Source organism: Leucopleurus acutus (assembly GCF_964270905.1).
Source record: "Leucopleurus acutus genome assembly, chromosome: 2".
NCBI lineage: Eukaryota > Metazoa > Chordata > Mammalia > Artiodactyla > Delphinidae > Leucopleurus > Leucopleurus acutus.
Window position 1 is genome coordinate 3,362,157 of NC_139143.1, and position 144,179 is coordinate 3,506,335.

General features: G+C 37.8%; 1 protein-coding gene across 1 annotated transcript; it reads right to left on the bottom strand.

The window, feature by feature from the left end:
* Positions 1-13,068: 13,068 nt before the first annotated feature.
* On the bottom strand, positions 13,069-14,245 carry LOC309958690 (signal peptidase complex subunit 2-like). The gene has a single exon (XM_082834797.1). The coding sequence runs from the start codon at positions 14,239-14,241 to the stop codon at positions 13,768-13,770; it is 474 nt and encodes a 157-aa protein (XP_082690923.1). The 5' UTR covers positions 14,242-14,245; the 3' UTR covers positions 13,069-13,767.
* Positions 14,246-144,179: the final 129,934 nt, after the last annotated feature.

A 144,179-nucleotide genomic window follows, 5' to 3' on the forward strand; every position in this document is an offset into this window, starting at 1 on the left:
GAGTCACTGTACTTGTATCCCTGTGTGTGAGATCCTCTCTATGTTATATGTGGCTGTAGATATGACAAATTTAAACTGGGAGTATTTTTCAAGTATTCCTTAATTGCTTATTTTTTATTTTGTGGATTCATTTGAAGACTTGCTCTTAACAAAACTATATGCGTGGTGCTGTGGGGAATAAGATAATCCCTGTCCTCACTGGGATTATAACTAATTAATATAGACATAAAAATCAAATTACAATAATGTAAGACAATGTAATGATAATGAGTAGAACTTCTATTCATTGAGCAACCATACTAGACTATTTCCATATTTCCGTGTACTATCTCTAATCCTGTCAACAACACCGAATAGTAGAAATTGTTCTCAAAAATGAAGAAATAAAAGCCTTAGGCCATTAGACAGCTAGGCTATAGTTATGTGGTGAAAATGGCAAAGCTAGCACTAAACTGTCATTCTATGAAGTAGAGACTTATAGATATATGCATACATATGTAAAGTGTATGTGTGTGTGTGCATATATATACACACAAAGTAGTTCTTCATGAAATAACCTTGGATGCTATTCCTGTCTATCTATGTATCTATCTATCTATCTCCCTGCTTGGCACTAGAGACACAGAAAAGTGCACAGCATAAATTATTTTTTTATTTTCTAGCTCTTCAATGTAGTTTCTGCTTTTGAATGTTTTCTTTTTATTCATAAAACTGTAGAAAATTAGAAATACATAAAAATGAAAGAGAAGAAAATACAAATTACCTGAGAGCTTGTCAGATACAGTCACCATTCATATTTTAGAATAATGTATTTGTCTTTATATGCTTGTATCCATATAATTATGTTTTATATGCATATATTTTGTGGTTTAAAATCTTGGTCATGTTATCTATAGAACCAGCATTTTATATATAGAAGTTCTTTTTCACTTAATGGTTTTTCATAAATTTTTTCAGTTATGAAATACATTTTGAAGGCATCATTATAAAATTTCTATAATATCCCATGTTAAGGTGTTTCCACAATTTATGTACTCTTTTACTTTTGCTGGGTTTTTTTAAATTTTATATTGGAGTATAGTTGATTAACAATGTTGTGTTAGTTTCAAGTGTACAGAAAATTGACTTAGTTATACATATATATTTTTTCAGATTCTTTTCCCTTATGGGTTATTACAAAATATTGAGTATAATTCCCTGTGCTATACAGTAGGTATATGTTGTGTTAGTTTCAGGTGTACAGGAAAGTGATTCAGTTATACATATACATGTATCTATTCTTTTCAAATTCTTTTCCCATTTAGGTTATTACAGAATATTGAGCATCATTCCCTGTGCTATGTAGCAGTGTGTACATGTCAATCCCAAACTCCATCTATCCTTCTACCCACCCTTCCCCCCTGGTGACCATAAGTTTCTTTTCTACATCTGTGACTCTATTTCTGTTTTCTAAATAAGTTCATTTGTATCACTTTTTAGATTCCACATATAAGTGATATCATATGATATTTGTCTCTGTCTGACTTACTTCACTTAATAGGATAATCTCTAGGTCCATCCATGTTGCTGCAAATGTCATTATTTCATTCATTTTTATGGCTGAGTAATATTCCATTATATATATGTACCACATCTTCTTTATCCATTCATCTGTCGATGGACATTTAGGTTGCTTCCATGTCTTGGCTATTGTAAATAGTGCTGCAATGAACACTGGGATTCATGTATCTTTTTAAAGTATAGTTTTCTCTGGTTATATGCCCAGGACTGGGATTGCTGGATGATATGGTAGTTCTATTTTTAGTTTCTTAAGGAACTTCCATACTGTTCTCCATAACGGTTGTACCAATTTACATTACCACCAACAGTGTAGGAGGGTTCCCTTTTCTCCACACCCTCTCCAGATTTTTTGATTATGGCCATTCTTACTGGTGTGAGGTGATATCTCATTGTAGTTTTGATTTGCATTTTTCTAATAATTAGCAATGTTGAGCATCTTTTCATGTGCTTGTTGGCCATCTGTATGTCTTCTTTGGAGAAATGTCTCTATAGGTCTTCTGCCCATTTTTGGATTGGGTTGTTTTTTTGATATTGAGCCACATGAGCTGTTTGTATATTTTAGAAATTAATCCCTTGTTGGTCACATCATTTGCAAATATTTTATCCCATTCTGTAGGTTGTCTTTTCATTTTGAGTTTAATTAGGTCCCACTTGTTTGTTTTTGTTTTATTTCCATTACTGTAGGAGACGGATCCAAAAAGATATTGCTGCAATTTATGTTAAATTGTGTTCTTCCAATGTTTTCCTCTAAGAGTTGTATAGTATCAGGTCTTAGATTTCAGTCTTTAATTCTTTTGAGTTCATTTTTTTGTATGGTGTTAAAGAATGTTCTAATACATGTAACTTGTCCAGTTTTCCAGCACCATTTATTGAAGAGACTGTCTTTTCTCCATTGTATAATCTTGCCTTCTTTGTCATAGGTTAATTGACCATATGTTCATAGGTTTATTTCTGGGCTTCCTATCCTATTCCATTAATCATATGTCAGTTTTTGTGCCAGTACCATACTGTTTGATTACTGTAGCCTTGTAGTATACTCTGAAATCAGGGAACATGATTCCTCCAGCTCCGTTCTTCTTTCTCAAGATTATTTTGGCTATTCAGGGTCTTTTGTGTCGCCATACAAATTAAACAATTTTTTATTCTAGTTCTGTGAAAAATGCCATTGGTAATTTGATAGGGATTGCACTGAATCTGTAGATTGCCTTGGGTAGTATAGTAATTTTGACAATATTGATTCTTCCAATCTAAGAATATGGTATATCTTTCCATGTGTTTGTGTCATTTTTGATTTCTTTCATCAGCATCTTATAGTTTTTGAAGTAAAGGTCTTTAGCCTCCTTAGGGTATTTTATTCTTTTTGATGAGATAGTAAATGGGTTGTTTCTTTAATTTCTCTTTCTGATTTTTTGTTGTTAGTGAATAGGAATGCAATATATTTCTGTGTATAATTTTGTGTCATGCAGCTTTACCAAATACACTGATGAGCCCTAGTGGTTTTCTGGTAGCATCTTTCGGATTGTCTGTGTATAGTATCGTGTCATCTGCAGTGACAGTTTTATTTCTTCTTTGAGTGCCATGGCTAGGACTTCCAAACCTATGTTGAATAAAAGCCATGAGAGTGGACATCCTTGTCTTTTTCCTGATCTTAGAGGAAATGCTTTCATCTTTTCACAATTGAATATGATGTTTGCTCTAGGTTTGTTATATATGGCCTTTATTATGTTGAAGTAGGTTCCCTCTGTGCCCACTTTCTGGAGAGTTTTTTTTATCACAAACGGTGTTGAATTTTGTCAAAAGCTTTTTCTGCATCTATTGAGATGATTATGTTTTTTATTCTTCAATTTATTGATGTGGTGTATCACACTGATCGATTTGTGGATATTGAAAAAACCTTGTACCCCTTGGATAAATCCAAGTTGACCATGGTGTATGATCCTTTTAATGTACTGTGTAATTTGGTTTGCTAGTATTTTGTTGAGGATTTTTGTGTGTATGTTCATCAGCGTTATTTGCCTGTAATTGTCTTTTTTTGTGGTAGCTTTGTCTGGTTTTGGTATCAGTGTAATGGTGGCCTCATAGAATGAGTTGGGAGTGTTCCTTCCTCTGCTTTTTTTTTTTTGCAGTACATGGGCCTCTCACTGTTGTGGCCTCTCCTGTTGCAGAGCACAGGCTCCGACGTGCAGGCTCAGTGGCCATGGCTCACGGTCGTAGCTGCTCCATGGCATGTGGGATCCTCCCGGACCGGGGCATGAACCCGCGTCCCCTGCATCAGCAGGCGGACTCTCAACCACTGCACCACCAGGGACGCCCCCTCTGCAATTTTTTGGAACAATCTCAGAAGCATAGGTGTTAACTCTTCTCTAAATGTTTGATAGAATTCACCTGTGAAGCCATCTGGTCCTGGACTTTGGCTTGTTGAAAGTTTTTAAATCACAGTTTCAATGTCAGCACTTGTGATTGGTCTGTTTATATTTTCTATTTCTTCCTGGTTCAGTCCTGGGAGATTGTACCTATCTAAGAGTTTGTCCATTTCTTCTAGGTTGTCCATTTTATTGGCATATAGTTTCTTCTGAACCTTTGTATTTCTATGGTATCTGCTGTAACTTCTCCTTTTTCATTTCTAATTTTATTGATTTGAGCCCTATCCCTTTTTTTCTTGATGAGTCAGGCTAATGGTTTATCAATTTTGTTTATCTCTTCAAAGAACCAGCTTTTAGTTTCATTGATCTTTCCTATTGTTTTCTTCATCTCTATTTCATTTATCCCTGCTCTGATTTTTTGATTTCTTTCCTTCTGCTAACTTTGGGTTTTGTTTGTTCTTCATTTTCTAGTTGCTTTAGGTGTAAGGTTAGGTTGTTTGAGATTTTTCTTGTTTCCTGAGGTAAGATTTTATTGCTATAAACTTCCCTCTTAGAACTGCTTTCGTTGCATCGCATAGGTTTTGGGTCATCGTGTTTTCATGTCATTTGTTTTTAGGTAATTTTTGATTTCCTCTTTGATTTCTTCAATGATTCATTTGTTGTTTAGTAGCATATTGTTTAGCCTCCACGCGTTTGTGCTTTTTACGTTTTTTATTTTTTCCCTTGTAGTTGATTTCTAATCTCATAGTGTTGTGGTTGGAAAAGATGCTTGGTATGATTTCAATTTTCTTAAATTTACCAAGGCTCACTTTGTGGCCCAGCATGTGATCTATCCTGGAGAATGTTCTATGTGCACTTGAGAAGAATGCATATTCTGCTGGTTTTGGATAGAATGCTCCATAAATATCAATTAAGTCCTGGTCTACTGTGTTATTTAAGTCCTATGTTTCCTTACTGTATTGATTTTCTGTCTGGATGATCTGTACATTGATGAAAGGTAGGTGTTTAAGTCCCCCACTATTATTGTGTTACTGCTGATTTCTCCTTCTATGGCTGTCAATGTTTACCTTATATATTGAGGTGCTCCTATGTGGGGTACATATATATTTACAATTGTTATGTCTTGTTTTTGGATTGATCCCTTGATCATTACATAATGTCCTTCTTTGTCTCTTGTAACAGGCTTTATTTTAAAGTCTATTTTGTCTTATATGAGTATTCCTACTCCAGCTTTCTTTTGATTTCCACTTGAATGGAATACCTTTTCCATCCGCCCACTTTCAGTCCATACCTGTCCCTAGATGTAAAGTGGGTCTCTTGTAGACAGCATATATACGGGTTTTGTTTTTTTATCCATTCAGCCAATTTATGTCTTTTGATTGGAGCTTTTAATCCATTTATATTTAAGGTAATTGTTGATATGTATGTTTTTACTGCCATTTTGTTCATTGTTTTGGATTTGTTTTTGTAGGTCTTTTTTTCCCCTTTCCTTTTCTGTTCTCTTGTGATTTGACAACTAACTTTAGTGTTGTGTTTGCATTCCTTTTTCCTTTTTGTGTGTGTATCTATTGTAGATTTTAGGTGTGCAGTTACCATGAGGTTTTCATATAGCAGTTTATATGTAAAGAAGATTGTTTAAATTGCTGGTCTTTTAATTTCAAATGCATTTCCAATATCCTGCATTTGTACTCTCCTCTTTTCATGATTGCTGGTTTTGATATCATATTTGTTTGTGGATGATTTCCTACCTTTACTGTATCTTTGCCTTTTCTGGTGAGCATTTCCATTAGTAGTTTTCTTATTTTTAGTTGTAGCCTTTTCTTTCCACCTAGAGAAGTTCCTTTAGCATATGTTGCAAAGCTGGTCTGGTGGTGCTTTTGCTTGTCTGCAAAGCTTTTAATTTCTCTGTTGGGTCTCTTAGCTTTTGGTTGTCTGTAAAGCTTTTGATTTCTCTATCAGGTCTGAGTGAGAGCCTTGCTGGGTAGGGTATTCTTTGTTGTAGAGCCTTCCTTTCATCACTTTAAATACATCATTCCACTCCCTTCTGGCCTGCAGAGTTTCTGCTGAGAAATCAGCTGATATACTTATAGTAATTCCTTTGTATGTTATTTGTTGCTTTTCTCTTGTTGCTTTTAATATTTTTTCTTTGACTTTAAATTTTTGTTAATTTTTTTTTTTTCTGGTACACGGGCCTCTCACTGTTGTGGCCTCTCTGGTTGTGGAGCACAGGCTCCAGACGTGCAGGCTCAGTGGCCATGCCTCATGGGCCCAGCTGCTCTGCAGCATGTGGGATCTTCCTGGACTGGGGCACGAACCCATGTCCCCTGCATCGGCAGGCAGACTCTCAACTACTGTGCCACCAGGGAAGCCCAAATTTTTGTTAATTTGATTACTATGTTTCTCAACATGTTCTTCCTTGGGTTTATCCTGCTTGGGACTCTCTGTGATTCCTGGACTTGAGTGACTGTTTTCTTTCCCATGTTAGTGAAGTTTTTAGCTATGATCTCTTCAAACATTTTCTCAGGCCCTTTATCTCTCTCTTCTCCTTCTGCGACACCTATAATGTGAATGTTTGTGCATTTAATGTTGTCCCAGAGGTCTCTTAGACTGTTCTCATTTCTTTTCCTTCTTTATTTTGTTCCATGGCAGTGATTCCACCATTCTTTCTTCCAGCTCACTTATCTATTCTTCTGGCTCACTTATTCTGCTATTGATTCGTTCTAGTGTATTTTAAATTTTAGTTATTTTATTGTTCATCTCTGTGTGTTCTTTAGTTCTTCTAGGTCTTTGTTGAACATTTCTTGTATCTTCTCAATCTGTGTCTCCATTCTTTTTCTGAGATCTTGGATCATCCTTACTATAATTACTCTGAATTCCTTTTTGGGTAGATTGCCTGTCTCCACTTCAATTAGTCGTTGTTCTGGTTTATCTTGTTCCTTCATCTGGAATATTTTCCTCTGCGATGTCATTTTGTCTAAATTTCTGTGATTGTGGTTTCTGTTCTGCAGGCTGCAGGGTTGTAGTTCTTCTTGCGTCTGCTGTCTGCCCCTTAGTGGATGAGGCTGATCTAAGAGGCTTGTGCAGGCTGCCTGGTGGGAGGGACTAGTTCCTGCCCACTGGTGGGTGGAGCTGAGTCTTTTCCCTCTGGTGGCAGGACCATGTCAAGGGGTGTGTTTAGTGGGCAGCTGTGTGCTCAGGAAGATTTTGAGCATCCCTTCTGCTGATGTGTGGGGTTTTGTTCCTGCCCTGTGGTTGTTTGGCCTGAGGCATCCCAGCACTGGCGCCTACAGGCTGTTGGGCGGGGCCAGGTCTTGGTGAGAAAATGGCAGCCTCCAAGAGGGCTCACCCCAATGAGTTCTCCCCAGAACTACTGCTGCCAGTGCTTTTGTCCCCACTCTGAGCCATAGCCACTCCCCACCTCTGCAGGAGACCCTCCAATACTAGCAGGTAGGTTTGGCCCTGGCTCTTATGAAGTCACTGCTTTTTCCTTGGGTCCTGGTGCACACCAGACCTTGTGTACACCCTTCAAGAGTGGAGTTTCTGTTTCCCCCAGTCCTGTGGACTTTCTGTGATCAAACCCTGCTGGCCTTCAAAGCCAGATTCTCTGGGGGATCCTCTCCCATTGCCAGACCTCCAGGCTGGGGAGCCTGACGTGGGGCTCAGAACTTTCACTCCTGTGGGAGAACTTCTGTGGTATAATTATTTTCCAGCTTGTGGGTCACCCACCTAGCAGGTATGGGATTTGATTTTATTGTGACTGTGTCCCTCCTGACATCTCACTGTGGCTTCTTCTTTGTCTTTGGCTGTAGGGGATCTTTTTTGGTAGGTTCCAGCATTTCTTTTGTCAGTGGTTGTTCAGTTGTGATTTTGTGTTTTCATAAGAAGAGGTGAGCTCACATCCTTCTATTGCATCTTGTCTCAACTGTGTGCAGACCACTTTAAAACACTGCTTTACTGTGGGCTGTGAGAAGATTTCCGGTTCTCAGTAGGGGAGATACCCCCTATCAAAGCCATTCCTTTGTGCCCTGGATCTTTCTTGTCCTAATCATTGAAGTCCTTCTTCTCCAAACCCATCCAAAAATTCAGCTCAAACTTCCAGTCCTGTAGAAGAAATGCCTTTCTAATCAGCTCACCTCCAGGATCCAGGTCACAAAGATGATTTTAACATTTTTCACCTGGGAATGCCCTTAAATACTCAGTGTGTTCCAGAGATCAGTAGCATCAATATCCTGTGTTTTAGATTTTATTCTCTTTTAAGTAATTCTGCATGAAATACCCTTTTACAACAAATTTGGTTCACAACTGATTGTCTCTTTAAGAGTGTGTTTTGGGAAGAGACATGATTCTCTTAAAGTGTATGAATGCCTTTAAAAGCCTTAATGCAGATCACTAAATTGTACTGTGTTTAGGTGTATTTAATCCTATCAGGATGATTCAGGGAAGCTCTCCTTAGGTCAGGGAATTTTGAACAGGATACTAAGCTTAGTACCCATCATCATAACTCATAGTAGGTACCAGGGGCTCCGTTGGGCTTTGGCTATCATCAGAGATGAAAAGGCAGTTTTTCTCCCAGTCAGATGTGCTCAGGAGAGGTGCTGTGATTCTCCTCTCCTCCACTCATGCTCAGGGTCTGCCCTGGTCCTCCATCCCAACTCCCAGTTAAAGCATCTCTTTCCTGATGAGGACTTGCTACATTTTGGTTATACATTCTGCTTCTTGGGTTATCAGACGTGTGTTGGAGCTTAATTCTTTGCTGCCTATTCATGGATAGGCTAACATTTAAAGCTTCTGCCTTTGTAAAGTGAGGATAATAATATCACTGACATCACATGAGTTTTGTTAGGATTAAATGACATAATGCATGTAAAGCAGTATTGTGTCTTACGCATAACAGACTTGTAATAAGTGTCAACTGTTATTACCCGGTTTTTGTGTGATAAGGACTGAAGTGTTAGTCTAATACTTATTCAGACCTGGAGCAGTTCTGGACCTTAATTCTCAATTATGGCTGAAGAGCCAAAGCAATCGTGGTGAGGAAATTAACATTAGTCTGTTCATGTCACAACAGATGGGAGGGATGGAGAGAAACTGTGCTAATATTAAGTGCCTTTTATTTATTTGTTTTGGGGGTCAGCCGTTGTTTCAACTGCTTTACATATATCAATTTTACCCTACAAGTCAGGTACTGATATTATTCCTATTTTGCAGATGAGAAAATGGGGCAAAGAGAAATGAAATCATTTGCTTAAAAATTTGCCAAGAGGAGTTAAATGTGACATTTCTCTGCTTGACATTTATAAACAGGTTCTTCATCAGTTCTTTCAGTAACTCTTCAAAGTAGTTATTGAAGTAAATATTATCATCCTCACTTTACAAATGAGAAAACTAGGACTCAAATAGTATCAGAAAAGTGTCCCTGGTTCCATGGCTAGAAAGATAGCTACCACCAAACTTGTGTGGTTTCTTGTATTCCACACTGCCTCTTACTTTCAGGAGTAAAGAGTGAATTGTCTTAAGATTTGCATAACTTACGTAATTAATAACATAATTATCATTAGTGTGTGTGTGTATATATATATATATATATATATATATATATATATAGTTTGTTTTCTACCACTCACCCAGTAGATTACAATCTAAATGAGGACAAGGATATTATAAAGTAAACAAGGAGATTTTTCTCAATGAACTTTAAGGAACACATCACACAATTTGAAGATTTAAGATTATTACAAGTTTGAATTTTCTTTAGCATAGAAACATGCAGAGATACAAACGTTTAGACTTTTGACAGTTGTATAAGAGATGCTCTTAGCTTTCCACCCTCTTCAAAGCCACATTTAAATGAAGACAGCAATATCTGGTTTGAAAGTCTTCATTAGGACATTCCCCAAAGAATCTTAATTGCAGCAACTGCTCTACCTGCCAGCTGGAAGAGTTTTCCCATTGGAGTCGTGTGTTTATTCTACAATATGGAACATAATCCAGAAAGGAAGTTTAAGGCCTAGCATCGCTGTATGACTGGGCATGTAGAAGGCTGATAGGACTACAGGAGGAGTGAACAGCAGGTGCCCCATCTGTGGACCCCTCCATAATGAGTGTGAACAAGTGAAGTGTCATTGCTCAGTTTCACTCTCCCCATCAGTAGGAAAGCTAACAAGCTATGATTTGGAGTGCAGGAGATGTGGTAGCGAGAAAAGGCTCTGGGCCTTTTCTTGAAGATGTAAATATTCAATATGAGGTTTATTAGACTCAGGTGTACTTTGGGGCTTTAAATGCTAGAGCACATTTTCTGTCTTTGAAGTACACCCAGTTTACCAAACCCAACTATGTGTGGTTTGTCTGTGAAAAGTCAAACAGTCACTAAGTATAGAAACACCAGGCCAGCAGTTCCTAGAAACAGAATTCCTCTGCGCTGCAGAACGTTTTGAACTTCTTCCATCAAAGGCAAAATTTGTCAGGAAATAAGCATTTAATACAGATCCATAGTCCTTTACCTGCAATTCCAAACTCAAAACAACTCTGAAAGCAGAGTTTAAAAAACTGATACGAAAAATAACTCAATTTTGTTCCTTTTTATTGCCAAGTAATATTCCATTGTATATAGTGCCACATCTCCTTTATCCATTCATCTCTCAATGGACATTTAGGTTGCTTCCATGTCCTGGCTATTGTAAATAGTGCTGCAGTGAACAATGTGGTACATGTATCTTTTTGAATTATGGTTTTCTCAGAGTATATGCACAGTAGTGAGATTGCTGGGTCATATGGTAGTTCTATTTTTAGTTTTTTAAGGAACCTCCATACTGTTCTCCATTGTGGCTGTATCAGTTTACATTCCCACCAACAGTGCAAGAGGGTTCCCTTTTCTCCACACCCTCTTCAGCATTTATTGTTTCTAGATTTTTTGATGATGGCCATTTTGAATGAGGTGGATGGATCTAGAGTCTGTCATACAGAGTGAAGTAAGTCAGAAAGAGAAAAACAAACACCATATGCTAACACGTACATATGGAATCTAAAAAAACGGTACTGATGAACCTAGTGGCAGGGCAGGAATGAAGACGCAAATGTAGAGAACTTTCTTGAGGGCATGGAGGGGAAGGGGAAGCTGAGATGAAATGAGAGAGTAGCATTGACATATATACACTACCAAATGTAAAATTGATGGCTAGTGGGAAGCTGCTGCATAGCACAGGGAGATCAGCTTGTTGCTTTGTGACCACGTAGAGGGGTGGGATAGGGAAGGTGGGAGGAAGGCTCAAGAGGGAGGAGATATGGGGATATATGTATACATATAGCTGATTCGCTTTGTTGTACAGCAGAAACTAACACAACATTGTAAAGCAATTACACTCCAATAAAAGATATTTTTTTAAAAATGATGGAATTTACATAAAATAACAGATCCTAAGTGTTCAGTTAGGATACACATGTGTAACTTCCCACACTTCCAAAACATGATATAAACCATCACCCTATAAAGTTTCCTTATCCTGTGAGCTGTTCCCTTTCCCCTACAATCCTCCCAGCAACCATATCCTGATTTCTATCACCACAGGTTGGTTTTGCCTGTTCTTGGACTTAACATAAATAGTCATAGAACATGTTCTCTTTTGTGTCCAAATGCTTTCACTTAAGAAAAGTTTTGAGGTTCGACGTTATTGTACCAGAAATATGTTCCTTTTCTCCTGAGTTGCATTCCATCCTATAAATACAGGAGACTTTGTATATCCTTGTTGGTGAACATTTGAGTTGTTTCTAATTATTGGCTATTATGCATAATGCTGATATGACCATCCTTGTACAAGTCTTTTTTTATAAAACTTTTAAGACTTTTATATATTTTATAAAAAATATAAATATTATTTTTTCTGGGATCAATGAGTAGGAATGGAATTGCTGGGTCATAAGGTAGTTTTTTAACAGTAAGAAAGTGCAGAACTATTCTCTATAATAGTTTACCCATTTTTTCCTCTCACCAGCAAAATGGGAGAATACTGGTTCACTCCTTATCTCCAGCCCTTGGCATGCTTGGTCTTGATCTTTTGGACTTCGGGGATTCTGGTGGATATGAAATGGTATCACATTGCTATTTCCAAGATTTTGGATCATCTTTACTATCATTAGTCTGAATTCTTTTTCAGGTAGACTGCCTTTTTCCTCTTCATTTGTTTAGTCTGGTGTTCCTGACTTCTTAATGAGACAAGCAGTTAGGATACGGGATCGGGAAAAGTTGAGAACCACCGACTCCATTATGTTGACATAGGCAAATGATGTTGGTTAAGTTGATTACCAAAAATTGTTTCAGCAGAGAAGTTATAAAAATAATTTAGATTTTTTTCTTTTTCAGTTTTAACTTAAATTATTTTCTCAGTCAAAAAGACCTCTATTTTGTTTGCATGTCTCTTTGTTGTCTGAAAAACAGTATGTATTCAATATATATTGTTGAGTTTCGACCATTTCTTTAGGCTGCTTTTTTTTTTTTTTTTTTTTTGTGGTACGTGGGCCTCTCACTGCCGTGGCCTCTCCCGTTGCAGAGCACAGGCTCCGAACGTGCAGGCTCAGCGGCCATAGCTCACGGGCCCAGCCGCTACGCGGCATGTGGGATCCTCCCGGACCGGGGCACGAACCCACGTCCCCTGCATCAGCAGGCGGACTCCCAACCACTGCGCCGCCAGGGAAGCCCTGGCCTGCTTTTGAAAACTTTAATTAAGTATATCAGTTCTACACCATGAATCCATTTCATAAATTGCAAAATAGTACCACTGTGATTGTTAGAAAATGTTTTACTCTTTTTTGTATTTCACAATCATTATTTATTAATGTCAGAGAATCTCTGAAAAATTTGTAGGAAGAATTGAATAGTGGTTGAAAAATATTATATTGATAGTGTAAATCCTTAAAGATATTCACACCTAATAAACCTACACTATTGGAATATCAGATGTTTACAGAAAATTTTGTTTCTTCCCTTAAGAAAATTTAATTTAAAATTATACAAGCTAGGCATATATATATTTTTAATTGTAGTTGATTTAAAATGTTGTGTTAGTGTCATGTCTACAGCAAAGTGATTCAGATATATCTATGTCTATTTATTTCTATCTATATCTATTCTTTTCAGATTCTTTTTTTTTTTTTCACATCTTCTTTCCTTTTATTGAAAAAAATTTTAGAAAATGGCAGTTGATAAAGGGCACAAACAAAGCAACAGGGATATACTAGTGGAAAACAGACAAAATAAAACTAAAAATGCCATTGGCTTCTTTAATTGGTTAAGAGCACAAAATGTAACAGGCAGAAAGTCTCTTTTAAACAAATTAAAAAGCTGTGGGTTTTTTTCCCCAATTCTCCCCAAGTCAGATATATACACACCCACAAAAATGGTGTGTGAAGGAAAACTGTCATACACAAGAAGTTGTATCCTGAATTAAGGGAAACAGCTGTTGAAATGGGAATTAACACAGTAAAGTCAGCAACAGGTTAACAATTTAAAAAACTGAGTCTTCAAATGCTGCATGGCACAAAGCTATACTATATAAAGTACTGCTAGGTATGAAGGAGGAAGTCTGTATGGTTTTTAGCAAAAATGCTTTTCCAGAAAAGCAAATCAAAACAATGCAATCAGCAGACCAAAGAGGCTACAGCTAGATATCAGAGCTACAACTTCTCATATCTGAGCTAGAAAATTCTATTTATACAGAATGGACTAAAATTTCAAGACAAAACTGACATTTTTTACATTTCTTACTTTATCCATATTAAGTTCTCTGTTTCTTTCTCCCTCACCCCTCAATTCAGCATGATCCAGCCAAAAGATGGCTGCTTTTAGAAGTGGCTATTTTATTTTTCTTTCTGTGGCAAGACTGTCATGAAGCCTGGATATCTCAGGCTCATACGCATCCATGACCAGGGTCCCGCTGTGGTCAAAAAATTTAGCAATGGATTTGGTGAACTCGGCTTCCCGTTGCTGCTTTGTTCTTCCACTGATGAAGGTCAGCTTCAGAGTGTATTTGTCATCGAACCTTTTGAGACTGGATGACAGCTGCCAAATATCATCAGGATCCATCCCTGTGGGATCTTTCCTGTGGGCCACGAGAAAGATGCTCTTCTCCTTTTTGGCAGAATCATCCAAAGAATTTTTCACAGCTGATCCATCCCATTTGTCAATTTTTACAGGCTTATCATCAATCTTCCACTTGTCCAGCAAGCCGCTGCGGCTACTGCCTGTCCCACAGCTGGAACCACTTCCAGCCCCACTACTGCCTCCGCCACCACCAGTTCTCCCTCCCTGTGCAGCCGCCGCCGCCATCTTGCTTCCTTTTCAGATTCTTTTCCATGGTACGTTATTACAAGAGACTGAGTATAGTCCCCTGTGCTATACAATAGGTCCTTGCTGTTTATCTATTTTATATATAGTACTGTGTATCTGTTAATCCCAAACTCCTAATTTATCTCCCCCCTCGCCCTCGCTTTCCCCTTTGGTAATCATAAGTTTGTTTTCTATGTCTGTGTGTCTACTTCTGGTTTGTAAGTAGTTCATTTGTATCACTTTTTAAGATCCCACACATAAGTGATATCATATGATGTTTGTCTTTCTCTGACTTACTTTACTTGTCATGATAATCTCTAGGTCCATCCATGTTGCCTCAAATGGCATTATTTCATTATTTTTATGGCTGAGCAGTATTCCATTGTATATTTGTACCACATCTTCTTTATCCATTCACCTGTTCATAGACATTTAGGTTGCTTCCATGTCTTGGCTATTGTAAATAGCGTTGCTATGAACACTGGGTTGCATGTATCTTTTTCAATTAGAGCTTTCATCTTTTCTGGATATATGCCCAGGAATGGGATGGCAGGATCATATGGTAACTATTTCTGGTTTTATAAGGAAACTCCATACAGTTCTCCATAGTGGCTGTACTAATATACATTCCCACCAACAGTGTAGAACGGTTCCCTTTCCTCCACACCCTCTCCAGCATTTCTTATTTGTAGACGTTTTGAAGATGGCCATTCTGACAGGTATGAGGTGATACTTCATTGTAGTTTTGTTTGCATTTCTCTAATATTAGTGATGTTGAGCATCTTTTCATGTGTTTGTTGGCCATCTGTATGTCTTCTCTGGAGAAATGTCTGTTTAGGGCTTCTGCCCAGTTTTGGATTGGGTTGTCTGTTTGTTTTTTTTGATATTGAGCTGCATGAGCTGTTTTGTACATTTTGGAAATTAATCCCTTGTCGGTAGCACCATTTGCAAATATTTTCTCTCATCCCATAGGCTGTCTTTTCATTTTGTTCATGGATTCCTTTGTTGTGCAAGGAGTTTTAAATTTATTTAGGTCCAATTTAGTTTTTTTGTTTTGTTTTTATTTCCATTACTCTAGGCGATTGATCCAAAAAGATATTGCTGTGATTTATGTCCAAGAGTATTCTGCCTGTTTTCCTCTAGGAGTTTTATAATGTCAGGTCTTTCATTTAGGTCTTTAATCCACTTTGAGTTTATTTTTGTACATGGTGTTAGAGAATGTTCTACTTCCATTCTTTTACATGTAACCATCCTGTTCTCACAGCACCACTTATTGAAGAGATGGTCTTTTCTCCATTGTATAGTCTTGCTTCCTTTGTCATAGATTAATAGACCATAGGTGTGTGGGTTTATTTCTGGGCTTTCTTTTCTGTTCCATTGATCTCCGTGTCTGTTTTTCTGCCAGTGCCCTACTGCTTTGATTACTGTAGGTTTGTAGTATACTCTGAAGTCAGGGAGTGTGATTCCTCCAACTCTATTCTTCTTTCTCTAGTTCGTTTTGGCTATTTGGGGTCTTTTGTGTTTCCATACAAATTTTAAAATTATTTGTTGTAATTCTGTGAAACATGCCACTGGTAATTTGATAGGGATTGCATTGAATATGTAGATTACCTTGGGTAGTATGGTAATTTAAACAATATTGATTCTTCCAATCCAATCCATTTTCCCATCTGTGTCATCTTCAGTTTCTTTCATCAGCATCTTATAGTTTTGGGAGTAATGGTCTTTTGCCTTCTTACATAGGTTTATTCCTAGGTAGTTTATTCTTTTTGATGCCATGGTAAATGAGATTGTTTCCTTAATTTCTCTTTCTGATCTTTTGTAGTTAGTGTATAGGAATACGAGAGATTCCTGTGTATTAACTTTGTATACTGCAACTTTACCAAGTTGATTGATGAGCTTTAGTAGTTTTCTGGTAGCATCTTTAGGATTTTCTATGCATAGTATCATGTCAACAGCAAACAGTGACAGTTTTTCTTTTCCAATTTGGATTCCTTTTATTTCTTCCTCTTTCCCTACGATTACACTGCTAATAAGTGGCAGTGCTTGGATATGAATAAACTCTATTTAAATTCTATCATCTTTCCACTGTACCAAGAACTCCTTTGCTCTCTGATGGGTTTGCAATACTGAGGGCAATACACAGTGTACCACCAATGCAATAAAGGCTGGGTCCACAAAATGGAGTGTAGTACAGCCAGGCTTTTTGTAACAGGGTTTCCAGTTTTAAAGTCTGTGAATCTCCCAGTTTTAGGCTGTCTGCCTCGATTATCTCCATTGTCTCACTGGGAAAATGATGATGTCCATGCGGATTTTTCTCTTGTGCCTACATGACCTCATCTTAGGCAGAGATCTCCCAACAATCTCAGGTGAATCAAGTCAGGAAAGCATAGAATTATGTAAAGCCTGAAATATACTCCTGAAATATACTTCTTTGACAGGGTTAAAATCAAAATCGGAAGTACCTGCATTTTATCTGAAGTAGTTAGAATTGCCTTCAAGAAATGAGATGGGACCATTGCAATCTTTACTTTGTGCTATTTGAAAATTCCCCCCCACAATCCTATGTTCTATCATACAACACAGTATATTCAAAATAGTGTGGGAGAACAGCTGTACTGATCAGACACAGATTCTAAAAGTGGATAAAATAGCAGTATTGTGTCATCAAATCTTCCAGCCCCAGGAGCAAGTGACAAGCCGTGCTTTTTTTTTCATTTGCAGGTGCAATCATTTACAACTAAATGGCAGGAATGTCTCTCACACAAGCAGTTAATACGGACTAGAATTTTCCCAGTAACCAGATGGCATGCATTTCATACCAAGCTTGTTGAAATAAGAACTAAAATCATCTGCCAATAAGTTGCATGGAAGTTTTCCACAGTCTCCTTAGGTGACCTCATTTAAGATTTTGAATTTTTTGAGGTCAGAAAGCTTATAAATATTCAGTCCTTGGTGACAATTTCAGGGCCATGGTGGAGTAATTATAGAATCATTCTAGTTAGCCATCTTTGAAAATATTCTGACATTAACTTATGTTGGGTTATACTTTTTTTTTCTAATTACCTTCTCCTTGTCTATTGACTACTTCAATACAGTCCTTATTTAAAGAGCCACCTTTAGGAAAGTAGGTGAGTCTAAAAAACCATGGATATTATTCTCTTTGACTAGGGACATCATTACCATGAGTCCAAAATTTTGCAGAACAGATGAAAGTATTGAAATTATACTTAATTTTTTTTCAGTGTAGTAGACATTGTTTTGACTTAAACAGCATCTGTTACTCCATCATCTACTATTGACACTGATTTTCCTTAGGATGATATCCTTGCCCTCTCCCCACCCCTGGTTGGAGGGGGGAGCATGTGATCTGGATCTGCCTAATGAGGATGAATCACAGGATGTATCCAGGACAGTCATGTGTCCCAAGCCAGCCAATCAGAGCCAGTGAAACACAACTGTGGATTTTTTGTCGACTTTATTAGGAAGAAATGTCTTTTTCTTTAAAGTTTATGGAATGTAAACATGAGATGCTGGTGAACATCTTGGTACCATGTAAGGGAGCTTGTTTGAGAATAAAGCCAAAAGAGTAGAAAGAAGGTTTCAGAGATGAAGTGAGAGAGAGGGAGATGGAGAGAAGAAAAAGGACCCCTAGATGCTGTGGGAGCCTCATTCTACCCCCAAGATTTTTTAGTTGTAAGACACAAAACATTCTGTTTGCTTAAGTCAGTATAAACTGGGTCTTCTGCTACTTGGAACTAAGTCTTGAGTAATATATATATATATAGCAAATCACATTTATATTCTGACTCTGGAAAAAGAATATGTTCCCAGGCATTGATTAAACTATTTTATGGAATTTTCTGCTCACATTTAAAATAGAATTATTTTCCTTAGAAGTATGAGTCAAATTCTCATGCTATCTAAGAAAACCAACATACAGAGTGTTTGCTTGTCCAGTCTCACCTTAAGATATGGCCCAATGAAGATGGGTGGGACCACGGAGGAAAATTCTCGTACCCATGAAATGGTCTCCTTTTGAACATTTATGCACATGGATAGAATATCATAAGATGCAGGGTTCTGGCTGTGGTTGTCGTTTCCAAACATGAAGGAAACCATGTAACTTTAAAATGTCTTTCTTTTTTCCTAAGCAAAAAATGCAGGTAAGACACTATTTCAGGTGCCAGCTAGGCTTACAGTTTCTTCTGTCCTTTGGGGCTCGGCTTTCAGCTGCGTGTGCTCAGTGTGGCCCTGGCTGGGCTGACAAGGCATCGCCAGGCTCTCCAGTCCATTTCTCACAGTAACTGTTTCAGGTGTCTCTTCTCTCCTCACTCCAACGTTTCTCTTTATAGACGTCTCACTCTCACGGTCTCCAGGGTCTCAGAGGCTTGTCCATTCTCAGGCTGATCCTTTTCCTGTGTTCCTTTCCAGCTTTAAGGACTTTGCTCCATCACGGACACGTGCTTTTTTATATTTACAATCTTTCCTATTTCAATCAACTGGCTCTTTTCCTTTTCCCTTCAAGTATCCAAAGCAAAAAAGAAAATAAAACTTGCCTTTAGAAAAGAAAATCTTGGGTACTATCATCCCTTTTAGGTCCCATGTTATAAAGAGTTGCTAGGACCATCTGCCTATGTCTGGTTTGTGACCCCGGCTGAAAGTCTTATGATTAGGTGGGGCCATGTGATGACAGTCACGTGGATCAGGAGTTGTGAGTGGTTCTGAGCCAGAATACACAGTTGTCCAAGCAAGACTGCCCAGAACCCACTTTCCATCTGCTGATACCTGTCAATACTTGAGACAGTGGATGTCCCATCAACTTGGGACCCAAAGTGAGGAGCCGTGGAGCAGGATGCCAGCCAAAGGACAGGTGGTGGGTGAAAACTTTGGTTAATCCATTAAGGGTTTTTTTAAAAAAATATTTAATTTTGTTTTTGGCTGCGTTGGGTCTTCGTTGCGGTGTGCAGGCTTCAGTAGTTATGGCACGTGGGCTTAGTTGCCCCGCCGCATGTGGGATCTTTAGTTCCCTGACCAGGGATAGAACCTGCGTCCCCTGCATTGGAAGGCAGATTTTTAACCACTGGACCACCAGGGAAGTCCCTAATCCATTAAGGTTTGAAGGCTATTTGTTACAGTGGCTTATTCTGATGGCTACACTTACCGTTCTGTTTTTTATTGTTTTTAGTTTATTTAATTCCTAATCTCTTAAATGGAAGGTTTTTTAGATGTTACCACTATTTTCTGACTACCCTGCCACTTCTAAGGGTAAATATGGTTTTATTCACGTTGAAAATTGGAAAATTGCAATCATGGTCTGTTGTTCCTGCCTTTATTTGATGCTGTTTCACCTGCCATTGCTTCTCTCACCACTGATCATGGCTTCCATCCTGAAGTCCCCAAAGCTTCCATTGCTCCCAACTTCTCTGCCTCTCCTACTTCCTCTAAGACTCTCCCCTGTTTTGCTTCTGCTGCTGCTGCCCAAGTCTCAGTCCTAAAGAGAGTATGATGAAAAAAGGCCAGATCATAGAATGAGATGACCTAGGTTTAAATTCCAGCTTGAACACTTATTCGCCATGTGACCTTGAGAAAGTCACTTAACCCCTTGACGTCTCAATTTCTATTTCAGCATTTCAGAGATAATACAGAGGCACTGTCATAAGGATTAGCACTATAATGAATGTACAAGGCCTAGCTCAGAGTTAGAACTAAATAATGATGATTTTTATGCAATTCAATGTCCCTCATCCCTCCAATTTTCAGAGTGTAATGTTTTTCTTTACACGGGGGAGGGGGCTGCATTATACAATTTTGGAGAGCAGCCCTCACACTGCATTCTAAATATTGGCTCTTTCTGAAGCACAAGGCCTATGTGAAGGCTGCCTTTAGAGCTGTGCTACGGTAGCACACCATTTTCAAAGTCTAAAACGGCAGGAAATCCGATCCTCTTGCTTTCCCCTTCTCATATAATTTCTGGGAATTCTCGCTACATCAGTGTTTACAATGTTACCCAAATTCACGATAGCTGTAGCTCTTATAGCCTAAACAATTACAGCCATAGGGTCCTGCAGACCCTCCAGCACCATCTGATAACTGGTTACTCCAGGCTGATGTTGCCTGGTGTACACCTGTATTATCCCACCCAAGGAAAGCCAAGACACACTGGGAGGTTTAACCTATTCCTCCAGAAGGCTTGGGGATGACTGAAGTACACATAGAGTAGCAATGGAAGTGGCTCTAAGAAAAGGCTCGTCCTAGGGCCCATTGTTCCAAGCCTAGCATTCGGGACTTTCACGTAGCTCAGCACCTACAATGGGAAAGAACCGAACTTCTTGGGACCCGGAGAAAAAAGTAAGTCCCTGCCTACTCCATGTCAAGGTCTCTTTCCTGCAGAAGAATGGTTAACAGAGAATGATGAACATGGATTGAGCTCAGATGAGTCTGAATCCCAGGCCTTCTGCTTATAACTGTGTGACGGTGAGGAAGTCATGGCAACTCCCTGGACCTCAGTGTCTCCACGACTAAAATGAGGAAATGATGTCATCCACATCATGGGGCTGATACGGAGGGTGAATGAGATAATGCACTTCAAGTACTTGGTATCGTGCCTGCTTGTTGTAAGCCCTCTCTACATATGAGGTATGACTAACAACCATAAGCGAGCGTTTGTGGAGTGCTCGTGCTGTGCCAGGCACAGTGTTAGAACTTCACACATGTTTGACCCTGTGAGGCAAATACCATTATTGATAGTACTGCAGGTACAGAGAAGAAGTTAAGCGGCTTTTGCAGGATTAGAGTTGAGATTAGAAAACAAAGCTCCCTGTTTAGATTTCCACCCTCTTCCTGAGAATGCAATCACAAAACCCACGAATCCATCCCAAAGTTTAATATAGTTATTCAAAATCACAATGTATTTGGGGCACAAGCAAATCACCCAGGTGAAGAGTCCAGGGCTGCTTGTCCAGCCTCTTGCTACCAGAATAAGTAGAAGACACATCTTCCACTTTTCTATCCTTTCCTATTGATCTATAAGCCCAATTTCCTGGGGTCTGCTGCTCAGAACACACACGCACACCTCTCCCCAAACTGTAATTTCCAGAGACACAGAAATATAAGCTCATATTTAAGAAAAGTATTTCTGCTAAGCAACCCAATATATATTACTAAGCAGAGGACTTGAATTACTAATTCTGAAGGAAGCTTTCCAAACCACTATGTACTTAACTTACAGCTGTCTGAAACCACATTCCGAAGGGACGTCTCCCAGAAAGGAAAAAAAAATCAACTTGTACCCTAAAATGTAGAAACCTCCTGCAACCCGTAAAAAGGCAATGTTGTTGTAAATATTTTCACATCTAGTTTCCACTGACCTGTTTCTCCCACTTACTTGAAAATACAATCCACACTTTCAACATCAAGTATCATCACCATATTGCTGACAACTAAAGGGAAAAGGCTTGTCTGAGCCGTTCAACCAGATATTCTGCTTCTCCCAGAATATCTCCATTCGGATGCCTAGCTACCACCTAAGAACCACGGGTGTAGGGGAGAACAGTGTCACACACTGGCTCAAAGTGTGGCTCTAGAATCATCTAGCTTGTTTTGAATCCCAGTCCTACCATAGCTCTGTCACCTTGGGCAATTTAGATAACCTCCAAGACTGAGTTTCCTCAAGGGCAAAATAGGACCAGTAAGAGAACCCATATCACCGAGCCATGGGAAGGAAATAATGTACGTAAGGCACAGCAGAGTGAGGGGAATATTGCACATGTCTGATAAAGGTTTTTCTATTTTTTTACCTTATTATTATGCACAAATTAAATTTCTCTCTCCTCATTATTCACATGTAAATTTCTGTTCAGCACAGTGGCACTTTTCTCCCCAGGATCAAAACCCTGAAGCTTTCTTTTTTCTTTATGTCATCTATTTTATATATAGTAGTGTATATGTCAATCCCAGTCTCTCAATTCATCCCACCACCCCACTCCTTGGTATCCATACATTTGTTCTCTACATCTGTGTCTCCATTTCTGCTTTGCAAATAAGATTATCTGTACCATTTTTCTAGATTCCACATATATGTGTTAATATACAATATTTGATTTTCTCTTTCTGACTTATTTCACTCTGTATGACAGTCTCTAGATCCATCCATGTCTCTGCAAATGACACAATTTCATTCCTTTTTATGGCTGAGGAATATTCCATTGTACATATGTACCACATCTTCTTTATTCATTCTTCTCTTGATGGACATTTAGGTTGCTTCCATGTCCTGGCTATTGTAAATAGTGCTGCAGTGAACATTGGGGTGCATGTGTCTTTTTGAATTATGGTTTTCTCTGGGAAAACCTTGAAGCTTTCTTTAACTTATTTTCTGTTGTTCATATGTCACTTAAATTCTTTATTGAATGATATGGCATATTAATGAATAAATTGAAGAATTATGAGGAAATGAATGTAATCACCAAGTGCTATTTCTATAAAAATTTCTCTCACTCTTTATTCCTGCTCAGGACCCCAGCTTAAACTTCTACTGTCTAGTGCATAATCACCCCCGTGAAGCCCCCAAACTGAACACTCAACCTCTAGGCTCCTACCCCTATAATTCATTGTCTAATCAAGTTTTCTAAGACACATTTTCAATCTATCACCCTACAATGGCTTTCGCTTTCCTTATGTCAGTTTAGTTCAAACTGCTCATTTTGGCATTGAAAGATCACCACCAGCAGCCCCCCACCAAATGATCTCTCACTGCTACCAGCCCTGACCCCTCTGTTCCCGAACCTGGGGTCCTCACCCTACCACATCCCACGGGCACTGGACGAAACTCTCAAACTTTGTGAAATAGAAATCTATTATAATTATGTGGCTCCCTGCACGTCATCCTACAATAGCCCCTTTGCCTTTAGAATAAGACAATCTCTTCATCGGTATGATTATAGAGTCAACCATGTTTCAAGTGCTGGGCTGGGCAAAGACGAACAAGATATGGTCCTGGATCCTCAGGGCTTCATAGTCTTAAACAAATGTCCTGTGAACTTGGCCCCTGCCTACCTCTGGCTCATTTGCCACTCTGCCTGAATCCTGTTCTCAGCCTTATTTAATTAATGACCACAGTTCTCTAAATGTGCCCTACTCTCTCACCTTCATGGGGAGACTGCCTGATACCTCCATCCTTGTCTGGCTCAGGGGTTCCCATTCTGTGTTCCCTTGGCACCCCATAATGGCTTCTTTCACAGCATTACCAGGCTGTGTGGGAGGTCTCCCCATCCACATGGTCAACAGGAACTGGGCTAGTTAACGCTTGCAGTAGCCAGTTATGTACCATATAACAACGGTGTGTTGCTCTATCCTGATTATGGACATTTAAGCAATGATGGTTTGATTCTCTCCTTAAGAAAAAGGTCCACGTGTTTGAAAATTATTATGAGCCATCCCTTTGTTGGGGGAATTCATCTTCCCTTGTGGACCTCACTTTGTCCTCACTTTGCCTTTTCCCACAGAGCTTGTGTCCCTACCCCATAGTAGTCTTAATTGTTCTCCTCTGGTCTCCTTCTTCCTAATCGTTTATGTTTCTCTCCTATTTAGGATTTTCCACCCTGGATCAAGTTTTCTGGGCATATAATTAGTTGACAATTAAACTGGCTCAGGGGGTCAAACAAATGTGGTTTCAAATTCTAACTCTGCTGTGGTGAAGTGTGGAAAGTTACCAACCCTTCTCAACCTCAGAGTTTTCATATATAAACTGGGACAGTAAAAGGCTATCTTACAGAATTTTTGTGATATTAAAAATACACTCCATGGAAAACACCACAGTAGCCAGGACTTGTGAGGAAATCCAAGTCTGCTTACCCATCCATCCAATAATGCTTTTTTACTCAGCTCCTAGTTTTTAACCACAGTCACCATTATAAAGATCATAGAGTTGTTTTTTTTTTTTTAATGCCTTACGCTTGGAGACAGATGGCACCAACAGAACTGGCCATCACAAAGACTCATATCAGAGACTTTTCAATCACTGAGCACATGAATAAATTATCAGCACATTCAGCGTCCTCCTGCACTCTCAGCAGAGACCTCGTCTCCTGCTTCCCAGAGAAAATAATGCCATCAGACAGGCACTTGCTCAGCCTCACTCCCCAAACCCCAAGCCTGTGCTGAGAGATGGTGCCTCCAACCTCCCTGTGGCCTCCTCAGAAACGTCTGCATCTGTTAACCTGCAAGCTTTCTCTGCTGACTTTAACCACTCGCCCTGCTAAATTCTCCCATCAGTAGGAACTGTCACTTGGCTCTGCAGTATGAGTCCTCATCCTGTGCAGACCAATGGAGCTTGGTCTATGGTATGAAGAAATAGATCAGAATCCCCGTTCACTGGAGATTGATCTCCTCCACAAAGATGGCCCAACTACTGCTGATTTTCCGTGTCTGTGAGGCTCTACTACATTTGTGTGACCACATCAACCTAAATTAAACCCTCCCAAAGCTCCCTGTTTCATTCAGAGTAAACACAAACACCCTTACGGTGGCCTAGGAACCCATCCAAAGATGCGCCCGCCCTCAGAGCACCCATGCTCGCTCTTTCTTCTACCTGGAATGATCTTCCCCCAAATACCTGCTCAGCTACCTCCTCATCATTCTTGCTTCACTGTAATGTCATCATCTCAGAAAGGTCCACCACCACCACCACCACCATCAGCACTCTCCCTATCCGTCTTTCCTGCTTTTTTTCCATCATACTGTTTATTGACTACTATCTAACCTATCTCTTTTATTGATTTATTTTATTGATTGTCTGGCACACAAATGTACAAACATAAGCTTTATAGACAGTTATTTTTGCCCACTTTATTCCTTGCTTTATCTCCAGCATTTAGAATACCTGACACAGAGTTGGTGCTCAGTATACATTTGTTGAAGGAAGGAATAACCCTGCAATTGTCTGTGTATTACCATAGTGACGCATTTTACAAATATTTATTGAGAACTTTCTGTGTGCAGAGCACAGTTCTAGGAGCTGAGAAAGAGTAAGGAACACAAAGGGCAAAGGACAAAGTCTCTGACTTTATGGAAATCTACATTATTTTTGGTTATTATACATTATTTTTTCTCTCTGTACAAATAGTAAGATTTCTGAAAGAAAGAAACCATGACTTTTGTACAGCCACAAAGCACCTTGATGAGAATAAGACATTCAGAATTGTTGCACTAACTGATCGATTTATATGTCTGGAAGAAAATCATAAACTTCATGACTATATAAGATCTTTTGGTTCTAAACTCCTTGACTGTAGAAATGTGAAAATATCAGTGAATAGATTTTGGGGGCTGGAGGAGAACATGGAGATTAGTTAGGAGGCTACTGCAGTTGCCCAGGTTGGGAAGACAATTGTTTGAACTAAGAAGAGACCGTTGAGAGCAGATCCCATGACAAGATTAAACATGCAAGTATTTTATGAGGAAAATGCTGTGTAAGAGAAAATAGGGAGGGAGTCTGTCCAAGCACAATGCAAATCTGACCCCAGTTAAAGGAGAGAGGGAAGGGTGGTTGGTGAAATTGCCCTAAATAGCCATACAGTTTAATAAAAGTTCAGCAAGGCCGTCAAGAAGATCTCAAGCTAAAGCCAGCTCTCAGAGTTTTATTCTCAGGAATGGGCCCGACAGTGTATATGCAGCACTTAACGTTTGCTGGGAGCAGCGTGTGGAAAGCATGGATGCAGAATAAACCTGTATAGACATCTAAGATTTGGGAGCAAAGTTATGCCTTTCTTTGGAGATAATTAGTCTACTTTTTAAAGACACAGTTTCTGACTTGCTACTGGATCCTACTGAAGACTGAACCCTTGATCACAGGTCAACGAGCTACCCTGCAATATGAGCTGCCCATCACCAAAGCCATAAAGTTGGGTGTGCATCACTGAACTTCTTCAAGAAGTGGTTCATATGAAACCACGTATGAGAAGATACTGAAAGCACAAGCAAGTTACTGAGAAAGTAGCCCAGATTTTCTTCTCTTTTTCAGCCTACACCTATGACCTCCAGGGGAATTTGCTATAACCAGTTGACTGAGAATAAAAAAGTCAGATTTAGTTTATAGATAGCTCTGCATGATATGTTGGCACTACCCAAACTGAACAGCTGGAGCACTACAGCTCCAACCAGGAGTAACTCTTAAGGACAATTGTGAAGAGAAATCCTTCCAGTGGGCAGAATTTCAAGCAATACAGATATTCATTTTCCTGTAGGAAGAGGTGGCCAGAGGTACAGATCTATGCTGATTTATGTCCAGTGGCTAAAAGTTTGGCTGGATGGTCAAGAATCTGGAAAGAGCATAATTTGAAAATAGGTGGCAGTGGTGTCTGGCATATCCTTACAATTGAGTACTTCCCAGAAATACAAAAAGAACTACTGACCCATGCAACATCATGGATGAATCCCAGAATCATTATGCCAAGGAAATCATGTGGAATCAAAAAGAAACATACTATGTGATTCCAGTTGTGGGACATTATGGAAAAGGCAAATTCTATGACAGAAAACTGGTCAGTTGTCACCAGATGCTGGTGGAAGGAAGAGGTGACTACAAAAAACACATGGAGAAATTCTGGGAGGAACTACTGTAGGTCTTGATTATGGTGGAAATTACACAATTATATGTGCTTGTCAAAATTATGGAGCTGTACAATAAAATGTGTGAATTTTACTGTGGAATGAATTTTAGTGAATGGAAGAAAAGACAAGTGGATGACAAGGTCTATTTTACAAAGATTATTATAAAAGGTGATATTCTATAAGAGAAGTATCAATTCATCAAGAAGATATAGCAGTCTTTATGTATACAAGGCTAATAACAGAGCTTCAACACACATGAAACAAAAACTAAAGAAATTTTTAAAATACACAATTATGGTAGAAAATTTCAGTATTCCTCTGTCAGTAATAGTTATGAGAAGTTGGCAAAAAAATCTGTTAAGTGTATACAGAAGAATTGACCAACCACTATCAACCAAACTTATCTAATTGAGATTTACACAATTCTACCTCCAAAATAACAGGATATATATTCTTTTCAAGTACACCTGGAATAGCCACAAAATAGACCAAATTCTGGACCATCAAAGGTTTTAAAATAAGTTAAAAAATTGAAATCATTCAGAGTTTATCCTAAGACCACAATGGAAATAAACTAGAAATTAATGATAGAATGTTACTGGGAAAATCACTAAATAATTGAAAATTAAGCAACACACATCTAAATAAGCCATAAATCAAATATTTAGAAATCACCATGAAAATTAGAAAATATTTTGGACTGAGTGAAATAAAGAAACTACACATAAAAATTTGTGAAATGCAGCCAGTGCAGTTCTTAGGGGAAAATCTATAAGCTTGAATGCTTAAAATCAATGATATAAGTTTCTATCTTGAGAAACTAGAAAAGTAGGATCAAATAAACTTAACATAAGAATATGGAAAGAAAAAATTAAAAAAATAGGAAACAGAAAAAATAACTGAAAAAAATCAGTGAAAACAAAAACTAGTTCTTTAATGAGATCAATAATGTTAATAAACCTCTAGTCAGACTGGTCATAAAAAAAGAGAAGACACAATGAACCAATATCAGTAATGAAAACGGGATATTACCACAGATCCTCCAAACTGTAAGAAGAACCGTAAATAATTTTATACCAATAAATTTGACAACTCAAATAATTGATGCATTTCTATAACAAAACACAAACTACCAAAGCTCAGTCAAGAAGGAATAGATCATCTGAATAGCTACATATCTAATAAGGAAATTGAATTCATAGTTAAAAATCTTCCAAGAAAGGAAATTTTAGGCTTTATTGGTGAATTTACCATGTTTTTATTTATTTTTTATTTTTTAAAATTTATTTATTTTTAAAATTTATTTTATTTTACTTACTTATCTTTCGGCTGTGCCACATGGCATGTGGGATCCTAGTTCCCCAACCAGGGATTGAACCTGTGCCCCCTGCATTGGAAGGGTGGAGTCTGAACCACTGGACCTCCAGGGAAGTCCTGAATTTACTGTGTTTTTAAAGATGAAATGATGCCATTTTTACAGAAATGCTTCCAGAAAATCAAAGAAGGCTAGGATTACCCTAATACAAAAACTAGATAGACATTACAAGAAAGGAAATTACAAATATTTCTCATGAATACAAATGCAAATATCTTTAACAAAATTTTAACAGTCACATCCAACACTATCTAAAATACCTAAATTATAATATTTAAAGACTGTGATGATTACTGTGATGCATCAACTTGACTGGGCCAGAGTATGCTCATATATCTGGTAAAATGTCACTTCTGGGTGTATTTATAAGAGTGTTTCCAGAAGAAATTAGCACTTGAACTGAGTAAAGCTATCGCCCTTCCCAGTATGTGGGAGAATCACCCATGCACTGAGGGCACAAACAGAACAAAGAATGTGGAGGCAATTTGGAAGGCTGAATTCTCTCTCTGCCTGACTAGTTGAGCTGAAACATCGTCTTCTCCTGCCCTTGGCTGAAACTAACTTATACCGTCCGCACTCTGATTCTCAGAACTACTACCATCAGCTTTCCTGGGACTCCAGCTTGCAGAAGGCAGATCTACTACATAATTGTGTGAGCTAATTTCTTATTTTTTATATATATATATATATATATATATATATATATATATATATATATATATATGTCTTTTCTTGTTCTATATGTCTTTTATTGATTCTGTTTTTCTGGAGAACCCTGACTAATAAAATGATCAGGTAGAGTTCAGTCGAAGAATGTGGGTTTAACATTTAAAACAGAATTTTAAAAATTAAATATGATCTCAAAGATGATGAAGCATTGGGCAAAATTTACACCCATTCATGATTTTAAATCACAAACACACACACACAAACACACAGAAGTATAGGAACAGAGTTAATCTTTCTAAAGTGGTCATCTGTGCTAACACCACATTTAATGTTGAAAGGCTGACTGCTTTCTCCCTAATATTGGGAACAAAGCAATATGTTCTCATCACTTCTATTCAACACTGTACTGGAAAAACTAGCTACTGCAATAAGGCGAAACAAAAAATAAAACTGACTTTATTCACAGACTTAGAAAATCTTGATAATTCTAAAACAAGCTACTAGATCTAATAAGTCCATTTAGCAAGGTCTCAGAGCCCAAGGCCAATATACAAAAATTAATTGTATTTTTAGGTAGTAGCAATGGATGAATGGAAATGAAATTTAAAAACCAGTAACACAACATCAAAAATATCAAATACTTAACAGTAAATATAACAAAGATTTATAAGAACTCTGCCCTGGAAATTATTAAACATTATTAAGAAAATTAAAGACCTCAATAAGTGGTAGTTTATTACTATGTTTGTGAATTAGAAGACTTAAAACTGTTAAGATGTTAGTTCTCTTCACATTGCTCTATTCAATACAATCCATATGAAAGTCACAAGTGATTTTCTGTTGTTGTTTATTTTTGTTTCTTTTTTTGTGAAAATCCACAAGCTGTTTCTAAAATGTATATGGAAAGGCAAAGGACCTCAAACAGCAAAATCAGCATCAAAGAAGATAACAGTAGGATAATTTACATTAGCACCTATCAAGACTTACTTACATCTACAACTGATTAAAATAACAGGGACTGCCACAAGTATAGACTGATACACTAGTGGGACAAAATGGAGAGAAACACAAACACATATACAGTTATCTGATTTATAAAAAAGGCTCCATTGCAATTCACTGAGGGAGAGGCTGCTGTTTATAATAAATAGTGTTGTGCCAATTGTACATCCATGTGGAAAATAATGAACCTGATCACTACCTGAGCCCCCACCGCCCCCACCAAAACACAAATAGACCCATATCTGACCTCTTTTAAAATACAACATAGGATAATATTTTCATAACCTTGGAATGGGCAAATTTTTTTTTTTTAAAACAGGACAAGGAAGGAATCAAGATGGCAGAGTAGGAGGATGCAGAGCTCACCTCCCCACAAGAATACATTAAACGTACATCTACATGTGGAACAATTCTCACTGAAAACGACCTGGAGACTGGCAGAAAGACTCCTGTACAACCAGGCTGTAAGACAGTTACATGCTTGGTCAGGTAGGAAGGGAAGAGAAGCGATCAGGAGGGGACCTATGCCCCTGGGAGGGGACTCAGAGGAAAAGGAGACTACACAGGTGGTGACCCTCCCTGGGCAGTGAGCAGTCAAGCCACATATTGGTCCCCACAGAGCTGGAGTCCAACCAGGGAATGGCGAGCCCCCTTGGCTGGTTGGAGGGCTAGTGGGACTAACAGGAGGTCTTTCTGTGTGGGAAGCATGGATTCCACTTGTGTGGAGTGCACGGATGCATGTTTGCCCCCGAAGCAGGGAAAAGAGGGTGGAAAGGGTGGATTGAAACCACCTGGCTGTCTGACTGGTTTCCCACAACCGCTCCACTCACATCCAAGCCTGAGCTGAATGGTTCTCCAGCAGCGTTTGCCTCGTGTTGCAGCTCCACACTGGAGTGGCGGCTGCCATGCCTGAGGGAAAAGCTCGACCACGAGACGCTGTGGCGGCACAAACCCTACGCAGCGTCTGAGCAGGGAGGGGCAGCCATTACCGGTGACTGCACAGGTGGTGCGTCAGAGGCAGACCAGATCTCTAACGGCAGACAGATCGCCGCACCCGGTGCCCCGACCCTTGCTGAATACCCGCACCAGACCCTCCTGCCCTGGCACTGTTCCTCTCCAGAGCTGAGGATGCCGGTGCTGGGAGGGGCAAGAGCACACAATTAGAGGGAACTGAGTTCGTTAGGACCTGACCCTCAGGGTTTCTCCTGCTTCAGCAACTTGGGACCCGACCCTGCCTCCTAGAGGGCACTGATGGCCACTGAGTAGAGGAGAAGCCCTAGTTCACACCTGGATCCAGCCCTAGCCCCTCCTTCTCCAGCCCCACTCCTTACCAAGGTGATAGCTGCCAGCACACCCTGAGGAAAGGTGTGACTTGTGTTCATGTCAAATCCAGCTCTCCCACCAAAGGCATTGGGCACACACAGTCTGTATAGGGATGCTCCCACATAAGGACACCCTTAAGGAGCACGATAGGTAATAGTTTCTCCTAATTTCGTAGAGATAGAGAAAGATGAGCAAAATGAAAAGACAGAGGAATTTGTCTCAATTGAAAGAGAGAAAACCCCTAAAAAAGCTAATGAAAGAAATAGACAGTTTACTGGATAGAGACTTCAAAGTATGAGTAATAATAACGCTGACCGAATCGGGAGAAGAATAGATGAACACAGAATTTTAACACAGAACTAGAAAATATGAAAAAGAGCCAGCAGAACTTAAGAATACAATAACTGAAAAGAAAAACACACTAGAAGGAATTAACAGCAGACTAGATCACACAGAACACATAAGTGATCCGAAACGTAGAAGAATAGAAAACACCCAATCAAAAAGAAAAATTAAAAAATAATGAAAACTGTTTAAGGGATCTTTGGAATAACATCAAGTGTGCCAACATTCACATTACATGGGTCCCAGAAGGAGAAGAGAGAGAGAAGGTGGTTGAAAATGTATTTAATAAAATTCAGGCTGAAAACTAAGCATGAAGAAGGAAACAGATATCCAGGTACAGAAAGGACAGAGGGTCCTAAACAAGATGTACCCAAACAGACCCACACCAAGACATATCACAATTATAATGGCAAAAGTTAAAGAGAGAATTCTAAAGGTAGCAAGAATCATATATAACAAAGAGTCATATACAAGGAAACCCCCATAAGGCTATCAGCTGATTTTTCTGTAGAAACTTTGTATGCCAGAAGGGAGTAGCATGATATACTTAAAGTGCTGAATGGGAAAAACCTACAATCTAGGATACTCTATCCAGCAAGATTATCATTTTGACTTGAAGGAGAGAGGAAAAAAACCACTCAATCCAAAACTAAAAGAGTTCATCAATAATAAACTGACCCTCAAAGAAATGTTAAAGCGTGTCATCTAAATGGAAAGGAAAATGGTATAACAAGAAGTATCTATATAAAAGGAAAAATTCCAGTAGTTAAGGCAAATGTATAGTAAAGGTTGAGGATCAACCACTTAAACTAGTATGGAGTTTAAATACAAAATTGTAAAATCAAGAATAACTACAATAATCAGTAAAGGCATAAAAATGAAGATGTAAAATATGACATCAAAAATACAAAATGTGAACAGCAAAGTCCTACTGTATAGCACAGGGAACCATATAAAAAATATAAAGTGTGGGGCTTGCCTGGTGGCGCAGTGGTTGAGAGTCCGCCTGCCGATGCAGGGGACGCGGGTTCGTGCCCCGGTCCGGGAGGATCCCACATGCCGCGGAGCGGCTGGGACCGTGAGCCATGGCCGCTGAGCCTGCGCGTCCGGAGCCTGTGCTCCGCAACCGGAGAGGCCACAGCAGTGAGAGGCCCGCGTACCGCAAAAAAAAAAAAAGAATATATATATATATATAAAGTGTGAACAACAAAGTCTTACTGTATACCACAGGGAACTATATTCAATATCCTATAATAAACCATAATGAAAAAGAACATGAAAAAGTATATATATACTTTTTTTTTTGCGGCACGTGGGCCTCCCACTGTGTGGCCTCTCCTGCTGCAGAGCACAGGCTCCGGACGCGCAGACCCAGCAGTCATGGCCCACGGGCCCAGCCACTCTGCGGCACGTGGGACACCCCCGGACCAGGGCATGAACCCGCGCCCCCCGCACCGGCAGGCAGACTCCCAACCACTGCGCCACCAGGGAAGCCCCTATATATACTTATATATATATATATATAGTATAAACTTACTCACTTTGCTGTTCACCAGAAACATAGCATTGTAAATCAACTATACTTCAATAAAAAGAAAAAAAAAACTGTGGGGGAAAGGAATAAAAAATGTAGATCTTTTAGAATGTGTTTGAACTTAAAGGACTACCTGTTTAAAACAAATAGATATAGGTCAACATATAGGAACCCCATTGTAACCACAAATCAAAAATCTACAACAGATACAAAAAAAAAATAAGAGAGAAAGAAATTCAAGCATACTACTAAAGAAAATCATCAAACTACAAGGGAAGAAAGTAAAAGTAAGAGGAGAGAACAGAGAAGAGCTACAAAAACAAACAATAAACAAGAAAACAATTAACAAAATGGCAATAAATACACACCTATCAATAATTATTTTAAATGTCAGTAAACTCAGTGCGCCAATCAAAAGACATAAGGTGGCTGATTGGATTAAAATAAACAAGACTCATCTATACGCTGCTTACAAGAGACTCACTTCAGAACTAAAGACACACACAGACGGAAAGTGAGGGGACAGAAAAATATATTTCATGCAAATAGAAATGACAAGAAAAAAGTGGTAGCGATACTCATATCAGACAAAGAGACTTTAAAACAAAGTCTATAAGAAAAGACAAAGAAGGGCATTATATAATGATAAAGGGATCAACACAAGGAGAGAACACTGCACTTGTTAACATGTATACACCCAATACAGGAGCACCTAATTATATAAAGCAAATATAAACAGATATAAAGGGAGAAACTGACAACAATACTGTAATCGTAGGGGACTTTAACACCCCTCTTACATAAATGGACAGATCATCCAGACAGAAAATCAATAAAGCAACAGTGGTCTTAAATGACACAATAGACCAGTTGGACTTAATAGATATCTACAGGGCATTCCATCCAAAAAGAGAAGAATACACACTCTTTTCAAGTATACATGGAACTTTCTCCAGGGTATATCACATGCTAGGCCACAAAACAAACCTCAACAAATTTAAGATGATAGAAATTATATCAAGTATTTTTTCCAGCCACAATAGTATGAAACTAGAAATCAATTATATGAAGAAAAATGGGAAAAACACAAACATGTGGGGACTAAACAACATTCTCTAAAAAACCAATGGGTCAATAAAGAAATCAAAGAGGGAATCAGAAAATACCTCAAAACAAATGAAAATGGAACTTTCCAAAATCCATGAGATACAGCAAAAACAGTTCTAAGAGGGAAGTTTATAGTGATGCAGGCATACCTCAAGAAGCAAAAAAAAATATCAAATAAGCAACCTAACCTTTCATCAAAAGGAATTAGAAAAAGAAGAACAAAGAACAAACCAAAATCAAACAAAGACACTACAGAAAAAGAAAATTAGAGGCCAATATCTCTGATGAATATAGATGCAAATATCCTCAACAAAATATTAGCAAATCGATTTGAACAATATATAAAAAGGATCATACACCATGAAGTGAGATTTATTTCAGCGATGCCAGGGTGGTTTAATATTCACATATCAATGTGATACACCTCATTAACAAAAGGAAGGATAAAAAGTCACATGATCATCTCAATAGACACAGAAAAAGCGTCTCACATAGTTCAACATCCATTCATGATAAAAGCTCTCAACAAAGTGGATATAGAGGGAACATACTTCAACATAACAAAGGCCATATATGACAAACCCACAGCTAACATCATACTCAATGGTGAGAAGCTGAAAGCTTTTCCTCTAAAATCAGGAAAAACACAAGGATGCCCACTCTCACCACTTCTATTTAACATAGTATTGGAAGTTCTAACCACAGCAATCAGACAATAAAAAGAAATAAAAGGCATCCAAATTGAAGGGAAGAAGTAAAACTGCCACTGGTTGCAGATGACACAATACTATACATAGAAAACCCTAAGGCCTCCACCAAAAAAACTGTTAGAACTAATAAATGAATTCATTAAAGTTGCAGAATACAAGATTCATATATGTTGCTTTTTTATACACTTATAGTTAGCTATCAGAGAGAGAAATTAAGGAAACAATCCCATTAACATTCACATCAAAAAGAATAAAATATCTCGCAATAAACTTAACCCAGGAGGTGAAAGAACTATACTCTGAAAACTACAAAACATTGATAAAGAAATTTGAAAATGATACAAAGAAATTGAAAGATATCTTGTGTTCTTGGCTAGGAAGAATTATTATTGTTAAAATGGCCACACTACCCAAAGCAATCTACAGATTAAATGCAACGTCTATCAAAATATCCATGATATTCTTCACAGAACTAGGACAAATAATCCAAATTTATATGGAACCATAAAAGACCTCAAACAGCCAAACCAAGAGAAAAAAGAACAAAGTGGGAAGTATCATGCTCTCTGATATCAGACTATACAATAAAGCTACAGTAATTAAAACAGCATAGTGTTGGTATAAAAACAGACACATAGATCAATGGAACAGAAAACACAGCCTAGAAATAAACCCACACACTTATGGTCAATTAATCTATGACAAAGGAGGCAAGAAAATACAATGGAGAGAAGACAGTCTCTTCAATAAGTGGTGCTGGGAAAACTGGACAGCTACATGGAAAAAAATGAGACTAGAACATTTCTCACACCATATACAAAAATAAGTTCAAAATGTATTAAAGACCTAAATGTAAGACCTGAAACAATAACACTCTTAGAAGAAAACATAGGTGGAACACTCTTTGATATAAATTGTAGCATGGTTTCTTGAATCTTTCTCCTAAGGCAAAAGAAACAAAAGCAAAAATAAACAAATGGGAGCTAATTAAACTTAAAAGCCTTTGCACAGCAAAGGAAACCAACAACAAACTGAAAAGGCCACCTACTTAATGAGAGAAAATATTTGCAAATGATATAACTGATAAGGCATCAATATCCAAAATCTATAGACAGCTCACACAACTCAATATCAAAAAAACAAACAAACCAATTAAAAAACGGGCAGAAGTCCTGAAAAGACATTTCTCCAAAGAAGATATACAGATGCCCAAAAGGCACATGAAAACATGCTCAATATTGCTAAACTTTAGAGAAATGCAAATCAAAACCACAATGAGGTATCACCTCACACCTGTCAAAGTGGCTGTCATCAAAAGTCTACAAATAACAAATGTTGGTGATGACGTGCAGAAGAGGAAACCCTCATATACTGTTGGTGGGATTGTAAATTGGTGCAGCCACTGTTGAAAACAGTATGAAGTTTCCTTAAAAAACTAAAAATAGAAATACAATGTGATCCAGCAATTCTATGGCTAGGTATATATTCAAAGAAAAAAAACCCACAAATTCAAAAAGGTACATGCACCCCAATGTTCACAGCAGCATCATTTACAATTGCCAAGATATAGAAACAATGTAAGTGCCCACTGACAGATGAATGGATAAAGAAGATGTGGTACATACATACAATGGAATATTACTCAACCATAAAAAAGAATAAAATTCTGCCATTTGCAACAGTTTGGATGGACCTAGAGAGTATTACACTTAGTGAAATAAGTCAGACAGAGAAAGGCAAATATTCTATGCTATCACTTATATGTGGAATCTAAGAAATAAAACAAATATATGTGACAAAACAGAAAAAAACTCACAAATATAGAGACCAAACTAGTGGTTATCAGTGGGGAGAGGACTGCGTGGGTGGAGAGGCAAGATAGGGGTATGGGATTAAGAGACACAAACTATTATGTATAAAATAAATAAACAACAAGGATATACTGTATGGCACAGGAAAATATAGCTATTATTTTGTAATAAATTTAAATGGATTATAATGTATAAAAATATTAAATCACTATGTTGTACACCTGAAACTAATATTGTAAATCAACCATACTTCAATTTAAAAAAAGAAATAAGGGCTTCCCTGGTGGCCCAGTTGTTGAGTCTGCCTGCTGATGCAGGGGACGCGGGTTCGTGCCCCGGTCCAGGAAGATCCCACATGCCGCGGAGTGGCTGGGCCCGTGAGCCATGGCCGCTGAGCCTGCGTGTCCGGAGCCTGTGCTCCGCAACGGGATAGGCCACAACAGTGAGAGGCCCGCGTATGGCAAAAAAAAAAAAAAAAAAAAGAAATAAAACAGTATAAAAAATAAAAATCACTAACGATAAAAGAAAATCAGTACACTGGACTTCATTAAAGTTAAAAATTTCTATTCATCAAAAACACTATTGGGGCTTCCCTGGTGGCGCAGTGGTTGAGAGTCCGCCTGCCGATGCAGGGGACGCGGGTTCGTGCCCCGGTCCAGGAAGATCCCACATGCTGCGGAGCAGCTGGGCCCGTGAACCATGGCCGCTGGGCCTGCGCGTCCGGAGCCTGCGCGTCCGGAGCCTGTGCTCCGCAACGGGAGAGGCCACGGCAGTGAAAGGCCCGCATACCGCAAAACAAAACAAAACAAAACAAAACAAAACACTATTAAAAAAGTAAAAGGCAAGCACATCACAGACCAGTAAAAGAAATTTCAAATATTTATATAAAATACATAAAGCCATTTAGGATTACTAAAAAGTAATTTTCAAATTAATAATAAAAAGATCATTCAAAAGAAATATAAGCAAAGATTAAAAAGACACTTCAGGAAGGAAGTTATAAAAATGGACTTTAAACATACGAAAGAATTCTCAGTATCATTCCGCATTAGGAAAATATGCAAATTAAAATCACGAGATACCACTATACATCCACTATGGCTAAAATTAAAAATCAGTATCAAGTTTGGTATAAATTTGAATTAAATGAAGCTCCCTTACATTGATTATAGGTGTGTAACTTGATACAAATGTTTCAGGAAACTCTTTGGTAGTACCAACTAAAATAAATATACCTATGTCCAAGAACGGAATTGAGCAATTCCTTTTTTGAACACATTCCCAACCAGAGTAAGTGCTTATATCCAACCAAACACATGGCCAAGAATATTTATAGTATCTTTACTCATAATATCCCCAAATCATAACCTAAATTTTCATCAGCGATAGAGGAAATAAACTGGAATATTCATATAACAGAGTACTACACAACAGAGTAAAAGAATGAACTACTGATAATGCAACAAAAGCAGCAATGACTCCCAGTGCCATAATGATAAGTGAAAGAAATCAAGCAAATCTCGTCCTAAGTTTATATGACAGGTGTCAGAACAGTAGTGCCCTTATGTGGGAGAAATAAAAAGGAAGGACACAGTTGAATAAAATCATCTGTGAAGCCAGAGTAGATAAAGGGACGATTCCCTAAAAGAATATTGACATGAAGCATTCAGTGAAGTCAGAGCACTTGCTTATGCAAAACAAATGCTGACGAGTTTTTCATAAAGGAGTGATCCATTCTAGCAAATGGTGCTTATGGTATATAATGTCAGCAACTGAGAATGAAACACTCAGATGGAGAATGTGGATATCGTTGGTGACCTTGAGCTCCGCAGAGCAGTTTCAGGGGTGCTGCAGGAACTAAAGTGTGATTGGTGGGTTCAAGAGGCTGCGGATGAAGAGAGCTGGGCACGGGGAACAGAGATAATATTTGTTATGAGTTTTGTAATGCAGGACAGAGAAATGGGGCAGAGGCTGGGTGGAGAATGGGAGGTCGAGGGACTTCCTCATGATAGAAACTATTATAAGGTTATATGCTGATTCAGATAAAGGGAAATTTTAAAGATATATGCAGGGAGCAGATGGGACACTGTCACAAGGAAAGCCCTGGTAGAGAATTTTTTTGGTGAAACCTTGTTTCAGTCACAAATACATATGATTCCTGTTGCCATTGACTTAATTTAGAAATTCCAGTCACCCAAATACTATAGCTTGTTTTAAGTTTCATAACTTTCTAAGCAGTGTGTTTAACTGATGGATTTTTCCATGCACGAGTCCAAAGGTGCATTGCTGTCTTACAAACACGAGTGTTGTGTTCTGCTTCTGCTCCATGAAGTGATGGGGCAGCAGAAATGCCCTTTTACCACAAAAATGTCTGAGAACACAAGGACCCCTGGAAAACTGTTGAATTACCAAGTGGGAAAATATATTGTTCTTTTAGAAATGGAAATTTCTCATAGGAAAATGCAGTGAGTTTTCTCTTGTTCTATTCAAAATAAATAAACATAACCATAGAATAAATGTTTTTTTAATCCAAAATATAACACCATAGATTTACTAACTTTAAGAAACTCCTGAGTATTTTTAGATCTATGGGGAGACATGAACACTGAACATTACTATTAAAATGCAAAATAGTTATGATTTTTGCTTACTTTCCTCTGTAAAAGTAAAATAAATATTGGATCATCTATGGTTGTCTTATCTCTTTCTCTACTGGGTTTTCTTGTTAGTGCACTGTTAATTTTATCACATTCCACTTATACAGTATGCTATAATAATTTTTACACTCTAATACATAATTCTGTGAAAAGGCAGTGAACAATGTTCTCAATTTAACATTGCTCAAAATGACCTTAATGGTGATATTTCCTGAATATTTGAACATAAAACCTCTATCTTGTTTAATATCTTTTGCTCACATTTTCTGATTTTATTCACATGTGTATGGAGAGATGAAAAGCCAACACCTATGTTCACTAACAATGGAAGTCAGTAGAGCATTAGCCCTAAAGCTCATTCTCAAAAACAAGTTGATTTGCTTCAGGTGGCTTGGCTGCCTTTGTATGCACTGTCAACTGAGGCTGACTAGCTGGTAGCCTGTGCACATATTCACTGTTTTGTTCTTGAAGCTAATTGTTGGGAACTTAGGAGTCTTCATGCCAGAAAGCCTTCGTGGTGACACGCAAACTATTGCATTAAGAAAATAAGGGTCAGCTCAACTGAAATATATTCCTTACAGACATTTTCTCAATGGTGAGCTTTGGTGGGGAGGTTTTACTTTGGGATGAACAAAACAGGAAAGAACCCCTTCGGCGTGATTTCAGGTTTCTCATGTGTTTTTAATGTAATGGTTTGTGCCTTATTTGCAGATGACACAGTGAAGCAGGGTCCTCGGTTTCTAGCTGTATCCTGACAACAGCATTGTCATATAATAATTCCGGTCTATATTTACCTTGTTTCTTCTACTTTCCTTCTTCCTATTATGTATTTTGCTGAAAATCAGAACATATTCCTTATTGTAGCATGGTATATATATTCAGCAGACTTACTTTAAAAATAGATATAATTCATGAAATGAAATTTTATTCAACACCCATATTTGTATTAAGCACACATATTCAGGTGATGGAATTTGCATTAGGGGACCTGTCAGAATTCTTATCTTTCTCATGTTCCTATTTTTTTTAACCTCAAAATAGAGAACTTGACTCCAAAGATATGGTGTTACTCCGAATGAAATTTTAAATGATATATAATTAGGTTTGTATTTGTCTTATAAATTAGTTATATTCTTGGCAACAGGAACCAGAGACTTGGCTGGTGGAAGGAAATAACAAATTCTTCCTTCCCTTGTTTTGTCCGAATTCCTTCCTTCCTCTGTCAAAAATCACAATGCCCTCTTCGAAAAGAACACATCATGAGTCAGAGAGATCCTGACTCTCCTGTTTTCATTATGTGTAAACCAGAGTCACACATGACACAGTTCAACGCCGGGGTCCTGCCTGCTTGTCTGTTACCCTAAATGGCAGTGCCTGTGACACGTGTAGGCAGACCTCCTCTCTTAGCAGCTCACAGATTTGAGCAAATTGGGAGGGGTGGGGGAGGGAGAAACTTATCAATCTTACTCCTTCATCCCCAGAATAAAGCAAGCGCCAGCTTGACTGTTTGGGAACATGTCAGAAACTCAAGAAGACATTATTTGCAAGAAACCTACATGCAAGGAGAGGCACTTCCCGAGATGGACAATAGGATTTGTGAGAGCAGGTTTCCAAGGGCCTCCCATGTGGTCCGAGGCTCAGGATACAGCTGTGTGACTGAGCAACAAAGGAATTTTCAAAGGGTTCCTGGACAGTGATGAATAAAATTATTCATCTAAAGGCAGGTGCAGTAAAAAGGAGAAACACTGTTAACTCCCAAGATGGAGAATACATGTAAGGGTCCAAGAGAATGAGAGCAAGAAAATTGCAGAAAGCCAGCTCAGATGTGCATGGCAATGCTGCTAAATTAGTAATACAGCCTCAGGCTTTTTGCCAAGAAAACTGCCAACACCGTGGCTTAAATTGTCATGGGACGTGTTTGTCATGTAGTATGTTTAAAAAGTCAGATTTCACTCTCCTTATCTAGTGGAGAACAAGAAATATGTATATTTAAAATGCCCCGTTGCAATCTAGCCCATAGGTTATAGGAAACACACTATTTTTCAGATCATAGATTTTTCAGTTTACTACTAAGCTTTTCCTTGCTTATCAAGATGGAGGATTTAATTAACTAAAAAAAAAAATTCTACTGATCAATCCCTCTTTGAAAGAGATCATGGAATGTTCCCAAATTAAAAAGAGAGGAGCCCCGCTAAGTCAGTTGTCACTTTTGGATTCTTTCTTGCAAATTTTCAGACAGCAAGACAAACTCTGCCACAGGTCGGTCTAACCAGGCATTCTGGTGGGAAAGGCCCTCATGAACACCGTATGTATTAATGGTTCCTGCCAGTTTAAGCTCTGCAAAACTGTGCCTGTTCCCTAGAGATAAGGATTGGATTCCTCTGCCTCTTTACAAAATATTCATTCATTAATTTATCCAACTAATAGTTATTGAGTGTTTATTATGTGCCAGACCCTTTAAGAGAGCCTTGTTTACTGCTACTCAGTGTAAACTTTAGAAGAATGTGAACTATATATGAACCTAAAACTTTGCAGTTTTTTTGAATATGCTGAATTAATACCACCATTAAGATAAAAATTCTAAGGGTGATTATTGTTTTCTTTCTTTTTTTTTTAATCTGTTTCTTCTATCTTAAATTACATGCTTCTGGGACCAAGTATTGAATCCAGGTTGTTCTCATTTTTTTCTCCTGGACATTGCCTCTGTCGAAGGCCCTCAATATTTTCTGCAGATACTAACTCAGATACAAACAGATAAGTATACAAATATGATAATTATTTATTGCAAAAGGCAAAATGTTGATTGAATGACTATAATTAAGTAGAACATGCCTATTGTTTATAATCAGTTATTCTATCCATCCACCCATCCATCCTTCTATCCACCCATACATTCATTCATCCATTGATCACTTTTTACTGATGTCCTACCATGTGTCAAGAATAATGCCAGATGCTAAGCATAAAAGAATAAATAAAACAGACATGGGCTCTGCAACTTCAGGGATGTTGTATTCTTCCGAAAGAGAAAGTAAACAAACAAATAATTACATGTTGTGATAAATGCAAAGAAAGAAGCCAAATAGATATACTATAGAGAATAATGAGAAGAGGTTACCTTAGATTATATTCCTCTCTGAGGATGTGACATTTAATATGTTCTGATAGAATTAGAGAATTTTAGTTATTTGCAGGTGCAAAGGCTCTAGGCAGAGAAGGAGTCTGATGATACCTCATGTACTGGGTTGACAATGTCCCCACCAAAATTCATACGTGCCCAGAACCTCAGAATGTGACCTTATTTGGACATAAGGTCTTTACAGATATAATCAAGTTAAAATGAGGTCATACTGGATTAGGGTGTGCCCTCATCCAATGACTAGTATCTTTGTAAGAAGAGAAAAATTTGGACATAGACACAGGAAAGAAGGCCATCTGATATCAGAGGCAGAGGCAGAGATTAGAGTTATGTTGCCACAAGCAAAAGAACACCGGGAATCACCAGTAGTCAGAAGAGGCAAGGAAGGATGGTCTCCTAGACACTTCAGAGGGAACATGGCCCTGCCAGTACCTTGACTTTGGACTTCTAGCCTCCTAAACTATGAGAAAAATAAAATTCTATTGCTTAAAGCTATTCAGTTTGTGGTAATTTGTTATATCAGTCATAGGGAACTAATACACCTAGGAAATGTCAGAACACTTCTTCTAGAACCACTGGGAAAGGGAACCTTTTCTTGCTGAAGCTGCTAATCTGGGTGATGCAAACCAGACTATTATGCCATGACTAGGGGACACCTTGCCAAACAATAAAGTCATCATGGACAAAGTAGATGCAGTAGACGGAGAAAACCTCACTGCACATCTGGATTCAGCTTAAAGCCTTTTTTGTGCAAGTCAGTTTGAATTGAGTTTCTGTCATTTACGTCTTTAAAAAACTTAAATAATACAGAAATTAGTACTTGGAAGTAGAATGTTGCAGATGATGCCTTCTAAAATACAGGCGTGTCTACATCAAGATGAAGTTCTGGGCAGTGAGAATATTCCTGTCTCAAACTGGGAAATGGGCAGTTCCTTTATATCAGGGGAGAAACGGATTCAGCTGATGCCTGCTGTCTCTGGAGATACAAACCCTGTGTTTCACTGAGCCTGGCGCTTGAGTAATTTCATAAAGTGTCAGGTTTGTGATTATAATTCCTTGACGTTTTCAGTAAAATCCGACAAGAAAGACAAAACGTAAGCTGAAGAACACCAAAATGGAAGAAAATACATTTTGTTACAAGTAAGTCTATATGCCTTTGGCCAGAAGTTTTAAAAGTCATTGAAAACCTAGATAGATGTGTACGTTGTTGGATCAAAAAAGCCAAACTGTCCTAACCTGAAGGACATGGGAGCAAAGATGAGTGTGGAACAAAGCGGGAGGGGGTTCAGGAGGAGATACTTCCTGATGGCCCAGACGCTCTACTCACCAATGCCTGCTGTCTGTCCATGGTGACAGTCACCCCATCATAAAGGGCCATTGCTGAGACTCAGCGCGTAAGCAGTATAGACTGTCTTTCTTCCCAGAAGGCTTTCCATTGACCCGAGATGTTGGCTAACATAGGAGCCATTCATCTAAGGGCTTGAGGTTTGCACAGAGAGCGCTGAGCCTAGTTTTTAAGAGTTGGATCATCCCAAGCCATTGTTTAAGGACAGCCATGGGATAAGATCTGACTTTGGTTAACATGAGTAAACAAATCAAAATTGACTAAAACCTCCAGGTAAACACAGAGCCTAGAAAACAAAGACCTAACATGCTAAGATGTTCCCCAGACTTCCAAATCTGCGCCCAAAGAGGCACAGTCTTCAGACGAGCACCTTCTCAGTACCCATCTCTCACGTGGACACAGAGAACAATGAACAAGAAGAAGACATATGAGAAGCAAGGTTGGTCAACTTTTGTTTGCTCGCTGTGGCAGAATATGCAGTGATCTGTGGAGCTGTGAACTGCAAATGTGAGTTTATATTTGCATATGCCTGCTTTCCCTCTACCAGGCGGTGGGTGTTTTGGAAGTGGCTGTACTGAGCTTTATCTCAGTGCAGGTCCCCAGACTCTGAGGAACTACACTGACTGTGATGAAGGTGGATAAATGTTCCCTTGAGTTCCTGGACTTGGAGTTCAATGCCCCTGGATATGACTTCGGCTTTCTCCTGCTTGGGAGGGAGTGAATACATAATCTCTTGTAGACGGCACAACTGCATAAAATTAGGTGGAAAAGTTTTTGAAATTCTGTACATTGAAAGAAGAATTCATGTGGATGGTAAGTGGTCAGGAGTTAGATCACATTAGATATGTATCGTTTTTTCCTTCCTAACATCCATTCCCATTTTTTCTAGTTGATTATTTATTATAAAGTCATTGCTTTCCCATTTATTGTCCATGTCATCTGGGGTGAGATCGGCCTCATCCCAGGAACCAAATAGCATCAGCATATAAACCAGACTGAGGCATGGAGAACATCGTGACCAGTTCAAAGATGGCCCGTGATTCAAGGGGACTCATTAAAATCTGATAAGCATGAGTGCCGGGGTTGTTTACAACATTCTATGGGCTTAGCCATCCTGTGTCCAGCCTTATTGTCCCGGAAAACTCCTCATCTTTCAAAATCAAATTTAGATGTCTCCTCGTCTGTAAAACCTTCTCTGCTTCCTTCTCACAGTATAATCATCCTGGAGAATTTATAAACAATTTGTCAAGAAAGAAAATAAACTATCACTCGCAAGAGAGGATCAACCATGGTGTGATAGAATGTGCATTTCAAAACACATTGTTCGACTGATTACCAAACGGTAATTGACAGCAGGAACCACATTCCTGATGAAAGTATCACGCTTCATATGATGAATGCACGTGTCAAGAGAAAGAAGCCACATTTGCATGAACCAGTGAGTCAGAGAGGCTGAGTGGAGAAGCATCTGTGCAGATGAGCCGTCAAGAGATCGGGGGAAAACAAAGTGATCACACACGTGAAGGCCACGTTAGCGTCAGCACAAAGGAGAAATGACACTGCCCCGAGCCAAGAAGGCATGAGGGATTTTTAACAGAAGTAAAACGGAAATGAACAAGAAGTTTAACAGAAGCAGCGAAAATAACAGCAGCTGAAAAATATACAGAAGTGATTCAATGTATATGAAATTGATATTCCTGAGAAAGAAAACAAAAGTACTGAGACAGAAAACATATTTAAAGAGAACTAAAAGCACACGTTGAAAAATGGACGTAGATACAAGTCTAATACATTGATTAGATGCCAAAGAGGAAGGAAAAGAAAGAGAAAGAGAGAGGGTGACAGAGCTCAAAGCTGTAATGACTTCTAAGGATGAATCGGAATATGTTTCACCAGTATGATTCTTGTTGGAGTCCGTTCTAATAATTGTTACTGAATACTGCAGATAGTAAAGGGGGTCACTGAATCAGTTTAGGTGGAGCAGTTTGAAAATGCCAACCATGTGGTAGGGCTGCCTGAGGAAAACCACTCCCACCTTCCCCGGGAGAAATGCTGTCCCCAGGAGTTGTTCCCGCAGAAAGCTCCAGGGCCTCTGTCATGTGCAGAAAGAGAAACAAGCCCTGCGTCCCTGTGAAGACTGATTAGCAGGGACTCCTGGTAGACTCAAAGGCAGTGAAATACAAGGGAGAGCAAAGATTTTTGCATGAGAGCCCCGAAAATATGAAGTTATCGAAACAAAACCAATAATAAACATAAGCAAAACAAACTTAATTTCTCCCCTTCTAGACCCTTCTTCAAATCTTAAAAAGAAAAAAAAAAAGAGTCTAGCAAAACTCAGATTCATCCAAACTAATTTTACTCCAAAGAGGTGGAAATATAAGTTCAATTAAGCAAGTGGTCCTTATGATTTTTGTGCCATGGGTCGCTGGGAAAAAAAATTACTAAATTTGAACAATAAAAGCAAAGTTCCAACTTTTAAAACTAAATTCCCAGGAAAGTCGGCACCGCATTCTTACCGGAGTATTTACTGAATGAATGTGGCTGGTTAATATGTTCACGACTAAGGAGGAATTCAATATAGAAAAACGTCTCCGGAGACTTTAATTGAAACGAGGTAGCGTTAGGTCCCAGTCCCCAGGATGACGGAGGAGGGATATCCATCAGCCTAAGGTTTCCAGAAAGTGTTCCCAAATGAGAAAACGCCTAATGAACCAAGTTCTTTAGGACAGGGTAACGTGATGTCGGGTGGGAGAAAGACTATTTCAAATGAAAAAAAAAAAATAGCAAGGAATGGTGACATAAATAGCCCAGCATTTTTGAAAAACCACAAGTTATTTGGTCTGATGATACCCAAAGGATGAGTAAGACTTAGCTGGGGAAAACGTGGAGGGAAGAGTATTTTAGGCAGAGAAAACAGTGTGTGGGAAGACCCTGGGGAAAGGAGGAACCAGAGGCACATTTGCAGACCTGAAGGGAAGCATTGTGGCTGGAGTATCCCGAGGAGCTGGAGAGGGAACGCAGGTCAGATTGGGTGGCTGGGAGGGGCTGTATCATGCAGTGACTTGTGGGCAAGTTAAAGACTGTATTTTGTCCTTAGTTCACAGAGAAGCTATTAAGGGTTTTACAGAGGGATGATATTTTTAAATGATCACATTGGGCACCATGTGGAGGACAGATTATGAAGAGAGAAGCACGACCACAGAGGAAACAAAAGCAAGGCTTTATTTGCCCAGGCAAGATACGACAGTGATTTGGGCTAGGTTTGCGGTCTTGGTGTTGAAGACAGACAGATATATGATAGGAATGACAAAATGTAAGAGGATTTGGGCGGCAAGGATCAATTTATTTTACAGCTATAGGGAAATAACGGAATTTTAAGGTTTTAAGCTGGGATGTGACTTGATCTGACTGTTCTATGAGAACCATGTAGAAGACCAAAAGAGCAAAGGCAGTCTGGAGTTTTTAAAAATAAGTCAGTGAGAAGGAGAAAGAGGGGATAGGATGACAGAAAATATATTAAGAAGATAGAATATTCAGCTCTCGGTGAGTGACGAGTAGGAACAACGGAGGGTGGAATGTCAGATGAGCAGATCTCTGGCTGAGGTACTAGACGGAGGGTTGTGACTTTAACTGATGTAGAAGCTGCAGGAGGAGACAGGAGATTTGGGTAATAAATAATATATGAATTTCCAGATGTGCTCAGTTTGTAGTGGTACCTGGGGGACATCCCAGAGCATGTAGAGATGGTTCTGGGGCTTGGGAGGAAGGTCTGGATGAGTCAGAGAGTCAGTCAGCAAGGTGTAGGTGGTATTTGAAGCCACAGGTTTGGATGATTGTTCTAGAAGCATATTTCAAAACAGTTAGGATTCTAAACCTCTTTTGTTGTTGTTGTTTTGCCCAATATGCTGGAAGCTTAAGGCATATGCCCCTCATCAGCAGCTCTTCCCTCCTGCCATGGTTTTGAGTGTGGCCGCAAGATCACCCCAGGGAATGTGAGGGGGGCAGCAGCACCACCAAAACTAAATAGACACATTTTTCATAGTCTCCATCTCACCCCCAAGTTATTGAGCCACTAATGTAGATACATAAATGCAGGCATCCCTGAACAACACCAAAACTGCCTAAAATAGTAGCCTCACACAGTGGGCTCTCAGAAAATCGTGTGCTGAAAACAGACCAGAACCACAGAAAATGCCAAGAGAGGTTAAGATAGAAAATGGTTGAAGGGGAGGAAGGAAAACTAGGCAAGATGATACCAAAGAAACCAAAAGAAGAGATAAAAACAAGATAAAAACTGTCAAAAATATGTGGGTGAGTTTCACACTTTTTTTTTTAGTGGGGTATAAGTTCTTTTTCTATTATAGTATAGTTGGTTTATACCTTTGTGTTAGTTTCAGGTGTACAGCAAAATGATACTGAGTTCTACAAGTGTGTATATATATATAATACATATATATTCTTTTTCAGATTCTTTTCCCTTATAGGTTATTACAAAATATTGAGTATAGTTCCCTGTGCTATATGGTGGGTCCTTGTTGGTTATCTATTTTATATATGCTAGTGTGTATATGTTAATCCCAAATTCCCAGTTTATCCCTACTCCCTTCCCTCCTTGGTAACCATAAGTTTGTTTTCTCTGTCAGTGAGTCTATTTGTTTTTTTTGTTTTTTTGCGGTACGCGGGCCTCTCACTGCTGTGGCCTCTCCCGTTGCGGAGCACAGGCTCCAGATGTGCAGGCTCAGTGGCCATGGCTCACGGGCCTAGCTGCTCCGTGGCATGTGGGTCCTCCCGGACCGGGGCACAACCCGTGTCCCCTGAATCACCAGGCAGACTCTCAACCACTGCGCCACCAGGGAAGCCCTATTTCTGTTTTGTAAATAAGTTTATTTCTGTCATTTTTAGATTCCACATATAAGTGATATCATATGGTATTTGTCTTTCTCTGTCTGGCTTACTTCACTTAGTATGATAATCTCTAGGTCCATCCATGTTGCCGCAAATGACATTATTTCATTCTTTTTAATGGCTGAGTAATATTCCATTGTCTATATGTACCACATCTTGTTTATCCATTCCTCTGTTGATAGACATTTAGGTTGCTTCCACGTCTTGGCTACTGTAAATAGTGCTTCAGTGAACATAGGGGTGCATGTATATTTTTGAATTATGGCTTTCTGTGGATATATGCCCAGGAGTGGGGTTGCTGGATCACTCTATTTTTAGCTTTTTAAGGAACTGTATACTGTTCTCCATAGTGGTTGTACCAATTTACATTCCCCCCAAGACTGTAGGAGGGTTCCCTTCTCTCCACACCCTCTCCGGCATTTATTGTTTGCACACTTCTTAATGATGGCCATTCTGACCGGTGTGAGGTTGTACCTCATTGTAGTTTTGATTTGCATTTCTCTAATAATTAGCGACACTGAGCATGTTTTCATGTGCCTGTTGGCCATCTGTATGCCTCCTTTGAAGAAATGTGTATTTAGATCTTCTGCCCATACTCTATTTTAACTAATTATTATTTTTATTGAAGTATAGTTGATTTATAATGTTGCATTAGTTTCAGGTGTACAGCAAAGTGATTCAGTTATATATATTCTTTTTCAGAATGCTTTTGCATTATAGGTTATTACAAGACATTGAATACAGTTCCCTGTGCTATACAGTAGGTCCTTGTTGTTTATCTGTTATATATACAGTAGTTTGTATCTGTTAATCCCAACCTCCTAATTTATCCCTCCCCCCGCAACTTTCCCCTTTGGTAACCATAAGTTTGTTTTCTATAATATGTCTGCAAGTCTATTTCCGTTTTATCACACTCTGTTTTAGTTGTCTCTCTCCCCTAATTTAAATAGATCTCAGGCTTTTGTCCACCAAAACTAATAATAAGCACTCGGGCAATCATCTCTGAGCTGTATCATAAATGAGGCAAATTCAGGATGAACCATGTTTCCCAGTAAGATAGCCTTCCTTGAACACCACCCCTTTACCCATCACTCAAAACAAATGTCAGAAAGCCAGGGAATGAGAATGATTTCACTCCAGGGATAACTTATTGGTAATAGTAAACCACTACCAAAAATTTTTTAAAATGAAGTATTAGTAACAAATTGTGTAAGACAAACCCCACAAAACCACGATATTACAATACACAAGTGTGGGGAGATGCTGAGACTGGGGATCGCTTAACTGGGCTGGGAGCTCGTTTGAACTTTTGTCTTCTGAGCACCTGGCATATGGCAGGCACTCAATAAATGTCCAACAAAGTAGAGCAAATTGAATTTCCAAACTGAGGAACCGGAGTTTTCTTTACCTTCTGCTTTCAGGAATGCTTCTGATCTGGTATGTCTTCCCTCTGGCTGGCCACCACCTACTCGCTCTCAACACCTTTGCTTAGGCATCACCACCAAAAGCCTTCCTCCAGCCTCCAACCCCTCTCTTTCCCCCTGGATTGCCCCCTCCCCCACCATCATCTCGGGGCTGAGTTAGATGCCCCTTGCGCAAACTGCTAAGCAGTAGAGGTTCTCAAGGGAGAGCCATTTCACATCCCTCCTTTGTGACATCTAGCAATGTCTGGAGACATTTTTGGCTGTCAAAATTTGGTAGGGAGGCAGTGCCACTGGCATCTGTTGTGCAGAGGCCAGGGATGCTGCTAAACATCTACAATACACAGGACACTCCCCAGCAACTAAAAATTATCCAACTTAAAATGCCAGTAATACTACGGCAGAGAAGCCCTATGCTAAACCATCCTTTGTGTGTATCTGTCCTTATACTTACCATGTTGTATTATACTTCTTTGTTTGTATCTATACTTTATACCCTCTAGAGAAAGAAACTTTTATCCACTTTATTCAAATTATCTGGCACCACAGATCACAATGTTGCACTTACAAACCAAGGGTCATGAATTAATTTGTTGCTGGAACCTTTTGTTTATTTCTAGTGTCTGGCCTCAAACCTAAAACGTGAATGACTGAATATATGCTAGTTAATTCTTGACTACTTCGAATTCATCTCTCATCTTCCAGCCCATTCACATGATTTGGAGAAATTTACCAGCTTGTTATCTTAGTATTTCAAATTAGAATCTGTTGTTGTGTGCGATGGGGAGTTTTTATGCCTTACAATTATGCATAAAATTTTAAAACTAAAGTTTTTCCAAGCATTAATCCTTGGGATACCATACCACTCACATTTCTCCATGATATAAAGTATCTCTTTCTTTTCTCCACTGGCTTCCATCTTTGCTAAGGCTCCCTAGGCATGGCAAAATAGGCTGCAGGACTTATGGTAATTCTATTGCCCAACGGTTCTCACTGGAGACAGAAATTTGAAAGCCTCAAATCCATTTCCAACTAGGACCCCTTGTTCTCCCTTATCTGCATTTTATTTACCTACTCCACGAACCGACAGAGGTTAGTTTGGTGTAATTTCCTTTTACAGAGAGCCGCTGATGCCTATTCCTCTGTTAGTTTTGTGTTTAAATGTTCAGTGGATTTGTTTTCTGTTCCTTTTTCAGCTGGTAACTTGGGAGGCCCCCTCAAGGGATAACATTAGCTCCTCTGAACAATCTGGACAAGAGATATCAACCCACCAGGCAGGGGATGCTGGCAGTGGGGCTCCTGGGAAATTGAGCATGTGTCTGATTTCCCACGGAGCTCATCTAACGCTGCACCCCAAGGTATACATATTCCCCTCAACTCGGTGTCTCTACTGTTAAGGTTATATTTACTACTACTCTGTCTTTAAGAAAAGGGAGAACACGGCACAGTAGCACAAACAAGGACTTTGGAGTCCAAAAGACCTGCCTTTGAGACTCAGCATCGTTATTTGTTTGGTTCTGTGACCAGGAACATTCTTAACCCCATTTTCCTTATCTGTAAGCAGGAGGTAATATCTACTTCAGATGCTTAAGGAATTAACACGTGCAAATATTTAGCAAGGGATCTGACTTATACCAGGTATTCAATAAATTAGAGCCCCTCCTTTTCCCAATAACTTAGTTATAGATTATCACATAACAGTGAATTAGAGAGTTCAAGTGTAAGAGCTACTCCGAAACCCTTTTTCTAATGACAGAGCAATGAGTGCATTGAATCACAGCAACAAATTTGATCTTCTGCATGAAAGACACAAAATGTAGTGAGAGCCACAGTGTGGCTTTTCTTCGGGGACTTCCTCTGTGGTCATGGAGCTCCGTGGACTCCTCTGATAAAATATCCCCAGGCAGCTCTCTGTTGGATGGGCAACACACTAGGCTTCTATTATTCTCGATTTTCATGTGGCTGCCTCTTTTCTCTCAATCTCAAGGACCACAGATTCCAGCTCGTTAATACATTGCATACTGTGCAGTAGATGCTATTTTAAATTAAGGCACTATATGAGAACATGCAAGAAGCGTATAAAACCCATTTGACTTTTTTGACATTTCCATACTTTTCTGCATAAATACTTAGAGGACACCTTCCAAATCTCCCCAGTGGTCCGTCACAGCTAATCTCAAGGGAAATACAAAACACAGCAGCCGAGTCCCGAGAAATACGATAAAAGCAAGTGACTCAAAACCTCAGGTGGCCCCATCCTGCATGTTTTCTTTTCCACAGGATTTTGTGCCTGGGTGATCACTTTTCCTTCAGTAAGGAGTAAATTGTATCTTAGCTGCTGCCCTTGCATATTCGGGACGCCACAGATCTTTGATTGCCGAGACATTGCGTGTTGCATACAGAGCTGGCTTTAATGACGTGTTCACGGGAAATTAATCTGCCTCGTCAGGGAATTGACACTCATCTCAGCTGCTCTGGAGACGGGAGTTGCTGATTTGTTTGCCAAGTGGATGGCTTCTCTGAGATCAGCATTCAAATGCTGCATTGTTAGTAATAATAATATGCTAAAGCTCTTCTAACACTCAAATATGTTTCTCCTAAAGCCTGACAAATGCTTTCAATCTTCGATGGTCTGTATTTTAAGTAGGATCTTAGCTCTGGGAACTTAAAAACTTTGTTTTCATGGTGGCAACTTAGACCTGTCTTCTCAGTTGATCTCATACCATTTTTACATAAATTAAATGCCTAAAACTCATTTAAGAGGAAAACATTCGGAGGCCCTTTGCATTCCTGTATCCACTCTTGTGAGTTTCTCTGTCAAAAAACATTGACTGTTTCTCAAATATCACTAAGAACATGTAGATTTAAAAAGATAATGAATGAGCCAAGTTGAGGAAATCCCTACTATCCTTTGTGCTCAATTCCCAAAGTAAGAGACGATTGTATGTTTGGATTTGTAACAGACACGACTTGTAAACGTTTAGACATTTGCTTATGGCAGTATGTGTGTGTGAAAACAAATGTAGCAAGTCCAATTCTTAGCCCACAACTCAAAGACATACGAAGTAGAACTTCCTTTCCTTCTCTGTCACTGAATTCACTTTCTATTTTTAACCTCAGTTTTCATTTTGGTTCTAGTTCTTTAAGAGGAGATCAAAGGTTGAGGGTGGGGGAGGTCTGATCTGTTCACTGGTTTTAAAATTGCGTATCCACTGTATTATGTATCCACTGTCACATCCTCATGCCCTCTGGTCCTTCATCCAGGACTCATATTGTCCCTTTTAAGGCTGTAAGGCTGACTTGCATTGTCCCTCATTCCTAACCTCAAGGCCTGGTGGGCTTTTGCCCTTGCCATTTTGGTGCCTCTCCTTAGTGCATAAGCATCATTTTCTTGCTCCCAGATAACACTAGCCATGGGAATTCTGTGGAATTAACACCCCATTAACTTGTAGGTCACCCTTGAGTGTGTGTATGACTGCCCTTGCTCTGTCTTTTGTAGCAGGCTGTAGGGGCATAGTTTTTGCTCCGGTTGGCTCTGCAAAACTACCTAGGATTCTGCATTTCTGCAATGGGTGTTGGACTCGCACCAAATGGAGAGAGCAGTTTCTCACAAATCCAGCAGTTTACTCTCTCCTGGCTTCCTTCTAACGAGCTTCCCACACCAATCTGGGAGAAGCAAAATTTGTCTCTAGACAGGGAACCCTACTCTGAGTTTTTCAGAGGTGTTTTGAATCTGTTGTTTGGGCCACACCTCCCCTGGAGGCTTTTGCTTTAGGCAATAAAAAGGTAGAGATGGCTCTTTTTCCCTCCACTTGTATTATATTAAATCTCTTCCCTAAGGCATTGAGAGCTTAATGGCCTGAGTACTCAAATTGGAGAAAGGTTAAGTAGTAAAAGGAAACACAGGTATAAAACCTTGGTTCATATTTCCAGTGTTGTCACACTTCACTAAATATTACTGTTTTAACTATGTGTCATGCTAAGTATTAAAATTTTAAGAGAGCTTTATATTTTATAGAACACCTTATTTTTAGCATATATATGATCCAGCAATCCCACTCCTGGGTATATATCCAAAAACAAAAACACTAATTCAAAAACATACATGCACCCCAATGTTCATAGCAGCACTGTTTACAATAGCCAAAATATGGACGCAACCCAAGTGTCCATTAACAGATGAATGGATAAGGGAGATGTGGTATACACACACACACACACACACACACACGTGCACACACAATGGAATATTAGTCATAGCTAGTGGGAAGCAGCTGTATTGCATGGGGAGATCAGCTGGTGCTTTGTGACCACCTAGAGGGGTGGGATGGGGGGTAGGAGGGAGATGCAAGAGGGAGCGGATATGGGGAAATATGTTTATGTAAAGCTGATTCACTTTGTTATACGGCAGGAGAAATTTTGACCTTTGCAACAACGTTGATGGACCCAGAGAGTATTATGCTTAGTGAAATAAGTCAGAGGAAGACAAATATTGTTTCATCACTTATATATGGAAACTAAAAAATAAAACAAACAAATGTATATAACAAAATGATACATAAAGAAAACAAACTAGTTGATACCAGGGAGGAGAGGGAAGAGGGGATGGGCAAATAGGGGTAAGAGATTAAGAGATACAAGCTACTGTGTACAAAATAAACAACAAGACTATATTGTACAGCACAGGGGAATACAGTCATCATTTTGTAATAACTTTAAATGGAGTATAATCTATAAAAATATTGAATCACTATGCTGTATAGCTGAAACTAATATAATGTTGTAAATCAACTACACTTCAATTAAAAATAAAAAAAACACAAAGCATAGAGTGAGGTACCCTAAGGAAGCACAGACATCTAAAAAAAGTCAGTATTTAGATACCTATAGGTAAAGGGAATCCTAAATATATATGTCTCTTAGGTCTTTATTCCAAATGACCTTGAAATTTTCTGACTCTGAAAATCAATTTTCCCAAATTAGGTCTCTTGAAAACGAGTCTCTGCAAATAACAAGCAGAAAGATGAAGAAGGAATAAAAGGATAGAAATTGGCCAAAGACCAAATTATATTTGGCTGCTTAGATTTCAGCACTGATGTTACTTTATTTTTCCAACTATGGTAAATATCATGAGACCCTATCAACCCTTACAAGCACGTAGAATGCCTTTTTATATCCTGTTTTCTCTGATTTTATATTCTATAACCATCTTCATCAACTGCCCTTTGCCAAATGTTTGTTCCTCTTAGAATCCTTCCTTCCTCAGGCTAAGTTAGTTATCTCTTTCCTTAGGCTTTCCAAGTACCTTGTCTCATGTTAGAATGAATCACAAGTTGCATTTATTTCAATAGATGTCAATTTTCTCTTTTTCTCTACTATAGACTGTTTATAAATTTTTACTGTTTTTTTTACTTTTGTATCACTGATGCCCAGCATAGCATTTGGATGTTCATTAAATGTTAAGTGTGGCGGAAAAGGCAGGTAAAGAGTAAACTGTGTCCTGGTAGAGCTGGGCCTTAAAGTTCATTCATTCATTCAATTAGTGAATCAGTCATCCAAAAATACTCCTTGACCACCTACTATACGCTAAGCACTGCCTAGGCATTAGATTTAGTACAGTGAACAGAAGAGAAAAATTCCCCATTCAGCTTACTTTCTAATAGAGGATGAAGACAATAAAGAAACAAATAAAGAGAGAAAATATTAGGTTGTGATCAGTGATCTGAAGGAAATAAAGCAAAGTAGAGAAAGAGAGGGACCCCAGATTGGGAGGATATTGTCTTTTACAGAGAGCAGTTCCAAAAGGTCTGACCACCTCAAATAAGGTTATATTTGGGCAAAGATCTAAAAGGATGTGTGAAACAGATGATGCAGATATTAGGGCTGGAGGAGAGGAGAGACCATTCCATGCAGAGGAAACAATAAATGCAAAGGTTCTGAGGCAAAATGGTACCCACTGTGTTTAAGCAACAGTACTGAGGCAGTGTAGGTAAAGAAGGGGGATGGCAGCTAACTAGGTCTGAAAAGTCTTTTATGCAGGTATTTTTAGTCTATGACAAAGGTTTTGGATTTTATTCTAAGTGTCATGGGATTTCATTAGAAGGTTTTGGAACGTAAGATTGATATGATATTATATCATGATTGACATGACTTTAGTGTTTAAAGTATCACTCTGAACACTGTGTAGAAAAGCCTGTATGGGAGCAGCGGTGACCGTGGGACCACTGGCTAGGAGGCTACTGCGACAGTGCAGGAGAGAGCTGCTGAGGGCTTAGACCCAGGCTGTGAGAAGTGGGCTGATTCTGGATTCATCTAGAAGACAGAGAACAAAGGATTTCCTAATGGAATGGAATGGATGGTGAGATGCACATCTGAATTAAAGACTCCTTTGGGATTTGGGGCTTGACAAACTTGGTAAGTGGCCCTGCTCCATCCTGTGTAGAGAACAGTGAGGGAAGAGCTGGTTTGGGGGTGTAAGGAAGGGAGCAGATGAATCAAGAGCTCTGCTCTAGACATTGTTGGGGAGGAAAAACTTTCCTTGACCCTCTAAGCGTCTGGGTTGGGTCAGAAAATTAAACTGACAAAGACAGATTCACAGGAGAAAAGCATGTACATTGTATTAAATTTTTATGTATATGGGAGTTTTCACAAGACAATGAAGACCTGAAGAAGTGACCACAGCAGGAAGTTTTTATACCTTCCAAACAAACAATCCATTTGTGAAGAATTGACAAGACTAAGGCATTTGGTTGAGGGGTAGTAAGAGGTGAAGTGGTAGCTAGGAAGATGAAGGTTAGTTTAACAAGGTTTGCTAATCTTGTGAAAGCAAGATTTTTCAGCCCGCGATTCCCTGTCTCTGGTGATAAGAATGTGTTCCCTCTTCCAGATACAGGGACGGTATCTTTCACGTAGGAGTTTCATGACCTGTTTCAGAGAAGAGGAGAGGGGGGAACAGGTCAGAGTGCCCTTCCTGCTTCTGCCTTTTAGAAAATTCCTGCGGTTTAAGGTATTTAATAGGTCAAGATGCCCTATTTGGGGTAGCATGTCCTGAGCCCTGTCAGCATGTTTACTGTGAGGTGTCTATTTGACATACAGGTGGAAGTGTGGAGTAGGTGGTAAAAATGAGAGTCGGCAGTGTAGGGGAGAATGTGACACTGGGGATGTAAATCTGGAAGTCAAGAAAATGGGTGAGATTAGAGAGAGAGAGAGGGAGGGAGTGGGGAGAGAGGGAGGGAGGGGGAGGGAGAGAGGGAGGGAAAGGGAGAGAAAGAGAGAAAGGGAGAGAGAGAGAGAAAGGGAGAGAGAGAGAGAAAGGGAGAGAGAGAGAGAAAGGGATCCGAGGATTGAGGCCTGGGCACTTCAAAGTTTAGTCAAAATAAGTCGAAGGGAAGAGGATGGAAAAAAAGAAAAAGTGTTGCTCCTCTATCTCTGAAGTCCAGGTAGCCAAAGTATGTCAGAGTTTGTAGATGGTGGTCAGCTGTGTCACACGAGGCTGAAAGGCAGGATAGGATAAGGACTGAGAATTATGGATTGACTTTGGCAATAACGTGGCCATTGAAGACACTAACAATCAGTTTCAACAGAGTAGTGGGGACTAAAGTCATTGGAGTGTGTTCAGGAGAATTGAAGGAGCAGAGGAAACAGTAAGTATGCACAGTTCTTTATAGGAGATTTACTATAAAAGGAGTAGATAAATAAGGTGCCGCTAGACATAGATTTGGGTCAAGCGAAAGATTATTATATTTTTAAGTTTTAATCTTGAAATGACAGTTGATGCCTAAGATGCTGCAAAAGTATTACAGAGATCCCGTGTTCCCTTCACCCAGCCTCACGGTAATATTAAAGGGTTTAAAATAAGATGTATCACATTTTTGTGTTCTTGTGAGAATTATCCAGTGTATCGGGGAAAATGGATGATATAGGATAAATGGAGGTAATTGTATCTGTAAAGCCCTTTAGTAGGTGAAGGGATAAGATCTAGCACACAAGTGGAAAAGTTGGACTCAACTATGGTAAATATCATGAGACCCTATCAACCTTACAAGCACGTAGAATGCCTTTTTATATCCCGTTTTCTCTGATTTTATATCCTATAATCATCTTCATCAACTGCCCTTTGCCAAATGTTTGTTCCTCTTAGGATCCTTCCTTCCTCAGGCTAAGTTAGTTATCTCTTTCCTTAGGCTTTGCAAGTGCCTTGTCTCACTGTTAGAATGAATCACAAGTTGCATTTATTTCAATAGATGTCAATTTTCTCTTTTTCTCTACTATAGACTGTTTATAAATTTTTACTGTTTTTTTTACTTTTGTATCACTGATGCCCAGCATAGCATTGGATGTTCATTAAATGTTAAGTGTGGGGGAAAAGGCAGGTAAAGAGTAAACTGCGTACATATTTATTACATATTTATTGGTGGGAACGTGTATGAATTTATCAGATTGCTTCTGTTTTCTCCTGAAATAAGAAGTGGAACATGTGAAGATATGATGAGGTGTTGCTGGGTTGGAGATAATGGGAAAGAGTCACCTAGAAGAGGGCCAATCTCTGGACTAAGAAAATGCAGTAGGATCACGATTAACCCTAAGGCCTCTATAGGGTTTGTGGTCATCATATGAAAGTGAGACTAATCAGTCTCATAGTTTGTTTTTCTTCAGTTATATTCAATTGTTCGGCTGAAGGTGAAGAACAAACAGAGAGTTGAATTTTAGCCAGGGTTGGCGTTTCAACCAGAAAGTAGGACAAAGGGAGACAGGGGTAAGATAATCAGAGATGTGCTTTAAGGAGTGATTTCTATGATGGATCACGGAATCTAAACTGAGTAAGGAAGGAAGAGAGGATATAAGGTAAAGAATGGTCAATGGCCTGGAAATCCCAGCAGAGTCAAACGTGTTTGGAGTTTAGATACTGGAGTGAATGTGCTTGAAGCGCAGGCAGTAGAAGTCAGAGAGGGGAATGCCTGGAGATTGTGGAACCAGTGCAGATGTTGGATCATAAGCACGGAAGGAAAAGTCTGAGGTGAAGAGTCACCAAGGTTATGATAGTGGTAGTTTTGGAGAAAGCAGCCATAAATCAGATCGTAAAAGATTTGAGGAAAGTGGGGGAGGGACCCAGACATCTGTGCATGACAAGCCAGAACCACCAGCCCATACGACGCTTTTGTTTTTCTTTTTCTTTGTTTAGAAAAAAACAAACACCCCAGCACCCCCTCTGGACAGACACTGCCATGCAGAAGGTCAACTTGGAAGTGAATGGTTCCTTTGAACCCCTTAGAAACAGGAACCTCACTCAACAGGATGCATCCCTGAGCCAGGGCTTCTGGCTTAGCAAGAAGAGGTCCGGTGTTCCCGTCAGATTGGAAGTTACTGTGCAGGCACTCCTGTGCCCCTGCACAATCTGGCTGGAGTAGATGACGAAAACTCAAAGTCTCTGGGCATTTTGCGGAAAAAGGAAGAAGCAACCTTCCAGAAGCAGCGACTAAGATTAAGAACACTAACTCCCTTCCCCCAACTCAACTGTATGTAAGTGTGAAAGGAAAGGAATCATTTTCTGTGGAATCAGTATCCTCAGGGAGTATCCACGCTCTAGTAGAAGAAGGTAAAGATACTTTCACAGACCCATCGTGATGAGCATATAGGGATTTTACCCGGGAAAAGTAATGTGTCTCATAGGCACAATGGAGGGGTCTGAGGATGAGACTGAATCTTGGGCTTCTTGTGAAGATTAAAATAATTTTGGATGAAGAGAATAATAGGATTAATCCTGACTGCATCTTGAGATGAGATGAATAATCAATTCTAATTATTACCTCCTTTCATCAAGAATTCTGGGACTTCCTTGGTGGTGCAGTGGTTAAGAATCCGCCCGCCAATGCAGGGGACACGGGTTTGAGCCCTGGTCTGGGAAGATCCCACATGCCACGGAGCAACTAAGCCTGTGCGCCACAAATACTGAGCCTGTGCTCTAGAACCTGTGAGCCACAACTACTGAGCCCACGTGCTGCAACTACTGAAGCCCGCGTGCCGAGAGCCTGTGCTCTGCAACAAGAGAAGCTACCGCAAAGAGAAGCCCGCGCACCGCAACGAAGAGTAGCCCCCGCTCATTGCAACTAGAGAAAGCCTGCACGCAGCAACAAAGACCCAATGCAGCCAAAAATAAATAAATAAATTTAAAAGAAAAAGAATTCTGTGGCATTCTTGATGAAGTGGAAATGCTGGTGGAGTGAAATTGTGATTGACCCAAATGGGCTACCTTTGCCCACTTTTGCCTGATTTGGCCGAGTTTAGTGTGGAAGCTACAAGAGGGACTTACACAGAGAATTAAGGGTGCACCAGAATATGAATCACTACTACCCTTAAAAAAAATCTCATTTATTCTGAATAAATTGATATAGAATTTGTCTTATTTTGATCTGAGCTGAACGAGAGCTTACTATTTTATGCTATTTGAAGATAAGGTTTCCTCAGCAAATTATTAATACAAACGATATTGCAGATGTTTAACTTACTTAGAAGTACCCTTTCCATGACATTTGCACATAAATGTGTTCAACTGATACTGTTAATTACAAATGAGTCATTTAATGTGTTATAAATATATATATGAGTGCATTTTCACACAGTAAAACCCTATTTATGATAAATACTCCCCCAAAGTGTGCCTCTATAAATATAAAAATGCATGCTTATTCTAGCTGGAAGTGTTTTCAATTTTGTCTCAACAACAGAAATCTTAATTTTCTGCCCAGTTTTACAATCGTAGATAGCTAGTAGCATCTAGTCCTGCTTCCTTTCTTACTTAATTCTAGTGAACCCCTAAATCTTTAATTTAGTAATGGCCTATTAACCTATAAGTTACCTCCAGACCTCTTCAAAGAAGTACACAGCTTGGAGTAGTATCAAAAAACCCTACAATGGAAATTAGCCCTGATTCTGCTATTAACTAACTATCAAACCTCCATGAAATCACTTTACTTCATAAAACATCAGTTACTTACAGAGATTGAACCAGACGAGCTTTTGAAGTTCCTGTCAACTCTGAAGTCCATGACCATTATTAAGTCTTAAATTAACAATGACCCAACTCTTCAAATGTGGTGTGTAGAGAAAGACTCCCTAAATTTAATAATTGAAATTCATAAGCATCTATTTATTTATTTAATGTCATGTCAATAATGCATACTAAAAAGTGGATGATACAGAAAGACCATACCATATTCTATATCAAACAGAACTTTTAAAATAACATTTTTCTAGAGATTGTCATACTAAGTGAAGTAAGTTAGAGAAAGACAAGTATCATAGGGTATCACTTATATGTGGAATCTAAAATAATGAGACAAATGAACTTATTTACAAAACAGAAATAGACTCACAGACATAGAAAACAAACTTAAGGCTACCAAAATGGAAAGGGGGGGAGGAATAAACTAGGAATTTGGGATTAACAGATACAAACTACCATGTATAAAACAGATAACAAGGACCTACTGTATACCACAGGGAACTATATTCCACATCTTGTAATAACCTATAATGGAAAAGAATCTGAAAAATTATATATAACTGAATCACTTTGCTGTATACCTAAAAAACTGTAAATCAACTACATTTCCATAAAAAAAACCATCTTTCTAATTGAAAAATAAGGGCATATTGGCTATTGAAAAGTTGCAAAATAAAACTAAAGACAACAAAAATTTCACTACCAATCCCCACAATCATTATTTTTTATATACATGCTTCTTGTCTCCTTTCTGTGAGTACATATTAATAAACTATTATGCAAATGAACATACAGATTTATAAATTATTTTATTTCCCTCATAATAGTGTCATTAAAAGTATGTATTTCTAAAAGATAATTTTAACTTTCACCTCTAGTCATGATGGAGCAACTGTTACCAGATTTGCCTGATAGGAAATGATTGGAAAACTGGACTAAATATTCTGAAAAATTAATAAACAGAAACCTCAATTAAATAGAGCTGGGAGACCAGAAGGGGTAGCTCTCACACTCTGTGACAAGAGCAGAGCCTAACAGGAAGAAGAAAGACTCCTTACTTGCAAAAACTCAGCCAATGAAAATCCATGGACTACTTGTTTACTATAGCCCTCCCGACTTCCTTTTCTCTCTACAAAATCAATCTCCTTAACCTTGTCACGTGGGGGCTTGCAGGTGGCTCACCATGTTTGCAGATCCCAAATTGCAATTCTCTGCTGATCTCAAATAAAGCCATCTTTGCTGGAAAAATATCTGACAGTCTAATTGTTTCAGGTCAACAATATGAAACAATTGTTTACAGGCATTGAACAACAAGCAGCCCAAGTGTGTGATTACTAAGATGGGAGGAAAAACAAGCCCTAATATTACCCTGGCTTTCTGGCTGGAGGCACTTTCCAGTGCAATGCAAGGAAGCATGATCTAAGCAGAGCACGTTGCATATAGCAGAGTAATGAGTGTGTGGGGAGGCCAACATGGCTGGCATTTAAAAGGCAGAGCACCAGAAAGGAAAGCAGTACATAAAAAGGAAATTCCAAAATCACATGGAGGAAACTCTTGAGTCTGTGGCCAAATACTAAATAGAGGTTTTAAAAAGGTAAACCTAATAGGGCTAAACTATCTTTACAGACTACTATAGAACCTTCCTAATAGAGCTTAAAAATAAGCCTCAAAAAATTTGGGTGACCCACAATAAGTTACATGCCTACCAAACAAACAAAACCTATCTAGATCTTTAAAAGAGAATAACATACAGATCTTCAACAATATAACATTCATAGTGTCAACCATCTTATCCAAAACTGCTAGACATGTGAGAAAAATCAGTCACTAGAAACAGACCCAAGTATAATGAAAGGAATGTTTATATATTTCAAGGATTTAAAAGAAATTTAACATAATTAGGAAAATGAAAGATTTAAAATAACCAAATGAAACTTTTAGAGCTGAAAAAAAAATAATCTGAAGTAAAAAATATTCTGGATGGGATTACTAGGAAATTAGACATTTCAAAAGAAAAGATCAGTTAACTTAAAGACTTCATAATAGAAATTATCCAAACTGAAGTGGGGTGGGGAAAAAACTGGAAAATATAACTAATACAGTGTTGGTAGGCTCTGGAACAATATCAAGTGTTCTAACATATGTTGCTTCCCATATCAGGAATAAAAGATAGGACATCACTACAGATACTATGGACATGTAAAGATAAGAGATTTTATGACCAAATTTATGCCAATAAATTTGACAACTTAGATAAAATAAATGGACTTCTTGAAAGATACAAATTACCCAAACTGGAAGATTAAAAATTCTGACTAGCTTCATACCTAAGAAAAAAAAATGAATTCATAATATAAACCCTCTCAAAAATAACTTCTGGTCCAGGTTGGAATCACTGGTGAATTTATCAAACATTTAAGTAATAAATTATACAAATCTTTCTGCAACCCTTTCAGAGAGTAGAGGAGAAGGAAACATTTCTCAACCCTATATATCCCAGTATTAAAACCAGAGAAATATATTAAAAGAAAATTAGAGGTCAACATCCTTCCTGAACACAGTTGCATAAATCCTTAATAAAATATTAGTAATACAATTTATGGTATCAAGACCAGATGGAATTTATCCCATTAATGCAATATTAACATTAAAAAAATAGGGCTTCCATGGTGGCGCAGTGGTTGAGGGTCCACCTGCCAATGCAGGGGACGTGGGTTCGTGCCCCGGTCCGGGAAGATCCCACATGCCATGGAGCAGCTGGGCTCGTGAGCCATAGCCACTGAGCCTGCAGTCCGGAGCCTGTGCTCTGCAACGGGAGAGGCCACAACAGTGAGAGGCCCGCGTACCACCAAAAAAAAAAAAAAAATCATACATCAATAATTAATGTATTTTATCACCTTATCAGAATAAAGGCAAAATATAAATGAATAAATAAAAACAAACAAAAATTAATGTAATTCTTTACATTTAACAGAATGAACAGGAAACATAACCATCTCAATGGATATAGGGGCATTTGACAAAATTTAACATCCATTTAAGATAATATCTCTTGGTAAACTAGATAAAGAAAGGAATTACATCAACCTCATAAGGAGTGTCTATAAAAATCAAGAGACAACCCATATTTAAAGATGAAACTCTAATATTAAGAAAAATAAGAATGCTGTCCCTCACAACTGCTATTTAACATTGCACTGGATGCCCTTGAACAGTAAGACAAGAAAAAGAAAAAGCTTTCAGACTGGAAAGAAAGTAATACAACTCTCATGATTTATATATAGCATGATCATGTATGTAGAAAATCTGCATAAGGGCTATTGTAACTAATTGTAACTAATAACTGAATTTTGCAAGGTCACAGCATATATGGTCAATAAACAAAAGCCAGTTTTTCTGTATCCTATCAACAAATAAAAAATTAAATGCATACAATAATTCCATGTACAATAGAGTCAAAAACATACAATTCTCAATGATAAATTAAGAAAGAAGTATAAGAACTCTACACTGAAAACTATAAAACACTGCTAAGAGGAGTTAAAGAAATCCTAAAGAAGTGGCAAGCTGTATCATGGTTAGACATTGGGAGATTATATTACTAAGGTACAGTTTCTCCAAATTAATCTTTAGATTCAATATAATTTCAGGGTTTTTTTGTTTTTTGTTTTTGTAGAATCAACTGGAAGGACCTCAAATAGCTTAAACAATTTTTAAAGAGAAAAGGAACATATTTGGAGGATTTACACTTCTAATTTTATGATTTATAATAAAGTTACAGTAATCAAAACAGTATGGTATTGGTGTAAGATAAAGTATAGCTCAATGGATCAGAGTAGAGAGTACCAAAATAAATCGATACTTATATTGATTTTAACAAAGTTACCAAGGTAATTTAATGGAGAAAAGAATAGGTCTTTTCAACAAATTAAGCTGGAACAACTACTAATTCACATGAGAAACAATATTTGGCCCTTACCTCATGCCTTCACAAAACTAACTAGAATAGACCACAGACCTCAATGTGAAAGCTGAAACCATAAAACTTTTAAAAAGAAACATAGGATAAAATCTTTATAATTTTGGAGTAGGCACAGATTTCTTGGGACACAAAATGATTACTATAAAATTAAAAAAATGATAAATTGGTCATCATCACAATGAAAAACTTCTCCTTTTAGAAAGACACTGTTAAGACAAGGATAATACAAATCATAGACCAGAAGAAAACATTTATAGTAGATATAGCTCAAAAAAGGACTTAAATTGAGACTATAGAGAGAACTCTTACAACTCAATAATAAGAAAACAAACAACCAAATTAATAAAATTTATCAAATGAGATACTACTACATATATAATGTTATTTAAAGAACTATCCTTTGTATGTAGAGTGACCAGACACAATTTTCCTGAGATCTTACAAGTTACTATTTGTTGCTGTTTTTTAAATATCCTGGTTTTAATAAATAATATGGCAATCCTAATTATAACATTTTTAAAACATTTTTAGAACATGATGGTCTATTGTTTCTCTTTAAAATAGTTCAGTATATACAGTATGTACAGATGTATAAGTTTTCTTTAATCTGTACCCTAGCTGAGGATCTGTATAAGTTGTTAGCATATAAAGTACCCTAATTCAGAATCGACACAACAAGGTGCATAGTTTGCTCTTGGCAATCAGGAATCCACAACACAGAGGAGTCTAGGGCAACTGTTTTAAATATGAATGACTGAATGAGAAGCCTTGTTAATTAAAGGATATTAGAAATAATTGGTCAACTGAGAAGTATTCAAGACATGTCATTGCCTGGGAAGATTGTGTAGGTATCTACATCTTTGCATGAAAAAAATATAAGAATAGCAAATTCAGCAACCTAGTACCTTTAGAGAAAACTGGTTTTGGCTCCTTCCACCGAAGAGAGGATGAACAAGAAAAGGTCCACTGGTCCTGCCAGAAGCATCATGTTGCTTCCGCCTTTGAGTAACCTTTGTTGCCAAGTGCTTATTGGAATTCTTGAAAAGCCAGAAAGCAGAGGGCTTTGCCCACCTCCTGGAACTGGCCTTATGATTGTTTGGGGGGCTGTTTACTAATAAATGTTTGCATTCATAGCAAGTTTATCCTTAGACTTTGGATTTATAACATCATAACAGGTGGTAAGGGTGTGGGCAAGGGGGCACATACTCCCTACTTGCTTCCAATTATCACAGGCTACCGACATTTATCAAAGGACCTGCAACTGTGAAAGGTCAAATTGGCTTAGGGTTTTCAACATGAGATTTTTTCAAATTCTATCAAATTCTTGAAAAGGAATAGATATGTGTATATGTATAACTGAATCACCTTGCTATACACCTGAAACTAATACAACATTGTTAATCAACTATACTCCAATACAAACTAAAAATTTTTTTTAAAAAACTCAAGATTAAATTAAAAAAAAGAAATTGACAAAGGTAGATAGATGATTGTTTTTGGTTTTGTTTTTTCTGGTTCTATTTTGATTATCTTATTCTACAGTTCAAAATAAAAAGTGGTAAAAATTTTGTCTGATTCATTTGTATTTTCTTTAATTTTAGTTTATTCATAAATGGATAGATTTCATCCTTGTAGATTAGTAGAATAGAAACCAGTGGTCTAAAATGTCCATAAAACTAGAAAGGAGGGGAACATAGTAAAATATCAGCAAGATCTGGTGAATGAAAGACTGTTGGTGAAGGTAAAGTTTCTGTGTCATGAATTAAATACTAGTCTTAAATTTTATAGACTGTGTGATTATGTCATTGGATAAGATGATAAATTGAGGAAGAGAAGCTGGGTTGGAAAGGGACAAGTATTCATTAATTAAATTGTAATATGTATACTCAACGTAATGGCGAGTTGTTCAACTGAAAAGTACAGAAGTACTAGAGCTTAAGTGAGTGTCAAGAATGTAATTTATTTATTAAACAATTATTACTCAGACCTTGCCACGTGTTAAAATAAGAAACTGGGTGTACATTGATGAAAAAAACAGAGGTAGTCCCCCCCTGCATAGAGGTTATAATTTGAGGTTAATAGTCTAGGATAAGCACTTGCTAATGATTACTTCAAGAATGTGTCAAATATTACAGAAAAGTCAAAGTAAAAATTAAGATTGAAAATGTACCAAATTTGGCAATAATGAAGTCATAAGTGAGTGCTGAGAAAGCAGTTTTATCAGAATGATGGGAACAGGAGCAAGATCACAGAAGGTTAAGGAAGGAGTAGAAAAGAGCACCCTAGTAGACGGCATCCTTAAAAAAAGGATTCTTACGAGGGAAGTGTTGATTACTTGTTCTCTTAGGTTCATAAAGAATCAAAAGGAAAAATAAAAGTTGATTTTTAACTAAACCCAAGAAGGCTTCAAATGGTCATGAAAAAAATTAGCATAACAGTAGCATTTTCAAATGCCCGTAGTAAAATTTGTGAAATGTAGAAATTGTTGCCTTTAAGGTTTTCACAGAGAGAATAGAAAATTGTCCTAAAACATTCTAAAAAATGTCCTCTAAGACCCTGGATCATATAACTCTCAAAGTGTCTTCGAAGCGATCTGATCTGAATATGGACAAGGAGAAGCTAAGGAAGGCCTGGCTTTGAGCCTAGAAACGGAGGATGATGGTCCATTCAGAGAAACGGGGGACACAGAGGAGCAGCAGGTGAGCTGGAGATGAAAGGCAGAGTGGAGGTGCAGGTGGATGGACTGTTCATACTGATTCTTAATGAGTAGAGCTTTCTTCCTTTGGTTATTTTCTAAGGTCACACAAATCTTTGCTAAATTTTTTCTCTAATATTTCTGAAGACAGAAAACCTATTCCTGATCTGTCATTTTCTAAACCCATCTATTCCTTTTTTGAAGCCTGTATGACACTGGCCCTTTTAAACACTTCTGGCAACTTCCACATTTATTCAGATACAAACAGCGGTCTTGCAATTCCATATCCAGGTTTTTTCCGTATCCTGGTGTATAATCTGCGTGGGCCTAGAGTCTTGAATTCATTTAAAACAACTGTCTCTTTTCATCTTCTTGCCTATTTTGAGCTTTAATTCCTCTCTTAATGATGTTCATTTCTTTAAAAAGATTGCAAGTTCAGACTAATTCAGTTTGGCCTTTGCCCCCTGTCATTTAGTTCAAGTTAGTAACATTGTTGTGTTTCATTTTAGACGCTATTTTCATTTGGCCACAGATTATCAGATAGGATTTTGAATGGCCTTGTTATGGGAGGGTTTACAGTAAAAGACTTTCTTTGAAAAGTGCAACTTCATGTCATTTAATCATTATTTTAACTAACAGACAGCAGTGGAGTGTTTTCATAGCCACCAGTTACCCAATAAATAAGCCAACCTATGGCCCTTGCTGGGTGGGAGGGATCCACACTGATAGCATCGTCCCTGTTTTCTATAATTAAAAGAAGAAAGGCGTTTTATTATAAGAAAACACAAGACAGCTTTGAAACACCTAACTTCTAATGTTTCTAGAAATTCAATCCATTGAGATGCTTTTCTCCAAATTGAAGAAAAATAAAACTGCTCCCAGACTGAGGTTTTGGTGTGTCAAGTTTCAACCTACAGTAGATTTTTTATGGCAAATTTAGGAATCACTAGAACTGCTGACACAGCCTTTTTTATGGGCTGCTCCCTCCTGGCACTGGTAGGATTTTATCCAAGAGCTGGAGATGATGGGCCCAAGTTTCTTAGACTCGGAGGAAGCAGGATGAAAATCTGAGACAAAAAAGTGCCTTTTGTCAGTTAACACTTTCTCAATTTATTTGTTAGTAAATTTGTTAGTGAACACAGCATCCAAAAAATCAATTCTCAATATTTAAGGGATTCTTGGGAACATATGTATAACTGATTCACTTTGTTATAAAGCAGAAACTAACACAACATTGTAAAGCAATTATACTCCAATAAAGATAAAAAAAAATAAAAAAAAATATTTAAGGGATTCTTAAGTTAGTTTTGGGGTTCAAAACAGGATTTTGTAGGTAATTATATTTTGAAAGCATGAATTGAAAAAATAACTAAATAAATCCATCTTTGCCTCCTCTTTTTTTTTATTGGAATATAGTTGCTTTACAATATTTTGTTAGTTTTTGCTGTACAGCAAAGTGAATCAGCTATACGTATACATATGTTCCCTCTTTTTTTTGAATTTCCTTCTCATTTAGGTCACCACAGAGCACTGAGTAGAGTTCCCTGTGCTATACATTAGGCTCTCATCAGTTATCTATTTTATACATAGTATCAATAATGTGTCAGTCCCCATCGCCCAATTCATCTCCCACTCCTGGCTTGCTTTTTTAAGAAATGGAATGAAAGTTCAGAAATTGAATGAATATCTTAATTGTAACATTGCAAAGTTTCCCTTGCCTCATTTTCCATTCCTGGGAAGGTAGGTCAATTAGTTCAGGACAGAGAAAATAGAAATTGATATTACTAGGAGAGAAATATAAGCTTTGATCTGGACAATATTTTTTATTTTACTAGTAATAAAAGGACATAAAATTTGGAAATTTCACCTTCTATGAACCAAAAGTAGAGTATTGAACTACAGAGTGCACAAAACTTTTAAATTAAAAAATGTCAAAGGTCTATATATGATAGTTTAATTATAACTTACACAAAATAGGATTTAATTATGAGGAAATACTTCATTATTTATAAAATACATATCTTTATTCATGAAGAAACACTCCATTATAGACTTTTATTTAAAGTTATAATCAATGTCATTATGAAGATTACGTATTAAGTTAGTGTTCTATGGCTGACATAACAAATTACTACAAAGTTAGTGGCTTAAAAGAACACATTTATTGCCCACCAGTGTGCCTGAAGCCAGGCCTCACTGCCAGACAGGATGGGGGCCAGCCCCACCCACCAATGCACCTGCAGTAACCACAGCACCACTTCAAAAGGGTGGGAGGTTGCATGCAACCCACTCAGGGGACACCCCTGGTGCCCCTGACTCTAGTGACCATGGGGATTGCTCTTCTGGGCCCCACAGAAAACCTACATCAGCCACTCCTTCAAGAACAGGAGATGCAGCTGATCTACTGAATACACAGAAATAAACATACAGAGTTAGGCAAAATGAGGTGACAGAGAAATATGTTCCAAGTGAAAGCACAAGACACAACCTCAGAAAAAAGAAGTAAACAAAATGGAGATAACTAATCTACCTAATAAAGGGGTCAAAATAATGGTCACTGAGCTTGGGGGAAAAATGGATAAACATGGTAAGAACTTCAACCAAGAGTTAAAAATATAAAAAAGAACCACCTAGAGTTGAAGAATAAAATAACTGAAATGAAAAATGCACTACATGGGATCAACAGCTGATTAGAAAATGCAGAAGAATGGATCAGCAATCTGGAAGAAAGGGAAGTGGAAATAACCAAACTGAACAGCAAAGAGAAAAGAAAAAAATGGGGTAGTTTAAAGGATCTCTGGAATAACATCAAGTATACTAACATTCTCATCACAGGGTTCTTAGAAGGAGAAGAGAGAGGGAAAAGTGCACAAAACTTATTTCAAGAAATAATGGCCTAAAATGTCCCTAACCTGGTAAAGGAAACAGATAGCCAAGCCTAGGAAGCACAGAGTCCCAAATGAGCGGATCCTCAAGGTGATCCACTACAAGACACATTAAAATTAAAATTTCAGGGCTTCCCTGGTGGCGCAGTGGTTGAGAATCTGCCTGCCAATGCAGGGGACATGGGTTCGAGCCCTGGTCTGGGAAGATCCCACATGCCGCGGAGCAACTGGGCCCCTGAGCCACAACTACTGAGCCTGCGCGTCTGGAGCCTGTGCTCCGCAACAAGAGAGGCCGCGACAGTGAGAGGCCCGCGCACCGCGATGAAGAGTGGCCCCTGCTCACCGCAACTAGAGAAAGCCCTCGCACAGAAACGAAGACCCAACACAGCCAAAAATAAATAAATAATTTATAAAAAAAAAATTAAAATTTCAAAGTTAAACATAGATATTCTTAAAAGCAGCAAGAGAAAAACAACTAGTTAGGTACAAGGAAACCCCCATAAGATGATCAGCTGATTTTTAAGCAGAAACTTTAGAGACTAGAAGGGAATGGCACAACATATTCAAAGTGCTGAAAGGAAAAACACTTACAAACAAAAGTAGTCTACCCAGAAAGGTTTTCATACAGAGTTAAAGGAAATATAAGGTACTTTCCTGAGGAACATAGCTAAGGATTTGATCACCACTAAATCAGCTATACAAGAAATGTTAAAGGGTCTTCTTTAAGCAGGAAAGAAGAGGCCATAATCAGAAACAAGAAAATATATGAAAGGGAAAATCTCACTGGTAAAAGCAAACAGACAATAAAGGTAGTGGATCAACCACTTACAAAGCTAATATAAGGTTAAGAGACAAAAGTAGTAAAATCAAGTATAACTACAATAATTAGTTAAGGGATACACAAAACAAAAACATGTAAACTATAACATCAAAAAATGTAAAACATGGAGGGAGATGTAAAAATGTAGTGTTTTTAGAATGTGTTCAAACTTAAGGTTAAAATAGGCTAATGTATACATAGGTTATTATACATGAACCTCATGGCAACCATAAACCAAAAACCTATAATAGATACATAAAAAATAAAGAGAAGAAATTCAAGTATAATATTAAAGAAAGTCATTAAATCACAAAAGGAAAGAGCAAGAGAAGAAGAAAGGAACAGAGAAAACTACAAAAACAACCAGAAAACAGTTAACAAAATGGCAATAAGTACATATATATTAAAAGTTACATTAAGTGTAAATGGAATAAATGCTCTAATCAAAAGACACAGGGTGGCTAACTGGATTAAAAGAAAAAAAACATGACCCACATATATGCTGCCTAAAAGAGACTCACTATAGACCTACAGACACATACAGACTGAAAATAAAAGTATGTGAAAAGATATTCAATGAAAATGGAAGCAAAAAGAAAGCTGGACTATTAATACTTAGACAAAATAGACTTTAAAACAAAGACTGTAAGAAGAGACATAGAAGGATGTTACATATTGATAAAGGGATCAATCCAACAATAAGATATCACAATTATAAATATTTATTCACTGGACATCAGAGCACCTACACACATAAAACAAATATTAACAGACATAAAAAGAGAAATGGAAAGCAACACAACAATAGTAGGGGACTTAAATACCCCACTTACAATGGATAGATTATCGAGACAGGTAATCAATAAGGGAACACTGGCCTTAGATGATGTATTAGATCAAATGAACTTAACTGATATATACAGAACATTCCATCCCAAAACACCAGAATACACATTCTTTTCAAGTGCACATGGAACATTATCCAGTATAGATCAAATGTTAGGTCACAAAACAATTCTCAATAAATTTTAAAAGATTAAAATTATATCAAGCATCTTTTCTGACCATAACAGTATGAAACTGGAAAACAGCTATAAGTAGAAAACTGGAGACAAACACAAACATGTGGAGGCTAAATGATATACTACTAAATAATCAATGAACTGACAAATAAATCAAAGAGGAAATTTTTAAATGCCTGAAGATGGGCTTCCCTGGTGGCACAGTGATTGAGAGTCTGCCTGCTGATGCAGGGAACATGGGTTCGTGCCCCGGTCTGGGAAGATCCCACATGCCACGGTGTGGCTAGGCCCATGAGCCATGCCCACTGAGCCTGCGTGTCCGGAGCCTGTGCTCCACAACGGGAGAGGCCACAACAGTGAGAGGCCCATGTACCGCAAAGAAAAAAAACCAATGCCTGAAGAAAAATGGAAACAAAACATTCCAATGTATGGGGGACACAGCAAAAGCAGTTCAAACAGGGAATTTTATGGTGATACAAGCCTACTTCAATAAACAAGAAAAATCTCAAATAAACCATCTAAATTTAAAGGAACTAGAAAAAGAATAAAAAACAAAGCCCAAAGTTAGTAGAAGGAAGGAAATAATAAATATCAGAATGGAAATAAATGAAATAGAGACTAAAAAAAAGCAATAGAAAAGATCAATGAAACTAAGAGATGTTTCTTTGAAAAGATAAGCAAAATTGGGAGAACTTTAACCAGACACATCAAGGGGGGAAAAAAAAAAGAGAAAGAGACTAAATAAATGAGATCAGAAATGAAAGAGAAGTTACAACCACTACCACAGAAGTACAAAGATCATGAGACTACTACAAACAATTATATGCCAACAATTTAGAAAATGTAGAAGAAATGGGATGAAGTCCTAGAAACATACAATCTTCTAAGACTGAGTCAGGGAGAAATAGAAAATCTGAATAGATCTTTAACTAGTAATGAAATTGAATTGGTAATCAAAAAACTCTCAACAAACGAAAGTCCAGGTCAAGATGGCTTCAGAGGTGAATTCTACAAAACAACTAAAGAAGAGTTAATACCTATCTTCAAACTATTCCAGAAAATTGAAGAAAAAAGGAAAGCTTCCAAACTCATTTTATGAGGCTAGCATTACCCTGATACCAAAACCAGACAAATACACTACAAAAATAAAATTACAGGCCAATATCCTTGATGAACAAAGATGCAAAAGTCCTAAACAAATATTAGCAAACTGAATTCAGTAATATTAAAAGAATCATACACCATGATCAAGTGGGATTTATTTCAGGAGTGCAAGGAGAGTTGAACATCTGCATATCAATCAACGTGATACACCAGATTAACAAAATGAATGACAAAAATCATATGATCTTCTCAATAGATGCAGAAAAAGCATTTCACAAAATTCAATACCATTTATGATAAAAATTCTCATCAAAGTTAGTATAGAGGAAATGTATCTCAGCATAATAAAGGCCATTTTTGACAAACCCACAGCTAACATCATACTCGATGATGAAAAACTGAAAGGTTTTCCTCTAAAATCAGGAATAAGACAAGGATGCCTACTCTTACCACTTCTATTTAACATATTATTGGAAGTCCTAGACACAGTGGTCATAAAAGAAAAAGAAAATAAAAAACATCCAAATTGGAAGGGAAGAAGTAAAACTGACACTGTTTGCAGATGACATGATACTATATATAGGAAACCCTAAAGACTCCACCAAAAAACTATTAGAACTAATAAATGAATTCAGTAAAGTTTGAGTACAAAATTAATTCACAGAAATGGGTTACATTTCTATACACTAATAACTATCGAAAAAGGAAATTAGGAAAACAATTCTATTTACAATTACATTCAAAAGAATAAAATACCTCAGAATAAATTTAAGGAGGTGAAAGACCTATACTCAGAAAACTATAAGATTTTGATGAAAGGAATCAAAGATGACACAAATGAATGGAAATATGTACTGTGCTAATGTATTGGAAGAATTAATATTGTTAAAATGTTTATACTGCACCAAGCAAATACAGAGTCAATGCAATCCCTGTCAGAATACCAAAAGCATTTTTCACAGAACTGAAACCAATAATCCTAATATTTGTATGGAAACACAAAACACCCCAAATAGCCAAAAGAATCTTGAGAAAGAAGTACACAACTGGAGGTATCATGCACCCTGACCTCAAGCTATATTACAAAGCTATAGTAGTCAAAACAATATGGTACTGCCACAAAAACAGACTCATAGATCAATGGAACAGAATAGAGATCACAGAGATGAACTCTCACTTATATGGACAATTAATCTATGACACGGGAAGCAAGAATATGCAATGGGGAAAAGACAGACTCTTCAATAAATGGTGTTGTGAAAACTGGCAGCTACATACATAAGAATGAATCTGGACCATTATCTCACACTATATAAAAAAATAAACTCAAAGTAGATTAAAGACTTGAATGTAAGACCTGAAACCATAAAACTCCTAGAAGAAAGCACAGGCAGTATGCCCATTGACATCAGTCTTAGTGATATTTTTTTGAATTTGACTCATCAGTCAAGGGCCATGAAAGAAAAAAAACTCACAAAAACCAAATGGGATTACATCAAACTAAAAAGCTTTTGCATAGAGAAGGAAAACAGCAACAAAACAAAGGCCACTTACTGAATGGGAGAAAATATTTGCAAACAATATATCTAATAAGAGGTTAATATCCAAAATATACAAAGAACTCATAGAACCTAATACTCAAAAAATCAATCTATAAAAAATGGGCAGAGGACCGGAACCAATGTTTCTCCAAGGACGTAGAGATGGCCAACAGGCACATGAAAAGATGTTCAACATCACTAATCAAGGAAATGCAAATCAAAACTACAAAGAGATATCACCTCACACCAGTCAGAGTGGCTATTATCAAAAAGATAAATAACACGTGTTAATGAGGGTGTGGAGAAGAAGGAACACTCTTGCACTGTTGGTAGGAATATAAATTGGTGCAGCCACTATGGAAAACACTATGGAGGTTCCCGCCAAAATAAAAGTAGAACTACCATGCAATCCAGCAACTCCACTCCTGGGTGTTTCCCCAAAGAAAACAAAAACATTAATTTGAAAAGGTATGCACCCCAATGTTCACTGCAGCATTATTTACTATAGCCAAGATATGGAAGCAACCTAAGTGCCCACTGATAGATGAATGGATAAAGAAGATGTAATACACACACACACAAACAAAATGGGATATTACTCAGCCATAAAAACGAATGAAATCTTGCCTTCTGCAACAACATGGATGGACCTAGAAGGTATTATGCTAAGTGAAATAAGGCAGACAGAGAAAGACAAATACCATATGATTTCACTTATATGTGCAATTTTATAAACAAATAAAATGAAACAGATTAATAGGTTAATAGATTAACCTATTTAATAGGTTAAACAGATTAATAGGTACAGAGAACAAACAAACAAAGGAAGGGGCAGGTTTGGGCAAAATAGGTGAAGGGGATTAAGAGGCACAAACTTCCAGTTATAAAATAAATAAGTCATGGGAATGTAAAATACAGAATAGGGAATATAGTCAATAATACGGTAATAACTTTAAATGGTGACAGATGATACTAGACTTATCAGAGCGATCATCTCGTAATGTATTGATATAAATGTGGAACTATTACAGTGTACTCCGAAACTAATACAACTTTTTTTGCCAATTATACTTCAATTAAAAAACACATTTATTATCTTACAATTCTGGAGGTCAGAAGACAGAAACAGGTCTCGTTAGGCTCATATTAAGGTGACTGCAGAGTTGCATTTCATTCATTTACTTGTTCTTTCCAGCTTCCAGAGGCTGCCCACATTCCTTTGCTCATGACCCCCTTTCTTCATCTTTAAAGCCAGCAACAGTAGGTTGAGTCCTTCTCACATCTCACCACTCTGACCTCTTCACCTGCCTCTCTTCCACATTTAAGGACCCCTGTGATTACATTGGGCCCAGGTGGATAGTCCAGTAAAATCCACCTGTATTAAATTCAGCTGATTAGCCACCTTAATCCAGCTGCTACCTCAATTCCCCTGTGCCATGTAACATACCAAAATCAAACCTCTGGGGATTAGTACATAGACATCTTTAGAGGGTCATTATTCTGTTTAGCACATGGAGTTAAACCAGAGAAAAAACACATCCATAAGAAATTTAGTGACCAAAACTGCCTTTCATCCTACAAAGTTTTGCTTTGATCAGAGATTCCTCATAAGAAATAATTTTCAAAACCTTCCCCAAGAGGATCTTTTGGTAGAATTTCACAAGTAGAACTAAATCTTGCTAAGTAAATATCGTTGTGAAGATATTTGTATTATTGATATCAGTGATTTATTCATAAATCTAAAGGAGAAGACATGTATCTATATTGATAGACTTTGTCTGCAGTGTACGTGTCCTGCTTTCACAGACGGTTAAGTAGATCTGGATTCCACACGTTTCCTTCTAAGACGTTAAAGGTCTTTAATTCAACGACTGGATGCATGAATAAAACTAAAATATTAAAATGCAAAATGGCAACTCAGTATAATAGAGAAAGAGTTGATAATGAATTATCACTGTGCTGCTATGTACGTTAGAAGCTTGGCTTTTCCACTTTGAGAGACGATACAAAGCCAAATGAATCCTAAACTTTTCACTTTACAATTGGACTCCGGTTTTGTAATACTCGGCATTGGTTAAGGATCCCAAGGGCTTAGAATGGCAAACGGTGCCCGAAGTGCTCACAATGCTGCCTGAGCTCTGCTACATACCTTCTGAACCACCTGTTCTTTCCCAGAGATGCTTTCCTCATGCTTCCAAGGTCTGTACCCCTTGAACATCCTCCCTTTTCTCTGCCTGTGGGACACAGTTTCCTTTAAATATGGTTATTTCCTGGCTCCACTGTCTGCCTTAAGAACAACAAATTGAATCAGGGTCATATATAGATTTTAAAGCAGAGAAGGGAATGACCCATTTGAACACCTTTCTTAAGCCTCACTTTTATATTACATGTCATTATTTAATATTCTAACTCTCTATCTGGTTGGTGTTGGGAGCTCGGGTGTTGCTATAGCAGGACACAGGGTGAATTACTAATCATTTTGTACTATATAACACAACCCTCCATTTTACTAAGTCAGGTATTCATTTACTGACTTCTGTTTGACCTAAAGTAAGTCCTTTAAGTCCTCTGTCACTCAACTTCTTTGGCTGCAAATAGGAATGTTATTTATGCATTGCTCCATGCATACATTGTAAAGAATGTTGCCCATGATTTGGGTCATATTGTCCTTATTTTCTATCTGATAAATGTATCTTTTGAAGCATTATTTTGATAATAAGAAAGAGGGGTGTACCGAACTAAGCATGGCTTAAGTGTTGCAAAGATCAGAAAAATTACATAAAAAGCAAATAAATGTCTCATGGTTAGAGGAGATGGAGCCTCATCCTTGAAAAATAGTAGGGCATCCTCTTTAAGACTAAATTAGAAATAGGAAAGAGAATGCATGAAGGAGATGGATGGGGAATGCCAATAGGGCACCCAATGTCCCACGGTCTCCTGTTTTAGACTTTATTCCTGTCTCTATCACTATTATATTTACTCCAGAGAACCATGTAGACAGAGTAAAAAATAGCTGTCATCAGTTTAGGTTTGAAGACTGGAAAAGTGAGTGAACCAGTTCTCAGCTGATTTCTCATATGTGAAATTCCCACTGATATTAGCTATCATGTGCACTCAAAAGCCAGTTGCCTTCTACAGGAATTGTAGAAGTCAGGTAAGGACTTTACAGTGGTTCTTTGCTCAGTGAGGTGTGCTAATGCTGGGACTGGAGCTGCATTTAGGGATGACACTGTGTGTTACCAGAAAGTATAAAACACAGAACAGCATTTCTCAAAGTGTATGCCTTGCAAATTAATCTTAATAATCACTGCATGTTAAAAGAGTTCTATGGTCAAAATGTTTAGAAAAGATTACAAAGCATATCCCTCTCATGGCAGTTTACCTCTAACCTGCTTGTATAGCAATCTTTTTATCTTAGATTAAAAAGATATTACATAATTATTGACTATATTCCCACATTGTACATTTCATACCCATGACTAATTGATTTGATAACTGGAAGTTTGTACCTCTTAATTTCCCTCACCTATTTCTCTAAGCCCCCCACCCCCTTCCCCTCTGGCAACCACTTGTTTGTTCTCTGTATCTATGACTCTGTTTCTGTTTGCTCATTTAAGATTCCACATATAAGTGAAATCATACGGTATTTGTTTTTCTCTGACTTATGTTCACTAAGCATAATATCCTCTAGGTCCATCCATGTTGTTACAAGTGGCACAATTTCATTCTCTTTTTATGACTGAATACTATTCTACTGTAATATATACCACATCTTTTTTATCCATTCATCTAATGATGGGCATTTAGGTTACTTCCATATCTTGGCTATTTTAAATAATGCTACAATAAACATAGGGATGCATCTATCTCTTTGAATTAGTGTTTGTTTTCTTTGACTGAATATGCAGGAGGAAAATACCTAGATTATATGGCAGTTCTAGTTTTAATTTTTCGAGGAACCTCCATACTGTTTTCCATAGTGGCTGCACAAATTTACTTTTCCACCAACTGTGCACCAGGGTTCCCTTTTCTCTGCATCCTCGCCAATACTTGTTAATTGTTGTCTTTTTGATGATAACCATTCTGATAGGTGTGAGGTGATATCTCGTGATTTTGATTTGCATTTCCCTGATGATAGTGATGTTGACCATCTTTTCATGTGCCCTTTGGCCATTCCTTTCTTCTTTGAAAAAAATATCTATTCAGGTTCCCTATCCAATTTTTAATTTTTTTTAATGTTGAGTTGTATGAGTCCTTTATATATTCTGGATATTAACCCCTTATCAGATATATCATTTGCAAATATCTTCTCCCATTCAGTAGTTGGCCTCTTTGTTTTGTTCATAGTTTCCTTCACTGTTTAAAATTTTTTAGTTTGATGTAATCCCCCTTGTTTATTTTTGCTTTGCTTCCCTTGCCTGAGGAGACATATCCAAAACATATTGCTAAGACTGATGTCAAATAGCACACTGCCTCTTTTCTTTTAGAAGTTTTATGGTTTCAGGTCTACATTTAAGTCTTTATCCCATTTGAGTTTATTTTTGTATACGGTGTGATGAAGTAGCCCAGTTTTCCCAATACCATTTATTGAAGAGGCTGTCTTTTCCCCATTGTATATTCTTGCCTCCTTTGTCATAGGTTAATTGCCCCATGTAAGTTTGGGTTCCTTTTTGGACTCTCTGTTCTGTTCCATTGATCTATGTGTCTGTTTTTCTGCCACTACCATACGGTTTTGATTACTTTAGCTGTAGTATAGTTTGAAATCAGGGAGCATGATACCTCCAGCTTTGTTCTTAATTCTCAAGAGTGTTTTGGCTGTCGGAGATCTTTTATAGTTCCACACAAATTTTAGAATCATTTGTTCTTGTTCTGTGAAAAATGCTTGTTATTTAAAAGAGATTGCATCTGTAGTTTGCCTTGGGTACTATGATCATTTTAACATTATTAATTCTTCCAATCCATAAGTGTGATATATCTTTCAATTTGTGCAGCCTTCAATTTCTGACTACAGGTCTAGGAATAAATCTAACTAAGAAGGTAAAAGACCTGTACTCAGAAATCGAAGGCTACACAAATTGAAAGATATACCATGCTTATGACATATATCTAATAAGCTAGAGGCAGGGTTCCAAAATAGTACTTGCCAGCCCCAGTGTCCTAGTGGTAGACAAAGCTCCCCAAAAGGGCTGCCACCAGGACCCTGGCCCCCCAGCTGAGTCCCAGTTGCCTCCTGCCTCTCTGGGAGGCTCTCTAAGATCAACAAATGTGTCTGACCCAAGCTCCCTTCAAATTACTGCATCTACCTTGGATCTCAGAGTGCATGAGATTTTTGTGCACCTTTAAGATTGGAGTCTCTTTATTTCCCACAGCCCTCTGGGTCTCCCAAAAGCAAGCCCTGCTGGCCCCAAGTGCTCTGGGGGCTTGTCTTCCTAGTGCAGGACCCCCTGGCTGGAGAGCCCAATGTGGGGCTCATACCCCTCGCTCCTTGGAGGAACCTCTGCAATTGTGATTAGCCTCTCATTTGTGGGTCACCGACCCAGGGGTGTGGGTCTTGACTGTACTACATCTCCTCACCTCCTACCCATCTCCTTGTGGTTTCTTCTTAATATCTTTAGCTGTAGAAGGTCTTTTCTGCTAGTCTTCGTGTGACTCTCATTGATAGTTGCTCTGTAAATAGTTGTAGTTTTGGTGTGTCCGTGGGAGGAGGTGAGCTCAGGGGCTTCCTGCTCCACCAGCTTGGCCTCTCTCCCTCTCTTTGATCTATTTTATCCACTAGGGTACCCTTAGTGTCAAAAAGAGTAGGCACTCAATAAATATTTTTGAGTTGAGACAAGAATAGCCCAAAGGTAATTCCAAAATGGAAAGAATTAGAAAGAATGATAACTCATGTGTTACCCAGGGCAAACTGCCAAAATCAGTTACTTTTCAATGGGAAGAGGCAATGAATACTTGCTTGGTAATTTAAGAAAACAGATGGAAGAACTTGAGTATGGCAGAATAACTCAAAAGTTATTGGAGACCTCTCAAGCCTTTGGTTTTAATTCCTCCTCCACCATTTAATAACTCCATGGATTTGGTCCAGTCACTGACTAAACATTCCTGGGACCCATTTCCCTCTTAGTAGTAGCCTATCATCCTACTACTAACAGTAGCAGAGAGAGGCCCCAGGGGGACAAGCAATACCTCATATATTTGTTACATCACCGTGAACAGTGAGGAGAAGGAGTTTCCAATATTAACCAAGTGGAATACAGATTTGGGCCTACTGGTTTATTTCCTGACATCAGTGCTTATTAATTCTAACACATGGTAAAGAAAAAGTTATAGAATAGAGGTGTATGCTTATATTTGTTTAATGCCAAGGGAAATACACAAATATAATTTTATATAGTTCAATGTTTAAATTTAGGAGGGTATCCCTGAACCAGAGGGAATATTTATTAACCTACAAGATGTCTCTTGGGCCTAAAACTACATTTTCTGGTATCTTTCCTAGTTCAAGTGCATATTAAACTCCTGGTGTTGAGTTCAGCACTGAGCAGACTTCCAAAGCTCTGTGTTTTCTGTTACTAATTTTAATGAACACTAAGTGCTTGTGTGCATTCAGTGTTTAAATGCCACACTGTTTGGGAAGGGCATAAAAGTCTGACTTCTGAAGATACTGGTACCAAGGCATGCTTCCATAGCCTCTGCATTTTAGCAGAAATATTTGCTTGGTGTCATTCCTTTGTTTTTGCACACATAGAATCATCAGAGGGTTACACCATTTAGCTCTCAGATGTAAGACTAAATTCAGAGAACCACTGAGACAAAGGCAGAAGAAAGGTCAAAAACCAGGAATAGTCCTAACCTCAATATTTCAAAAAGAGATACTCCACAAGTATGGAGTATGAAATTTGCTTTTTAGTAAAACATTCTTTAAACAAAAACTCAGCTGTTCTTGGAATTCTGGGCAAATGGCTAGATCTTAAAATGTATTTTGTACCGGAAAACAGGAATAATGGTTTGGAAAGTGACATTAAAAATTTTTTACAAATCAAAGTTCAAAGCCTCTAGGGATCCAGAAGTTCCAAATTCTATCTCGGTGCGTTCTGGCTCTAATCTCCTCTCTCTCTCACACACACACACACACGCACATGCGTGCACACACACACACACACACACCCCTACCCACCCATAGGGACAGAGTTTAGAGTCCAAACACAAAGCTCTAGTTGCGATCTTGACCTTTTTTAAGGTAAACAAACAAGGGATGAGTTGTACCTTCAGAACCTCAGTCTTCTCATCTGTAACATATAATTACTGTTCTTTATACCTCACAGAAAACTAGTAAAATTTAAAGAAAATGAATATAAGGCATTTTGCAATTGGTAAAGCACTCTACAAATATATAAATGATTATCATATTCCTGTGCTGTAACAGTGTCAGCATTGTTATCAAGAGAAAGAGCATATTGGAGTTGAATTAGGATATATTTCATAAACAAGGATCATAGAATCTTAGTCTAGAATGTAATCCAAACATGATGTTTTCTGATCTTCAACACATTTGAGGAATTGCCCTCTACAGCATCCCTGACAAAGGGTCACTTAACTTCTGCTTCAATTATATCAGTGATGGGCAATTTGGTGATTTTTAGGTAGTTTATTCTGCTAACGGAAATAGAAATTTGCTCCTTAGGTTGAATTGAAATCTTCTCCTTAATTTCTAGTAAAACCAGACAAAATGCTGGAAAACCTTATCCCCTCATCTATCTGGCAGTGCTTTGAAAACTTGTGATGCCTCACTTTTTGCATGTTATGTGTCAAGTTATTCACATAACTTGACAATGTTATGTGTCAGCAATGTTATGTGTCAAGTACTGGGCTAAGTGCCAAGAATTGAAGATTAAACAGAGCTAATGCCTGTCCTCAAGTAGCGTACCAGCCAGGGGTTAGCCGCCTGAAGTAAAAACTTGAGACGGAAAGTAGAGTAGAAATTTCAAGCAAGTAGGATTTAATACAGGGAATTGACTACTAAGGGTTGAAAGGCTAAAAGGGTTAGGATGCTGGGGTCACCAGTTATTAGTATCTCCAGGAAGCAGTTACTACCCCTGCAGCTCAGCTAACTCAGACATTAGTAACTGCAGGAAGCAGTGGTCACCATTAGGAGAGGTGGAGCTAACAGAATTGTGCCACCTCGTGGTGGGCGCTCAGACCTCTGCGGGCAGCACAGCATAGCTAGTGCTCAGCTTTCCCTGGGGGTGAGGATGCTGTGTAGCTGGTGCACGGACCACCAAAAGCTGAGTGCCCAGCTGGCTCTGGAACTCGGAAGGGGCCTGGCACGACTGGTAATGAGGGTGCAATGAAGTTGGAGACTAAAGCCATAGCTGTCCTTGACTGCCTGCAGAAATCTGACAGAGCTCAGAACAGAACATAAACCCTTCTTCCTATTTTCTCTCCCTCCCGCCTGCCCTCAGTGACCACCATTTGCAAAAATCAACTGGAAAGAGGTTTACAAAGTAGTCTGGAAAATGTAACTTATAGAATCCCAACCCCAGTGTCAAAAAGTAAAGTATGTAAGGGTAAGCTTGATCCTAAGGCACAATAGGTAGCTGACTAGCAAAATCTACCTTTCTGGGTCCTCAGCATCCCTATGTATTCTCTCACCTTTATTTAGATCTCTGTAGAGCAACAACAACTGCATACATCTTCCTAACAAGATGCAATGATCCTAAAGACAAAGACTCTCTCATCTCCCCCCAAAGAGAAGATACAAAGTTCCAAGAGTTACCACTCCCATCTCTGGATGATGTTATTCCTCTTCTAATTCACTCATGCACCCATCTGAATATTCTGTAACACAAAAACTAAGTTTGCCACTAAAAGCAACCACTACATAAAAGGATAGGGGAAAAGTTAATAAAAGAAAATTCTAGTTATTATATATGCAATATTATGAGGAAATCATGCGTAGCTGTTACAGTCATCAATCGCAAATCTGGTCTCAAGGACACAGATGATATTCATACCTTCCCTGCCCTTCTCTCTATTCCCTGTCCCTCTGCCCTCAGCCAGTCATAGTTTTATACCTGTTAGAGTGACATACCACTTTATTTGCAAGAATATGAATATGAATTATCAGAAGCACTGTATTTATTTTGTTGCTCTAGTTTTCTTTTAAATTTTACTACAGAAATGGAAAGACTAAGAAGTTCCCCACCCAGGATCTCCTGGAATCTGGATATAGTGTTCCCTACTCCCATTTTGCTCCAAGCACCCACTTTCTCCTTAATGATCAGGGTCAACAACCCCAGCCAGCAGAGACATTCCCTTCTTTGCCTGTGATTTCAGTGGCATGAGGAGACCAATATGGTCAGGTGGAATATCAATCCCCCACTCAATGGAATTGAACTGTTGAGTCTGCTGGTAGAAGCTTTTCTCTCCTGAAGACTAAGATATATAAATCACTAGAGCCTGAAGTTGCAGGTTTAGGAAGTCCAAGTTATTCAAATGGTCCATTTTGTGTAATAACAAGAGGTGCTTCTCCAACTTTCACTGTTTGCTTTCAGACCCTGTATGCTTTATTGGTTGCTTGTTAAAGGCATATCGTATGCAATAATGCCCCAATCCTGCAAATATTTCTTCTAATCAGCCTATTAACTGAATCTTCTATTAGTCGAACTATGGCTGGGTGATCAGGTATGTAATTGATATCAAGATATTTCTTGAGAATTAATCTATTGCTGTACTTCTTTTTCTGTTAAATGAGTTTCTTGGTTAGAAGCAATGTTGTGTGGAAGACCATGACACTGAATCAGAACTTCATCAAGTCCATGGGCAATTATGCTGGCAAAGAGTACTGCTAACAGGAAAGAAAATCTATATTCCAAATAAATGTTTATTACAGTAAGGAATTTCTTCCACTTGCATAATGGAAGTTGCTCAACCTGCCACCGGCTGGCTGCTTGGTTTCCTTAGAGAATGGTCCATACCAAGGATTGAGCACTGGTCTATGCTGTAGGCTAGTTAGGCATTTGGCAAGTGACAGTATTTGTATGAAGCCTTTGTGAAGGGATGCTCCTGTTGTTAAATACATACATGAACTTTATCCCACCTACAAAGAATAATTTGTACTTGAGCCCACTAAGCAACACGGGATTCTGGGGGCAAAGGTTACTGACATCCATAGAGAGGGTCACAAGTCCACAGGGAAACTGTAACTAACTAGCCAATGTGGAATTCCACTGAAGGTCACAAACTCTTATTACAATTTCATCCCTGCTTCCCTTTATGGTCAATGTGCCATCATGTTCCTGGCACTTAAGTGCTGCCACATTGCTCTTGGGCTCTCCAGGACCCCATGATCCCCATGAAATAAAAGAGCCCATCCCCAAAGCAGACCCTCCCTCTACAGAGGACAGACCCTACACAGCCTTTCAAGAATGTCAGTGCCCTTGCCTGGTGCCTTCCTCAATGGCTTTGTGAAGTATCCTCTGGACCCTCTCAGGGAATTCATGTGGAGTGGGGAAGGGGTAAGGGAGAGAGTGAGTAGATGTGAGGTTGTACATGGTAAATATACCCCAACATTCTTAAACCTTGGATTCCTTCTGGTACACTGTGTATTTAGCATTTATGAACATAAGCTTCAACTTCTCATCATCCTTACTCCAGGATGCAATAGTCTAGACAAAGGGTCAGCAAACTTCAGCCTATGAGCCAAATATAACCCATTACCTATTTAAAGTTTTATTGGAACACAGCCATGCTCTTTCATTTACATATTATCTGTGGCAGTTTTCATATCCCTACTGAAGAACTGAGTGGTTGTGACAGAGACCTTACTGCAGGCTGGCAAGACTATTGATTATCTAGCCCTTTACAGAGACATTCTGCTGCCCCCTGGCCTAGGCTGCTTCTGGTCTTGTCTCCACATGTCTGAACTCTGTTTTCTTGTCTTCTCTTTGCTTATTCACATTTTCTAGTTTTTCTTTAGCAAACATGCTGATTAGTCAATCAGGAAAACACAGTCATGAAGCTTCTGACACATGTCAGGGTATCACAAACCATAGACTAAACAGGCTGAACAAAATAGATGTGGGCCTCATGCAGCTTAGTCTATATCATGCTTCATTTCATGTAACAAAACAACCAAAATTCGAAATGATACACACACACCAATGTTCATTTCAGCACTATTTACAATAGTTAGGACATGAAAGCAACCTAAATGTCCATTGACAGAGGAATGGATAAAGAAGATGAGGTATAATACATGTATACAATGGAATATTACTCAGCCATAAAAAAAGAATAAAATAATGCCATTTGCAGCAACAAGGATGGACCCAGAGACTGTCACACTAGTGAAGTAGATCAGACAGAGAAAGACAAATATCATATGATATTGCTTATATGTGGAATCTAAAAAAAGGTATACAAATGAACTTATTTACAAATCAGAAATAGAGCCACAGATGTAGGAAACAAACTTATGGTTACCGGGGGGGAAAGTGGGTTGTGGGGAGCGATACATTAGGAGACTGGGATTGACATATACACACTACTATATATAGAATAGATAACTAATAAGAACCCACTGTATAGCACAGGGAACTCTACTCAATACTCTGTAACGACCTATTTGGGAATAGAATCTAAAACAGAGTGGATATATGTATATGTATAACTGATTCACTTTGCTGTACAGCAGAAACTAATACAACATTGTAAGTCAACTATACTCCAATAAAAAATTTTTAAAAATAAAAGAATATATACGATATACATACATGTATACATATGTACATGTGTGTGTATATATTATAATATATATATCAATGTGATCTAAAGGAAACCAGCAGTGTGTTCTGACCTACTGCTTGGAAGACCCAGGGACTAACTCCTGTCATATCAAGGGGTGATCAGACCCTGACAGCCTGATTCATGAGCACAGAAACATATACAAGATGGGCTCAGACATCAGGATGCTAACTTACTGATTTACAGTGAGAAACTCCTGTCACATAGACCAGAAATATGTGCTGGCCATCTGCTCAGCAATGCTCTCCTGCAGTCAAGCTGCAAGGAAAGCCAAAACCTAATCAGAACCACTTTATTGATTTCTCAGGAAAAATTACTGTGAAGCAGGGCAAAAATACCTATATGATGAGTGCTTTTTCCTTGTAGGTAAACGTGTGTGGGGATGAGAATTCTGTGTTGAGTGCAGAAACAGAATAAGGGAAGTACAAAGAACTGGATATTTTTTTCAGTATAAGTTCTTTTCTATTTTCTTTTTAATTTTTTTAATACATCTTTATTGGGGTATAATTGCTTCACAATGCTGTGTTAGTTTCTGTTGTACCACAAAATGAATCAGCCATATGTTTACATATATCCCCATATCCCCTCCCTCCTGCGTCTCCCTCCCACCTTCCCCATCCCACCCCTCTAAGTCGTCACAAAACACTGAGAGCTGATCTGTCTGTGCTATGCTGCTGCTTCCCACTAGCTATCTATTTTACATTTGGTAGTGTATATATGTCAATACTACTCTCACTTCACCCCAGCTTCCCCCCCCAACCCCCGTGTCCTCAAGAATATTTAATGGCATCAAACCATTCAAAGACTCTGGATGCACCCATTATACCATAAAGGTGATTTTGTACGTGGGAGCAGAAACAATTGAAGGCTAATGCTGACAACTTTACATCATCTCTACCTTAATGAGAGCCTGAGCCATTGGGACAAGAAAATTCAAGACTTCCTCACTTCTGTAATATTTCTTTTCCTATACCTCTACAATCAAGCTTTCTTCTGACTGAAATTCCATCTCTTTAAGTGTGTTAATTGCGAGGTCCATATAACCCCCTACTTCTTTCAGATGATTTTGCTGATCTCAGTTCTAGTGTATTATGTGTTTATCCTATATTTGTATACTCAGAGAAAATCCATTCCATGACTGATTATTTATGATACTTTCCACATAAGTTTGCTGTAGGAATTGGATACAATAATTTTTGTGAACCACCCATGACTATGTCAAGTATATAGTAGGTGCTCAGTAATGAAAAACAGGATTATAAAATACTGGAAGTGGCAGATACAAATGTAATTAACTACACCATAATGTGAGGTATGTTATATTATACAAGTGGTAGAAGCAAAGTGTTATGGAGATACATAGACCAAATACTCCCAGGACATTTAACCATGCAACATACACAACTGTAAATCACTTTCTCACTGTCTGCCACTTTTCTCTGGCTATTCCAGAGTGTAAATGCCAGACCTCATGTGGGGCCCAAAATTTCCAACACTGTACCTTAGAATGCAGTCCAGCTCAGGTCAAGTCCAGGGTAAACATCACTTGTCTATTAACTCAGACTAAGCCAAGCCTCAGTGCTGCTCACAGAAGCTCGTGGTCACCCAACCCCTGTGGGTTTGTTATGTAAATTATTTTCACACCAAGCCTCTTCAATCCTGGCCTTGCAGGAATGATCAAAAAACAAAGACAAAAACAAATGTAAAATAGTACATTTAGCTGACCTTATTTTCATTCCTCTGAACCATGGATTCCCTGCTTTCCTTCTCATGTCCTGGTATCACAATCTATACTTGAAGCTAGAAAATTCAGTCATGGCCGTATCTACAAAATCAACAAATACTTTCCATCCTCCTGAAATTGCCCCGTACCTGACTTCTTTAATATTTACTGCTTTATTTGTTTAGTTGTATTTATTTATACTTTGTTTAGCAAATGCATAATTCTTACTGAGTGCAAGCCACTCTTCCATGTGCTTTAAAAATATTAACTCACACCCTCTTTCGAGAACACCGGAATCACAACTGCTGAACAATCATCAACAGGAAGAAAATGGAACTCACCAAAAAAGATACTCCATATGCAAAGACAAAGGAGAAGCTGCAGTGAGACGGTGGGGGGAGGGCACTATTACAATAAAATCAAATCCCATAACTGCTGGGTGGGTGACTCACAAACTGGAAAACACTTATACCACAGAAGTCTAACCACTGGAGTGAAGGTTCTGAGCCACACATCAGACTTCCCAACCTGGGGGCCTGGCAATAGGAGGAGGAATTCCTAGAGAATCAGACTTTGAAGGCTAAAGGGATTTGATTGCAGGACTTCAGCAGGACTGGGGGAAACAGAGAATCCACACTTGGAGGGCACACACAAGGTAGTGTGTGCATTGGGACCCAGGGGAAGGAGCAGTGACCCATAGGAGACTGAAGCAGACCTACCTGCTACTGTTGGAGGACTCCTACAGAGGCAGGGGGCAGCTGTGGCTCACCAAAAGACAAGGACACTGGCAGCAGAAGTTCTGGGAAGTACCCTTGGTGTGAGCCCCTCCCAGAGTCTGCCATTAACCCCACAAAAGACCCCAGGTAGGCTGCAGTGCTGGGTTGCCTCAGGCCAAACAACCAACAGAGAGGGAACCCAGCCTGACCCATCAGCAGTCAAGTGGATTAAAGTTTTACTGAGCTCTACCCACCAGAGCAACAGTCAGCTCTACCCACCACCCGTCCCTCCCATCAGGAAACTTGCACAAGCCTCTTAGATAGCCTATTCCACCAGAGGGCAGACAGCAGAAGCAAGAAGAACTACAATCCTGCAGCCTGTGGAACAAAAAACACATTCACAGAAAGATAGACAAGATGAAAAGGCAGGGGGCTATGTACCAGATGAAGGAACAAGTTAAAACCCCAGAAAAACAACTAAATGAAGTGGAGATAGGCAACCTTCCACAAAAAGAATTCAGAATAATGATAGTGAAGATGATCCAGGACCTCAGGAAAAGAATGGAGGCAAAGATCAAGAAGATGAAAGAAATGTTTAACAAAGACCTAGAAGAATAAAAGAACAAACAGAGACGAACAATACAATAACTGAAATGAACACTACACTAGAAGGAATCAATAGCAGAATAACTGAGGCAGAAGAACGGGTAAGTGACCTGGAAGACAGAATGGTGGAATTCACTGCTGTGGAAGAGAATAAAGAAAAAAGAATGAAAAGAAATGAAGACAGCCTAAGAGACATCTGGGATAAATTAAATGCAACAACATTCACATTATAGGGGTCCCAGAAGGAGAAGAGAGAGAGAAAGACCCAAGAAAATATTTGAAGAGATTATATTCGAAAATTTCCCTAACATGGGAAAGGAAATAGCCACCCAAGTCCAGGAAGCACAGAGAGTGTGAGGCAGGATAAACCCAAGGAGAAACAGGCTGAGACACATAGTAATCAAAGAGGCAAGAATTAAAGACAAAGAAAAATTATTAAAAGCAACAAGGGAAAAATGACAAATAACATACAAGGGAACTCCCATAAGGTTAATAGCTGATTTCTCAGCAGAAACACTACAAGCCAGAAGGGAGTGGTGCTATATATTTAAAGTAATGAAAGGGAAGAACCTGCAACCAAGATTACTCTACCTGGCAAGGATCTCATTCAGATTCAATGGAGAAATCAAAAGGTTTACCGACAAGCAAAATCTAAGACAACTCAGCACGATCAAGCCAGCTCTACAACAAATGCTAAAGGAACTTCTCTCGGTGGGAAACACAAGAGAAGAAAAGGACCTACAATAACAAACCCAAAACAATTAAGAAAATGGTAATAGGAACATACCTATTGATAATTACCTTAAATGTGAATGGATTAAATGCTGCAACCAAAAGACACAGCCTTGCTGAATGGATACAAAAACAACACCCAAGAGACCCACTTCAGACCTAGGGACACATACATATTGAAAGTGAAGGGATGGAAAGAGATATTCCATGCAAATGGAAATCAAAAGAAAGCTGGAGTAGCAATATTCATATCAGATAAAATAGACTTTAAAATAAAGAATGTTACAAGAAACAAGGAAGCACACTACATAATGATCAAGGGATCAAACCAAGAAGAAGATATAACAATTATAAATATATATACACCCAACATAGGAGCACCCCAATACATAAGTCAACTGCTAACAGCTCTAAAAGAGGAAATCAACAGCAACAAAATAATAGTGGGGGACTTAAACACCTCACTTACACCAATGGAAAGATCATCCAAATAGAAAATTAATAAGGAAACACAAGCTTTCAATGACAAAATAGATCAGATAGATTTGATATTTATAGGACATTCCATCCCAAAACAGCAGATTACACTTTCTCCTCAAATGCACATGGAAAATTTTCCAGGATAGGTCACATCTTGTGTCACAAATCAAGCCTCAGGAAATTTAAGAAAATTGAAATCATATCAAGCATCTTTTCTGACCAGAATGCTATGAGATTAGAAATCAATTACAGGGAAAAAAACGTAAAAAACACAAACACATGGAGGCTAAACAATACGTTACTAAATAACTAAGAGATCACTGAAGAAATCAAACAGGAAATCAAAAAATACCTAGAGAAAAATGACAATGAAAACACAACGATTCAAAACCTATGGAATGCAGCAAAACCAGTTCTAAGAGGGAAGTTTATAGCTATAAAAGCCAACCTCAAGGAACAAGAAAAATCTCAAATAAACCATCTAACATTACACCTAAAGGAAATACAGAAGAAGAACAAACAAAACCCAAAGTTAGCAGAAGGAAAGAAATCATAAAGATCAGAGCAGAAATAAATGAAATACAAACAAAGAAAACAATAGCAAAGATCAATAAAACTAAAAGCTGGTTCTTTGAGCAGATAAACAAAATTGATAATCCATTAGCCAGACTCATCAAGAAAAAGAGGGAGGGCTTCCCTGGTGGCGCAGTGGTTGAGAGTCTGCCTGCCGATGCAGGCGACACGGGTTTGTGCCCCGGTCCGGGAGGACCCACATGCCATGGAGCGGCTAGGCCCGTGAGCCACGGTCACTGAGCCTGCACGTCCAGAGCCTGTGTTCCGCAATGGGAGAGGCCACAACAGTGAGAGGTCCACGAACCACAAAAAAAAAAAAAAGAAAAAGAAAAAGAAAAAGAGGGAGAGGACTCAAATCAATAAAATTAGAAATAAAAAAGGAGTAGTTACAACAGACACCACAGAAATAAAAAGCATCCTAAGAGACTACTACAAGCAACTTTATGCCAATAAAATGGGTAACCTGGAAGAAATGGACAATTTCTTAGAAAGATATAACCTTCCAAGACTGAACCAGGAAGAAATAGAAAAAATTAACAGACTAGTCACAAGTAATGAAATTGAAACTGTGATTCAAAATTTTCCAACAAACAAAAGTCCAGGACCAGATGGCTTCACAGGTGAATTCTATCAATCATTTAGAGAAGAGCTAACACCCATCCTTCTCAAACTCTTCCAAAATATTGCAGAGGAAGGAAAACCCCCAAACTCATTCTATGTGGCCACCATCACCCTGATACCAAAACCAGATAAAGATACTACAAAAAATGAAAATTACAGACCTATATCACTGATGAATATAGATGCAAAAATCCTCCAAAAAATACTAGCAAACAGAATCCAACAACACATTAAAAGGATCATACACCATGATCAAATGAGATTTATCCCAGAGATGCAAGGATTCTTCAATATATGCAAATCAATCAATGTGATACACCATATTAAAAAATTAAAGAATAAAAACCATATGATCATCTCAACAGATGCAGAAAACGATTTTGACAAAATTCAACACCCATTTATGATAAAGACTCTCCAGAAAGTGGGCATAGGGGGAACCTACTTCAACATAATAAAGGCTATATATTACAAACCCACAGCAAACATCATTCTCAATGGCAAAAAACTGAAAACATTTCCTCTAAGAACAGGAAAAAGACAAGGATGTCCACTCTCACCACTATTATTCAACATAGTTTTGGAAGTCCTAGCCATGGCAATCAGAGAAGAAAAAGAAATGAAAGGAATACAAATTGGAAAAGAAGTAAAACTGTCACTGTTTGCAGATGACATGATACTATATGTAGAGAATCCTAAAGATGCCACCAGAAAACTACTAGAGCTAATCAATGAATTTGGTAAAGTAGCAGGATACAAAATTAATGCACAGAAGTCTCTTCCATTCCTATACACTAATGATGAAAAATCTGAAAGAGAAATTAAGGAAACACTCCCATTTACCATTACAACAAAAAGAATAAAATACCAAGGAATAAACCTACCTAGGGAGACAAAAGACCTGTATGCAGAAAACTATAAGACACTGATGAAAGAAATCAAATATGATACAAAGAGATGTAGAGATATACCATGTTCTTGGACTGGAAGAATCAATATTGCGAAAATGACTATACTACCCAAAGCAATACACAGATTCAATGCAATCCCTATCAAATTACCAATGACATTTTTTACAGAACTAGAACAAAATATCTTAAAATTTGTATGGAGACACAAAAGACCCCCAATAGCCAAATCAGCCTTGAGGGAAAAAAACAGAGCTGGAGGAATTAGGCTCCCATACATCAGACTATACTACAAAGATACAGTAATCTAGAGAGTATGGTACTGGCCCGAAAACAGAAATATAGATCAGTGGAACAGGATAGGAAGCCCAGAGATAAACCCACGCACCTATGGTCAACTAAACTATGACAAAGGAGGCAAGGATATACAATGGAGAAAAGATAGTCTCTTCAATAAGTGGTGCGGGGAAAACTGGACAGCTACATATAGAAGAATGAAATTAGAACACTGCCTAACACCATACACAAAAATAAACTCAAAATGGATAAGAGACCTAAATGTAAGACTGGACACTATAAAACTCTTAGAGGAAAACACAGGCACGACAATCTATGACATAAATCACAGCAAGATCTTTTTTGATCCACCTCCTAGAGTAATGGAAATAAAAACAAACATAAACAAATGGGACCTAATGAAACTTAAAAGCTTTTTCACAGCAAAGGAAACCAAAAACAAGACGAAAAGACAACCCTCAGGATGGGAGAAAATATATGCAAATGAATCATCGGACAAAGGATTAATCTCCAAAATATATAAACAGCTCATGCAGCTCAATATTAAGAAAACAACCCAATCCAAAAATGGGCAGAAAATCTAAATAGACATTTCTCCAAAGAAGACATACAGATAGCCAAAAGCACATGAAAAGCTGCTCAACATCACTAATTATTAGAGAAATGCAAATCAAAACTACAATGAGGTATCACCTCACATCAGTTAGAATAGGCATCATCAGCAAATCTACAGACAACAAATGCTGGAGAGGATGTGGAGAAAAGGGAACCCTCTTGCACTGTTGGTGGGACTGTAAATCGATACAGCCACTATGGAGAACAGTATGGAGGTTCCTTAAAGAACTAAAAACAGAATTACCATATGACACAGAAATCCCACTACTGGGCATATATGCAGAGAAAACCATAATTCAAAAAGACACATGCACCCCAATGTTTATTACAGCACTGTGTACAATAGCCAGGTCATGGAAGCAACCTAAATGCCTATCGACAGATGAATGGATAAAGAAGATGTGGTATATATACACAATGGAATATTACTCAGCCATAAAAAGGAATGAAATTGGGTCATTTGTAAAGATGTGGATGGATCTAGAGACTGTCATACAGAGTGAAGTAAGTCAGAAAGAGAAAAACATTGTATATTTTGTTAATATACATATAAACATATATGTGGAACCTAGAAAAATGGTACAGATGAACTGGTTTGCAGGGTAGATATTGAGACCCAGATGTAGAGAACAAACATATGGACACCAAGGGGGGAAATCTGGGGGTGGGGTGGTGGTGGTGGTATGAATTGGGAGATTGGGATCGACATGTATACACTAATATGTATAAAATGGATGACTAATGAGAAAATAAATAAATAAAAATGCTAACTCATTTTATCCTCCTAACAACCCCACAAGGAACAACCCTTTCATTATCCTCAAAGCACAGAGAGGCTACATGTGGCTCCCGCTGTCACAGTCTAATATTTGGATATAAGCCCAGGCAGTCTGCTCCTGAGCACATCTTAACCCTTATGCCCCATGGCCTCTTAGTTCAGTTTCTCCTTATCCTCTCCCTCAGCTACTGAAGCAGCCTGAGTATCAACCTCCCTGCCTCCAGTCTGGTCTCTTCTCATTTGACCTTGACATCCACATTGTAGACAGAGCTACATTTCTAGGTTATAGATATATTTATATGATTCCTGGGCTTAAAAACTTGAGATGTCTCCCTAGGGATGTGAAGTCTTTATTATAAGGAATAATCTGTAATCATTGGCCAGGCTTCCACACCCTCTCACAATCTGCTTTTGATCTTCCTGTCCACCCTCATCTACTACTCAGGGCATGCTGCTCCCTGAGTATATCCTAAATGTTTCTGCCTCTACATCACTCACCCTACCTGAAATGTCTTCATCCCTGTTCTGAGCAGCTGCTCACCACACAGGTGTTCACAGACACACACGCACACACAATACAACACCCACACCCATACTCATGGAATCTTAATGTGACATCAAAGTCTAGTCAAATGTCCTTGAGATAGACAAGGACAAATAGTGTCATATATTTTGTTGTATCCATATCTGTATCTCTCCCATCAGATGGCAGAATCCTAGAGATTAGGAGCTGGGTTTTGCACATGTTTCCATTCTTAGTACTTAATATATCTGTACTTAAAAAAAATTAAATTGAACTAAATTTTAATAAATATTAAAATTGTAAGAAAAATATTATCCCAATTTTTATAAACATGTAGCTGTAGGTATCTGAGTGTGTTTTTGTATTAGATAAACCTACTACAATATTAAGAACAATTTACTTAGCAAGATGAGATTATGGATTGTATCAAGTTTAATTTTTCTGTGTTTTGTAAATTTTCTATTAAGACTTTTAATAAGAAAAAAGTGTTGTTTTCACATAGAAAATTTTATTTTTGGTGATTTTGGCTATATTTCAAGCTCAGTCTGACATTTTAACATCTTTATACTGTTTATCAAACTTCTGCTTCCAGTTAGGATGTAGAATGTGAAATACCTGTGGCCCCACAGTAATCATAAGAAAATCCTGGACAACATAGCAATAATACTTTTCTATGAGAATAGCAAAGAATAGGATGCAAGGATCCTTGTCAAACTGAACTCTAGATAGAAATGAGCCCTTCATAGTGCAGAGAGAACCTCAGTTCCTTTTAAACCTGAGAGTTCTCAGAACTCTCAGGTCTGAGAACACCTGGATGGTAGTGGAATAAGTCTCACATAAACAAAGAGATTGTGTAGGAATGAGAAGAAATAAGCTGAACTTCAGAGGACAGTGTGGACTGGTGGGGCTTGGGGGAATCTGGAAGAGTGACAAATGTACAAATTATGTGTCCCAACTAGTCTCTTGCCCTAACCAATCACTGAATTTTGCCAGGAAAGGAGCAATGGAGGGCAGGGTCAAAAGTAGAGGGAAATAGCAACACTTCTCCACAGTCTCAAAATTCTTGGATTGTGAGGAGTTGAATCCAGAGATGAGCAACAACAACAACAAAAACTGATACCCAGTTGCCTCTCAGCTCAAATACTGACTTGTAGAAAAGGTGGCAATAGTGCTATAGGGGTTTAGGACAGCCAGTCACTGAGCTCAATCCAAGTGAAGGTCAGACCCAGACCCCAGAATGCTTGCTCTCATAGACCCTCACCCTAACCACTAGACCAAAAGACTTGCGTTCTTTTATGAAATAAAGAGAACAAAGCAAAACTATACAGCAGTATCCACTATAATTTTATACACAATATAATTAAAAAATTATGAGACATACGAAGAGCAGGAAAATGTGACCCATAAACAAGAGAAAACATAGTGATTAGAAGAAAACCCACCAGACAATAGAAATTATTCATACTGAAGCAAAGATAAAAAGAAAAGATTGAAGAAAACTAAGGGAGGTTCAGTGACATGTGAGATAATATCACACCACCTAACCTATTTGTAACTGCTGTCCCAGAGGAGAGAAAAGACTGAATAGGAAGGAAAAGAGGACTTGAAGAAATGTAGGACAGAAGTTTTCCAAATTTAATTTAAAATCTCAACTCAGAAATTCAAGAAATGTAATAAACCTCAATTATGGTTAATGCAAAGAAAGCCTCATCCAGGCACATCATAATCAAGTTTCTGAAAATAAGATATAAAGAGTAAGTCTTAAAGGAATTCAGAGGAAAAAACGCTTCACCTCCAGGTGAACAATGATAAAAATGATAGTTAACTTCTCATCAGAAAAATGCAAGCTAGAAGACAATGAAAATCATCTTTAAAGTGTCAAAGAAAGAAACTTTATCAACCTAGAAATCCATACCTAGCAAAAATATCCTTTGAAAATAAAGACGTTTTAAAGTCAATGCAACCTTAAAGAATTCATTGCCTGCCAAAAGAACATGCATATTACAAATATCTAATAAAGAACTTAAGTCTAAAATAAATAACTCCTGAGCAAATAAAGCACATAAACAGACACTTATTTAAAAATAAAAACATAAAATCACTACTAAGTGAGGTATACTGTACTGTTAGTTATCAGGTAAATACAAATTAAAACCAAAATGAGATACTTCATGCCCACAAAAATGGCTAAATTTAAGAAAACTGACAATAGGATGTCAAGCAACTGGATTTTTCATATATTGCTGGTGGGAGTGCAATCACTTTGGAAACCTGTTGGGTAGATTCTTATAAAGTTAAACATGCACATGCCCTAGCAATTTTACTCCTGGAGAAGTGAAAACCTATGTCCACAAAAAGACTTGTACAAGAAGTACTATTCTTCAAAGCCAAAAAAATGGAAACAATTTCTGCATTCAACGATGGGAAAATTGCGAAACAAAATTTATAAGAATAGACTTCTTGGCAATAAAAATGAGTGAACAACTGATACACGGAATAATATGTATAAATCTCAAAAGCATTATGTTGAGAGAAAGAATCCAATACAAAAGAGTGCTTACATATATTTCCATTCATGTGCAGTTCAGAAACAGGCAAAACTAATCCATGGTGATGGAAATTGCAGAAGTGGCAGCCTCTCAGTATTGGAACTGAATGGATACAGGCAGAAGAGAACCTTTCTGGGTCAAGAAAGTGCTCTATATTTTGACCAAAATTTGAGGTATGTTTGTCAAAACTTATCAACCTGTATATTTAAGGTGTGTCCATTATCACTGTATTTATACTTTCATGAATAAATATCAATCTCTAGTGACAAATGTAAAAATAAAGACTAGTATCTACAAGCACACTAGTTATGCCCCTCAATGTTTGTGGCTTCTGCAAATTATTCAAATACCTTTATTAATTCCACTGCAACTGGTAAAGTTTTGGAATCAGATTTGGTAAGCACTACATCATTTTGGTCACCACTAGAATTTAACCTCCAGCAGGTCATGAATCCTAATAACCACTTTTAGTGTACAATTACTATGTTAATCTCAAATACATCATGTTTAGTTATTGGCTGAGAACTCAATCATGCCTAGTTCTATTAGGAGGCTGTTTCTGTCCAAAATCTGCTCCTCTCCCTCTATAGCTGTGGTACTAAATGGAGCTGCAATACCTTTCCTCCACAGACACAAAGTTGAAGCATTGATCCAGGTCTAAGCAAAGCATTTAATTTCTCTGTCCAGTGATTGTGCCAGCATGCGCAGGTGACTCAGTCTAGGCCAAGAGAGTGCTTTTCCAGGATTGTTTTATCTAGAGTTGGAGGACAAGGGACTTTTTTGAGTATATTCTTGGAAAGATGAAAATTGGGGACTGCTAGCAGTCTTGTTTTTTTTTTTATTATATCAGGAAAATTTATACTGAGTACAAAGTCATGCAAAGGCAAATGTATAAAAGAGGGAGAGTTCTCTTTGCCTCGCGGCTCTGGTTCCCTTCTGTAAGATCCCTACAGGGACCTAGTTCACTGTAAGGAAAACCAATTTGGTTTCCTGAGCCAAAAAGTTTTTCTATTATGTTAGCTTGAGTTAAATTTCTGTCCACTGCAATTTAACAAATCTGGTCTAGTATATCATACTGTCGTTGAGATAATGAAATATTTTCTTTCTATATATTACTAAAAATATCAAGAACTTTGATGAAGGTATTTTAATAGTTTGATAACCATATTAAAAAATAAACTTAGTATGACAACTCCTGTCACCTATTAATTTCTACTTCTTTTGCTTTGTGCTTGGAAAAAATGTATTTAATGTTCAATTCTAAAATATCAATGGTTATTAATATTAAGCCCAGTAATAACTAATTTCCAGTGTCCTTTTTTTTTTAAATTGAAAATTCTGAAAAACATAGGAATGGCCATATCATTTTTTAATATTTCCAAGTTAACCATCAAAACAAACATATTAACTAGACTAGGGGTAGGTGTAGGGCAGAACCATATAGTTTCTGTGCATAAAAAAGAAGAGGGAAGCAATGGGATATCTGAAAAATCTGAAAATTGGAGAACCCCAAATAGCCAAAGCTATACATTGTGTAAAGTGTGATGGGCCAGTTTTAGTAGCAGCTAAAACTGTGAGTAAAGTGTGCAGAAATGAAAGCAGCATAGGCCCTATAATGTCCCAAAACTAACTAGCCAAATCTCCCCTCTAAGACAAAGTCTTACACTAAGAAGAAACTCATAGCAACAGAAAATAAATGGAATAGGACATGGATAAGGGGGTATATTAGTCAGCTGGGGCTGCCATAACAATATACCACAGATGAGGTGGCTTAACAACAGGAATTATTTTCTGGAGGATAGAAATCCAAGATCAAGATGCTGGAAAATTTGATTCTGATGAGAGTTCTCTTTCTGGCTTGTGTCCTCGCGTGACCTTTCTTTTCCTCTGTGTGCACATGAAGAAACACGGATCCTTAGTGTCTCTCTCACTTGGTATGAAAACACCAGTCCTACTGGAGTAAGGCCCCAATTATGACTTCACTTAACCATTATTACCTTCTTATAGGTCCTACATTTAAGTGCATTCATTTTGGGTGTTAGGGCTTTAAGAGACGAATTTGGGTGGGGGACATGATTCAGTCCATCAGTCAAACGAAATAGAAGTCCTAGAAAACACTTGGGAAGAAGAACAAGGACAAGAAATCTCAAGAAGTCCAGGGTCATACATTTACATATTATATGAAGTTTAACATTTCATGAAAATAATAGAACACAGAACGGTCATACAGTTAAAATGGCTATCTTGGCCCATTCTCTCCCTTTTAAAAGTTTAGGAAGCAAAAATGAACAACAGAAAATAATTGTGATGACCTGGATGGGTGGGATGGGGGGGTGGGAGGAAGGTCCAGGAGGGAGGGGATATATGTATACATATAGCTGATTCACTTCGTTGTACAGCAGAAACATAACATTGTAAAGCAACTATACTCCAATTAAAAATAAATAAATATGGTTGAATCCTAAGTAATTTCACTATAGGTAAAAGAATAATAAGAAACAAGATAACACCCTTATAAGAAGAGAAAAATGCCAGAAAGGCACGCTCACAAAATAAATTAAAAACTGTAACCTCATATTTCAAAATTAGTTAAAGGAAATTAAGACAATTATAGAAGATATGAAAACAAAAACATAAATCAGAATTAAAAATAAATAAAGGAAGACTTCTGGTTTTATCTCCAATACGCAAAGATCTTAGAAGTCATCACTCCCTCACAGAAACAAAAATGCTGAACAAACTGAAAATCAGTGATTTTTTTAGATTCATCAGAAAACTGAGATTACAAGGCTGCCTAGCTAGAATCTGAAGAGATATGTGCACACAGAAAATCAAGTGGAGATCAGCATACCTGAAACAGAAGCTTTTGGAGCCAGCAACTGCCAGAAACAGTTAAATGGTAATTTTGATGAATTTCTGGAGGGTGAGAGTAGGCTAGCATGAGAGATTAAAAACTCCTGGGGCCAGTGTTAGGGGACTCCCACACTTGAGTGAGTTTAATGTCTAAAAACCCAACTAGGTTCTCATGGTTACAATTAGAGAAAAATCCTCTCCTGTTTCTGGCAGAAGAAGGGAAAAGTAATATTTTAAAATATACTCAGATCTTTCTCCATAACAAAGTCCTGCCCTCCAAGGAAAACTGTATCACCAGAGTCTTATCTACATGCAGGAGGGGCACCTGGTCAGCTCTAATCTCCTCCAGCTTTCCTATCTCAAATAAGGGGCGACACACACAAAAAAGGCTAAGAAGCACTTCTGAAGGTCAGGCCCACTAAATAACAGATTTAATCAGAAGATTCAATGTCATGATTTCTCCTTCCCATCACCTTCCCACCATTTTGATAGGGCTCCAGGATAATTAGACAGTGAGTTACAATGGAAAGAGCTGCAGGAAACACTCTTCAAGAAGTTCTCAGGGAAATCCAAAGACACCAGGGGAGAACACAAGAAAACTAGAGAATACTGACTCCTCTGGCATCTACAGTTACAGCAAACAGTAAACACAGCTCAACTCCTAACCAGATTAACATAAAACCTCACACAAAAAGTCTAATTGCCTCAGTTTCTATTACATGTTATATTGTTTCCAGCTTTCAACAACAACAAAAAACTACAAGGCATGCTGAAAAGCATAAAACACTCAGTCTGAACAGACTAAGCAAGCATCAGAACCAGTCTTAGATTTGATATAGATTTCAGAATATCCAACAAGGAATTTAAAACAACCATGATTAATATAATAAGGACTCTGACAGAAAAAGTAGACAACATGCAAGAACAGATGGGTAATGTGGGCACAGAGGTGGAAACTTTAAAAAAGAAACAAAAAGAAGTGCTACAAATCAAAAACACTGTAATGACTGAAGAATGCCTTTTCTGGAATTTTATAAAAAATTAAAATTCTTCAGAAAGAAGGAAAAGGATACAGGTCAAAAATTCATATCTCTGAAAAGGAAGAACATTAGAGAAGGAATAAATAAAGGTAAAGGTAAATAAAATCTTTTCTTTTTTTTTTGGATTCTTAACACATTATTGACCAAGGGATTTTTGAAGAAACTAATGCCTGTGGCCATAACAGGTCTCCGGTCAAAAATGTGTTAAGTGATGTAACAGATGGTGACTTGTTCATAGTAATAAGAGAAACAATGTATTGGGTGATTATATTGCATGGATAAGTAATGACAGCAATATTGGGAGGGGAGGACTGTGAATATTCAGTTATAAAGTACCTACATTTCCTGTGAAATACTAGTGTCTTTGAAAGTGAACTTAGACTATTTGTAAATGTATATTGAAAACTCTAGGGCAGTGCTAACAAAATTTTAAAAAGAAGTATATTGCATTGCTAAGAGAACAGAAAATGGAAATATATTAAGTGTTCAAACAACATTAGAGAAGCAGATAATGGAAAGGCAAGGGGAAAAAATAAAGGACAAGAGCAATAAATATAAAATTATTATAATTATGGTGGATATCAACTCAACTATACAAGTAACTTTAAATGTCAATGGCCGAAATATACCAATTAAAAGGCAGAGACTGTCAAAGTGCATTAAAAATAAAACCATATATTGTCTAAAAGAAACCCACTTTAAATATAAAGGCAGGGATAGCTTAAAAGTAAAGGAATGGAGAAAGATATGCCATGTTAACACTATCAAAAGAAAGCTGGAATAGCTATATTAACTTCAGATAAAGCAGAATTCAGGACAAGGAAAAGTATCAGGAATAAAGAAAGGCGTTACATAATGTTAAAGGAGTCAATTCTCCAAGAGTAAGATACAATACTGAACACGCATATACCTAAAAACACAGCACTAAAATGCATGTGAATAAAACTGATAGAAATTCAAAGAGAAATAGGTAAATTTACCAAGTATAGTTGGAGTCTTCAATATGCTTCTTTTGATCTTAATAGATCCAGTAAGCAAAAAATAACTAAGGATATAGTTGACCTTAACAACACCATCAATCAGCTAGATTCAACAACAATGGAATCACATGAAACATTCAGCAATATAGACCACATTCTGGGCCATAAAGCACACCATAAGACACTAAAAAGAATAGAAATAATGCAAGAGATGCCTTCAGACCGTAAGTAATTAAACTAGAAAACAATAACAAACATAGTTGTATCTGAATCACTTTGCTGTGCACCTGAAATGAACACATTATTAATCAACTATGCTCCAGTATAAAATAAAAATTTTAAAAAATCCCCAAATATTTGGAGATTAAGTAACTTACTTCTAAGTAACATGTGGGTGGGAAAGAAGTTTCAAACAAGTTCGAAAACATTTTTAACTGAATGAAAATGAAAATAAAACATATCTAAAATTGTGATATGCAGTGGAATCAGTGCTTAAAGACAAAGTGTGGCATTGAATGCATATATTACAAAAGAAGGGAAATCTAAAATCAGTAACATAAATTTCCACCTTAGGAAAATAGAGCAAGAAGAGCAATATAAATGTAAGCAAGTAGAAGCAGTATGTTTAGAGCAAAAATTAATAACATTGAAAACAGAAACTCAATAGAGAAAATCAACTAAACCAAAAATCTGATACTTTGAAAAGATCAATAAAATTTATAAACTAAGAAAAAAGTGGAAAGACATAAATTACTAAAATTAGAAATGAAAGAGAGGAGATCACTACTGGTCCCATGGACATTAATGGAATATTATGAACAATTCTGTGATCACAAACTTGCTAACTCTGATGAAATGGACCTATCCTTGGGAGACACAAACTACTCAAACTGACACAGGACAGGTAATCTGAATATGTTTATATCTTTTTTTTTTACATCTTTATTGTAGTATAATTGCTTTACAATGGTGTGTTAGTTTCTGCTTTATAACAAAGTAACTCAGTTATACATATACATATGTTCCCATATCTCTTCCCTCTTGCATCTCCCTCCCTCCCACCCTCCCTATCCCACCCCTCTAGGTGGTCACAAACCACTGAGCTGATCTTCCTGTGCTATGCGGCTGCTTCCCACTAGCTATCTATTTTATGAAAGAAAGTAAATCAATAATTGGTAATCTTCCAAAAAGAAAGCACCAGGCCCAGATGATTTCACTGGTGATTAGACTAAATATTTAAGGAAGAAATGAAGTCAATTCTCTATAATCTCTTCTAGACAATAGAAGCAGAGGATTACTTTCTAACTCATTTTATGAGGCCAGCATTACAAAAATACCAAAACCAGATCAAGACATTACAAGAAAGGAAAAGAAGGGGCCAATCTCCCATGAAGGTAGATGTGAAAATCCTCAACAAAATATTAAGAAATTGAATCAAACAATGTGTAAAAGGGATTATACAGCATGACCAAGTGGGGCTTATTTCAAGTATGCAAAGCTTGTTCAAAATTCAAAAATTAGTCAATGTAATCGATCACATCAACAGGCTAAAGAAGAAGAATCATAAACTTAATAGATACAGAAAAAGCATTTGACAAAATTAGACACCCATTCATTATAAAATCTCTCAATCAGCTAGGAACAGAGGAGAACTTCCTCAACTTGATAAAGAACACCTGAGAACAACCTATAGCTAACATCATACTTAGTGGTGAGAAATTAGATGCCTTTCCCTTAAATATGAGAATGAGGCAAGGATAACCCCTCTCACCATTCTTATTCAATACTGTGTGAGAAGTCCTAGCTAATACAATATGACTTAAAAAAAATACAAGGTGTACACATAGGGAAGGAAGATATAAACCTGTGTTTGCAGATGACATGAGTGTCCTATGAAGAAAAAAACCAAAGAATAGAAAAACAAAAAACCTACTGGAACTAATAAGCAACTATATAGAGGTTGCAGGAAATATGGTTAATATACAAAAGTCAATTTCTTTCTTATATACCAGTAATAAAAAGTTAGAAGTTGATATTAAAATCATAATTAGTTACATTAGCATCAAAATAATTACTTAGCTATAAATTTAACAAAACTATACAGGAGCTATGTGAAGAAAACTGTAAACTCTAATAAAAGAAATCAAAGACATTTGAAAAAAATGGAGAGCTACTCCATGTTCACTGGTAGAAAGATTCAATATTAGAGTGTCAATTATTCCTAACTAGATCTAATGTAATCTCAATCAAAAATCTCATTTTGTGGATATGACAAACTGATTTTGCAGTATATATGGAAAGGCAAAATTCCCAGAAGAGTCAAAACAATGCTGAAAAAAAATTGGAGAATTAACTTGAAGACCTACTACAAAGTTAAATTAATCAAGACAACTTAGTACTCACTAAAGACTAGACAACTAGATCAATGGAACAGAATAGAGAGCCCAGAAATAAACTCACACAAGTTTGGTGTGACAAGTATAGTGTGACAATGTGTCTCCTTTGACAAAGGAGACAAGGTCATTCAATGGAGGAAAGGATAATCTTTTCAACAAATGATGCTAAAACAATTGGACATCAATAAGCAAAAAAAAAGTTGAATCTAGACACAGAACTTACACCTTTCACAAAAAATTAACTCAGAATATATCATAGAACATTATAGACCATGTAAAGCACAAAATTATAAAACTTCTAGAAAACAACACAGGAGAAAATTTAGATGACCTTGGATTTGACAATGTTTTTATATACAACAACAAAAGCCTTTTCCTTGAAAAAAATTAATAACTTATACATTTTACTAAAAATAAAAACTTCTGCTCTACTTAAAGACATTCTTAAGAGAATAAAAAGGCAAGCCATATAATGGATGAAAATATCTGCAAAACATACATATGATAAAGAACTTGCATCCAAAATATACAACAAACCCTTAAAATTCAATAATGAAAAAACAAACAAAAAACAAGCCAATTGAAAAATGGAAAAAAGAATTGAACACTTCAACAAAGAAGATGTATGGATTATAAATATGCATAAAAAAGATGCTCAACAGCATATACTAATTTGCAATTAAAACAACAAACCTATTAAACAACAAACCTATTAAAACAAACCTATTAGAATGGCTAAATTCCAAAAACCTGACAGTGTTGGCCCTGATGCAGAGCTACAGGGACTGTCATCTTTGCTGGTACAAATATACAATGGTACTGACACTTTGGAAGACCATTTGACAGTCTCTTAGAAAGCTAAACATAGTTTTACTATCTAGCAGTTGTACTCCTAGATATTTGTCCAGTGCAGTTGAAATCTTATATCCACACAAAAGCCTACGCATGAATGTTTATATCAGCTTTATTCATAATGGTCAGAGACTGGAAGCAACCGAGAAGTCCTTCAGTAAGTGACTGGATATACTAACTGGCATATCTATACAATGGAATATTACTCAACAATAAAAAGAAATGAGCTACAAAGCCATGAAAACACATGGAGTAACTTTAAAGGCATATTACTACATGAACAAAGTCATCTGAAAAGCTAAATACTCTTCAATTCCAACTACATGACCATTCTGGAGAGAGAACTTACTATAGAGAACGTAAAAGGTGAATGGTTTGGAAACCATTCCAAATCATTAGGGGAAGAAATGAGAGCTGAATAGGTGGAACACCTATTCATAGGGGATTTTTAGGGCAGAGAAACTATTCTGTAGGGTATTATAATGTAGGATACATGACATTATGCCTTTATTAAAACCCAAGACCTATAAAACACAAAGAATGAACCTTAATGTAAATTGTGGACGTTAGTTAGTCATAATGTATTGATATCGGTTAATTATTTGTGATAGATATAACAAACTAATATTTGATGCTAATAAATGGAGGGGAGATTATGGGAACTCTCTGTATCATCTGCTCAGGTTTTCTGTTAATCTAAAACTATTCTAAAAAAAAGTCTAATATAAATTGAGTGGTAGAACCCAGAAGAGAATTAAAATAAAAGAAAAAACATTCAGAAATAAAGACTAAACCAAAAGAACACAAGAGTAAATAAATACAATATGTAATAACTTAAGAGAAATAGGTGAAAAGAAAAAAAATGAAAGAAATGAAGAAAGAAATAAAGTATTAGAGTGAAATTGGTAAATTAGAAGTAAAGAAGCTCAACATATATAACAGGAGTCTCTGGAAAAGTAAAGCAATGCAGTGGAATAGAACAATAGTGACAATAAAAACCTGTAATTCAAAAAAATGTTTCAAACATAAGGTTAAGATTTGAAACTCCATATTGAAATGATCCACCATGTTCCCTGGGAAATTGACCCAGAACAAACAATATCAAGCATGGTAGAAGAATAATGACCCCTTAAAGATGTCTGCACCCTAATCTTCAGAATTGTATGTTTCCTTGCATGACAAAGGGACTTTACAGCTGTGATTAAGGTTAAGGACCTTGAGACGAGATTATCCTGTGCTATCTGAGTGGGCCCTATCTAATCACACGACTCCTGAATGGAGGAGAACTTTTCCTGGCTGTGGTGGGAGAGCAATGTGACTACTGAAAAAGGATCGAGGGAGATATGATGGTGCTGGCTTTGAAGAGGAAGGAAGGGGTCCATGACCCAAGGAATGTGGGCGGCATCTCGAAGCTGGAAAAGGCAAGGAAACATATTGTCCCTTAGAGCCTCCAGAAAGGAATACATCTTTGCTGATATGCTGGTTTTAGCCCACTGAGACCCATTTTGGATATCTGACCTAGAGAACTATAAGAGGATAAATTTGTGTTGCTTTAAGCTGTTAAGTTTGTGGTATTTTATTACAGCAACAATAAAAATCTAACGCACCAAAAACATTTAATAAAATCATTGGAACTTAAAGATAAAAATTCCAAGCAAGAAAGAAATTCAGAATGCAATTAGACTTTACAATGGCAATGCTACTGAAGGGCAGCAATGACAGAAGACAATGGAGTAACTTTTTAAGATGACCAAAGAACAAAGTGTGAGACAAGATTTTATATTCAGTTACCAACAAATTGTTAACAACATACAAGTTCATGATGAATACCCTTACACCCTTCCTGAGGAATCTTCCAGAAAATGAACTTCAAAGAATAAAAATGACTAGAAACACATTGACATAAAAACTATTTTCCTTAAAATTGAGACTGATAGCATAGGAGAAAGAAAATACAAATGTAAAAACCTGAATATTAAAAGAAAATTTGATATAAGGCATGAAATACTTTCTCTTTAAAAAGCAAGAACTTATACCTAGTTCTGTCTACTGAAAAGGAAACAATGAGTGTGACAACCCAGGTGTGACACATGCAACTAGTACCTAAATCCAAGCTATGTTCTCTATGGATTGGACCATTTCCTATGGAAAAGAACCTGAGGATCCTTAGCAAAAAGGTTTTCCAGGTCTGGGACAGGAAACATGCAAAGATGGCTGAAATATCTTGTAATACAATACAGCCATGAATCTATCAAAAACTATTCAAGTAGTTTCAAAATATCTCAAGAGTCAAATTGAAGAGCCTCCCATGGGCTAACATGATTTAATTTGAACACCAATGAAAATAATAGGTGCAATGTACAGAAATATATTAAATGTTTACTTCCATGACTTTATTATAATGCCAATAAAAAGACCTAACTGATCACCATCAGAATATGCTAAGAACTGAAATCATTATTTTGGAAATGGGTACATAAAGAGAAAGAATCAAACATTTACCCTGCGTTTCCCATACTAATATACCATTGGATAACCTAAGAGTAGATCAGAGGAAGTTTCACATTATAATAGTATTCCACCTAATAAATGAAGAAGAAAGAATAGAGCTTGAATATTACTGTTTTCTTCCCTAAAGAACTACTTGATCTAAGCATTGAATATCAATGTCTGCTAACATCACAAAAGAGAGAAAATCAGACATTTTTTGCCTTCTGATAAAACACCCCACCACCCATGAAATTGTATTGGAAAAATATCTAATCCAAATCTGATCAAAATTTTAGATCCAACTACCAATATTCAGGATATACAGAAGACAGAGGAAGCTATTCAAGTACATTAAAAAAAAAAACCCTGTGTTTCTTTAACAACAACGCAACAAAAAATAAAAGAGGGAGAAATAAAAGGGAGAAAGAAGTAGGGACAGAGAAGAAAACCAACAATTGAAAGAAACATAAAAAATCATCTTACTTGGGTTCTGATTCAAATAAACTATAAAATAAATCCATTTATAGCATTTATGAGATAGTGGGAAGTTTGCATGCTTACTGGATATTTGATAATACTTGTAAAAGTGTTCAATTTTTTAGCTAGGATATTGATATTTTCACTATATTAATAAGTGAGTTGTTTTAGAGACATATACTGAAATGGAGAGATGAAATACTAGGATGTTTGGGACTTACTTCAAAAGTTTACAGGCTGAAGAAAGTAGATACATTGTAGGCAATGGGGTATAGTACAAGAGGGGATAATTGCTGAAGCTGTGTGATAAGTTTTCGGGATTTTGTTATATTATTTTCAAATATGTTTGAAATTCTCAATAATAAAAAAGATTTTTAAAAAATTCAAATAGTATTTGCATTTCTCTAGCCTTCTGATGACTATTTCGCTCTTCAAGATTACTGTGTATTACTGAACAACATCACGAAGCATTTTAAGATCTCTAAGTAGTTTGGAATATAATGATATGGAATGGAGATCCGAATACATGAAAATTTCCCTCTTAACTATGTTTCCTCCACCCCTTCCAGACTGACAATTATGGATGAGGAAGATGGCAACAAAGGACTGAGACAGGATTAGCTTAGCCTTGGCAGCGGGTCAAAGGGAAGAGCTGTCATAGCCCAGCAGCCCTCCAGGAATTTCTCTTTTGAGACAGGTTAGCCTTGAATCTAAATTTGAAATAGACATGATTGATTTTCTTTTTACATTGAGTAAACCCAACCCTCATTTGGGCCAAAAGGAAAGCTACAGATAGATGCTGCAAATATTACAGATTTAGAGTGCTTAGTAGCTGAGTTCATTGCTTTGTTAACGGGACTACATCATTTGTTTCCTTTATATTGAATTTAAAAACCTACAATGCTTGCTTTTCTCATCTTCACTAATATTATCTCACAATAATTTTAAAGACATTTGATGTTTTCCACCTATACTCCCTAATCTCTGAATAATATTTCTTATGTGATCTTTGTGAAGAGAGAAATGTTAAAATTTATTAAAAGTTATATTCTACTGTCCCCTAACTTGAATTTAAGAGCTTAATATGAAGCTGTTTGAATTTCTAGTTTCTCCCCTCCTGGGGATGAAACGGGATGTAGCAGTAGCATACATCCAGCTGCAGGATAGTATTGGCAAGCACAGCAATGAATTTTCACTGAAAACCCCAAACACTGAATGCTTCATTTTTCTTTTCTTTCTTCTTTTTTTTTTCAAGAAATCCCCGGTCTATGAGATATGTGATGCCATTTGTGCCAGAATGCTTTGCATAATAATACTCTCCTTCAGTTTTCCAGGCTCACATAGAAGAATTACTAAGGAAACTAGGCAGTAACATCAACAAAAAAGAAAATTGCCCATTTTTCACTGATACTGCTCTTATTCTTCTAATTTTTTTTAGCAATTTTATCTTTTTAAATGTAAATACTTGTAAGAGTATTTACAGAAAAAGATATCCAGTTATTAACATTTCAGGTATAATTATTACTCTTCCTAATCTCTACCTTTTCCAAGGAGCAGTTTTCTTTAGAAGTATTACTACTTCCCTACTTGTGCGGGCCCTCAGACATCTTCAAATAAATGTCTGTAGGTGGGACTCTCTGATTATAAAGGCTGAGTGAAATTAATGTTTTTAATGTACCAAGGTGTGAAGTATGAACTTCAGCTGGGCTTCCATAAAGAACTCTGTTGATTCCGTGTTTGAAGCTACAGAAGATCTGTCTCAAATGTCGCTATTGAAGCCTTTTACTAGCTCTCGTGCTAATCAGCGAGGAGAGCCTGCAGCTTCATATAACGTGGAGTCAGAGTGCTGACAAGCAGCTTATCAGCGTTAGTGATAACCGCTGTGTTTCAGCAGCCAGGATCAGAAGACGCTCTCCACATTTGCCTTCTCTTTTTCAGAACTGAATACTTAACAAATCAGTAGACTGTTGCCAGGAGCCTTGCCTGCAAGATGCTGCCTTTGAGGATGTTTGCAAGCCTTTAAAACAGTAACCAGAATGCATTCCATTCCTTATGAATTTCTTAGTTTATGGGAAGGACAGAATTATAAGGTGTCCTCGTAGGGAACATTAGACACATCTAATATTCTAATCAATTTCTGTATATCTGCATATCTCTTAAGACTGTTATCATATTTTGAAGCATTTCAAAAGATGCAGCTTTCAGGGTGCTGATGTTAAGTTACACTTGACCCTGACAAGCGGGGTTCTGAGTTACAACTTCAGAGCCCCTTCCAGATCCTCCAGTTTATAAATCCTTGCTAAATTTAGAAGCCTTGACTTGGTGAACCATCTTCAACACACAGAAGTGGTTCCACTTATGAATCATTTATTAATTCATTTCCTCATTTACATCATGGGTCAGGCAATATTATTTACTGAGCATCTGTTTTGTGCTGTAAGTACTGGCTTACATGCCGCTCATGTACAAGAGGATAAAACAATCCTGAAAGCACTCACAATCCATGGAGGATACAAACATAGAAGCTTTGATCAAGTACCTCTGGCAGCAAGGGAAAGAACAAAGAATACTCCTTGGGCAGCAAGGCAGGCTTCCCAGAGGAGGTAACACTTACCCTAGGCCTTAAAGAACGAGGATTCTGTGAAAAGGCGTATTGGTACCTTTTATAGTGTGGTCTTTATTGGGCAAATGGGGCCTCTCCCTTGTCCCCTGAAAAAAAATAAAATAAAATCATGATTATAAGCTATCAACATTGCTTTGATCTTGGGTGTCAAGAAATTCCATCTCCAGAAAGTCCCTATTAAAATGTGAAAGAAGTTGGCTCATTAACTCAAATTTATAGGACTTTTAATAACTCTCCTGTTACATCACACAACTGATATGAGGTTCAAATGATAAGATATTTGGAAAATCACATTCTTTGTCAATTATAAAGTACAATGCAACTGTTAGATATTTGTGATTCTATCACTATTGTCATAGTAATACCAGTCTTACTGTAATAAGGATTATTTTATCAGTTTTCTGGATCTGACAATATAACTGGGAGAAAATTTAAAAATACAAATGGTTTTGAAATATTTTTGTTATGCCATAGTGAATACTTCCAAAAAGGTTTATTAGGGAAAACTTTGCCATGAAGAAAAGTCCTTTTGTGTTACTAGAGAGACAGGATAACAGGCTAGATTCTCCCATCTAGTTTAGAAATTACAATGATCTCCACCTGGTTGTGACGCTCTGGAATTTCAGGGTCCAGCCACCACTCCCTCTTTTCAACAAGGCGGCTTCATCCTTCATCTGCTTCTCCACCCACAGGTCGGCGCAAAAAGTTACCCAGCGGCTAGCCTACACCCAGACTTAGGGTGCCAACAAATTAAAGACCCCAAAACTATTTTTGAAGGATGTTATTTGATATTTCAATTAGAAGCATCAAAGCAGTTAAACATTTAAAAAACCTCCATTGCATTATCTCAGTCTTCATATATCTCAGTCTTCAATTCTTTATAAACTAAGAATTGTTTTTATTTTTAATACACGTGGGAGAAGAACCACAAATGTTTCTGTGCTTAAGGCTCCCAAAGGGTCGTCAATGCCCCACCTGGGAGTTTCAAAGCGCGTTCACAGTCTCCTGCGGTTCTAAACTCCAGTAAACCGAGGGAAGAGTGGACGCCACATTCTCTGAGCGTCTCTGCCCTGGACACCGAAGGCGGACACATGGTGCTGGTCGGACAGGAAAGGATATTTGCAAACCTGAGGCCACTCCTGTGGGCGCCGGCATCAGCATGCAGCAGGTTTCCGCCCGCTGGGCTGTTCCCGTCTCCTAATAAAACGTCCCACATTTGAAAGGGGCCTGGGCCCCAGCCTTCCCGTCTCCCCCATGCCACGCACAAAAGCACGGATTTGAGGTGCACCAGGGGTACCCAGAGTGTGCAAAGACCCCCTTCGTACCTTTCTCCTGGTCTGAAGTAGCCCCCGCTGAGGTCAGGGGAGACGGGGCGCATCAGCCCACAGAGCCCCGCGTCCACACGAAGGGGCCTGCGTGGAAGGTGAGCAGAGAGGGCTCCACCCCCTCAGACGCGTCTGCGCAGAGCGGTCAGCAGGACGCACCCAGGTGTAAACCCAACTGAAAAGGTGAGGGCGGGGCTTAATGCTGGTGTGGTGATGTAGTGAAAACACACCCTGGCCAATAGAGCAGGACGTTCAAAGTAGTAAGTCCCCTCACCTTACATCTCTGAATCCCCTGCAACGTTTCTCACAAGCCCCCTTTCCTCTTCCGTCTCTTCCTTTGGCACCACAGCTGCTCCTTGCCTTCGGCGGCAAAATTCTCCCAGTTCCGGCCATGACTCCTGCCTTTGCACAGAGACCCCTTTCTCCTGCCTCACCACCACGCGCACTCGCTTCATGATGACATCCTGTCACGGGAGCCCAAGCCGAGAGAGCTGGTGTGGAGCCGGCACGCCTTTCCTGCCAGGGTGCAGAAGGGGAGGGCCCTGAGAGGGACACTCTAAACATTTGACGTTTTGGACAAAAATAATATTTGCCCCAGCACAGTTGTCACTTCCGAAAGCTGAACACAGAGCCCTAAGTATTTGGGTGCAGGTGACACTGAGAATCTAGGGCAGAGTCTCTGTGGGTCCAGGAAAAGCACCCACAGAGTCGTGACTACTCTCAGAGCCACCACGGATTGGAAACCTACTACGTGACGGGGAGATTTACGTATTTTAGTTTTCCTCCCAGCGATGTGATGGGATGGATCTTATTATCCCTGCCTTGCAGCTGAAGAGCTAGAGAAAATCAGGGAGCCTAGATGATCTCCGGCTAATTACAGCAGGCAGCGTGCGGGCCCCATGTGTTTCCCCTAAAGTCGCACTATGTCCACGGGGAGGGTGTTAGAGGTGGTGGTAGCTTCTCAGATAGACAGAGCTTTGCCAAAGACAGCAGGCCCCCCGTATCTCCCCCGGATGCCAGGCCCGGCCCAGCCTCTCTATAGATTCTAATACTGTTGACATCAGCGCACTTTGACCTGCCCCGGGTGGGACGGGAGCTCTCCCCTCTCACAGCAGCCCTAGGCGTCTGCTCTCCAGCGAGGCTGCAAAGGGAACAGCCATCTGGGTGGCGGCCACCCACGCCAGCTTTGGGGCAGTTCATGCCAAGGACTAGAAAGCGATCTTTCTCTTCCTGACTCTTCCCCTCCCCCCTCCTTCAGATGGGAAGGTTCACATTTTTCTTAGAGGTAAAGGGGGTTAAATCTCCATGGGCCATTCTTTGAGCCGTAAAACAAAACAATAAAAAGGTTCTGTAAGCCCTAACACCTTTTATACATTTTGCAGTTAAAAGAGAAAAAAGAATAGTGCGCCCCTAGCAAGACACTTAGATACTTTCCACCTGAACCTCTCACATCTCCATTTCTCTACACAGCCTCCAGCAATATTCTAGATTGGGGTCAATATTGCTTTCTTTTTAAAATAACAAGAAGTATAAACCCTCCCATGTTCCACGTTAATGGGAGGGACATAGAAACACGAGTTAAAGGCTGTTTGTATTCTGTTTTTCATGCTGAAGTGATTCTTGTAAAACCCAGTTCCCTGTAGAATTAATGGCCTTTTTCTCATGCTTTAGGGCAGAAGCTGATTACCAGTCTGGGTCAGGGAGAACACTTCCCGGTGTAGGATTGCAGAGTTAAATGTGTGGTGAGGAATGTGGGCTTTACTTTGATGCCCCGATGCAGGTGCCGTAGGACACGGCACTGCACCCTCTGTTTCTCCAAAGGTGCTGGTGGACAAGCTGAGACCACCGGAAACACCCACCCCACGAGCCCCTCTGATGGCTCTGAGTGGACAGCAGGTGTCTGTAAGTGAAAAGTCTGGACTCAACCAACTGGAACGATTTTTAACACTGTGTGAAAGACCATCTTTCTGGGCAGGGCCAGATGCAGGAGGCACTCAGACCACATTTGCTTTCACTCAGAAGTTGCTGACATATTTTTGTGTACAGATTAAAACTTGTATGTCTATTTTAAACCCAAGCAGAGGGAAATCATATGTTCTCGGAAACAGGAAAAACTACAAGAAAAGTACACATCATACAGATATTTAATTAATTTAAATGGCGATGGCTGCTATAGCTATAAAGTTGGCCAAATTTTATATTCTAAAGCAGTGCTCGCAGAGCTTCCTGTGATAGTGGGAATGTTATATGGTAGCCACTGACCACATGTGGCTACTGAGTACTTAAAATATGGCTAGTGTGACAGAGGTGCTGAAGCTTTAATAAAAGTAAATTTAAATTTATATAATCAAATCTGGCAAGTGGCTACCACATTGGACAGCACAGCTTTAAATTGTAGGGAGTATTTAACATTGGATGTGATGAGCTTATTAAAGGAACATTGGCAAATTCAGTGTGGTTTCTCTACTGTTGATGAATATATTTTGTCTCACACCAGGCAGGATTTGAAGTCTGATAAGGTTCACAAGGAAAGAAGAGGCATCAGATGTGTGCTTTCACTCCATCTACAGCCCTGCCTCAAGGTGGTAAAAATTAGCCCAACAAGTATTGAGAAACACCGGTTCTGACTCTTTCACTCACTCTCACTTCTAACTTGCCTCATTACACTGTGAATGTAAGAGAGATTTGTTAGAAGAACTTAACAGTTGAGGCAAGCCTTTGTGGTCCATTTCTACTCTCTCCACTGTTTTTGAAAGACCAATAGTATGAAAGAGTTGAAAAGGCATATAACCAAACAATTGCCAAGATAAAATTTGCTTACTTTTCTATGCCTCATTTTTCCTTTTCAAGGCAAATTTTCTTCTTTCTGGCTTGATGACAATATGACTTTTCTAGGGCTGCCATAACAAAGTAGTATAAACCAGAAGGCTTAACCACAGCTATAGAGGCTGGAAGTCCATGAATAAGGTGCTGCAGAGTTAGTTTCCTCCGAAGCCTGCCCTTGGCTTGCAGATGGCTGCCCTCTTGCAGCCTCCTTACAGGGTCTTTTCTCTGTGTGTCTGCATCCCTGGTATCTCTTCATATATCCGAATCTCCTTTTCTTATAAGGATACCAGTGAGATTGGATTAGGGCTCACCCTAAGGGCTTCATTTTAATCTAATGACCTCTTTAAAGGGTTATCTCCAAATACAGTCACATTTTTAGGTACTGGGGAAGGGGAGGTCTTCAACATATGGATTTGAGGGGGGATACAATCCAGTCCATAACGTTGATGATAAGTAATATTCTATTTTTTGAAGAGTTATACATTTCTTAGTTTATAATTTTCATGCTTCAATTAAGAATAAAGTACCATAGGGCTTCCCTGGTGGCGCAGTGGTTGAGTCCGCCTGCCAGTGCAGGGGACATGGGTTCGTGCCCCGGTCCGGGAAGATCCCACGTGCTGCGGAGCGGCTGGGCCCATGAGCCATGGCCACTGAGCCTGCGCGTCTGGAGCCTGTGCTCTGCAACGGGAGAGGCCACAACGGTGAGAAGCCCGCGTACCACAAAAAAAAAAAAAAAAAAAAAAAAAAAAAGAATAAAGTACCATCTATCTCTGGCCATTATATTTCTGATATATAAGTGGGTATATACACAATATGTAAAAATAGAAATTCTCCTATTCTAATTCATTAATATAGGATTAAAATATACTGTTTATCTATCACATTCTTTTTGTAGCTAGTTCATCCTTGTCAAAAGTAAAGAGAAATAACAAAGAGAAAAATGCCTTTTAAAAATATGCCTGACTTGGATGTTGAATTTTAAAATCAAAAGATTTTCCTGCCTCTTTTGAGACGATCATATTGTTTTTCTCCTTCAGTTTGTTAATATCGTGTATCACATTGGTTGATTTCTGGATATTGAAAAATCCTTGCATCCCTGGGATAAATCTCACTTGATCATGGTGTATGATCCTTTTAATGTGCTGTTGGATTCAGTCTGTTAGTATTTTATTGAGGATTTTTGCATCTATGTTCATCAGTGATATTGGCCTGTAATTGGCCTGTATTCTTTGTAATATCTTTGTCTGGTTTTGGTATTAAGGTGATGGTGGCCTCATAGAATAAGTTCAGAAGTATTCCTTCCTCTACAATTTTTTGGGAATAGTTTCAGAAGGATAGATATTAACTCTTCTCTAAATGTTTGGTAGAATTCACCTGTGAAGCCATCTGGTCCTGGACATTAGTTTGTTGGGAGTTTTTAAATTACTGTTTCCATTTCAGTACTGGTAATTAGTCTGTTCATATTTTCTATTTCTTTCTGGTTCAGTCATGGGAGACTGTAATTTTCTAAGAATTTGTCCATTTCTTCTAGGTTGTCCATTTTATTCGCATATAGTTGCTTGTAGTAGTCTCTTACGATCTTTGCATTTCTGTGGTGTCAGTAGTAACTTCTTTTTCATTTCTAATTTTATTGAGTTCTCTCCGTTTTTTCTTCAGAGTCTAACTAAATGTTTATCAATATTGTATATCCTTTCAAAGAACCAGCTTTTAGTTTCATTGCTCTTTTCTATTTTTTTTAGTCTGTATGTCATTTACTTCTGCTTTGCTCTTTATGATTTCTTTCCTTCTACTAACTTTAGGTTTTGTTTGTTCTTTCTCTAGTTGCTTTAGGTGTAAGATTACGTTGTTTATTTGAGATTTTTCTTATTACCTGAGGGAAGTTGGTAGTACTGTAAACGTCCCTCTTAGAAATGCTTTTGCTGTGTCCCATAGGTTTTGGATTATCGTTTTTTCATTGTCATTTGTCTCTGGGTACTTTTTTTTTTTCCTGATTTTTTTGAATTTATTTGTTTATACAGCAGGTTCTTATTAGTCATCAATCTTATACACATCAGTATACACATGTCAATCCCAATCGCCCAATTCATCACACCACCATGCTCACCCTCCTGCCGCTTTCCCCCCTTGGTGTCCATATGTTTGTTCTCTACATCTGTGTCTCAACTTCTGCCCTGCAAACAGGTTCATCTGTACCATTTTTCTAGGTTCCACATATATGTGTTAATATATTTGTTTTTCTCTTTCTGATGTACTTCACTCTGTATGACAGTCTCTAGATCCATCCACGTCTCAACAAATGACCCAGTTTCATTCCTTTTTATGGCTGAGTAATATTGCATTGTATATATGTACCACATCTTCTTTATCCATTTGTCTGTCGATGGGCATTTAGGTTGCTTCCATGACCTGGCTATTGTAAACAGTGCTGCAATGAACACTGGGGTGCATGTGTCTTTTTGAATTATGGTTTTCTCTGCATATATGCCCAGTAGTGGGATTGCTGGATCATATGGTAATTCTATTTTTAGTTTTTTAAGGAACCTCCATACTGTTCTCCATAGTGGCTGTATCCATTTACATTCCCACCAACAGTGCAAGAGGGTTTCCTGTTCTCCACACCCTCTCCAGCATTTGTTGTTTGTAGATTTTCTGATGATGCCCATTCTAATTGATGTGAGGTGATACCTCATTGTAGTTTTGATTTGCATTTCTCTAATAATTAGTGATGTTGAGCAGCTTTTCATGTGCTTCTTGCCCATCTGTGTGTCTTCTTTGGAGAAATGTCTGTTTAGGTCTTCTGCCCATTTTTGGATTGGGTTGTTTGTTTTTTTAATATTGAGCTGCATGAGCTGTTTATATATTTTGGAGATTAATCCTTTGTCCGTTGATTCGTTTGCAAATATTTTCTCCCATTCTGCGGTGTCTGTTGAAACTTCTCCTTTTTCATTTCTTTTTTTTTTTCTTCTTTTTTTTTTTTTTGCTGTACGTGGGTCTCTCACTGTTGTGGCCTCTCCTGTTGCATAGCACAGACTCCGGACATGCAGGCTCAACAGCCATGGCTCATGGGCCTAGTGCTCCGCGGCATGAGGGATCTTCCCGGACTGGGGCGTGAACCCGTGTCCCCTGCATCGGTAGGCGAACTCCCAACCACTGCGCCACCAGGGAAGCCCTCCTTTTTCATTTCTAATTTTATTGATTTGAGTCCTCTCCCTATTTTTCTTGATGACTCTGGCTAATGGTTTATCAATTTTTTTTCTCTTCTTAAAGAACCAGCTTTTAGTTTTATTGATCTTTGCTATTGTTTTCTTTGTTTCTATTTCATTTATTTCTGCTCTGATCTTTTTGATTTCTTTCCTTCTGCTAACTTTGCATTTTGTTTGTTCTTCTTTCTCTAGTTCCTTTAGGTGTAAGGTTAGATTGTTTATTTGAGATTTTTCTTGTTTCTTGAGGTAGGCTCTATAACTATAAACTTCCCTCTTCCCTGCTTTTGCTGCATCCCATAGGTTTTGGATCATTGTGTTTTCATTGTCATTTTTCTCTAGGTATTTTTTGATTTCCTCTTTGATTTCTTCAGTGATCTCTTCATTATTTAGTAATGTATTGTTTAGCTTCCATGTGTTTGTGTTTTTTTCTATTTTTCCCCTGTAATTCATTTCTAATCTTATAGTGTTCTGGGAAGAAAAGATGCCTGATATGATTTCAATTTTCTTAAATTTCCTGAGGCTTGATTTGTGACCCAAGATGTGATCTATCCTGGAGAATGTTCCATGTGCTGTTGGGAAGAAAGTGAAATCTGCTGTTTTTGGATGGAATGTCCTATAAATATCAACAAAATCTATCTGGTGTATTGTGTCATTTAAAGCTTCTGTTTCCTTATTATTTTCATTTTGGATAATCTGTCCACTGGTGTAAGTGAGGTGTTAAAGTCCCCCCCTATTATTGCATTACTGTCAATTTCCTCTTTTAGAGCTGTTAGCAGTTGCCTTATGTATTGGGGTGCTCCTATGTTGGGTGCATATATGTTTATAATTGTTATGTCTTCTTCTTGGATTGATCCCTTGAGCATTATGTAGTGTCCTTCCTTGTCTCTTGTAACATTCTTTATTTTAAAGTCTATTTTATCTGATATGAGTATTGCTACTCCAGCTTTCTTTTGATTTCCATTTGCATGGAATATCTTTTTCCATCCCCTCACTTTCAGTCTGTATGTGTTCCTAGATCTGAATCGAGTCTCTTGTAGGCAGCATTTATAAAAGTCTTATTTTTGTATCCATTCAGCCCATCTATGTCTTTTGGCTGGAGCATTGAGTCCGTTTACATTTAAGGTAATTATCAATATGTATGTTCTTATTGCCATTTTGTTAATTGTTTTGAATTTGTTTTTCTAGGTCCTTTTTTCCCATTTCTTCTTTTGTTCTCTTATCTTGTGACTTGATGACTATCTTTAGTGATATGTTTGGATTCCTTTTTCTTTTTGTGTGTATTTTTATCATAGATTTTTAGTTTCTGGTTACCATGAGGTTTTTGTTTAGGAGTTTATATATGTGTGCTTGTTTTAAGTTGCTGATCTCTTAATTTCAAATACATTTTAAAAACCCTGCTCTTGTATGCTCCTCCTCTCACAATTACTGTTTTTGATATCATATTTTACATCTAATTGTCTTGTGTATCACTTAACTGCTTATTGAGGACACAGATGATTTTACTACTTTTGTCTTTTAACCTCTCTACTAGCTTTGTGTGTGGATGATTTCCTAGCTTTACTGTATGTTTGCATTTATCAGTGAGCTTTTTAATCTTGTAATTTTCTTTTTCTTAGTTGTGGCCATTTCTTTTTCTCCTAGAGAAGTTCCTTTAACATTTTTTGTATATCTAGTTTTGTGGTTTTGAATTCTTTTAACTTTTGCTTGTTTGTAAAACTTTTGATTTCTCTATCAAATCTGAATGAGAGACTTGCCAGGTAGAGTATTCTTGGTTGTAGGTTGTCCCTTTCATCACTTTAAATATATCGTGCCACTCCTTTCTGGCCTACATTTTCTGTTGAAGCTTTAGCTGATAGCCTTATGGGAGTTCCCTTGTATGTTATTTGTTGCTTTTCTCTTATTGCTTTTAACGTGCTCTCTTTATCTTTAATTTTTGTCAGTGTGTTGTGGTGTATTCCTCTTTGGTTTAATCCTGTATGTGACTCTCTGGGCTTCCTGGAATTGGGTAACCATTTCCTTTCCCAGGTTGGGGAAGTTTTCAGCTATCATCTCTTCAAATATTTTCTCAGGCCCTTTCTCTCTCTCTTCTCATTCTGGGACCCCTATAATGTCAGTATTAGTGTCCTTGATGTTGTCCCAGAGGTCTCTTATACTCCTCATTTCTTATTATTCTTTTTTCTGTTGGGTGGCAGTGATTTCCACAACTCTGTCTTCCAGCTCACTGATCCGTTCTTCTGCATCATTTAGTCTACTATTGATACCTTCCAGTGAATTTTTTATTTCAGTTGTTGTAGTCTTCATTTCTGTTTTTTTGTTCTTTACATTTTCCAACTCTTTGTTAAAAACTTCTAACTTTTCGCTCTGTGCATCCATTTTGCTACCAAATTCTTTGATCATCTTTATGATCATTACTCTGAACTCGTTCTCAGGTAGATTGCCTGTCTCCACTTCCATTAGTTCTTCTGGGGTTTTATCTTGTTCCTTAGTCTGGAGCATATTCCTCTGCTGCCTCATTTTGTCAAAGTTTCTATTTGTATTTTTGTGTATGTGGTAGGTTAGCTATGTTTCTCAATCTGGGAGAAGTGGCCCTCTGTAGGGATGTCCTATGTATCCCAGCCATGTACTCCCCTCTCATCATCCAAGTTATATGCTCTAGGGGTTCCCCCTAAGAGAGTGGCATGGGGCCTTCTTTTGTGGTGGGCTGACTATGTGGGTGGTCTGGTAGGCTTAGTTGATCCCTAGTCTGGTTGGTTGCCAGGCCCTACTTTGTTCGTATGCTGCTGGCTGCTGTTGTGTGGGACCTGGTCAAGAGAAGGCTTGTTGTGAAACCCTAGGAGCCCTGGGGCTAGTTCTGTATCATTGCTGAGTGGAGTCAGACTCCCTAAGGTACTGGGGCTATTACCCACCCACTGGCAGGTGAAACCAGATCCTGGGGTTAGTGCCAGACTACTGGCAGGCAGAGGTGGTTCTTGGAGTCTGGCTATAGGGCCCAGGGATTCCAGAGCTCATTTCAGATCATTGGTAGGGGGGACTGTTCCTGAGACAGTTGGGTATGGGGTCCAGGGTATCCTGAAGGTTCCAATGGCCTGCTGCTGAGCAGGGCCAGGGGCCACCCGGTAACAGGGTAGGGTCTGGCCTGTGTTGGCAGACTTGTTCTGCAGGCTGTGGAATCCTAGTTTTCTTGCTTCTGGTGTCTGTGCCCTGGTGGGTGAGGCTGGTCTAGAGGCTTGTGCAGGCTTCCTGGTGGGAGTGGAGCTGGGTCTTGGCCCTCTGGTAGGCTGATCCATGTCTGTGTTGTGTTTAGAAGCAGCTCTGGGCTCACACAGTCTTAGGCAGCCTGTCTACTGATGGATGAGGCTGTTTTTCCCCAGTTAGTTGTTTGGCCTGGCAACACTGGCACCTATAGGCTGTTGAGTGGGGCCAGGTCTTGGTGCTAATGAGCCAAGGTGTCAGCTGCCAGCAGCATCAGGGTTCATGCAGCTGAATGTTCCCAAATATGTCTGCACCAGTGTCTATGTCCCAGGGTGAGCCTCCAACATCCCCCACCTCTCCAGGAGATAGGAGCCTGGACCAGACCCAAATGTAGGTCTGCCCAGGCTCCTATCAAGTTGCTTCTTTGCCCTTGGTCCTGGTGCATGTGATATCTTGTGTGTGCCCTCCAAGAGGGCAGTCTCTGTTTCCCCCAGTCCTGTGAGGCTCCTGCAATTAAGCCCTGCTAAGCCCTTCAAAGCCAAATGCTCTGGGGCCTCAGCTCACTGGTGCTGGACCCTCACACTGGGGAGCTTGATGTGGGGCTCAGAACTCTTATTCCTATGGGAAAACCTCTGCAATATAATTATTCTCCAGTTTGTGAGTTGCCCACCCCAGGGCGTATAGGATTTTATTATATTGTGAGTCTACTCCTCTTACCTGTCTCACTGTGGTTCCTTCTTTATGTCTTTAGTTGTAGAAGATCTTTTCCTGTAGGTTCCAGTCTTTTTCACTGATGGTTGCTCTGCAGATATTTGTGATTTTGGTGTGTTCATGGGATGAGGTGAGTTCAGGGTCTTTCTACTCCACCATCTTGGCCACTCTTCAGATGAAAGTCTTAATGGAATATTACATGTTAAAGTGCTTGGCACATAGTTAGAACTAAATAACTATTAATCTAATGTCTCTCCCTGACCTCAAGCATTACAGAAGTGCTATATTGTTGTCAGTCTTCCCCAAAATAAAATCATTCTACCTGCCGTATTTATTGCATGCACAAATTATTCTCTGCTGAATGAATATTAATTACTGATCAAGATTGCAAGCTCCTCATAGGACGAGGTAAGAAGGGGTAAGGACTGTGAATGTAGTCATTGAGAAAGAATAAGTAGGTATAAATATTGGGTTGGCCAAAAATTTGTTTGGGTTTTTCGTAAGATGTTATGGAAAAACCCAAATGAACTTTTTGGCCAACCCAATATTTGCAGAATCCTAACCAGTGGACCTCCTTTTACTCCTCTAACACATCTGAAAACTTTCCAGGCAGTGTGCTGAGCATGTCTTTTTGCTCAATGGTAGCTTTGATGACTGCTGCTGGGGTGATCTCTTTCATCGAATGGAGCAATTCAGCTCTTGATGTGTCCACATCACAGAAAATATGGGAGTCGAAATCCCAAGAATACTGAACTATTCAATCAAGTGGTGACAAACATACTTATTCAACGTCCCTGACCCACAGAGAGTACCATACTCTATCTTCAGAGAATAGGAATGGAACCCTCAATTATGGCAGCTGAGTAGTAACCTTGGGCAATACTGCAGTGGGAAACTCAGCTTGCAGTATACCTGATGAAGCCTTTATGTCAAGAAATGTGACGTGGAAGTCAAAACTAAATGGTAAGAAAACTTGAAAGGCCTGTAGCAACTTATTAACAGAGAAGACATTGTAAAGAGTATAACAAAATAAAGAGACCAGGGAAAATTGTTCTTGAGTATTAGCTATCTTTGAAGAGTATCATAAGACTGAATTTCCATAAATTGAATTGAATCTAATTCATGCTTGTTCTCCTGGTTCTTAATGCTTTTTTTCCCAGGAAAAATTAAACAGACATATTATTAGAATAAAGAAAAGCAGAACGTCATTGTTGTATGGAAAGTGTTAAAAATAAAAAATACTAACATCTTATTTACTTTGGAGATATCAATTTGCTTCTTAAACATCTAATTTTACTGTGTTAGATTCTAAATGGTGGTAATTTGTGATTTAGTTTCCCTTAACACCATTTTAACAGCTGATATTTGTGATTAATTATATATATATCTTTTAAATCAATGTTTTATCATTTTATTAAAATTATGTTTTTAAAGAGCTTATGATCCCTTGGATAGAATTAGTTAATTTATACTAATGATGTTTTTGATTAAGATAATTTCTTTTTCTTTGGATTCATGTGGTTTTCGGAAATTTTGTTTAATAGTTCAATATTGAAGTTGCATTTTATTAATTGGATCTGGGATTTGATTTCTTACATGTTAAATGTTGTAGCTACCAGAAACATCACTTAAAACTTTGTTGGTTTATTGCACAGGTTGGATAAGGTCAAGGAGACCAAATCTCAGCTCAGGGATGACAGAACATATCTGTTTTGATTAGGGAAGTACCATGTGTATAAAGAAGTCCTCTCTCTGGGGTCACACCACTTTTATGTTTTAAGATCTTTAATATTTTATGCATTGTGCATTTGTCAGACAGGAAGATACTTTCCCCCATTGAAAAGGCATTTTTATTGAAGTTGTAGCCAAAAATAAGAGCTTATGTTCCAGTTAATAAAAGTTGACCAAAACTATAAAGATACAAAGGCCTATTTAGCAAGGAAAATAACTTAAACACAGCTCTAAACAATGAATTAGTTTTTTATCTTGATCTTTGTCATTATATTGCATGTTTTATTAAAAGCAGAATAATTTTGAAATTAAGTGTATTTTAAACAATCCTTTAGAGTAAGAAAAAAAATCAATATTTAAGGCTGTTTTTAAGTCTGTAGTTTTCAATGTTTAATTGCACAATTTTCTAATTCTGTCTTCCATAGAAGTGTAGTTTGAATTTCTCATTCCACCCCAAGGTGAGTTCAGGCCAGGGAATTGGGCAGAAAGACTAGTTATGACAAAAAGAAAGGAGAGGGAAAAAGAAAAAGTTGAACTTTCTCTTTCATACCCTTTCCCTGTTTACACCTCGCATAACTTCCTCCTTAGATTAAAAACCCTTGGACACATACACACTACTATATATAAAATAGAAAACTAACAAGGACCTACTGTAGAGCACAGGAAACTCTACTCAATACTCTGTAATGGCCTGTATGGAAAAGAATCTAAAAAAGAGTGGATGTATGTATAACTGATTCAATTTGCTATACAGCTGAAACTAGCACAACATTGTAAATCAACTCTACTCCAGTAAAAATCTAAAAAAAAAAAACCCTTGAAACAGAACAGGGTTGATGTTCTGTGCCTCAGTCTACTGAATTGGCCTTATCTCATTCTCTGAAGACAGAAAGACAGCATAACAATAACAACACCCTTAGAAAATCTCACACATACACACAGCACACTCTCTCAGAGGTACATAAGGCTGGCTGACTGTTTCTAATATCAGATTGGCTTGGGTGGGAAAGTATGGATGATCAGAAGCAAAAGATGGGGGCTGGAGGAAGAGAAAGGTCCCCAGATAGTTACATAAGAAGCACATTCTGGGCACTTACTGGTACCTCTCCCTGGAGTACTTGTTCTCTCTTCTGCCTTCCGTTTCTTAACCTGCTCTCTCCATAACCTCTACTCATCTCATTCTCTGTCTTTACTGATAAAGCATCACCTTAGGTCCAGGAAGCCAGGGCTCCTGCCTCCTATTTGTTGGAAGGAGGGAAGAAGCAGAATGTTTTACCACTGTTTGCCACAATGTTTACATGAAGAAATGCTTGTGAGTTCCAACCAATGACCTACAGATCACAGAAGAACAAAACTTTTCACTTTTCTTTCATTAACCTTTTATTTCTCTCAGGAAGACCACTCCTGACGCCCATGTACATGATCTGAGTTATGTTATTGCCTGGCCTTATTTGAAACCATTGTACACTGAATGAAGTGTTACCAGTATTGACTTAGTACTAGTGACACCATGATATAAACAGTTGAACTTGTCTTGAAGACCTAAAGACACAAATCTCTAATAGCAAGACCCTGAGACAGCATCTTCCTCCATGGATCAAAAACTTCTTCTTACGTTAACACTGTCTTACAGGTTATCTTTTACAGACGAAAAAGAAACTTTTTAGCATGGCATCAAATATCTTTCACTGTCTCCTTTTCACCTCTCCAGCCTCATCTCTTATCTCTCCTTTATACTAAAAAATTTGCAGATCACTGAATATACCACATCTTCTTGTTCCTGGTGCTTTGTACATACAGTTCCCCTTGCTTCCAGACTCTGTACCATTTTTCATTGCCTGGCTAAGTCTTACCCTTCAGATCAACTTAGATTTACTTCGTGTTATAAGACCTTGACTGATTAACATAAGAATATATTTAAGCACCACTGTTAGGGACTCCTCCAGTGCACACTGAGATCTGCTGTAATTTCACACTCTGTTTTCTTTTCTTTCTTCCCTCTTTGATTATGCATTACTTTTAGGGCCCATGCTGTTGTATCTCTGATATTAAGGTATTCAGTAAGTATTTGTTTCTATGGTTGAAACTGGCTATGCGTAGGTGTCAACTGATGGAAACGTGCATTATAAGTTCATCAGTGATTCCAGAGCTAAACAGATGTTCCTAGAGATTCATAAGGCTGGAGGAAAAGTGAACCCTATAAGGATTCCACTCTACAATGCAGCTTCAGGCTATAGAGCATGGTTAGTTACTGCCTACTTTACAGTTGTTTGTGAAGAATCCCAATCCAAAAATGGGCAGAAGACCTAAATAGGCATTTCTCCAAAGAAGACATACAGATGGCCAAGAAGCACATGAAAAGCTGCTCAACATCACTAATCATTAGAGAAATGCAAATCAGAACTACAGTGAGGTATCACCTCACACCAGTTAGAATGGGCATCATCAGAAAATCTACAAACAACAAATGCTGGAGAGGGTATGGAGAAAAGGGAACACTCTTGCACTGTTGGTGGGAATGTAAATTGATACAGCCGCTATGGAGGTTCCTTAAAAAACTAAAAAATAGAATTACCATATGATCCAGCAATCCCAGTACTGGGCATATACGCAGAGAAAACCATAATTCAAAAAGACACATGCACCCCAATGTTCATTGCAGCACTATTTACAACAGCCAGGTCATGGAAGCAACCTAAATGCCCATCGACAGATGAATGGATAAAGAAGTTTTGGTACATATATACAATGGAATATTACTCAGCCATAAAAAAGAATGAAATTGAGTCATTTGTTGAGATGTGGATGGATCTAGAGACTGTCATACAGAGAAGTAAGTCAGAAAGAGAAAAACAAATGTCGTATATTAATACATATATGTGGAACCTAGAAAGATGGTACAGATTAACTGGTTTGCAGGGCAGAAATTGACACCAGGATGTAGAAAAAAAGTATGGACACCAAGGGGGGAAAGCGGCGGGGTGGTGGTGGTGGTGGTGTGATGAACTGGGAGATTGGAATTGACATATATACACTAATATGTATAAAGTGGATAACTAATAAGAACTTGCAGTATAAAAAATAAATAAATAAGATAAAATTTTTTAAAAAAAGTCTGTTCTCTGACCAGTATTTTGCTACGTATCTTAGTGGGAACAAATTAGGTAAGAATAGAGGACACTGGTGAGGAAGGAAGGTTGGAAACATGAGAATGAATTTGACTTAAATTAAAAACTTGGGTTGGAGAGTTGTTATAGATTAATTATTAGAAACATTTGAACACCAGGCTGAGAAATTCTACTGAATGAGAAGTCTAGTACCATTCAAGAATTTTAAGGAGAATTAAATGATTATAGTAGTGATAATGATGGATAAGATTTTTTTAAAAAAGACAGTGAGAACAGACTGATTTTTCTTGGAATTACTTCTGCTTTTCATGTACTTTCTTTTCTCCATAGTCTCCCTTTCTACACTTCTTCAAATGCTGAGTCAATGGCCTAAAATAAAATTCAAATTGGTCACTTTGACACTTAATGACTACAATTATGGAATCTTAAGGTCAAAAATGTCCTAGTTATCTACTTGAATCACCTTATTCAATATTTTAGTTCTTCTCCCTATATGGTATTTATTACAATCTATGCTTTTATTTTAACTCACTATATCCTGATCTAGTTCATTCAATTTTGAAAAAAAAAATCCTCAGAGTTCATTTTTATTTTTAATTAAGATAGGTATCTATTTTAGATCAACCACTAGTCTTCAATCCACTCCTTGAGATTATATAGAACAAATCATACCCCCTTACGATAAGTCAAGTATTTGAACACAGCTACCTTGTTTTACTGAGGTCTCTTTAATCCAGAATAAACGTTTGATTTCATTTTTCATTAAGTTTACTGTCCTGTGAAAACCCTCCTGTTTTTCACTTCTCTTAAGTTATGGCTCCCAGTACAAATTTCATGGATCTTTGAACTAGAACACAGTAGTGGAACACCAGCAGCACACTCTAGTTCTTCATATTGTATTTCTCTTAAAACATACTAATAAATATTATTATAATTTATTATTATTACTTTTTGGTATCTGCATCCCAATATTAACTCAAACTAGGCTGTCTTCAGATCAAAACCTCTAAAGATTTTATATGGTCATGTTAAATTTTAGGTACAGTGATAAAGCTTTCTGTCCTTAAGAAAATTACTGACACAGCAGAAGTGCTGTTCACAGCTAATTGTATGGATTGTTCTCTTGCCTGCTTAGGGACCTGTATTTTGTCTTCTTATAGTTTGATCACTGATTTTCCTAGGGATTCTGATTCTGGGATTTCCAGCCTTCAGTTTGATATGTCTCTTTAAGGGAACACAGTATCTGACCAAACCAGCCTCTACTTCATCATTGACAAGGTTTTGGCTTCTTACCAAAGTCTGTATCACCCCATTCCCTATAATCCAACACAATAGTTGCTATTTCTATCTTTGCTCTTAACCTTTCATCACTCACATTTTATAATGACCTTGCCTGGTGATGAAATAGGATATAAAAGACAGCATGTCTTCCCTACCTTGTTCTTGTTCAGTTGTGGGTTTTTTGGCCACAAGTGGAAGTTTTTATATGTATTGCCATCAGATTACATCACATTAGGTTTGACTCATCATCTGTCTACCCTGATGACAACATATTAATCTGGTATATAACATATTCCTTTCCATTTATAACGTATTTTGGAGGTTTAAAGGAGAGACTCAAAATGCTGTTTTATTATCATCTTACCAATCTTAGACTTAAATTTATTCTATCAAAGTATGTTCATACTTTTTGGTGTGAAAAATAATTTTATTTGACAGAGACATTAGAAGCAAAGTATTAAAAAACTCAGATATCTTTGTATAATCTCTTGTCAGTGAAAACAGCAGCTATGTCTTTTTTTTGCTATAAGCATACCTTTATTTTCTTCAGAGAACTTTATCATTAACTAGTTTTGTCTTATTTGTTTACTTGTTTATTGCCTTTATTCCCCACTAAAATATAGTTCATAGGAGTTAAAATTGTCAGCAAGACAAGGAAAGGATTTTTAAAATATTTTGATTTTTTCCAAAAGGAGTCATACAGCTAGTTTTGAATCTCAGCAACATTACATTAATTTGTGAAGTCTGTGCCTTGCATCCAGAAGATAACCTTTATTTTTTTGTATTTGGCTTTGTAGTGTATGCCTGAGGTACATTAGTCCTATTCATCTTTCCTTTTTTTTCCTCTCATAAATACCAGGCAAATACATCCATGCTTAGATTCATGGGGTTTCAACTGAAGACTTATAATTTCTTAAACTGAGCTACTGTAATGTTTCACCTACATTAATTATACCTCTTTGAATTAAGTTACACTCCTATCATTTCATGCTGACCAGGAGTCTAATCACATCAAGTTACAGTGAATCCTCTGAAGCTTTTTATTTTGCTGAACTAAAGCCTCAATGTATTTTAATTAACTGGCTTATTAATATTATTAATGCATTACTCATAATATATATATTGGTCTATAGACAACTTTGTCTACAAGGTAACGCCTCCTGAAACTGTGTCTTATTTTTTGCATATTTTGTTTTCAGAGTCCAGTGTATGTTTACTCAGCTGGGAATTTTTCTTCTCCATCTTCCCCTCTGATAAAAAATTTGATGGAAGAAAGTGAAAAATAACACCAATAAAATGTAAATTATCATCTCATCATAGCATTCTTTGTGCCTCATTAACTTAATTAAAACTGAATACATCCTAGTCATTACATGGAAAACCATAAGGGTCTCAGTTATGTTCACTCATTTTTGTCATTTTATTCCTTCCCCCTTACTACTGTCTGCCACTTAGAAGGCCACTTGAGTGTTCTTCCTCATCACTGCTACCACAGTTGGTGGCTCTGTGAGACCCATGATGACATTGCCAAAGCTGCTGTTTCCTGGGACAGGTAGTTAAGGCACCTTGACAGCTGCATTCACTGGCATTCTGTGAAGATGCATACTGTCCTTGAAATTCATCAAGTGGTTGTTTGTATCAATAGTAATCCACTGTGTGAATCTATGTCTTTTAGTTGGTGTAATTAGACCATTTACACTTGATGTAATATGATTGATCTGTTAGGGTTTAAGTCTGACATTTCAGTTTCTTGTTTTCTGTTTGTTCCCTCTATTTTTCACTTCTCTATTTTCTTTATTCTGTGGGTTACTTGAACTTTTTTTAGACTTCCATTTTGATATACTTACTGTGTTTTATTTTTATTGTATCTCTTTGTATAGATTATCTTAAAGTGATTGTTCTGGATATCTATATATATTACACACACACACACACACACACATATATATATATATATATATATATATATATCTCACATTTATCACATTTTACTTCTCAGAGTTGACATCTTACCCAGTTTGAATAAGCTATAGTAAGTTTATCTCCTTTAAGTCCCTTTTTCCCTGTGACTATAATAAAATTGTCTTAAATATCTCCTCTACATACATGGAGCACCACTTCAGGCAGTGTTATAATATTTGCTTCCAACATAAAACATAATTTAGAAAACTTAAGAAGAGAAGGAAAGTCTATTGCATTTCCCCATATTTTTACTCTTTCTGTTGCTCTTTCCATTGCTCTGATGTTTCAAGATTTTTTTTAAAAAATTATTTCTTTCTATTTCAAGAACTTTCTTTAGCCATTTTCCCCCCAGCATAGTACTGCTGGCAACAAATTCTCTTAGTTTTCCTTCTAAGAATGTCTTGATTTATCTTTCATTCCTAAAGGATATTTTCAGTGGATATTGGATTCTATTTGACGGTACTTTTCTTTCAACACTTGAATAATGTACTGCTTTCTTCTGGTGCCAATGAACTCTGATGAGAAATCTGCTGTTATTCAAATTGTTTTACCTTATAGCTAAGGTGTAGTTTCTCTTGCTGCTTTCAAGATTTTTTCTTTCTCTTTAATTTTAAGAGGTAATATTATGTTGTGTCTTGGCATAGAATTTGGTGGTGGGAGGTTATCTTGTTTAAGTTCCACCATGTTTCTCCAATCTGTAGTTCATATCTTTTGCCAAATTAGATACCCTTGCAGCCATTATTTCTTCAAGTACTCTTTTCAGTCCCACTTTCTTTCTCCATTCCTTCCTGGATTCTACTATAATGAAACAGAAGTTCAACCTTTGCTACAGCCCCACATATCCCTGTGGTTCTGTTCAGTTGGGCAGTGATTGCCTTTTCTCATTCAGGTTGAGATGTTCCTGGGTCTTGGTATGATGAGTAATTTTCTATTGTATTCTGGACATTTGGAGTACTATGCTATGAGACTGGGTCATATTTAAATCTTCTATTTGAGCAGGTCGACTCTGAGACACTGCCCTGGCAGAGGAAATGTAGCGATACCTCATTACTGCCAGGTGGGAATGTTTCACCACCTGGCCTTCATTGATACCCTGAGGAGGAAAGATGCCTTGTTACTGCTTCCCATGTGGTCTCTACTGATACAGGGATGGGGTGGCAGTCTTCCTTACCGCTGGGAGGTCATGAAAGCCCTCAATTCCTATTCAACCTCCTCTGACACTAATTCAGCAAGGAGGGAATTGGGCATCTCATTACTCCCATGTCAGAGTGTAAGTCCAGCCTCTGCACATGGCCTCCATTGACACCACAGAGGGGTGGGGTGTTACTTTGGGGTGGGAATAAAATTTCCAGCTCCTTGCTACTCATCTTTCTCTGACACCCTAATGGGTGGGGAATTGGGACACTTTGTTATAGTCTGAGGATGGTGGAGTCCAGGCTCCCTTCTTAGCCTTTGCTGATAGAGTTGGCAGGGGATGCTGAAGAACTGTTTGTTTTGATGTTTCACTGGAGTGGGGGTATTATTGTCTAAAAGTGTTTGGTCTTGCCAGACCCCTTTCCTGGTCCTTTGGTTAGAGAGCAGGCTTTTCTTGGGATACCTGTGCCTGTGTCTGATGGTATCTCTGGGCACTAGAGAATCTAGCACCCAATCCAGGATATATGAGACAACAAGTAAACCCAGGAAACTCAACACCATGTCATTCCTTGGTTCCCATGGTCCTTAGTCAGTCTTCTCTCCACGTACAGAGTCTTCTTATGTTTCTTTTACACATAATGTCCAAGGGTTTTTAGCTGTTCTTAGTAAGAGGAATAGGCAGAAGTAGGTATATTCCAATTCTGACATTAACTTACAATATGGTCAACACTTGACCATCTTTAGTCTAAACAATTGGTTTCATGTGTAGAGAGCAGTACTGTTAAAGCAACACATGCACCTTTAATAACAATAAGGAGAAAGAAATTCTCATTACTCACAATACTGAAATGAGATACTATTAACCCTCCATATTTATATATGCACTAAGAGAGTTAACCTAACCTTAACAATTAATAATAAGAAACTATTTTCAAGCAAGTAATTATAGATAAAAATCAAAAGGAGATATAAGTAATACTCATTTCCCATGAGATTTCAAAATAGAAAGCTTTTTAAAAAAATTTTGTTTACAGAAAGTATTTGTGGAATTTGGCCTTTGAAATGAAAATACTCTCTATTCCACCACCCACTCATGTATAGCATTATCATTTCTTAATAGACAAATTTTTCCTACTGTGATACAATACTTCAAATTATTTTACCTACATGCACATTTTTATTTCCAAACTGACTGCAAGATCTGCAAGTTACTGCATCTTATGGAAAGTAATTTGGTCCCACAGTTTGTGCTCAATAAATGTTTTAAGCTAAATAGGCCTGAAAAAGCAACATATTTTTTTCCTTGATCATAGGAGATTTACTTTAGGTCTTGGAATGTAGAATTTCAGAAATGAAAGGAATCTAAGTACTTTTTCATACCTACTAGCCGTCTTGAATTCAAGTCATAGTATAAATAAACCTTAAGAAATGTAAACTTTATAGGTCAATCTAGGACTACAGTGATGTGTCTCATTTGAACAGATGAGTGCTTAGCATTTAATACTTGGAAAAGTAATAGTAGAGAAATTTTTAATCTAAGGTATTACTTTGTGATTCAGAAGAAGCTTTGTAAAGACAATCTTCAAAACCTTGAATGAGTTGTTTCTATTCTGTTCTGGAAAAATAAATTTTTTTGGTAGTATGTGCTGATAAGTCAGAAACTTCTAAAGCAAAACAAACTTCTTTATTTCCTTTCTGTTTGTACAGGTTTTTGCTCATGTTAAATATAAATATTTCTGTTAAGAAAATAATAGCACACATTTCATGTTGGAAAAAATCCGGTAACTTCTAATCTTACTTTTTTTATCTGTATTAATATATCAAAAGGTTCCAGATCTAAAAATATAAACTACTGACAATACAGCTTTAACTAAGCTTATCTCTAAGACAGCTTTAGCTCTATTTGTAGGAAAGACTAAGCTTTTCACGGGAAGAAATTCATTGTAAGAGAGAGAAATGTATCCGCATCCAAGCACAGATGGAAAGATACTGAGAAAATCATACCGTGTATTACTCAGATTTAGTGTGGACCTTTTCCTCTCTTTTATTCATCATCCACAATTCAAGATCTGACCCAGTGCCTTGTAGAGAGGCAGTGGCCGTTTAAACAAATACCGCCATAATGAGGATTTCTGAGCAAGGAGCAGGCACTACTGTTTTGTGGAGGGACATTTTCCCTTGGGCCAGGCCTGGGACCTCTACAGGCAGTGGCCTGCGATCCCTGGAATCATCCCTAGGGATGATTAGATAGGAGCATAATAAGGGGCAAGTCGCTGGAGGTCTGTGATGGCCATTATGTGAGACATCCTTTGGGGTTTCTCACTGTTCTAGTGGGACCAGAACAGAGGGTAGGAGTGTCAGTGGAGACAGCAATTCCGAAGATGTGAGCTGAGCCAGTGAGAACAGTTTGTTTCCATTACAATGACTTTAATATATTCTCTAGATTGATGCAGTCTGGAAAGACACCAATTACTTTTGAAACCTAACTTATTTTTAGAATTTATACTCCTTTGGAACTAATTTAGAGCCCACGTTTGAAAATTTGTTGTGTTACTTTATAGCTACCTTTTGCCACTGACCAAATAAAAATAGTTTGATCAAAGCTTCTTTCCAGAAAGATTTGGTTCCAGGGACTTCTGCCAATCTACAAATATTTGCTGCTGTGTCTCAAAATACAGTTAAGTATTTTGAGCTATTATTATTTACACTGATAAATGGGAATTGTTTTATTTTTATTTACAAACCTGAAATATTTTTATTTTAAACCTGGTTGTTTCTGTTAAAGTCCTCAAGAATGTCCCTTCTGCTACTACTAAAAATGCTTTGACACCTTACTTCTGTCATTAACTGGCTCCATGGGCAAGTGAGGCATGAAACCTCTGATGGTAAGTCCCTGGGCTGTGACCTTCCAGGGTATTTCTTATCTTTTGTCTCCCCCGCCCCCCAACCACCCCTTAGGAAGGCTACAGGATGTTGAAGTGACCTTCTTGCCTACGTGAGATAAGGCTCTGGTAAAGTCGTTTTCAACGAAGAATCGACTTTGTTATGGAGTAGCACTGGTTATACTTCAAAATGGTTATTTTCACCACCCTCCTGACAAAGATAGGAAGTGATTTCTCTTCATTCTTTAAACCTGGTGGGTTTTCTGGAGGTAAAAATCTGTGAAAGTATTGGGAATTCTCTAAAATTACAGCCCTGAGAAGTTTTTCACTCTCAATGAAGTCCACGCTCAGATTCCAGCAATTCATCAAAATTTCCATTCAACTGTAAATTTACCTTTAAACTTATGGCTCCAGCAACTAAGCTAAACTCAGCTGTACTTCTCATCTCTCTAGATTTTTGGATGCCAGTCTGCCCTGCAACCTCAAGAATATTCTTTTTTTTTTCTTCCAATTTGTTCAAATCTTTTCTTATCGTAAGATATGGAGTGACTACTTCAAAGCTCTTTATATGTTGGAGTTGAAACTGAAAGTCCCAATTTTTTAAAACAAAAAACATATATTAACTACATTATCACCTGTGTTGTATTAGTCTATGAGTTACACTCCTAATAGCTACCATAATAAAGTCAATAGTGGCTAATGTGTGAAGTAAAATTGTTTTATGCACTTCTAATATTGTTTCTTGGCAACATTAACACACGTAGTTCACAGCAATGGTTCTTAAATCTGTACAGATGATATCTCTAGTATAAATTTTCAAGAACTCTCAAAGGGTTGGGGACAAGATTTTTTTTTTATTGGAAGACTAGGAGAAAAAAATCTAAACTATTCAGACTGACATAATGAGTTTCTCTCAGCCATTGATATATTTAAATATGTTTTAATCCAGATATATTCAGCCCACATTCATGTGAACTTTAATCAAAGTGGTCTAAAACCATCATCAATTTACCCAATAAGAGTGCTGCTATGGATATGATTTATCCTTACACAGCAGTATGTTTAGTAAGAGCTATGAGAAGCTGAATATAGCTGGGAGGGCTTAGGGTCCTTCAGTTGCACCATCTTTTCCAAGTCAGCAATTGAAAGTATAAAGTGAGAAAAAGTGTTATACTTCCCTCTTTTCTTCACATCTTGCTATGTCAGAAAGGAAATTAGGAGTCAGAGATGAGTAATCCAAGGAGCAAATATTGGCCATACCCTGTGTTGTTTTGCCACTGATAAAAACTTATACAATTTCTCAAGTTCCAATGAAGACAAACAAGGTAGTTTGGCAGCAACACTTCTGGGATGGATAGGTAAGTATCTCTGTGAACCCTATTCTCAATGAAACAACCATAACTGGTGAAAATTATTTTAAAAATCAACTAAAGTCTCTGGAAGTTTTGCTAAGAATATAAGCAGACAGTGAAAATATTTATTGAGGAAAATCTACTAATCTGAGTAAGAACTGTGAAAGCGTGCAATATTTAAGGCATGCCCCAAACCCAGCTCAGTGAGATTGAAGCACTATTCTGGGTGGGTTTAGTCAAGAAGATGGAGCTCAGTTGATCCCTAGTTTCCAATCTAGGCCCACAATTTCTCCCTGGGAGAGTCAAGATACCGGAATTCTCATCACCCCTAGCCCCAAGTTGCAGAAACTCTATTTCAGGCAGGTGAGGTTGAGAGTTGTCTTCTTCCACCCAGACCCACTCATAGGGTGGAAGCTCCACCTCAGGCATGACAGACTGAGAACACTGGGGTCTGATTACACCTATCCCAGCCCCTTCTGAGGAACAACCTCAGAGGCCACACAAAGTTGGGGAGACAGACTTCACTGAACTAGTCCAGCTAAATCACTAGACAAGAAAACAAACAAACAAAAATTCATGGGGAAATCAGCATCCAGAGTTGGCTACAATATACTATCTGAAATATCCAGTTTTTACCAAAAAATGTGAACTATCCAAAGAAAGTTTGAACTATACACAGGAAAAAAGTTAGACAAGAGAAATTGCCTTTGAAGTGGCCTAGATGTTGGAGTTAGAAGATATAAAGACATCAAAGCAGCTGTTATAAACATGTTAGAAGAGCTAAAGGAAACTATGATTAAAGAATTTTAAAAAGGGTATGAATGACAATGTCTCATCAAGTAGACATAATTTCTATCTCTCTTTCTATTAAAGAGAGATAGAAATTATGATAAAGAACCAAATGGAAAGTCTGGCACTGAAAAGTATAATAATCAAAATGAAATATTCACAAGAGGGGATGAAGAATGGATCTAAGCTGACAGAAGAAAGAATCAGTGAACTTGGGAATATACAAAGATGCAATCTGAAGAACAGAGAACAGAAACAATGAACAAAAATGAACAGAGCCTCTGAGAAATGTAGTACACCAAAACTTGCATAGTACGAGTATCTGAAGATAAAGAAGGATATTTTATCATGAAAAAAGGTCAATTCACCAGGAAGATATAGCCATTATAAACACATATGCATCTAACTACAAATCTCTCAAATACATAAAGCAAAACCTGACAAAACTGAGGGGGTGAAATAGACAATTAAACTAGTTGGAGACTTTAATAACCCACTTTCAATAACAAATAGAACAACTCTTTAGGACATCAGTAAGAATACAGAAGACTTTAAAAACACTATGAAATGATTAGAACTAATAGACATATATACAATACTCCACTCTGCAAAATGCACATCCTTCTCAAGCACACATGGAACATTATAAAGGATATACCCCATGCTGAGCTTTAAAACAAGCGTCAACAATTTTTTTTAACATCTTTATTGGAGTATAATTGCTTTACAATGTTGTGTTAGTTTCTGCTGTATAACAAAGTGAATCAGCTATACATATACATATATCCCCATATCTACTCCCTCTTGCGTCTCCCTCCCCACCTCCCAATCTCACCCCTCTAGGTGGACACAAAGCACCGAGCCAATTTCCCTGTGCTATGCGGCTGCTTCCCATTAGCTATCGATTTTACATTTGGTAGTGTATATATGTTCATGCCACTCTCTCACTTCATCCCAGCTTACCCTTCCCCCTCCCTGTGTCCTCAAATCCATTCTCTATGTCTGTGTCTTTATTCCTGGGTTGCCCCTAGGTTCCTCAGAACCTTTTTTTTTTTAATTCCACATATATGTGTTAGCATACAGTATTTGTTTTTTGCTTTCTGACTTACTTCGGTCTGTATGACAGTCTCTAGGTCCATCCACCTCACTACAAATAACTCAATTTCATTTCTTTTTATGGCTGAGAAATATTCCATTGTATATATGTGCCACATCTTCTTTATCCATTCATCTGTTGATGGACACTTAGGTTGCTTCCAAAACCTGGCTATTGTAAATATAGCTGCAGTGAACATTCTTGTACATGACACATTTTGAATTATGGTTTTCTCAGGGTATATGGCCAGTAGTGGGATTGCTGGGTCGTATAGTAGTTCTATTTTTACTTTTCTGAGGAACCGCCATACTGTTCTCAAAAGTGGCTGTATCAATTTACATTCCCACCAACAGTGCAAGAAGGTTCCATTTTCTCCACACTCTCTCCAGCATTTATTGTTTGTAGATTTTTTGATGATGACCATTCTGACCAGTGTGAGGTGATACCTCATTTTAGGTTTGCTTTGCATTTCTCTAATGATTAGTGATGTTGAGCATCCTTTCATGTGTTTGTTGGCAATCTGTATATCTTCTTTGGAGAAATGTCTATTTAGATCTTCTGCCCATTTCTGGATTGAGTTGTTTGTCTTTTTGATATTGAGCTGCATGTGTTTTTTGTATATTTTGGAGATTCATCCTTTGTCAGTTTCTTAATTGGCAAATATTTTCTCCCATTCTGAGGGTTGTCTTTTCGTCTTGTTTATGGTTTCCTTTGCTGTGCAAAAGCTTTTAAGTTTCATTAGGGCCCATTTTTTATTTTTGTTTTGATTTCCATTTCTCTAGGAGGTGGGTCAAAAAGGATCTTGCTGTGATTTATGTCATAGAGTGAGTGTTCTGCCTATGCTTTCCTCTAAGAGTTTTATAGTGTCTGGCCTTATATTTAGGTATTTAATCCCTTTTGAGTTTATTTTTGTGTATGGTTTTAGGGAATGTTCTAACTTCATTCTTTTACATGTAGCTGTCCAGTTTTCCCAGCACACTAATTGAAGAGACTGTCTTTTCTCCATTGTATATTCTTGCCTCCTTTATCAGACATAAGGTGACCATATGCACATGGGTTTATCTCTGAGCTTTCTATTCTGTTCCATTGATTTATATTTCTGTTTTTGTGCCAGTACCATGCTGTCTTGATTACTGTAGCTTTGTAATATAGTCTGAAGTCTGTGAGTCTGATTCCTCCAGCTCTGTTTTTCTTTCTCAAGATTGCTTTTTCTATAAGAGGTCTTTTGTGTTTACATACAAATTGTGAAATTTTTTGTTCTAGCTCTGTGAAAAATGCCATTGGTAGTTTGACAGCGATTGCATTGAATCTGTAGATTACTTTGGGTAGTATAGTCGTTTTCACAATGTTGATTCTTCCAACCAAGAATGTGGTATATCTCTCCATCTGTTTGTATTATCATTAATTTATTTCATCAGTGTCTTATCATTTTCTGCATACAGTTCTTTTCTCTCCTTATGTAGGTTTATTGTTAGGTATTTTATTTTTTTGGTTGCAATGGTAAATGGCAGTGTTACCTTAATTTCTCTTTCAGATTTTTCATCATTAGTGTATAGGAATGCAAGAGATTTCTATGCATTAATTTTGTATCCTGCTACTTTACTAAATTCATTGATTAGCTCTAATAGTTTTCTGGTAGCATCTTTAGGATTCTCTATGTATAGTATCATGTCATCTGCAAACAGTGACATTTTTACTTCTTTTCCAATTTGGATTTCTTTTATTTCTTTTTCTTCTCTGATTGGTGTGGCTAAAATTTCCAAAACTATGTTGAATAATAATGGTGAGAGTGGGCAACCTTGTCTTCTTCCTGATCTTAGAAGAAATGCTTTCAGTTTTTCACCATTGAGAACAATGTTGGCTGTGGGTCTGTCATATATGGCCTTTATTATGTTGAGGAAACTTCCCTCTATGCCTATTTTCTGGAGGGTTTTTATCATAAATCAGTGTTGAATTATGTTGAAAGCTTTTTCTGCATCTATTGAGATGGTCATAGTGTTTTTCTCCTTCAATTTGTTAATATGGTGTATCACATTGATTGATTTGCATATATTAAAGAATCCTTGCATCTCTGGGATAAATCCCACTTGATCATAGTGTATGATCCTTTTAATGTGCTGTTGGATTCTGTTTGCTAGTATTTTGTTGAGGATTTATGCATCTATGTTCATCAGTGATATTGGTCTGTAGTTTTCTTTTATTGTGACATCTTTGTCTGGTTTTGGTATCAGGGTGATGGTGGCCTTGTAGAATGAGTTTGGGAGTGCTCCTCCCCCCTCTGCTAATTTTGCAAGACTGAGAAAGATAGGCGTTAGCTCTTTTCTAAATGTTTGATAGAATTCGCCTGTGAAGACATCTGGTCCTGGGCTTCTGTTTGTTGGAAGATTTTTAATCACATTTTCAACTTCAGTGCTTGTGAGTTGTCTGTTTATATTTTCTATTTCATCCTGGTTCAGTCTCAGAAGGTTGTGCTTTTTAAGAATTTGTCCGTTTCTTCCAGGCTGTCCATTTTATTAGCATATAGTTGATTGTAGTAGTCTCTCATGATCCTTTGTATTTCTGCAGTGTCCGTTGTTACTTCTTCATTTTCATTTCTAATTCTACTGACTTGAGTCCTCTCCCTTTTTTTCTTGATGAGTTTGGCTAATGGTTTGTTAATTTTGTTTATCTTCTCAAAGAACCAGATTTTAGTTTTCTTGATCTTTGCTATCATTTTCTTCATTTCTTTTTCATTTATTTCTGTTCTGATCTTTATGAGTTCTTTCTTTCTGCTAACTTTGGGGTGTTTTTGTTCTTTCTCTAATTGCTTTAGGTATAAGGTTAGGTTGTTTATTTATGATGTTTCTTGAGGTAGGAATGTATTGCCATAAACTTCCCTCTTAGAACGGATTTTGCTGCATCCCATAGGATTTGGGTCTACTTGTTTTCATTGTCATTTGTTTCTAGGAAATTTTTGATTTCCTTTTTGATTTCTTCAGTGATCTCTTGGTTATTTAGTAGTGTACTTTTTAGCCTCCATGTGTTTGCAGTGTTTACAGACTTTTTCCTGTAATTGATATCTAGCCTCATAGCGTTGTGGTCAGAAAAGATACATGATATGATATTTCAATTTTTTTAAATTTACCAAGGCTTGTTTTGTGACCCAGGATATGATCTATCCTGGAGAATATTCCATGAGCACTTAAGAAGAAAGTGTAATCTGTTGTTTTTGGATGGAATGTCCTATATATATCAATTAAGTCCATCTTGTTTAATGTATCATTTAAAGCTTGTGTTTCCTTATTTATTTTCATTTTCAATGATCTGTCCATTGGTGAAAGTGGGGTGCTAAAGTCCACTACTATGATTGTGTTACTGTTGATTTCCCCTTTTATGGCTGTTGGCATTTGCCTTATGTATTGAGGTGCTCCTATGTTGGCTGTATAAACATTAACAATTGTTATATCTTCTTCTTGGATTGATCCCTTGATCATTATGTAGTGTCCTTTGTCTTTTGTAATAGTTTTTATTTTAAAGTATATTTTGTCTGATATGAGAATTGCTACTCCAACTTTCTTTTGAATTCCATTTGCATGGAATATCTTTTACCATCCCCTCACTTTCAGTCTGTATGTATCCCTAGGTCTGAAGTGGGTCTCTTGTAGACAGCATATATAGGGATCTTCTCTTTGTATCCATTCAGCCAGTCTGGTTGGAACATTTAATCCATTCACATTGAAGGTAGTTATTGATATTTATGTTCTTATTACCATTTTCTTAATTGTTTTGGGTTTGTTACTGTAAGTCTTCTCCTTCTCTTGTGTTTCCTGCCTAGAGAAGTTCCTTTAGCTTTTGTTGTAGAGCTGGTTTGGTGGTGCTGAATTCTCTTAGCTTTTGCTTGTCTGTAATGATTTTAATTTTTCCATTGAACCTGAATGAGATCCTTGCTGGGTAGAGTAATATTGGTTGTAGGTTTTTCCCTTTCATCACTTTCAATATGTCCTGCCACTCCCTTCTGGCTTACAGAGTTTCTGCTGAAAGATCAACTGTTAACCTTATGGGGATTCCCTTGTATGTTAGTTGTTGCTTTTCCCTTGTTGCTTTTGATATTTTTTCTTTGTATTTAATTTTTGATAGTTTGATTAATATGTGTCTTCATGTGTTTCTACTTGGCTTTATCCTGTGTGGGACTCTCTGTGCTTCCTGGGCTTGATTGACTATTTCCTTTCCCATATTAGGGAATTCTTCAATTATAATCTCTTCAAGTATTTTCTCAGTCCCTTTCTTTTTCTCTTCTTCTTCTGGGATCCCTATAATTCGAATGTTGGTGCATTTAATATTGTCCCAGAGGTCAAGATTGTCCTTAGTCTTTTCATTCTTTTTTCTTTATTCTGCTCTGTGACAATTATTTCCACTATTTTATCTTCCAGGTCACTTATCCATTCTTCTGCCTCAGTTATTCTGCTATTGATTCCTTCTAGAGAATTTTTAATTTCATTTATTGTGTTGTTCATCATTGTTTGTTTGCTCTTTAGTCCTTCTATGTTGTTGTTAAATGTTTCTTGTATTTTCTCCATTCTGTTTCCAAGATTTTGGATCATCTTTACTATCAGTATTCTGAATTCTTTTTCAGGTAGGCTGCCTATTTCCTCTTCATTTGTTTGGTCTGTTGGGTTTTTGCCTTGCTCCTTCATCTGCTGTGTGTTTCTCTGTCTTCTCATTTTGCTTGAGTTACTGTGTTTGGGGTCTCCTTTTTGCAGACTGCAGCTTCATATTTCCCATTTTTCTTAGTGTCTGGCCCCAGTAGGTAAGTTTTGTTCAGTGGGTTGTGTAGGCTTCCTGGTGCAAGGGACAAGTGCCTGTGTTCTGGTGGATGAGGCTGGATCTTGTCTTTCTGTTGGGAAGGACCATGTCCAGTGGTGTGTTTTTGGGAGGTGTCTGTGAACTTATTAGGATTTTAGGCAGGCTCTCTGCTAATGGGTGGAATTGTGTTCCTGTCTTGCTAGTTTTTTGGCATATGGTTTCCAGCATGGTAGATTGCTGGTTGTTGAGTGGAGCTGGTTCTTAGCATTGAGATGGACATCTCTGGGAGAGCTTTCACCGTTTGATAGTACATTGGGCCTGGAGGTCTCTCATGGTCCAACATCCTGAACTTGGCACTTCCTTCTCCGAGGCTCAGGTCTGACTCTCGGTCAGAGCACTGAGACCCTGTTAACCACATGACTCAGAAGAAAAGGGATAAAAAGAAAGAAAGAATGAAAGAAACATAAAGAAATAAAATAAAGTAATTAAAATAGAATTATTAAAAAAGAACTTTAGAAAAGGAAGAGAGAAAGAAAGAAGAGTGCAACCACAGCAAAGAAACAAATCCACCAATGATAACAAGTGCTAAAAACTAAACTAAAAAATAGAAAAAAACAAAAAACAGATAGTCAGAACCCTAGGAGAAATGGCAAAAGCAAAGCTATACAGACAATATCACACAAGAAGCATACACATACACACTCACAAAAAAGAAAAAGAGAAAAACATATATATATAAAAGGAGGAGAGCCACCAAATCAATAAACAACTCTACCAATGATAATAAGTTCTGAATACTAAATTAAGATAAACATAAGACCAGAAACAAATCAGATGCAGAAAGCAAACCCTAGGTCTACAGTTGCTCCCAAAGTCCACCACCACAATTTTGGGATGATTCGTT

Bases quoted from the DNA above. Each gene is read 5' to 3' on its own strand.
- LOC309958690 (XM_082834797.1), bottom strand. From the start codon at position 14,241: ATGGCGGCGGCGGCTGCACAGGGAGGGAGAACTGGTGGTGGCGGAGGC.